Source organism: Meles meles, chromosome 1 (assembly GCF_922984935.1).
Source record: "Meles meles chromosome 1, mMelMel3.1 paternal haplotype, whole genome shotgun sequence".
Classification (NCBI taxonomy): Eukaryota; Metazoa; Chordata; class Mammalia; order Carnivora; family Mustelidae; genus Meles; species Meles meles.
Genome location: NC_060066.1, coordinates 200,710,626 through 200,853,709, shown reverse-complemented (window position 1 = coordinate 200,853,709; position 143,084 = coordinate 200,710,626). Strand labels below are relative to the sequence as shown.

General features: G+C 47.8%; 1 protein-coding gene across 4 annotated transcripts; it reads left to right on the top strand.

The window, feature by feature from the left end:
- The first annotated feature begins 43,847 nt into the window (after window positions 1-43,847).
- Window positions 43,848-116,864, top strand: ZBTB40 (zinc finger and BTB domain containing 40). Of its 4 annotated transcripts, none has more exons than XM_046002963.1 (19): window positions 43,848-44,013; window positions 66,084-66,167; window positions 79,773-80,529; window positions 81,337-81,470; window positions 89,405-89,597; window positions 90,216-90,358; window positions 93,981-94,173; window positions 95,922-96,058; window positions 96,669-96,870; window positions 97,208-97,341; window positions 98,949-99,117; window positions 99,433-99,897; window positions 100,617-100,823; window positions 104,552-104,716; window positions 107,303-107,517; window positions 108,679-108,841; window positions 109,553-109,639; window positions 111,016-111,197; window positions 112,930-116,864. In XM_046002963.1, the coding sequence occupies exons 3-19, from the start codon at window positions 79,833-79,835 to the stop codon at window positions 113,122-113,124; spliced, it is 3,681 nt and encodes a 1,226-aa protein (XP_045858919.1). In that variant the 5' UTR covers window positions 43,848-44,013; window positions 66,084-66,167; window positions 79,773-79,832; the 3' UTR covers window positions 113,125-116,864. The 4 variants fall into 4 exon arrangements, with proteins under 4 accessions (XP_045858919.1, XP_045858903.1, XP_045858913.1 ...); XM_046002947.1 differs by having other exon boundaries at window positions 111,016-111,242; XM_046002957.1 differs by lacking the exon at window positions 66,084-66,167 and having other exon boundaries at window positions 111,016-111,242.
- Window positions 116,865-143,084: the final 26,220 nt, after the last annotated feature.

Below are 143,084 nucleotides of genomic sequence, written 5' to 3'. Positions count from 1 at the left end.
TAACACTCCTCACCCTGTCATTCTCTGTCCCTATACTTTTATTTCAAGCACTAATCGCTTTCTAACATTGCATTTTATCATTTATGGGACGGTGTCCCCCTCTAGAATGTCAGTTCTATGAGCATAGAGGCTCTCTCTATTCTTTTTATATTTTTATTTTTTTTAAGATTTTATTTATTTATTTGACAGAGAAAGACACAGTGAGAGAGGGAACACAAGTAGGGGGAGTGGGAGAGGGAGAAGCAGGCTTCCTGCTGAGCAGAGAGCCTGATGCGGGCTCAATCCCCGGACGCTGGGATCATGACCTGAGTCAAAGGCAGACACTTAACGACTGAGCCACCCAGGAGGCCCTCTCTCTGTTCTTTTTCATCTCTACATCCTCAGTGCCTAGAACAGCACCTAGTACAGAACAGAGGCTCAGTAAATATTTGTCAAATGAGCCAGTATTCTGTTTTGCATAGGGCTGTACACCCTATGCTGTACACACGCAGCAACACCTCCCACCTAGATGATATTCTTAAGGAGGGGAGGCATTCTATACCCCAAAAGCGATTTCCAAAGTGGCATCCGAACTGTCTTGGAGAATAGTTTTTGTTGGCATAACAGGGGAGGCAAATAACAGTATCCTTGCTTCAATTCTGCCCTCCCACTCCCACAACAGACATTACTTGTGGATCATGGTTCACCAGGTTTTTCCCAAATGCAGGTTTGACATCTTGGACAGGTGATGTTATGGACTGCAAGTCTGCGTCCCACCCAAGTTCATATTTTGAAATCCTAACCCAAGTGGGATGGTATTGAGAGGTGGGGCGTATGGAAGGCAATTAAGTTTAGGTGAGGTCCTGATGGGATTAGTGCCCTTCTACGAGGAGAAAGAGATTAGAACTGTCTCTATCCAGTAAGTGAGGACACAGCCAGAAGGCAGCTGTCTGCAAGGGTCCTTACCAGAAACTGGATCTATTGGCACCTTGATCGTGAACTTCCCAGCCTCCAGAACAGTAAGAAATCAATGTTGTTTAAGGCACCCAGTCTATGGCAATTTGTTAGAGCAGCCCAGGCTGACCAAGACAGGTGAGACACTGCTGGGGGTCACCTCATCACAGAAAGCACCCTGACCTTGAAAGTCTGGATGTTTTCTTTGACGTGACTCACAGCTGGGGGAGACCACAAATGTGGCCGAGGACAGAATGCCCAGAGGGGCTAGACTACCCATTTGAAATTGACATAATGAAAGTCAAGCAAGGTCAATGTTGTCCTTCATTTAGTTCCCCAAAATCAAGCCTTGCAATGTCTCCCAAGGGGATAATGGAGAACATAGATATTTATGCGTCCAAGTGTTTATCATGACCTTTTTTGTCTTGGTGAAAAATTGGAAGCAACTCCATTTCCAACAAGAGGGGGGATTGGATGAGTCAAATCTAGTGGATCTACGTGAGGGACTACTAGACAGCAGGGCTCTCGGCCTTGACACCTTCAGCTCTTGGGGCCAGAGCATTCTTTATCACGGGGGCTGGCCTGTGCATTATCTGCGTGTGTGTTAGCCGCCACTAGCAATGACCACCTCTCCCGCCAGCTGCGGGAGTCTCGAGACATTGCCAAATGCCTTGTAGGGGGCAAAACTACCCTCAGCTGAGAACCACTGCTGTACAGTCAAGAAAAACAACACTTCTTGATACCATGGGAAATGCTCATGTTGTGATGCTGGCTTAAGAAGAAAAAGACATAGTATATGTTTTCAGCTATATTCATACCTAAAATAGAAAGCAGTTCGGAAGGAAACCTACCAAGTTGCTCGCAATAATCTCTGAATTATAAAAGCTTTTCTTTAACTCTTTAAACATTCATTCATTCAGTTAATACTTCTTGAGTGCCTACCATACACTATATATCGTTTGAGGCTCTGGGAGCAGGCTGTGTACAAGAGAGATGCAGGCATGTGTATACAGAGAGCTCTGCCTTCACGAAGGTGAAGTTCTAAGGGGGGTCTGACATCCAACCCAGAACCTATAAAGAACGATCGTCTGAGAGAGTGAAGGGAGTGCTGAGATCTGACAGGAACGAGAGAGAACTGGCCTGGTGCTGTTGTGTTCAATGAATAGTTTTTGAATGAATGAAGAACACTTAGAGGATTGTAAGAAGGGGAGATAAATGATCTGATTTCCATTTAAAAATTAGATAAGTTAGTTTTGAAAGGTTAAGACCTGTTTGTTCTTGGGAAAATTCAAACAGCCTCAGGGGAAAGCTATATGGAGAAAATAAAGATCCCGTGGAGGGCAGCCGCAGAGAACAGACCCCGCAAACGTGTTCATGGCAGTCTTTTCAAGCATCCTTCTCATTCCCTCTCTCTCTCTATTCCTATCTATCTCTGCCTCGCTTTATAAATATATAAAAGCATTTTTATGCAAGTGGATTCAAACCATTCATGCTGATTTGTAACCTGCTCTTTTCCTGCCCTTTGTAATTTTATGCTCATTGTAAACTTTCCACAGTGGGCATATATTACTTTTATAATCCGGAACATAAAAAAAGCAAAAGACCACAAAAAATAAAGTAAAGCCACAAACACAGGATGAGGGATTGCTGGCTGAGCAATACAGCTGTGAAGAAAGGCTCTGGGGTTTCACTGACCACAAACTCAGCATGAGTTGACGGCATCATGTGGTTTCTAATTTCAGCTCAGTCCATTTTATCAGACAATCCCCCAGCTCCTAGTATGGGAAAAGCCAAGGGCAGTATGAATAGGCTTCTTTGGGCTCAGCTCAGGGTAACTCAGTTCTGCTCAATCTCCTGCCTTATAGGTTTTGAAACACCTACTATGTGTGAAATAGGGATGTTAATAACAGCTCCTGTTTACTGAGCACTGACTCTCTGCCAGACCTCATCCTAAGAACTTTCCACGTATTAACGCACTTAATCCTCGCAATAACCCTATGACATGGGCCTGATTATTGTTCTCACATTATAGATGAAGAAACTGAAGCCCAGAGAGGTTACCTAAAACTTGCCTGAGGTCACACAGCTCAGTAAAGTATCATGAGAAACACCAAGAGGACCATGTTATGGGTCTGCCTTCAAGGAACTGATGGTCAAAAAGAAAAAGACAACCACAATACCCTCACGTTAATTCATTTGGCAAACATTCACAGTGCCAGGGGTCCCACAAACCTAGTCTCTCAGCCTAGCTTTGGTGGGTATTCATTATTCAATAACCCAACAGTTTTACTGAGCACCAACTATGTCCCAGGCACAGCGCTAGGCACTAAGAGGGGTGAACAAGACAAAACCCCCACAGTTCAGCTTACAACTGAGTGGGAGAGAGAGACAAACGAGTAAAGACCTGGTCTAATTTAATCCTGTAAGGAAGCAAGTCTGATGAAGAAAAGGAAGGCTAGGACAGGGGCTGGAACCGATGGATGTGGGAGTCTGAGCAGAGAGCCAATGTAGGTCATTTAGAGAAGACCGTCAGGGACAGCCTCTTAGATAAGGTAGCTTTGGAAAAGTGATCTGAGCAAAGAGAGGTAACAGACTTGGGAGCCTGTGGTCCAGCGCTCTCCGGGCATGAAGAGTGGGATGTGCAAAGGCCCTGTGGCATGAACAAGGACACCAAGGAGGCTGATGTGTCTGGATCAGAGCAAGTGAGACAGAATTATAGGAAACTGAGAGGCAGTCCGGAGTCAACAACACACCAGTGGAGTTTGGCTGCCAGGTAGGACGGTATTACATCCAGGCCAGGAAGCCCCTGAGAGTTTCTAGCAGGGAAGCACCAAGATCTGATGTCCACTTTTGAAAGGTCACTGGACCAGAGGGCAGCGAAGAGGGGAAGCAAGGCTAGTTCAGCAACAGGGACACCAACGGGTGGGATAGACTAGGGTACCTATGGGAGTCAAGATTCCTTATTAAATTCGCACTGACCGCACCAGTGTCTAGATTGAATGCAGGGTGTGAGGGACACGGAGGGGGCAGGATGGCTGCAGGAGCCTGGGCTGAAGCAACCAGGGGTGTCTTTGCCTTAGGAGCAGGAGACGGAAGGGAGAGTGGGTTATGGGACCTCGATCTGGTTGTAGGTGTGGTGGGCTTCCTCCAAGTGGGAAGCTGGATAGAAGAGTCTGGAGGTCAAGGGAAAGGCCTGGCCTGGAGCTAGATACCGAGGAGACGTCAGGGTGTAGAGATTCCATGTACACTGTCAGACTGGATGAGCCCACCCAGGGAGGGGACAGAGAGCCCCGGGGTTCTTCAACATGTACCCATTTGGAAGAACAGATAATCTCAGAAAGGAGCCTGAGAAAGAGTGTTGAGGGAAGAAGGAGGAAAACCAAGAAAGCGTGGTGTCCTGGGAGCCAAGTGCTTAAGGCAAGAGACAGAGATTAGCATCCAGAAACCCAGACTTCTTAATTCCCAGCTCCAGCCACGCACTCACCCACAGCCCAGTGACTTCTCCTCAGCCCACACAGGTGTCTGGCAGAGGATTCCAGAAAACCCCAAGCAGTGTGCTGGCATGGCCCTCCAGACCCCAGCAGGACAGACCATCCTCCCCAGAACAGCAGACGCACGCAGGGTGCAATTTCCCAGAGACCAGGAGCTCCCTCCTTCCGATGGCTGTGAGAGTCACAGAGCCTGGAAGGAACCCTCGTCAACTCAAACACAGGGTAATGTGTCTTCCATAACAAGTTCTGATCATGGTCATCAGAAACTAACTCATCCTCCAATGCCATCCCCTTCTTCCCACTCCTCCCGGAGGCGACTCACCATCCCCAGGGCTCCCCTACCCCTCTAAGTTAGCCATCTCTTTCAGGAGTCTCTTTGGGTATGCAACTCGGAAGATTAGTAGCAAAAGTGGAGATAATGATGAATATTGTATGCCGGAAAGGAGAGCAGGGAAATGCACAGCCCCGCTCCCCTGGGGGTCCTGCCCAGAGGAAGGGACCCCTGGGTCCGTAGCGAGTGAGAAACACGGGCACCAGAGACACCAGTGACTTGAGTGTGTCCCATGGGGGATTGTGGCAGTCTTTGCATTTTTGTGGCATGAGGTGGAAATTTGAAACAATAAAGAAAAGGGAGGGAAGAGACAGAAAGGAGAAAGAAAGAAAAAGCAAGGAAACAATAAAATGTTACCATCTTGCAGGCGCCAGCCCGGGCGATGAAACCGCTAATGAGCCCAAGGTTCTGCGGAGCCCAGCGTCTAATTCAAACCAGACAGATAACGGCCCCAGACGCCCCTGTCCAAGTGCTGAGATTGTGCCCTCAAAGCAAGGCTGGGTGGGTGTCCCCGCCCCCGACCATGCTGCCCATCCATCCAGCAGCCCAGCTGTGGCCGGACAGGGTGGAGGAGAGGGGATGAAATGTAGCTGGAAACAAGGTGAGAATACACCCACCTGCCAGGAGCTGTCCTGTTGTCTCCTTGCCAAGAAGCATTCTGGAGCATCACCCAAGGCCAGCTTACCCGCAGCTCTTCCCGCTCCCCATTGCAATCAGCGTTTCATGTTGGGAACGTACATCTTGCTAAACTTCTAGGGAGACTTTCCCCCTGATTGTCTACCTTTGAGTATTGTAATGATTTTTATGTTAATGCGCTTCTTCTACTTCTTCCTCTTCTCCTCTTTCTTCTTCAAGAGGGGAAGGACAGCAGAGGAGAAAGAATCTTAAGCAGGCTCCATGCTGGCCTTGGAGCCCAATGCAGGGCTCAGTCTCATGACCCTGAGATCATGACCTGAGCTGAAATCAAGAGTCGGAGCATTAACCGGCTGAGCCATCCAGGCGCCCTTAACTCAGTTTTTCTAAAAGCACTTGCTTATTTGAATAAGTAACTATACTGGTATCTTGATCGCAATACTGGGAGTTTACTCTTTTCCGAGACTTGTGACTACCTTGTAAGTATCTTAGAAGCACAATAGTGCAGGGATGCTGGAGAAGGGCTACCTGGGTGTGAGTCGCAGCATCACCAGTACTAGCTGTGTGATCTTGGGCAAAGAATTAACCTCTCTGTGCCTCAGTTTCCCATCTTTAAAATGGAGATAGGGAAAGTCTCTACCTCCCACAGTGGTTGTCCAAACCTTAAATGAGAGCATTAAATGAAATGGTATACATGTAAAACACTTGTCACCAAGTACATATTGAGTGAATTGAGCTGTTTTGTCTACTCGGACACATTTTATTTGTTTAAGATTCAGTATTGACTGAGCATTTCCTGGAGCCAGGTGCTGGTCTGGGAACTAGGGACACAATAGTGAACATGACAAACAGGACCCTGCCTTCACCATGCTCCCTGTGCAATAGGAAAGATGGACCAGCAAAGAGATGATTACAACACAGTGTATTAGGGGGGACGGGGCAGAGGACTATGGCAGAACACAACAAAGGCTCCCAGCCAGCCAAGCAATGAGAGAGGACTTCCTGGAGGAGGCGACATCCTGGTTAAGATTTAAAGGATATGCAGGCATCAGACAGCATAGAGGGACTGGGCATCCTGGGTGGTGGGAACAGGGTTTGCAAAGGCTCAGAAGCATACCACACCAGGATGCTTTTGGAGAACAGCAAATAGCACTGGAAAGTCCAGTCCAGCGCTGGAAAGGGAGCTGACCAGGTCATGGAGGGAGGCAGGAGCCAGACCCCAAGGGGCCTCCTAAGCTTCAAATGCTGGGCTAAGGAGCTTAAATACTATTCTGAGGTTGGTTTGAACCTTATTTTTGAACTCCTCCTCCCTCATCTATAAAACTGGGGTGTCTCACTAGCATTTGGGTGACATGACGCAGGCACCGTGCCTTGCACAGGCCCACCACATAGCCCCAGTGTGACCATCCTAGTCTAGCAGAATTATCAGGAGGCCAAGTGAGATAATGTAGGCAAGATCTCAGCACAGCGTAAGAGAGCATGGTGGGGAAGAGTCTGAGCTCACAGCCAGGCTGCTTGGGCTCCCATCCTGGACCCTCCACCCAAAAGGGGGTGAGTTAACTCACCTCTCCGAGCCTCGCCTGCCTGGTCCGTTACACTGGGGCATTTACCCCCTCGTGATGTGCGGATGAAGAATGCGGCAGGGCCTGAAGCGTTTCTGGCAGATGACAAGGGCTCGACGAAATTAACAAGCTGGCAATTACAAGCCTTAACTCATCACCACCGACATCGCCGCATCTTCCCCCCATTACACACCACCTCTTCAACTTCCGATCGCACACAAGACCCTTTGAACGAGTAGCTATTAGCCGCTGGGTGTTTTGTTTTGTTTTGTTTTAAGATGGTGGGAATAACTCCAACCCTAATTTCACCGCTTTTCCAATTTGGTGAGCCTCGCAAACCCCTTAGGTCTTTGCAGAGTTGGCAGGTAACTGAGTACTAGTAATTGGTAGGTAGCTACAGGTTCCCTACTAAATGCTGAGCCCTAGACATTCACATAAATGGTGCATGTTATTAACAAGGAGCACCCGCCTGGTGCCGTACTTTTAACAAAGATCTTTCATATCCCGCACACTTTGAGGTAGGGCAGCATCCCCACTTTGCTTTAAGGAGATGGAGATTCAGAGAGATCCCTTGGCAACCAGCACTTGGAACCCAAGCCTGTGCCCTGAGTCAAGCTATGATCTCTCCTTGGATAGGAGTGGGTGGGGTCTTAACCTCCTTTACCTGCCTCCCTATCTCCCTGTCCATTATGAATGAAGCTTATTCAAGGCCCAGAATGGAGGAGACCTGTCCAAATTACACCGAAGAAAACAGCTGTCCAGAAGTGTAGCCAGAGCCTTCTGGCTCTGAAGGAGAAGGGCAGAGAACAGATGGGGGGGTGGAGGCTAAGGCGAGGTCTCGAAGCTGGGAGGCTAGGGGAAGAGGGAGGCTAGGGAGAGGAAGGAGGCTGGAACTGAAAGGATAGAGGCTGGGGGAAAGGAGGGAGGCTGGGGAGGGGTTGGGGTGGGAGGAGGAGGGAAGCTAGGAGGAGGAGGAGGAATCTTTCCCCTCTGCCCAAGGCAACGCTCCTGTTCACTGATGTGTCTCCAGCACCTAGAAGAAGGCCTGGCACATGGACGGTATTTAATAAATATTTGTTTCAGACCCTGAGGCAAAGGAAAGCCATCTGCTGACCTTTCTGCCCTCGAGCAGAGCAGACCACTGGCTGGCCTTGGGGCTCAGGCAGGCTGGGGCTAAGGTTAGAGCTGGGAGCAGATTCAGGCCTGGTTAGGGTTGAGTGTTTGGACCGAGTGTTTAGCCCCGGAGTTGGCTGAACTTGAGCTGAGCTTGAGATAGAGTTGACGTCAGGTTGAACTGTGGACAGGCCTGGGGTGAGGGCAGCCACAGCGGTGCTCGGCGCTGGGTCCCTGATGAGGACAGTGCAGGGTTTTGAAGTGGGTGCTCATGTCCAGTCTGAATTCAGGATGGTCGGGAAATGGCCCTGGGATTTGAGCTAAGGCCAGTTTTGAGGGGCATAGGAATAGAATCCTTCCCTCCACGGTGCTGGCCCCATGCCTCTCCCCACCAAGCCTGTCCCATGGGTCCTTCCTGGAGTCCTACCTGCAGGCCACTAGGGCCCAAGCAAACACCATGTCTTGACCTATGGCCTCTGACACAGACACAGACCTATCCCAATGGTGTCAGTCTGGGTCCCAGCTCCACGAGGACAGAACATCCTTATAGCGCCGCCGGACTGGCCCGAGACAACGGGGCCTGGGACACGTACTGCTTTTTCACAAATAAAATACACCAAGAGAAACTTTTTTAAGGCAACAGGAAATACATACCAGTGTGTGGCTTCCTTGGCCCCTGATTCATGGGGGACCTGGGCTGTGGGACAGGGTTCCTAGGAGGGGACGGCCCCAACCCTGAAGCTCGTGTGTTAATGGCTTGAGTCCAGTTTCTATGCCTTGGGGCTGGGCAGGGCGGTGCTGATGGGGCCAAGAGCAGCTCCGAACTCTGCCAGCTGGGAAGAGGGAGACCCACCATCCGAGTCTCAGCTCCTTCCTCCGCATATGAGCACAGGCTTTGCAGTCAAGCAAAGCTCAGTTTCGGTCTCAGCTCTGGGACCTCTAAATCCGCTACCTCACCTCCCTGAGCCTCCATTTTCATATCTCTAAAATAGGGGTAATGTCTCCCTCATCGAGCTGTTCAGAGGATATGCCCAGCTATGTCTGGTCTACGACAGAAGTTTGTTGTCCCTTCTTTCTTACAGAGGTTGGGAGATTAGGCTTGAGACTCAGACAGACTTGGGTTTATAAATCTTGGTTTTGCCACTCATTATCTGGGCCCCCCGAGTCCTTTACCTTTCTGAGCCTCAGTTTCCTCCTCTGTAAAATGGGCAAAATAATAGCATCTATCTCATAGGGATACATTGGTCAGAGCAAATGGTTGCAAGCAACAGAACCCGACTCTGTCTCTCATGAGTGCACAAGTGAATTTACTGGAAGCATAGACCTCTAGCCGACAAACACAACACACAGAAAGTGGGTAGGAAGCAAGGAATGGTGAGGGGCAGGGCAACAGAGATCAGAGCAGGTGGGAGCAGCCCAGATGCAGGCCACTGTAGCTACGGGGATGACCAGGACTAGTGGTCCCTGGGCCGTCCCCTGACTTGCTTAATGTTCATAGCCTAACCTGCGTTATATGTCGATGCCCCATTTCTTTGGTTTCCATAGAGGACAGCATGACCTCCCAGCAATTCCCCAGGAATTATCTGGGTGCTCATGAGAGGGGGATTTGGAGGTAACCACAAAGGATCGTAACAGGCAGGGGTCTGTGACAATGAAATAAACACACGTGGTCCCCCCGTTTCCAGCACCAAGCAATGCTTCTTGAATAACGGCCATCAGCTGTCGCCGCAGCCTTTCCCAGCATGGCCACTGCCTCCAGAGACTCCTGTATTTAAGTGGCAAGTGCAGCCAGAGCAGGGAGTTTGGCTCATGTCTACTCCTCAGGCAACGTGATGTGAAAGAAAGAGCACTTGACCAGGAGTCTTGCTCGGTTTCTCGTCATCCCTCGGCCTCTAATCAGCAGTGCCGTCTTGAAAGGCCCTTTGCCCTCCCTGAGCTCCCAGTTTCTCAGCTGAAACACAGCATGACCGCCCCTGCCCTAGTGGCTAGGGCACTGGAAGTCAGGGGGACCGTGTGTGATAGCCCATGGGAATTTTGTTTCATGTTTCCAAATAACTTTTACGTATTTTTAAGTTAATAAATTAACTCATATACCATAAATTCCCCCTGTTAAAGCATATGCCCCTTGGCACGTTATTATATTCACAAGGTTGTGCAGCCATCACTACTAATTCCAGAAAATGTCATCACCCCCAAAGAACATCCTTATAGCACCGCTGGACTGGCCCGAGGCAACGGGGCCCGGGACTTTATACTCTAACAGCACCTGGTGACCGCTACTCTACTTTCTGTCTCTATGGACTGGCCTCTTCTGGACAGTTCCTGTAAATGGAATCATGTAATATGTGGTCTGTTGCGTCTGGCTTCTTTCACTCAGCATGGGTTCAAGGTCATCTGTATAGTATCATGTGTCAGTACTTGGTTCCTTTTTATGGCAGAATACTATTCATTGAATAGATATACCACATTCTGTTTACCCATTCATGTAGGGTATTCTTATTCACACTGGCCCACCAATGGAATGGGGACTTAGGTGTTCCAGGGGCAGTGGGGGTGGGGAGATCAACACAGAATGAGGAGAAGGGGCCACATCCGCATGGGGGGTGTGTGTGTGTGCAGCCTGAGGAGCTCAGTCTCTGGCCTTATCTGTTCTCAAAGTGCCTCAAGGCATTCCAAAAATTCCCTGGAGCCCAAGCATGGAGAATTATTGCTACCTCGAATCTGGACTTGCTATCACATTTGCCCCAAGCTCCAGGTTGTTGTGAACACCAGCAAGGATTTCCTGGGGGAGGGGAGATAGGTGACATAGGGCCAAACCAGGCACATGGGAAGTGCTCAGCCAAATACCTGCATGGATAAATGGATTGATAGAGATATATGGATGGGTGGTTGCATGGATGGGTGGTTGGATGGGTGGATGGATGAATGGATGAATGGATGGATGGATGGATGGATGGATGGATGGATGGATGGATAGATGGATGGATGGATAGATGGTTGGGTGGATGGATGGATGGTTGGATGGATGGATGGATTGGTGGATGGAGCTGGCTCTACATCTTGCTAACACCTATTTTATGCAGAGGAGAGAAAGAAACTTTCTACCTAGAAAGAAATCCTAGCCCAAGGCATTCTTGAACCAAAGGACCTATCATTTATGTACTAACTCCTATTCAAGAGAGGGAAGGATTGAATCTCAAGCCTTTGGAATTTCAAATTAAAATTATTTAGGGGAGCCTGTGTGGCTCAGTCAGTTGAACATCTGACTCTTGATCTTAGTTTGGGTCTTGATCTCAGGGTCATGGGTTCAGGCCCCATGCTGGGCTCCATGCTGGGCATGGAGCCTACCTAAAAATAATTTTTAAAAAAAGATCTATGGGACGCCTGGGTGGCTCAGTGGGTTAAAGCCTCTGCTTTCGGCTCAGGTCATGATCCCAGGGGTCTGGGATCAAACCCCACATCAGGCTCTCTGCCCAGCGGGGAGCCTGCTTCCTCCTCTCCCTCTGCCTGCTTCTCTGCCTACTTGTGATCTCTGTCTGTCAAATAAATAAATAAAATCTTAAAAAAAAATCGAACTGTGCTCTGCTTGATACATAGTAGGTGCTTTATATACTGTGAGTGAATGAATGACTTAAACAATGGAACAAACCTATTTCCCAACCATTTTATAAATTAGGAAAGTGACACTCATTTATGAATGAGGGACGTAGCATCTAAGGTCACCTGGAGACCAGAGGCAGAGTGTTGTATGGAATCTAGGCCAAGGAAGCCCACCATTCTTGCCCCCAAACCAGGCAGTTTTGTGGTTCCTGATCTCAGTGGGGACATGTACAAACAGAGGAGTCATTTCCAGACCTTGAATTTTGTGTTCTCCTACCCGCAACAAGGAGATCACTGAGCTGACTACACGTCTGTTTGATTGAACGCAGAGAGAGCGTGTGTGTGCGTGTGCACGTCTGAGTGTGTGCACATGCACACGTACACTCGAGAACGGAAAGGAAAATACGCCTTGTCGGCAGCTTCCACCTTTCCATTGCCCAGCTGCGGCATGTCAGGTGTATGGGACACTTGAGATAAGCTGGTTTTGACATGCTGCAGATGCCTCCCTACCTCCCAGGGAGGTTGTGACAGCCACATGTGACAGCTACAATGACATTCAACATCTGGGTAGCAGGTTCTATGAGCTAACGACTGCCTGGCACGTGGTAAGTGCTCAGTGGATGGTGGCAGCTTTCGTTAAATAATCACAGTCCCTCTGGCCCACACAGTCTTATCAGGCTTCATGCTTCTCAGTGCCACTGGACTGGGGATCAGGAGGTCTGGTTCTAATTCCAGCTCTGCATGCACTCCTTGTGGGACCTGGATCTCTAACCTTCTGGGACCCCCGGACTTCTCATCTGCAGAATGGAAATAACCATATCTTTCTCACAGGGCTGCTGGGGAGACAATAAGAGAGGCGGGTTATGAGGGTTCTTTGCACGCTGTAGGCTAGGCAAGGGGCAGCAGACTACCATAGGCCAAATCTGGCCCACTACTTGTTTTCGTAAATAAAGTTTTATTGGAACACCGTCACAATCATTCACATGTAAATTGGCTGTGGCTCCTTTTACACTACAACCACAGAGTTGAATAGTTGCCAAGGAGACTGTAAGACCTGCAAGGTCTCAAATATTTATCTATTCATTGGTAGGTAAAGTTGGCAGACTCCTACTATTGGGCAATTATTTCCAGGTCTTAGCAGCACAGACCTCCTCTCCTCCCTGGTTGCTTGTTGAAAGTACCACTCCCAGGGTCACCCCAAGGTTCTAATTCAGTAGATCTGGGGTGAGGCTTGGGGATCTCCTTTTTGACAGGTGTTCCTGGTGATTCTGATAAAGAGAGGTCTCTAACCCAGATCTTGAAACACACCAAATGATAGACAGCCTGAACCAAATCCCCTCCCCCACTCAACTCTCATCTCTCTGAGTCTTGGCCTCTCATCTAGAAAGTGAGGACAACAATGCCTGTCCCTTAGGGCTGCTGGGGACGTTAAGTGAGAATCTCTATAAAGTGCTCAGGAAGGCCTGGGGACTCAGTACTCAACAGCTCTCTTTCATCTTGCATCCCGAGTCATGCATTCTCCCGTAAGCCCTGGGCAGGCCGTGTCTCCCAGTTCTCTCCTAACCATCCCAGCTGCCCCCTCAGCCTGATGGCAGCTGGCAGGTCCTGCTTCCCCAGCATGTGGTTAGAGGCAGCATCGGGCGGCTGGTCCATTAGAACCTGGAGTCCTCAGCCTGTTTCAGACACCGAAAATGCCACCAGCTCTGTGTTGACACATTTACTCTCATAATATTTGCTTTCCGTGGCCATTATTTGTCCAGGGGCTGACGTCAGATGAAGACAATCCACTCCCCCCTAGAGCTTTCAAAAAGCAAGGTCAGCACGTCCCTGTCCCTGTCCACTGTCCCATCCCCTTTCCTTGTCTGTGTTTCCTAAACTGACCGCATTCTGGATGACAAGTGACTTGGCAAAATGTGTGGGTGTAAGACCAGGGGAATAGGCAGCTTCTGGTTCCAGCCTGTCACTGACCTTGAGACTACCTTGGACAGGTCTGGACATCTCCCTGGGCCGCAGCTGCCTCATCTCAGCCATGAGAGCTCTGGCTAGCCAGCACCACGATTCCATGACTCTGGGACTCCAAGAACTCTCCAGCTTGGAAGATTCCAGAGTTCACCTTGCTGTCACTCCCCATCTTCACCCCTCCACCCTTCTCAAGTACAGGAAAAGTAAGGAGACAGAGATCAGAAATTGTGTAAAGCTAAGCCAGACTTCCATTTATGTACAACTATGCAAATAGCACAATCTTTCTCTTATTAAGCTAGAAAATAAGATCCAAGAAGAACTATAAGCCCTTTGATTGGACTATCTTCTGGAGGTGTGTCCCTTTACCACCACAATTACCGTGCAAGCCTGTCTGTCTCCCAGGAAGGACCAAGAATCCTGCCCAAGTCCAGGGGAAGAGAAGAAGGCTATCTGAATTCAGAGTCCCCTACCCTATTGAAAGGTGCTACCATATCAAGGACATTGGTTTATGGGCAGGACATCAGGAGGGTACACACACCTCCAAAGGACTAAATAAAGGGCATTCATCTGAAACCTCAGCCTGAGAGACTTTGGTGAGTTGTACCAAATTCCCATCTGCCTTGGCACAAGGTGGTGTGGGGTCGTGTCATGGTTAAAAGGAAGTAGGTGGTGTTAGACAGATTAAGACCGCCCAGTGGCTGGGTGACCCTGGGCAAGCCAGGTCACCTTTCTGGGCCCTGGTGTTGCCAACTGTGAAATGGGCATGAAAGTAATTTGTACCTCATAGGGCCATCGTGAGAATTTAAGGTGATCTAAGGAAAGTTACCAGATGTGATTCTCCTCCCCAGCAGTGGTTATGGAATGATTCTTTGAGGGTAATGCTGCAACAAGAAATACTTAGTTTGGCAGAGACAACATCCAAGTCCTTGCAAGCACTCCCAGGTGATCTACCCTGGATAGCGTTTCTGGCGATGAGCCCATAGACATCACTGTCCCCATTTTACAGGTGTTGAAACAGGCTCAAGGAGGTGAAGCAATTTGCCCAAAGCTCACCATGCAGGAGTCAAAGGCAGACTGAAGCCCAGGGCTTCGTCCCCTGGTCAAAGCTCTCTGAACTTCCTTCCACAGGGTCACGTCCTACTGGCCCCGCATGGCCTGCGTGCACCCAGCTGTGTCCGGAGGCCCCCCCAGGTACCTGCCCCAAGCCTCCCAAATTCTCTCCTGGCACAAGGGGACAGTCAGGGCCAGGGGAGGGAAGCTCACAGGGAACTGTGGGGACACAGCGCCCTCCAGTGGCTGCTTGCTGCAATGAGGGACACTGGAGTCAGGGGGAACCTCAATTTCCCAAGGGTGGCAACCCAAAAGAGAGAGGCACAAACCAGATGCGCATTCCAGCTCCTACCCTCCAGTCCACTAAGAGCCAGGGCCACTGGCTCCTTTACACCCCAAATAGTGCCTCTGTCCAAGGCTCTCAGAATCACACCATTTTAATCTGGAAAGAAACTGCAACACCTCTTAAGCAAACACTCTCTTTGTGCAAAGATTATGGGACCCAGGGTGGAGACAGCATGTCCAAGGTCACATAGGGAGTCAGGCAGAGTAGAGACCAGAGCCCGAATCGCTTGCCTCCCCCTCCAGCTCCAGCAGGAAGCTCAGGGAAGCTGGATGCAATGCTGCTGCCCCTGCCCCTTCCCCAGCTTTCCCTCTGCTCCCTCCCCCTCACTGGCGGCCAGACACACCAGGTAGAGCGGGACAGGCTAGGGAGCAAGAGTGACACTCAAACTGTTGATGGCTGTGTGACCTTGCACAGGTTACATAACCTCTCTGTGCCCCAGTTTCCTCCTCTTCGAAATGAGAAAAATAATAATACCCGTGTCACAGGATTACTGTGAGGACCAAAGAAGCTGCAAAGTTAGGAAGGCCGGGAGATAACAACCAGCCCCCAGACATGGTAACCCTTGCTACAGTGATTATTATTTGTGTAGTGTCTTTAATTCACTGGTTCACAAGCCCACTCAAGCACACTCCCCTCCCCTTCTCACACGCCATTTCCTCTCACCAAACCCCAAAGTGGCAAATGAATCCCCAGCACCTCCATGTGTCCCATGTCTGTCCTGTCAGAGGACAGGGACTGGAGGGTCGACACCATAGGCAGAGTCCCCTTGTGGTTCAGCAAGGCCTCTCTGGCCCAGGCTGCGCTTGGCCGAGTTTGAGTCTTAGAGAAGGGCTGAAACCCAAGAGGGCTTCTCTGGGACCAAGAGAAGAACAGGACGAAAGATGCCATCAATACCTTCCTGGGCGGGACACCTGGGTGGCTCAGTGGGTTAAAGCCTCTGCCTTCAGCTCGGGTCATGATCCCAGGGTCCTGCTCAGCAGGGAGCCTGCTTCCCTTCCTCTCTCTCTGCCTGCTTCTCTGCCTACTTGTGATCTCTGTCTGTCAAATAAATAAATAAAATCTTTAAAAAAAATTACCTTCCTGGACTTCTGGAATGCTCCTGAGGGATGATCCTGAGGGTCCGGCTCTAACAATTGGACATCACTAGGCTCAGGTCTCACGATGGAAACTTTGAAAATCCCTCCATGATTTTTTCTTTCCCACCAGGTTTGGAGCCCAGCAGATGTGGGTTTAAATCCTGGCCCTGCCACTCCTGAGCTGTGTGATCCCGGGTAAAGATCAGATGTCTCTGAACCTTAGTTTCCTCGTCTGTGAAGTAGGGATGATGATGGGATTGTACAGAGCTGTCTCCTGGATTTACAATGATGTGCACAAAGCAGTGCCTGGAATGTGGCATTTTGGGCTGCTTATTCATCAGCAACTCAAAATAATCTCCCCAAATTCTGCTCTTTCTCCTGGATTCCCTGTCCCAGTAGATGGCAGCATCTGCCCAGCCATCCATGGAGGGGCGGGCCGCTGTTCTCCTGTGTCACCTCAGGAAGTGAGGCGGTCCATGCATCACACCTGCTCCCCTCCACCCTCCTTCGCCCCTGTTCTCGGTCCAGGACTAGGTTACGGCAAATCTACCACAGTTTCCTCCTTCCTCCATCCGCATGGCTGCTGTGCGGGTCACACCATCCTCTCAACATTCACACCCCTCCCTCCGAAACCGCCCACTCCGCTGCAGCGTGGAGTCCAAACCGCTCAGCCGAACCAGGACAGCCGAGGCCCTCTGGGCTCTGGGCCCCATCTCCACCCACCTGCCCCGCATCGTCTAGTCCCACCCTTGCATTCTGGCTCTGACCATGCCTGTGCTCTGGTCCCCCAACAGCACCCTGCTACCTCGTGCCTCCAAGCTTCTGCCCTGTGGCCACAGGCATCCAGAGCATCTCCCTCTGAGACCACATCTGTGAGCCCACTGGCTGCCCTGTCATCAACACCACACTTCCCTTGTGGAGCTGAGCACCCCTAGTCTGGGGCCTCCAGTCTCTCTCAGACGGCCATGGTGGCCCTCCTCGCCTGCGTTTGGCACACATACCTGACCAATGGGTCCCAGAAGACCTGAGACAGCCTCAGGTGAGCCCAAGGCCTCTGGGATCGTGTCACTGGCTTGGGTTCAAGTCCTGGGTTTTTGTGATGATTTGCTGAGAGGATGTGTATAAAGCCCTCTACCACCGTACCTGCGGCCTAGTAGGTGTTCAATAAATGGAAATCATTCTTTTTAGTACGATTCCCCCATAAGACAATAAATTCCTGGAGGGCAAGAGTCTGACCTTATTCATTTCGGCATCCCCCGCAGCTAGCATGGGATCTGACCCACAGGAGAAGTTGAATAGATGGAGTGAATAGATGGAGGAAAGGGTGTAACTCGGAGGAAGAAGAAAAATGTCAGAGCAGCAGTTTGGCAATGAGGCAGGGACAGAAACACGCGGAGTCCTTTACAAAGCGGTGTCACTTAATCTTCACTCCACCCCGGAGATAAAATCTATTTCCATCCCCATTTCAAGGCAGAGAAACTGGTTCAGGGAAGTGAAGGCACCTGCCAGAGCCCCAGAGTGAGGATGTGGTTGGCAGAGCAGATCGTCAAAGTCACTCCTCTCCGGCTACAAAACACACGCCGACTCTGTTTTTCCGCATTGCTTCCTTAAGGGGGGTAGTTGGCATCCTAACCAGCATCTGAAGGAAATAATCATCAGCATTTATTGGGAGTTTGCTAAAATTTGCTAAAAAGTATTTCCTACTTATGTCATTTAATCCTCACAAGAAGCCAGGCTTCGCTCATTCCCATTATACAGATGAGGAAATCAAGGCATAGAGAGTGGGTGACTTGCTGACGGATGCTCTTTGCTACCGTGTGAGCCCTTCTGCTTCCCAGATGCTGGTGGTGCCTAATGCAGCAGGGAAGGCAGAAGCTGGTGGGGCGCATCCCAGGTCTGAAAGTCAGAGACAAACAGAGGTGAGGAGGCAGAGGTGTCTGCAGATGTCCAGGGCTTGGTATCAGGCTGTCCAGGAAATGTCGCTGTCGTTACCATTACTGATAACATACTCTATGATTATAGATGCTATATAAGACTATACTATTTAATCACTTACACTGTCAAGGCAATTGACAATTTTCAGAGCACTTTTGCATGCACTGCTAATTCTTCCTTATCAAAGTCCTTCGAGAGATGTGAGACAGGGTTTTTTTAAATCATAAACTTAAAAAGCAAATAGCTTAGAGGAGTTATGTGAGTCCTTCCAAGGCCCTACAGCTAGCACGTGGTTCTCCCAGCGTCCCGATCTGGGCTTTTCCGACTCCTGATCTGTGCTTTCAGGCACCTGCTGTCTCTCCAAGGACCTGAACGGTAGAGGGCGGGTGGCGGGCAGCAGTTAGTGTGAGCGTTGATGGAGAGAGAGACAGCAGAGATGGGGGAGAAGAGAGGAATCAGGGTCATTAGGAACTAAGAAGGGAGACTCTGCGGGGACAGGGAACAACTCTGATGGGACAAAGGCCTCTCAGGGCATCTCCCTGGGACCCTGCCTCCGCTCAGAGTTACATGCCAGGCTGGTCACCCAGATGCTGGCACAAGATGGCGCCCTTGGCTGGAGAACCGGCGGGGAGGCGGAGCCTGTCAGGGCTGCTGGGGAGGTGGCGCTGGTTTCCACCTTGCCTCTGGGGACGAGGGGCATCTCAGCCTCTCCCCTTGTCTCAGAAGAACCCTTTCAGGCCTCCTCTACTGAAATCCTACACCTGTGCTCAAATCCACAGCCAGCGGAGCCACATGGTTAACCGAGGGTTCACAGTTTTTACCAGGAAGGTGCCTCCGAACATGGGTGAATGCAGATTTTTAACCACAGTCCAGGCTTCCAAAGTATGTCCCCGGGAAATGCAAAGTCGGGGGGCTTAGGCAGAGATCTTTCTAAAGTTGACTGAGTCCTTCTGACGGGACAGGCACTCTGCTAATTGCTTCCTCTTCATGCAAGGCTGTCAGATAAAATACAGGACACCCAGTTAACTCTGAATTCCAGACACACAAGGAATAACTTTTTATTATAAGTATGTCTCAGATATCATGTGGGACATACTCATACTAAAAAAATTATTCCTTGCTTATCTGGAATTCAAAGTTAACTGACCGTGTGGCATTTCTACTTGCTAAATCTGACAACCCTCCCTTTACTGTATCATCCTTACAATCACTGAGAAGGACTTTGAAATTTGTCTGCCTCTTAGCAGGCATCATAAGTGAGGTTCCAAGAGGTGAAGGAACTTGTCGATGTTCCGATGTTCACAGCAGGTGTGCGGCCTGAATCCACATCCTCACCAGCCTCCTCCCTACCCAGCACGAGGGACTTAGAAAAAAGGCTGAATACCTTTGTTTTCTCAGGGAAGAGCCAGTTAAAACTGGACTGAAGCCATCTAATGTAAATATCCTCTACGTGAGAGTCATAGAGGGCCCACCAAAAAATAGGAACGGTCTTACCAGTCATCCAGCCGGGAGGCAGTTCGGCTTTGGAGTTCAGAGGTGGGCTCTGGAAACAGGTTGTTGGATAAAAGCCCCAGCTCCATTTGTCACTAGCTGTGAGACTGGGCAGATTTTGTGTAACCTTCTTGTGCCTCAGTTTCCCCATTGAGACTATGAGGAAAATGCGACCCATGTTGCAGGGTTGTTGTAAAGATTAAATGAGGTAATATATGCCTGCTACTCAGAACAGCACCTGGCACTTGTAAGGACCCCAAATTTTATATATTAGCATCATATATGCAGCCGGACCCCTACTTCACAAAGGCTATACCAAAGCCTAGAGGGGAAACTGCCTGGCTCGAGGCTACATAGCATATGAGTGGCTGAGCAGAGACTCAATCCCAAGTCTCTGAAGTGAAGTTTGGGATGTCAGCTTGAAAAGAAACAGAGAAAGGAATCACTGTCCGTGGCAGGCCAAAGCCTGGTTCCTGATCTTCCAATCCCGACTTCTCCCACGTCGGCTGGTGCAAAGGAATCCTACTGCTTCCAAGGTCATTTATAGAATTGAGATCTTTTGGTTCCTTTTCAGCAGCACGATACTGTAAATTTCTTTCTTCTTTCCGTCCACTAACTTCTCCTGGGGGCCTGTCTCACGCCAGGCACTGTATTAGGCACATGGGATGAAAAAGCCAGTAGGTATCAAGAGACAACGGTGTGATTGGCACCAGGAGTGGAGAGATGGGAGCACTTGGAAGCCAGAAGAGGGACACCTGGCATCGTGGTGGGAGTGACAGAGTGGTGATAGTTGATCTGAGCTCTTTGGGATGAGGGTGGTTGACCAGGTTAAGAAGGGGCAGAAAAGGTCTTCCAGGCTGAAGGAACAGTGTGTGTCAAACCCTAGAGGCCATCTAACACAGGGCTCATGACGAAGAAATGAGGGTTATATCTGGGTGAACCAAATGCTCCCCCCGACACCCCCAACCTGTGCAGGGTAGTCAGCACCCTCCAGCGGGATGGCTGCGCCCTGGTCAAGAAGTAGCCAAACCAAAGAGGTGCTCGTGTCATAAAGAAACCACTGCTCACAGAAACTGCCAAACAGCACCCCCATCAATGGCACTTACAGAGAGACTGTCTTGGGTTTGGCCTTCGTGCTGCTGTGAAGGTAACTGAACCTGGAATGGAGGCCAGGTGTTACTGTACCCCAAGGGTCTCCAGCCTAAAGGCTGGGGTGTCCGCTGAAGGCAGACTTCGGCAAATCTCCATCTGTTTAATCTTGGCGCCCTCAAGGCAGAAGATCAATTCTAATTGCTACCAGGCCGGCAAGGCGGGCAGCCATGCGCTCTGGAGTCAGGGTGGCTCCAGGCCTCATTGGAGAGTATCCTCCAACTGGCTTTGTGCTCACTTGGATCTTCCTCTGAAGGTCATTACCACCAAGGTCATTAGCAGCACCGCGTCTATGGGAGGCCAGAGGTATTTGCTAGCTATTGGATGATATTTCTTCCAGGGTCCTAAGGGAGCCTCGGTTGTGTGAACGCCAGGAAGTCGGAAATGCCTGCATTGCTGAAACTGTTGACATCATCTATGCCCAGCTGCTCCCTCCACGGCAGGTGCTCTCCCCTCTTTTCCTGGGAGTTATTCCCCACCCCACCCCACCCCCACTCCCTAGAAGAAGATGGAAGTGGATTTAAAGGGGGCATGAGTTGTTGAGTGGGTGTCTTCTGGAATCATCAGAGCCTCCCCAACATCATTCTCATGGGCTTGAGGTCTCACTTCTGGCTGCAGACAGGTTATAGTCACAAGCTATAAATGGCACCACAACCAACCAGCTGGTGAAGTCTAAGCTATGGAGACCATCTTTGCCTCCTGTCCATCCTTCAACACCCCTGGGCTCAAGTCCTGGAGCTTTTCCCCTCCCAAGCCCCTCTGTCCACTCTCTCCACCACCCCTCCCTCCCACCCTGGTCAAAGCCATGTCATCTCAAGCTTGGACACTGTGTTAGTGTACCTAACAGCCGGTCCAACAGCCTACAATCTTATCCTATGTGCTCTGTTTGCAGTTCTACAACTAGAGTGATCTCTCTAAAGTTAGAATATGATCTTCCTGCCCCAAACCCTCCTGTTCATTTAATGCATTTAATCAGTGAGTCATTCACTTTATACCATTAGTAAAATAAAGCCCCTGCCCTCAAAGCGTTTACCTTCTCATGCACTTACATCAGGCAATATACAACGCAGGGGCGCCTGGCTGGCTCAGTTGGTTGAACATCCAGCTCTTGATTTTGGCTCAGGTCATGGTCTCAGGCTCCTGGGATCGAACCCCACGTTGGGCTCCAAACTCGGCATGGACTCTGCTTATCCATCTCTCCCTGCTCCCATTCACTCTCTCTCTCTCTCTCTCTCTCTCTCCCTCTCAAATAAATAAATGAATAAAATCTTTTTAAATAAAAACATTGAAAAAAAAGAAACCTACATCTCAACACGTGATAGGAACAACAATAAAGTGGAGGAGATAGAGAATGATGGAGAGGATGGCCATTTTTGAAGCGTGGTAGGGGAAGGGCTCTCAGAGGACCAAGTGAGTGGATGGATACCTGAATGTAGGAGGGACCTGGCAGGGCAAAGCTGTGGAATCTTGGAGAACGTGTGAAAACACTTGCTCTAACATCAAAACTTGTTATAAAGCTCTAGAAGCAGAGAGAGTAAAGTGTGGGCACAAAGACAGACAAAGAGAAATCTAAGATAGACTAGAGAAGCCAGAAACACGCCCTCACCTGTCTGGAAATTAGATTCTTGGGGGAAATTGAATATCTCTATAGAATCACTCCCCCCCCCCAAATCCAAGTGGGTTGTAGAGCTTAATGTGACAGACAAAATAATAAAACTTCCAGAAGATGGTATAGGAATATTTATTCTCATGACTTAATTAATGGTAGGAAAAGATCGAACTGTGTCCCCTCTGCTTGGGGACATTCTATCACTCTCTGAGGCCGGGTTTCCTCTTTAAGGGGAGGGGGGCAATATTACCACCCCTGGTTCTTGTGAAGCTTAAAAAAATAGCAAATACTGTGCTTCAGACAGAACTTGAGGCGGAGCTGGAGAACATTACCTCGCTCGCTTCCTGTTATTCTTACTCCACCTTTCATAGCCGCATCCTCTCTACAAAGGCTTCCCCTTTGAGGGAAGTCAGGTGGTGGAATTTCATTACCAGAACCTTCCAACCACCATATACCCTCTTTTGTTAAAAAACAAAAACAAACAAACAAACAAAAAAAAACATACATGCACCAGAGACCCTGGTTCAGATCAGAGGAGATCTGTAGCTTTCCATGTGATTCCAAGGTGAGGTGTCCAGACCAAATTTTGAAAAACACTGTTTTGCTGGAGGGGGCATCAACCCAGGCAGAGATCAAACCGGATAGCCCAGGAGGAACGAGCTCTCTGTGAGATGCATTCTAAGCAAAGCCTAGGTAAAAAGCGCAACAATTTGAGTGCAAAATATCATAGTTAGTGAAACACAATATCCTGTAGGAGACAGTATAAAGTTTTCTGAGTTTATAAAACTTAGCAAAAGAGCATAGGCTGGTGAGTCGTAGAAAAAGCTAAGTATTTAGAAAAACATGTATTAGCTGTACAACCCTGAGCGACTGACTTAACCACTCTGTTCCTCTGTTTTTTCATCTGTGAAATGGACATCCTACCATTAATACCTGTTCATCAGGTCGTTGTAAGGACAAAATGAGTTAAGGCATATAAAGAGCTTTAGCGTGGCTCCTGGTACATGTCGGCTATGACTGGGATCACCAGCAGCACCTTTTAATGGGACTCCTGGACCCCTTTGGGATGGATGAAAAACATGCACATGAACCCACACAAATCAGCACACAACTTCGGGGGTTCCCAGATTCCCTGAAACCCCTCCCCGGTGTGGGGGAGGGGCACATGGGCAGAGCTCCGAAGCCTCCAGCTCCAGATTCAAATAGAAGCTCTGTGTTCACCTGTGTTATGTACCCACATGTCGCAATTCTATGTGTGACTTCATTTGAAGAAGAGTTCTTTTTAAAATATGAAAAATATGAATATGAAAAAAATATGAAAAATGAAAAATGCTCGTCTTTCCCTTCTCGCTTTGCAGATGAGGCCATGGCAGGTCAGGGGGGTGGAGGGGTGGGAAGATACACAGCCCAAGGTCACATAGTAAATTAGAGACAGGCAGGACTAGGGTCTGAATCTCTTGTCTCCCAGGTTCACTACCCCACCCTCAGAGGGAAATATAAAAAGGAAATTTGTAGGGGTGCCTGGGTGGCTCAGTGGGTTAAAGCCTCTGCTTTCGGCTCAGGTCACGATCCCAGGATCCTGGGATCGAGCCCCGCATTGGGCTCTCTGCTCAGCAGGGAACCTGCCTCCCTTCCTCTCTCTCTGCCTGCCTTTCTGCCTACCTGTGATCTCTGTCTGTCAAATAAATAAATAAATAAATAAATAAATAAATAAATAAATAAAAATCTTTTAAAAAAAGGAAATTGCTAGAAACTTCAATGGGTGCAAATGGTCCCATTGGAGTGGGCAGAGCTCAGTGGATGAGAACATAGCTCTGGCAGACAGGTCTGGGTATACATCCTGAATCAGCCACTCAATCAAGTTTCTTAACCACCCCGACCATCAATTTCCTTGTCTCTAAAATGATGTTAAAAAGGCTAAGGTGTATCAAAAGTCCTTTCTTGTGAAGGGGCAGTGCTGAGGGTCGAATGGAAGAGGGGACTGTGATATAAACAGTTTGGCATCGCTTTCAAATATGCCTTAAAGCCCTCATGACCCTGCATGTCTGTGTTCCTTCTGGATAAAAGCCTCGAGTGATAAGACAGTTGCTAAACAAATCTGTGAAGTTGAAGGCAAAGGTGTGCTTGATGGGAAAAGAGCATCGGGAGCCCCTGGGGAACAGGTGGGGGGAAGAGCGGGGAGGCTCTGCAGGGGCTCTGCACCTGTTCCACGTAGTTGTGCCCTGGGTGCCACTCTCTGCAAGCCTCCATCTGGCTTTGACAAGATAATTCTATTGTTTTATTTATTGCTCGTAAACTGCATGCTTCTGGGAAAGAAATTTTGAAACACTCTAATAATATCGACTTCGTAGGATCGTGGAGGGTGTAGAGAATTCATTCTGTGCATAGCATGGAGTAAACTTTTAATATGCGTCTACCAATTTTAGAAAGGTGAGGTCGCTGTCATTGTGAAAGCAGAAAGAAGAATTTGGAGGCTTGGTCTGTGCCATTTGCTTCAGAACCTCCAGCACTGAGCACAGAACCTGGCGCACAGTGGGAGCTCAATAAACCTCAGATGAATAAAGACAGAGCGGAAAGATGAACAGGAAAAGGGAGACATGCTTTTTGGGTTAATTATAAGAAATGCACTGAAACAAACAGCGTGACGGGGAAGGTTTTTTTTTTTTTAATAAAGATTTTATTTATTTATTTGACAGAGAGAGAGATCACAAGTAGGCAGAGAGGCAGGCAGAGAGAGAGGGGGAAGCAGGCTCCCCACCAAGCAGGGAGCCTGATGTGGGGCTCGATCCCAGGACCCTGGGATCATGACCTGAGCCAAAGGCAGAGGCTTTAACCCACTGAGCCATCCAGGCACCCCAACAGGGAAGTTTTGACAAAAACTTCAGAAAATTCCTCGTTCATGCAGTCCATGCACATTGAGCATGTCCTCTGTTCCAGGCACTTTCCCCAATATGGGGGCAGAGCAATTGAATGACAGAGACAAGGTGTCCAATCTCCTGGGGCTCACGTTCTTGGGTGTGGGGGTGGAGACAGATAACAAATGAATGAATCTATGAATAAACAAGATGATACAATAAGTCATGAGGAAAAATAAAGAAGAATCAAAAACTAAGGCGTAAGGGAAATGCTGTTATAAACAGTAAAAGCCTCTAGGAGAAAATGACATTTGAGCAGACCTATGCGTGAAGCAGGCGGGTATCTGAGGGAAGAGATGGCCACCCTTGGAAACAGTTGAAAAGAGAGCAAATGCATTTCACCAAGTACTCAGGCCTCCTTTTCAATCGACTGAAACAAAATAGACTCTTTGTAGTGCCTCGCCTGAAAGTTGAACAGAAATATACTCAGCATGAAAGGCAAACCTTTAGTTAATCTGTTTTTGTTGTTATTGAAATCTTAAGTACCTCCTTTATCGCAGATGGCTCGAAACCTGCAGGGAAAGAGATACTTTCGAAACACAATTCCAAATGAAAAACAAAAAAACCCAGCGATGATAATGGCCTCCCAAGAAATAACTTGAAATTGTGAGTGCACGGCTTGATGAGATTAAACAGTTGGAGGCAAATGATGCAAGCCCCAAAGAGGAAAATATTCGTATGAATCATTACACCAATCCCATGTTGTAGCACATCAGACTCAGTGATTTTATGCTTGGGGAAAAGTCATCCATTCATTCAAGAAACATGACGGGACACCCGATTATTTGTAAAACTGGGTGTTTCGTGGCTTAAAAGATGAATCGAGCCCAGATTTACGCTTAAGGAGCTTTCAGCTTATAAATGCATTTACGTTTTAAATGCATATATGTCTATTTATACAATATATGGTATTGTTACGTGTGTCTATTTCATGTACGTAAGTGATATTGTCATATAATCTCATTCCGCTTCTTTGAGATCTATTCATGCTGATTAACGGAATCTAGTCCGCTTCTTTTGACTGTTGCATTATATTCCGTTATCTACATGTATTATATTTTGTTAGTAATATAGTAGTAATTCTTCCTTATTGAAGAATATTTAAGCTATTTCCTATTCTGTTATTATAAACTAATGCCGCAACAAACACCCTTGAACATATCGCTTTGTGTATTTCAGCAAGAATTTCTCTGGGGTTTATACATTAGACAGGATTTGCAGTATAAATTGACGAGCATTTTGTCATTATCACTAAATACCTCCAAAAGCAAAATGCTCCAATCTTCCCTCCCCGTAGCAGTGCATGAAAGTTGCATTTCCCCCTACATCTTTGACAGCTTGATATTAACACATGTTTTACCTTCGGATGCAAAGCAATATCTATTTCTCTCTTTATTTTGCCTTTCTGTGATTATTAATAAGGTTAAACATCATTTTATTTGTTTGGTAGCCATTTAGATCTCTGAGTTCCTCTTCTGTGAATTGCTTGCTTTTCTTTCCACATTTGTATATAGAAACCTTGTTTTTTCCCCGTGCTTTGCTGGTTTCAGATACTAATGACAGTCATATAATTTGGAAATATATTCACCCACTTTGTTAATTGCCAGTTAACTCTATGGTGTTTTTCTGTTTTCATGTTTTTTTATTGTATAGCTACTAGCTATCTCCAGTAACTGTTCTCTTTTTCTTTGTTAATTAAAACAGACTAATTTTTAACTGGATACAAAGCTTTCTGGCATTAAGACTGTATTTCCCAGAATACCTTGCAGTGTGTGGCCATGTGACTAAGTTCAGCCAATATGACATAAGAAAAGATATTATGGTAAATTTGCAGGAAATATATATTTTTTAAGATTTTGTTTATTTATTTGACAGAGAGAGACACAGCGAGAGAGGGAACACAAGCAGGAGGAGTGAGAGAGGGAGAAGCAGGCTTCCTGCCGAGCAGGGAGCCTGATGTGGGGTCTTGATCCCAGGACCCTGGGATCATGACCTGAGCCAAAGGCAGACGCTTAACAACTGAGCCACCCAGGTGCCCCTGCAGGAAATATTCCCAAGGAGAAACAGCTCCCTTGTTTCCCCCTTTTCTCCTCACTGGTTGGTCTATTGGATCATGAGTTGGGAGCCACGTGTTAAGGATACGGAAACCACCACAGAAAGATTAAGTGCCTGATGCCAGGCATGGCCACTTATTTCCAGACTGCTTGTGTCTCTCAGAGCCCAACCTAAATCTAACTGATGGGAACAAAAGTCTTGCATTTTGAAATAGTCTAATCCTTTTGTTTTCCTCTATAAAAAAATTCTTAACCAATTGCAAAGTCACAATGACATTTGCCGACATTTTTCTTTTAATAATTTTTATAGTTTTGCTTAGGTCTTTCATCCATCTGGAGGTATTTTGACCTATTGTGTGTGTGTGTGTGTGTGTGTGTTTTAACAGCATGTGAGAGGAGGCTATGTTCAGTTTTTCTACATTGTGAGTCAATACTCCCACCAGCACCTATTAAATAATTCATTCTTTCCTCACTGAGTTGTGACGCCATCTCTATCCTATGCCAGTTCCCAATATAGGGACATAGGACAGTAGTGGTATTGGGAAGTATACTTGACTGGTTTCCATAATAACTAGAAGTCTACTTTTTTTTTTTTTCATTAAATACGAGGTGTGTTGTAAGTTTTTAATAGAGAATTGTTATCAGGCTAAGAATGCTACTTTAATCACAAATAGATCTTTTTCTCATATCTATTGAAATATTGTATTTTTTTCTTTAATCTGAAACACCTTGCTAGATTTATCTGATGCTAAATCATCCTTACATTTCTAAACTAAATCCCACGTGGGGTTGTTTGAATTAGGAATCTTGCATCTATAATTACAAATAAACCAGGCCTAAAATTATCTTTCCTCATACTGTCCCTATATCTACTATAATATCAAGGTTTAACTAGATTCATAAATTGCTTGGGTAAACTTTCCCTCCCCTCTTCTCTGGGAAAACTTGAATAATATAGGAATTAGCTGTCCTCTAAAAGTTTGGTAGAATTTACCTGCAAAATGATGCTGGTCTGGTGACTTTTTTTAATTGGCAGAGTGAGGGAGGTAGGGAGGGGAGGTATGGGAGAGTCAGGAGGGGTGAGAGAGGGGGAGTGGTGGTGTTTATTAATCAAGTTTTTCCAGGGTACCTAGCATTTAATAAGTACTTAATAATTATTTATGGAATGAACAGAGGAATGGATAATTTATACAAATATTTTTCTTCTCGTGCCAATTTAGACATTTCATATTTTTCTAAGCACTTAATGGATTTTGCTTAGGTTTTCCAAATTTTTTGGCATCAGGCTTTTCATTGCAATAGCAGACGTGCTGACCACAGTCATCTCCCTATACCTCCATTTTTCTCTGCTCGGTCACATACTTCAGGGGACTGTAGCCCCCTGCAGCCTCAGAGAGCCATTTGGACGGCAACCCAGATCTGGCCGATGCCAAACGCAGTGGTTCCCTGTTCCTTGTCAGGGATTAGCTTAGCTGTGAGTAAATGACGCGGTGAGCCAGAAGAGTACAGTTGACCCTTGACCAACCCAGGTCTGAACTGCACAGATCCACTGACAGGATTTTTCACAATACGGTACTCTAACTGTATTTTCTCTTCCTTAGAATTTTCCTAATGATATTTTCTTTTCTGTAGCTTACTTTACTGTGTAATGCATAGACATACAAAATATGTGTTGATCGACGACTTATGTTATCAGTAAGGCTTCCTGTCAACAGTGGGTGATTAGTAGTTACATTCTGCGGGGAGTCCAAGTTATACACAGATTTCTGGGAGGCCTTGGCGGGCTCAGTTGGTTAGGCGGCCAACTCCTGATTTTGCCTCAGGTCATGATCTCAGGGTCGTGAGGTGGACTCCTGCCTCAGGCTCTGCGCTCAGCAAGGAGTCTGCTTGACATTCTCTCTTTCCCTCTGCCTGTCTCCCCCACCTCGTATGCACTCTCTCTCTCTCTCTAAAATAAACAAATCTTTTTTTTTTTTAGATTTTATTTGCTTATTTGACAGAGAGAGACATCACAAGTAGGCAGAGAGGCAGGCAGAGAGAAGGGGGGAAGCAGGTTCCCTGCTGAGCAGAGAGCCTGATGCGGGGCTCGATCCCAGGGCCCTGGGATCATGACCTGAGCCATAGGCAGAGGCTTTAACCCACTGAGCCACCCAGGTGCCCCTAAAATAAACAAATCTTTTAAAAAAAAAGTATACACAGATTTCTGACTGCATGGGGCTGGTGTGCTTAATGTCCTCATTGTTGAAGGGACAGGCTTTAACTCACTGAACCACCCAGGTGCCCCTAAAATCTCTTAAAAAGGGGGGACGCCTGGGTGGTTCAGTGCGTTAAGTCTCTGCCTTTGGCTCAGGTCACGGTCTCAGGGTCCTGGGATCCAGCCCCACATCCGGCTCTCTGCTCAGCGGGGAGCCTGCTTCCCCTCTCTCTCTGTCTGTCTCTCTGCCTACTTGTGATCTCTGTCTGTCAAATAAATAAATAAAATCTTTTTTAAAATAAATTTAAAAATTTTTAAAAAGTATACACAGATTTCTGACTGCACGGGGCTGGTGTCCTTAATGTCCTCATTGTTGAAGGGTCAGCTGTATATGGTAGAGGATAAAGGTCTTGGGGGAATGATTTTTTTCTCTGACCAAATGGGAAGCCTGGAGCCACTAAGCTATCTTGTGTCTAGGAAGGGAGCTGCTCTGTGGCTGAGTCTGCTGTCAGGATGGAAAAGTAGAAGGATGAAAAGAAACGACTTTGATGTCTCGATGAAGGTACAGCTAACCAGTCCCTGAATTATCCTGCCTGTGCACTTCCTGTTCTATAAGATAATCCATCTCTTATTCTGAAAATCAGGTTAGATCGATTTCCTTTTCATTATTTGTAGCCCAAAGCATCCTGATACAGCAAAACTCTGTTTTTGTGTATTTTTTTAGTTTTATTTTATTTTATTTTATGTATTTTTTTAGTTTTATTTTAATAGCATCAAATTTAAATGAAAATTTCCATTTCTGCTGTAGCTACACTTATTTGTTCACTTTTATTATGCATTTTGTTTATTTGTTCTGTCTTTGCCAAGAGTTTGTGTATCTTAGTTTTAGGGATTTTTCCCCTCTATTTCCCCTTTTGTTCATTGTCCCCCTCCCTCCCCATTTCATTGGTACTTGCCCTTTATTATCGACTATTCCCTTTCTTCTTTGGGGAGATTTATTCTGTTATTTATTTTTTATTTTTTAGCTTCTTTAAGATTAACTTCATTTTAGTTGTACTTTCTTGTTTTTTCTAAGAAATGTATTCAAAGCTATAATTTTCCCTACAAGCAATGCTTTAGCAACATCTTGCTGATTTTTTAGATACCTTTCACTTTAATGATAAGGATTTCTTAATCTCCCTTATTATCTTTACCCCATGCATTACGTAGAAGTATGACTTGAAATTTTCAGACACATGGAGTTTTTTCAACTCTCCTGTTTGTTACTGATTTCTACTTCTATTGAACTGGATTTAAGCAACTGACCAGAATGGTGCTGATTCTTAGGAATTTATTAATAATTATGTTGTAGCTTCACATATGATCCATATTCACCTGTTTCATGTGATTTCGAGAATAGTTTATATTTGGGGTTTGAGGATGTATTCATCTATATTAGCTTATATTCATTCATTGTTCAAATGTTCTATATCCTTGGGGCGCCTGGGTGGCTCAGTGGGTTAAAGCCTCTGCCTTCAGCTCGGGTCATGGTCCCAGGGTCCTGGGATCAAGTCCTGCATCAGGCTCTCTGCTCAGCAGGAAGCCTGCTTCCTCCTCTCTCTGCCTGCTTGTGATCTCTGTCAAATAAGTAAATAAAATCTTTTTTTAGAAGCTCTATTTCTATATCCTTGCTTTTTTTCCTGCTTTAGTTATTTCTGAAATGGGTGTGCTAATATTTCCAGCCACCCTGTAAATTCAGCTACTTGGCCTTATAATTCTATCAGTAGTTTAATGTATTTTTGAATTGTATTATTAGGAGTTTATATGTTTATAATTATCATGTCTCCTTAGTATAACATTCTTTTTTTTAAAGAATTTATTTATTTATTTGACAGAGAGAGATCACAAGTAGGCAGAGAGGCAGGTAGAGAGAGAGAGGAGGAAGCAGGCTCCCCGCTGAGCAGAGAGCCCGATGGGGGACTCAATCCCAGGATCCTGTGATCATGACCTGAGCCGAAGGCAGAGGCTTAACCACTGAGCCACTCAGTGGCATCCGGTATAACATTCTTTTTACTGATACATGTGGTCTTTTTGGTCTGTATGGGTGCTTTGGCATCCTAGTTTTCTTCTGATTTGTATCTGCTTTGTATCTATTTTTCAACTTCTTGTCTTTTTTTTTTTTTTTAAGATTTTATTTATTTATCTGAGAGAGAGAAAGAGACCACAAGCAGGGATAGGAGCAGAAAGGGAGTGTTGGTGACCAGCAGACACTGTGCTGAGCACAGAACTAGATTCAGGGCTCATTCCTGGGCCCCAAGATCATGACTTGGCTAAAACCAAGAGTGGTAGGGTTAACCCACTGAGCCACCCAAGTGCCCCTTAGCTTATTGTCTTGAATTTGTTGAGTAAATCACATGTTTCCATGGTCCAAACTCAGAATAATATTTAAAGGTATACAGCGAAAAGTTCTGCTCTTACCCAGTTTCCATCCATCCTGTGCCAGCTCTCATTTCTTCGCCTCTACACGCTAGACTGACTCTACTTCATGTTGCTCTGTGACACTGGGACTAGAGCCTGTAAACATTTGTCCTTTGGCAGATGGCATAATGCTGCCTTATCAGCAGAGGGTGCAGAGGGAAACTGCAAGAGGGAGAGAGGCTTGTCTTCCAGTTCTGGAGCTTTGCTTTCTGGCTTCTAGAGTGTGGCAGTTTCCATATTAGCAGGTGCTTCTCTGTCAAGGGTATGCAGGGAACTGAGTGGTACACGCACACCAGCATCCCATGGGCTACAGTTGCACCTCTCCAGTGCCGTGCAGATCTTAGTCTGGAGAGGGGGAAGGGCTCTTCCAAGTTTGTTCCTGCTTGGGTACGCTCCCTCCACCTTCAAGCTGGCAGCTTACGGCCCACACCTCTGCTCCTGCGGCAGCCACTAGCCAAGTGTGGCTGCTTGAATTTAAATATAAATTAAAGTAAGATCAAGTAGAAAAATCCAGTTCCTCAGTCACAGTAGCTACATTTCTATTGTTTAATAGCCAACGTGGGGCCCCCGGGTGGCTTAGTTGGTTAAGGGTCTGCCTTCGGCTCAGGTCATGATCCCAGAGTCCTGGGATCAAGCTCCACATCGGGTTCCCTACTCAGCAGGGAATCTGCTTCTCCTTCTCCCACTCCCCCTGCTCATGCTCTCTCTTTCTCTCTCACTCTCTCTCTCTTAAATTAATAAATAAAATCTTAAAAAAAAAAAAAAAGCCAGTGTGGTTCATGACTACTACACTGGGCAGTGAAAACACAGGACATATCCAATGTTGCAGAACATTCTGTTGGACTCACTGTTTCAGAGGTCTCTCTATTGCTCTTAGGAGTTAGTCTCTTATCAGCTAATAATTCTTACATTGTACCAGTTAATATTATACTAGTTATATTACTAGATAATAATTCTTTTTTTTTTTTTTTTTTTTAATAAGTAGGTTCCATGCCCAGCACGGAGCCCAGTGACAAGGCCCCGAGATCAAGACCTGAGCTGAGACCAAGAATCGGGTACTTAACCAACTGAGCCATCCAGGCACCCCACTAGCTAATCATTCTTTATATTAAAGTTTCTCTGTTCAGATTTCTCTGGTTTCTATCTCTTCACTGGCCATTAACAGATACACACCCCATTTGTCATATGTGTCTTTCCAATGTTTTTTAGGCAAATATAAGCAAATACAAATATATATTCTTATCTACACACACACACACACACACACTCATTGACACAAAAGTAACAAACTAGACATACAGTGCAGTGGTCTGATGAACTGCCAGCAGGCCAAATCCAGCCCAAACTGGATTGCTTTCCAGCGACAGTGGCAAGTCAGCAAGTAGAGCAGATCCAACAGAGATGACATGGCCTGCAAAGCTGAAAATATTTAGTGTCTGACCCTTCACCAAAAAAAAAAAAAAAAAAAAAAAGCCTTGTTGATCCCTGTTCTAGCCCTTGCTTTTTCAGTTTAGCAGTATATACTGGAATTCTTTCCCTATCAGGATTTTAGAGCTTCCTCACCCCCCCCCCTTTTTTTTAAGCATAATAGTCCGTCGGATAAATGCATCACAATATACTTAAGCAAGTTTTTTTGGTTTAAATTCCATTTTGTTCTTATTTCATGAATTATTTCAGTAAATAAGCTTGTATATGCATCATTTTGTACACACACAGGCACATATATAAAATAAATATTTAGAAGCAAAATTATTGGGTCAACGGGAAAGTGCATTTTTAAATGGTGAAAAATATTGTTAATCTATTTTTTTATTTTTTTATGTTTTTTAAAGATTTTATTTATTTATTTGACAGAGAGAGAGATAGATCACAAGTAGGCGGAGAGGCAGGCAGAGAGAAAGGGGGAGGCAGGCTCCCCACTGAGCAGAGAGCCCAATGCGGGGCTCGATCCCAGGACCCTGAGATCATGACCTGAGCCGAAGGCAGAGGCTTAACTCACTGAGCCACCCAGGCGCCCCAAATATTGTTAATCTACATAGGAACTGTACAAATTTCTATTCCAAACTGCAGTGTATGAGAGTGTCGTCTGTTCACCATCACACCATCAAATGCCAGAATTTCCCCCAATTTTATGTGTTAAAAAAAGATATTTCAGGGCGGTTTTAATTTGCACTGTTCATAGTATGAATGGGTTGAGCATCTTTTTGTATATTTATGGTCCATGTGTGTGTGATAGGTCTTTTCACGTCTTTGCCCATTTTTCTAAGATTTTCAAGGGAGTTTTGTTCTCGTTCTTAGGAAGTTCTAGAAGTTCTTCATGTATTAGGGAAATTAATCCTCTTACTATGAGCTGCAAATATATTTTCCCAGGATGTCATTTGTATTTAGACTTTGTTCATGATTTTTCTTTTTTTTTTTTAATTAATTAATTTATTTATTTGACAGAGCGGGCGAAAGAGAGCCATAGAGCATAAGCAGGCGAGGCATGCATAAGCATGCCTCAGCCGAGGCAGCAGGAGAAGCAGGCTCCCCACTGAGCCAGGAGCCTAATGAAGGGCTGGATTCCAGGACCCTGAGATTATGACCCAAGCCCAAGGCAGACGCTTAACTGACTGAGCCACCCAGTCACTCCTGTTCATGAGTTTTCTTAAAAATGTTAAATTGATCAGTCTTTACTTATTTGGGTTTTGGATTTTGAGTCAATTAGAAAGAACTTCACCACCTCAAAGTTATAAAGAAATCTGCCCACTATTCCATACTACTTTAATGTGTACAATTTTTTAGCTTTAAATCTTTGATCTAATTTTAGTTGCTCTAACATAAGATGTGGGATATAGATAAAACATCTTTTTCAAATGATTACCCAGTTATCCCCAAACCATTAATTATAAAATTTACTTTCTCTCTCTTATACTTTTAGCATATACTAAATTTCTATGTGTAATTTTGGTCTATGCTTGGACTTTGTATTTTGTTCCATTGGTTTGTTTGTCTTTTCTTGTGCTAGTTGCCCACTATTTTAATTGCTGAGGCTTTAGAATATAGTTTAATATCTGGTAGGGCTGGTTCTCCATATTCTTTGTTGTCTATTTTTCCATTTAAACTTTATAATCAGCTTCTTTGCAGAAGAGAAAAAAAACCCTGTTGGTATGTTTGCTGAGAATTAACATTTTTATGATGCTTAGTTTAGTCTTCTTGCTATTTAAGAAATGGTATGTCTCTCCCCCGCCTTCTTTTTTAGAGAGCAGAGAGAGAGAGAGACACAGAATCTCAAGCAGGCTCCATGCCCAGCATGGAGTCTGGCACAGGGCTCAGTCTCACCACCTGAGATGATGGCCAGAGCCAAAATCAAGAGCCAGACCCTTAACCAACTGCACCACCCAGGTGCCCTGGTATAGCCTTCTGTTCAGGTTTTCTGTTGTATCCTTCACTGATACTTTAAGTCGATACATTGGTATTTTTTTTTGTTGCTATTGTAAATACAGTCTTTTCTTCCATTAACTCTTCTAACTGGGTTCTGTGTAAGGTTTACACATTGTTGCATCAGTCGTGGTTCTCTAGAGAAAAGGAGCCAATAGCATGGAGATCAAGATTGAGATAGAAATATATAAAAGGAGATGTTCTTTGGGAATTGGCTCTCACAACAGAGGCTGAGATATGTACTGATAAGCCATCTCTAAGCTGAAGAACCAGGAAAGCGGGTGGTGTAATTCAGTCCAAGGCCAAAGGCCTGAGACCTGGAGGAGCTGATGGTGAGATTCCAAGTCCAAGGCAAGGGCCTTTGTCTTCTAGTTGGTTTCTGTATGTTTGTTTGATATATTACCACCTTACTTTCCCATCTTCTCCTTCCTCTCCCTTCCCACATCCCCTTCAGCTTTATCTCCCTTCTCTCTCATTCTTTTTTTTTTTTTTAAGATTTATTTATTTATTTGAGAGAGAGAGTGAGTGTGTATGTGTGTGTGCAAGGAGGGGGAGGGACAAAGGGAGAGAAAGAATCTCCAGCCAACTGCACTGAATGTGGAGCCGGACATGCAGGGCGGGATCTCACAACCTTGTGATCATGAGCTGAGCCAAAGTCAGGAGTCGGGGGCTCGACCCACTGAGCCCCCAAGCACCCCTCCCCTTCCTTTTCTTATCATTGGTTATTCAGGAGATCCTTAAGGGTTTTCCAGGTATATAATCCTACTATCTCTCTTTTATCTGATGGTGTTGAGTAATACAACCTACATAATGTTAAAAAAATAGGGGTGATGGCGGCCCTACTTGTGTTGTTCCTAACTTTTAGAGAGGAATGTACCAGGGTTTCCCCATTAAGCAGATGCACTGCGCTAATAGTTTTCCTCTTTTTTTTTTTTTTAAGATTTTGTTTATTTATTTGACAGACAGAGAGAGAGATCTGAAGTAGGCAGAGAGACAGGCAAAGAGAGAGGGGGGAAGGAGGCTCCCCACTAAGCAGAAAGCCCAATGTGGGGCTAAATCCCAGGACCCTGAGATCATGACCTGAGTCGAAGGCAGAGGCTTAACCCACTGAGCCACCCATGTGCCCCTCGTTTTCCTCTTGAAAGGAATAATTGGATTTCATGAAAATTCAAAGCTTCTGCTCTTCCAATGACACCATCAAAAGAAAAAAAAAATGAAAAGGCAAGGCAAGACTGGAATATTCGTAAAGCATAGATCTGATAGACTTGTATCCCTGTATCCAAAATATGCAAGGAATTCCTATAACTCAATAATGAGAAAAGCAACATGCAAAAGGAAATGAAAATGAAAACCAAAAGCAGATACCCACCTCACACCCATCACAATGACTACATTTAAAATAACTGACAATACCAAATGTTGACAAGAAGGTGGATTAACTGGAACTCTCAGCACTGATGTTGGGAATAGAAACGTCACCAGCGTTTTGGAGAACTCTTTGGTTGTTTCTCATAAAGGAAATGAACAGCTACTGTATAACCTAGCCATTCCATTCCTGGGCACATTACCCAGAAGAAATGAAAAACACACATCTTCACGAAGACTTGCACACAAATATTCATAGCAGCATTTTTCATAACACCCTAAAGCTGGAAACACCGAAGTTAACATGCAAATGAATAGACGCATGGTGGTCTATCAATACCAAAGGGCCCAGGAATTAGAAAGAATAAAGTACTGATAAACTTAGCAATGTGGGGGCACCTGGGTGGCTCAGGCGGTTAAGCCTCTGCCTTCGGCTCAGGTCATGATCCCAGGGTCCTGGGACTGAGCCCTGCATCAGGCTCTCTGATCGGCGGGGAGCCTGCTTCCTCCTCTCTCTGCCTGCCTCTGCCTACTTGTGATCTCTATCTGTCAAATAAATAGATAAAATCTTTAAAAAAACAAAAACAAAAAAACCTTAGCAATGTGGATGAAGCTCAGTGAATCTATGCTGAATGAAAGAAGCCAGGCACAACATACTCCATGCTACATAATTTTAATATATGCAATTCTAGGATAGACCAGAGTCACTACACTGACAGCAAGTAGATCAGTTGTTGCTCTGGGTGGGGGCTGTAGAAGGGCGTCGAACAAGAAAGGGGCACAGGGGAACCATGCACGTTTTCAGGTGATGGATGTGTCTTAGGACTCTGGTTTCTAGTCTAGCATGAAAGAAACTTGGAAATAGCCATTCTGTTCTCAACAAGTAAAATCTGAATAAACTGAAAATCAGGGGCACCTGGGTGGCTCAGTGGGGTAAGCCTCTGCCTTCAGCTCAGGTCATGATCTCAGGGTCCTGGGATGGAGCCCTGCATCGGGATTTCTGCTCAGTGGGGAGCCTGCTTCCCCCTCTTTCTCTGCCTGCCACTCTGCCTACTTGTGATCTCTCTCTGTCAAATAAATAAATAAAATCTTAAAAAAAAAAAAAAAGGAACAAGTATAGGGACAGGGAAACCTGAACTGTGGTTGACAAAATGTTGGAGGCTCAGTGTGGACAAGTCTGAGAGTTAAAAATCCAGAGGGGAGGCTAGTCTTGTTAGTGCTTGTTAGTTGTACCTCCTGGAGCTCCATTAATGAGTATCAAGAAAAAATCTCTTGCTTTTGTCAGGCATGGAGGAAAGGAACAATTTTGAAATACATCAGAGCGTTCTATTCTTTTCAAGAATAAGGTCTGCCCTCCTTAGGAAACCATTTAACCAGATTCTAATCTGTTGAGGTTTTGTCTGAGCCTAACTGACCTGGGGGAAGGGAAATACCCAATTGTAACCCACGCTAGATATCTTATACCACTTAAGGGATCAAAGTGATTCCAGAGTTTATATGGAAGGGCAAAAGACCCAGATTAGCCAACTAAATATTGAAGGAGGAAAACAAAGTTGGAGGACTGACAGGACTTGACTTCAGGACTTACTATAAAACTACAGTAATCAAGTATGTGGTATTGGCAAAAGAATAGACCAATAGAACAGAATATCCCAGAAAAAAAACCCTATATGAAGTTAACTCATGTTTGAAAAAAGCAGAGGCGATACAATAGAACAAAGATAGCTTCAACAAATGGTGCTGGGAAAACGGAACATCCTCATGCAAAAAAAAAAAAAAGAAAGAAAAAAAAGAATGTAGACACAGACCTTATTCTTTATAAAACTAGCTTAAAGTGGATCATAGATCTAAATGTAAAATGCAGAACTATAAAATTCCTAGAAAATAACAGTGGAGAAAAATCTAGATGACCTTGAGTATGGTAATGATTTTTTAGATACAACACCAAAGGCATGATCTGTGAAAGAAAGAATCGACAAGCTGGGCTCATTAAAATTAAACTTTCTGCTCGGCAAAGACACTATCAAGAGAATGAGAAGATAAGATACAGGCTGCAGAAACTATTTGCAAAAGACAGACCTGCAAAAGGACTTTTATCTGATATACACAAAGAACCCTTCAATCTCAACAATCAGAAAACAAACAACTTGTTTAAGAAATGGGCGCCTGGGTGGCTCAGTGGATTGGGCCGCTGCCTTTGGCTCGGGTCATGGTCTCGGGGTCCTGGGATCCAGCCCCGCATCGGGCTCTCTGCCTGCCTCTCTGCCTACTTGTGCTCTCTCTCTCTGTCAAATAAATAAATAAAAAAAAAAAAAAAGAAAGAAATGGGTCAAAGGCCTTAACAGACACCTCACCAAAGGAGACAGACAGAGAGCAAGTCCGGGTTTCAAGAGATGCTCCACATCACATGTCATCAGAGGAACACAAATTAAAACAACAATGAGATATCACTATACTCCTATTAAAATGGCCCAAATCCAGAGCAATGGCAACACCAAATGCTAATGAGGGTATGGAGCAGCAAGAAATCTCATTCATTGCCGGTGGGAATACAAAATGGTACAGCCACTTTGGAAGACAATTTGGTGGTTTCTTACAAAACTACACATCCTCTTACCGAACGCTGCAGCAAACGTACTCCTTGGTATTGACACAAATACAGAACTTAGGTCTGCACAAAGGTCTGCACACAGTTGTTTATTACAGCTCTGTTCATAGTTGCCCAAACGTGGAAGCAACCACGATATCCTTCAATAGGTGAATGGATACATATACTAAGGTCCATACTGATGATAGACTATTATTCAGTGCTAAAAAGAAATGAGCTGTCAAGCCATGGAAAGACATGGTGGAAACTCCAATGCGTATTACTAAGTGAAAGAAGTCGATCTGGAATAAACCACACACTGTATGATTTCCATTATATGACATCTTGGAAAAGAGAAAACTATAGAGACAGCGGTTACCAGGGGTTGGAGGGAGGGAGGACAAGTAGGTGGAGCCCAGAGGATCTTAAAAGTAGGGACCCTCTTCTGTGTGATATTACAATGGTGGATCTATGCCAGTCAACATTCGGCCAAACCCACAGAATGCACGGTGAGAAGAGCAAATCTTACATGAACCGTGGACCTTGAGGGATAATGATGTGTCCACACAGACACATCAATTGCAAGAAATGTATCACTCTGGTGGGGATATTGACGGTAGGGGAGGCTATGTGTGTGTGTGTATAGGCAGGGGAAATATTGGAAACCTATGGACCTGCTTCTCAATTTTGCTGTAAAGCTAAAGCTGCTCTAACAAATAAAAATGTTCTATATCTTGGTAGAGTGGTGATTACACAGGTGTATGTATTTGCCCAAACTCCACTTTAAACGAGTACAGTTTCTTATACATAAATGATGCTTGATAAACTTGATTCTAAGTGACGTGAAAAACTATGCGGGCTTGCATCTGCAGAACAAAGTAAAGGATAGCAAAAGGGGCTGGAGAATGAGGACAGTATAGTTGGTGAGAGATAAAAGTCAATTGGACTTATATACTCTGCGGAAACGCAGAGTATATATTTAGAGATAAAATCAGTCAGATTAGGGGACTGACTGAGGGCGAGCCACAGAAATGTCAACAGCAACTTCCAGGTGTCAGACCTAAGCAACTGGGCAGAGAAGGGGATGGGGGTGGGTTGTCCTTTCTGGGCTAAGCTGCTGAAAAGGAGAAGCAGGTTTGGCTGGAAAACCGGAGCTTCTGTGGATCTCCATCTCCATGGAAATGTCAATTTCATTTCATCATTCTAAATGAAAAGCGTCTTTTGTTCAGGGGAAACCAAGGCAAGGGATTCATTCATAGTATATGATATTGGTAGGACCAGACCCACAGAAGGGCTCCAGATTCCACTGGCTGAGCAGCCCCTTTTGAGGGGCAGCAGTCTCCCTCCTCCGCCTCGCCTCTTTTGTCATGCCCGATGGATGCGCAGGCGGCTGACCTTTCTGAGTCATTCGGCAAATTCCAACAGCTTTCTCATCTGAGACTCGCTGGTCTCCACTGGGCAAGATCTGAAGACCAAGCTTCATTTGGATTTGAGAAAAGGGTAGTGAAATTTGAACACTTAAAAAGCCAGGAAAAAAAGAATGCCAAGGCCCAGATACCTATGCTAACAAATAAAAAGCGTTATGTGGAGCATCCAGCAAACTTCCCGTCTACAAATACCGCCACCGCCTGAGGGAACAGCAGAGACATTTGACCGGGCAGCAGCTGCGGAGAGGGTGCTATTTAAAGACAGCTTTTGCAGCCCAAGAACTCTGAGCTTGGGATTTGATTAGAAGGCAGAGAGGAGACAGCAAAGACCGAGAAAAGAACCAGATTTGGGGAAAAACATCACCGGGTGGTTGGCTTCTGATGTGAACCCCAAATATGTGAAATGAGTTCATTTTAATAAAATTATGTCTCTCCGTCTCTCTCTGAGTAAATTAAATGTGTTAATTCATGGAAAGCGCTTGGAACAGTGTCTGGCACATAGTGCAATACTGGAGGGAAACTCATTATTTTCATTATTATCCCTCCATCTACCCACCTACATACATATGCCCAGGGATGGAGAAATGCTCAGCTATAATGATATGTTACTGCTAAGTGCTAGGATTTATAGTGATTCTGTTTTAAAATCTCTCGTTCGTTTTTTTTTTTTTTCTGTAATCCTTGAACTCTTTATAATGGATACATATATTTTGTAAAACCCTCAAGTCATTATTCTGAGAGGAAAAAGTGAAGACTCTGGAGTCAGATTTCCTAGGTTTAAACCCCAACTCCACTTCTTGGGAGCTGTGTCACCCTCTCCGAACCAGTTTTCTCTTGCATAAAAGAGGGTAATAATGTCATCTACCTCTTCAGAGGGTGATGAGAATCCAATGAGATAATCTAGGTAGAGCTTGTCAGAGAATAAGGGCGAGGTAAATGATGCCTGGCTGTTACTAGCAGTAGAAGTGGGGGCAGGCTGTCTGATTACTTATGGCAGGAACCATGCTCTACTCACCTCAATGTCCTTGGCATGTAATAGGCACTCTAGAAACAACTGGTAGTTTAGCTGGAGCCCCTTAGGCATCAGCCTGGGAACATTCTCTGTCAAGGTACAAGAAAGGGTGAAAAGTTCTCATGTACCTTCCTCCTTTAGGTGAAGGATTGTGTCCTTCTGGCGATTGGGAAGCACAAGTTATTTCTAGAACAATCCTTGAGGCTCTCTAGAGAGAAGTCCTTAGAGGTCCCCGCCCCTGTTTTCTTATTCTCCCATGTGATGGCCAGATGGAAGCTGGAGCCATTGTTTCCATGACCCCATGCTGTTCTTCTTGAACTATAGGTGAGGCAGTCCCGTGGGAATTTCTAATAATGCAAAACCTCAAGTAAACAGTCATGGAGAAATTGCAGCCATTGACCCATGACTGTGTATGAGTGTGTGTTGAGGGATGGCATTCTTTGTTACAGCTAAAACAGTCCTTCAGAAAGGAAGAGTCCTTCTTATATTTTATAAACATACATTCCTTTTAAAATTAGAAATACAAAATTCAGAAATCCTATTCTTTGTAACTGTGGTCCCAGGAATTCATGTACGTGGTAGCCACATTTCTTGTCTTTTCTCCTAGTCCCTGCAGGATGTGGAAACTTGTTGAACGGAACAGGGATGACAGATCATGGGTACAGACTTACTCCTATTGTTTGAGAAGTTTGAACCGCAAGCTATTCACATTTATATATAACACATCGGCAATAATACTGTTTTGCATAAAAAAAAATCCATTAATTTGAGAAATATTTTTTGAGCACCTACTATGTGCCATGTACCATTCTAGGTATTTGTTGCTTGCTTGCCAAATCTGGCAACCCTGTATGTGTGGGGCTCCTATTAAAGGAGAATGCAGAGATGGTGGAAACGAATTAGGGTGGACAACAGCTGTGGTGTGGCTCTAGGGACTACAAAAGTGACTGGATGTCAGCTGTAGTAAATCTGACCCCGAACGTGACAGTGACATGAAAGTATAATAGTGAAAGTGACTAATTGGGCAGTAACGAGGACAGCTGTGTACCCAGTAGGGGCCTGCTAAATACTGGCTTGACTATGGGGCAGTGGAAGTAGCTGAATGACAATGACGGTGAAAACAACCGAAAGGGTGACAGCTGGGCACAGAGTCCAATTGCTACTACACTATACAAAACTGCTTGAAGTTTGTGGTCATTGACAGTGGTCGCCTACTGGACAGTGACAGTAAACAATAATGAACCCAATGACAGCAACAATGCAAGTGACAGTTCTGCCCAGCAGATTGAATTTGTGATTAAAAACGGTGATGGAGTGGGAGTCAGTCTGACAATGACAGCTCTCAGAACGACCGAATATTGACATTGTGGATGTAACAGCTGTAACCACAGAGGGAACTCGGCATTGTACTGAGAGTGCTGGATTTGGGCAGCATGACTGGCAGTGACAGAAAAATTGGCTGTGCGTCAGTGACAGAGTGACAGTGTGAGGTTCAGTGGGCCAGCACTGATGTGACTTAGTCTGATACTGTCTGGATCTGACTTAATCTGTTTGGCTGTAGGAGCGTGGCGAGAGCAGCTCCAACGTGGACGGCTCACTGTGCAACAAAGCGTGTTAAAGAGAAACTGGGCAAAAAAGCTATGATCACCGCCCCCCCACTCAAAACAACACCCTCTACATTCCTGAGGGATGAGGGAGAGGCGGGATCAAGAGATCTTCAAGACACCACGATTGGCTGACATGAACCTGGTAGCCTATCACCGCCGAGCGGTGCCAAGCCCGTCCACCAATGAGGATGCGTCTGGGGACGCGGCTCAGGTCACGTCTCCGCCTTGCACGTGAACATGTTTTGGAAAAATGTAGAGAAACCTTCCGTGTCTACTTCTGTGCCATTCTTGAAATAAGATCCTAAGCCTAGCAGTGCCCCAGCAAGAGTCCGTGGAACCCCACTCAAACTTTCCAAAGAGAGAGTGGGGAGGAGAGAGAGTGGCTAAGGGTCATGGGTCGGGGAACGTGCCTGCAACCCGCCAGCCCCAGCGTCCTAGCATTGGTGGAGGTCGCGCGCGACGCAGGCCCCGCCCCTTGAGGCCCGCCCCCTGGCACGTGACTGTGGCGCGCGGGGCAGGCCGGGCGGCCCCCTCACCGCTCGTACTCCTTACGCGCCGGCCGCAAAATGGCCGCCTTCTGGCGTCTCTGGCGCTGTTGAATGAAGAAAGCTTTATTGTTCCCTTCGGGCAGGAGTGTTCGTGTCCTCTATGGCGCTGTCAATAAAGAACGGCAGTTTGAATCGGTGCTGAACAGGTAACCATAGAAACGGGGCTGGGACTCAGCGTGGAGACCCCTTTAGCAGCTGAGGCCCGAGAGGCGCCCCAAATTAGGGGCGCGCTGAGACCCTTCGGCGTGCGAACTCCGCGGGGCTCTGGCAAGTCCCAGCCGCCTCCTCTCGCCCAGGACGCGGACCCCCGGGGGTGGCTCCCACCCCGAGCGCAGGCTGGGCTGTAAGTCTGCGGTGGGGAGAGGCCGCGGGGCCCCGTCGGGGCGCACTCGGCTTGGCCCCAACCTGGGGCCTGCCCTTGCCCCTTTCTGTCTGCCACTTGGCGCGATCTGAGGCCTCGCTGCCGCTTCTCGAGTCTCCCCTACTCTCTTCTGCCAAGTGCACCAGGCGTCGGGAAACCCCGGCCTTGGGTCAGTCCCCACCCCACCCCGTTTTTGGTCTGTCGGGAACAAATAGTGGTTTTTACATTTTTAAATGGCGGGGTGGGGGGAACGGGGAGAAGACTTTCGGGTAATTTGTGAACTGTATATGAAATCAAATGCCAGGGTCCACAAGTGAAGTTTTATTGGAGCACAGCCGTGTTCATTGTTCTGTATCATCTGTGGCTCCTTTCTTGCTGCAAGGGCTAAGCTGAGTCGTTGCGACAGATACGGCTTAGCCCACAAAGCCGAAAATGCTTAGGCCTTGCCCTTCGCAGAAGTGTGCCAGCCCCAGCCCTAGACACAAGCAGACTGGTCCAGCGGTTCTTCTGATCACTTCTCACGGAATGGGAAACTCCAGTTAAAACTACCCCGTGCACCTAAAGCTCTGGCCTTACTGATCTGTTTGCTATTCTAATGGGAATTGTTTCCCACTATTTTTGATAACAAAAAGACGCCTACAGTAAGTCAGGTGTTTTATTTGCGTTCATGTCCAGAGGGTTTGTTTGTTTTTGTTAACAACACTTCCTAAGTAAGTGCCCATGTTTGCACCTAAGACAGATTCTGAGGTTAAGCTTCCTTAGGGTACAGTATGGGTCTGGCAAATGGAGCTCACCCCAGCGAGCCCTCTGCTTGGTAACCCACCTCCTACGGCTTCAACTTCTTTCAAGTCTCAACCTGGGGCTCTTTGGTTCTGGCTTGAAATTGGATCCGACTCTGTGTTTGGCTTGTGAAGATATAATTACAACCTCAAAATGAAGTTTTTCTTTACTTAGATAAATCGTCAAACTTCTGCCATACCCTGTGTTCTAATTTAGATGCCTTTCTTCTCTGGCAGTAGTTCCCAAACCTAGCTATTCATCACCGGTTTAACTAACTAATGATTTCAGAACACCCCATGCCTGCATGCATACTTTCATGAATCATTCAGTATTTATTGAGCATCTGCTATGTACTAGAAATGATTCAAATCCCTGGAAATACAGTGGTGAGCAAGATCAACGTGATCTTTAGCCTTTCACAGAATTTAAATTCAGTAGGTCTTGGACAGATGGCATATAGGTAAACAAAGGTAATTTCAACTACAGCTGTCATAGCGTCATAATAAAATTAGTAGTTAATATTTATTAAATGATTTCTGCATGCTAATGCACTATGTGCTTTACTTGCTTGGATTATCATTCAGTCTTCTCACCAACACTATGACAAAAGTAGTATTAATATTTCCATTGACTAATATTCAAGGGAACTAAGATCTGAACCTTAGCTGGTCACATCACCCTGTATTATCCCATGTGTTTATTATCTTTTCTACAGACTTGAGATGCCCTCAAGGGCAGGACCACCCCTTCCCTGTTTTTGTATCAGCTGCTAGCCAGTGCCCACAGCCTGTAGTCTGCTAAGTATTAAATAAACAAATTCAGGCCATTGGTTGAGCAAATATTTGAGTTCTTGCTATGTACCAGATACCACTGTGCTAGGCCTTGTGATTACCATGAGCGAGATGGACCTAACACCTCATATCTAAGACAAATAGTGGCATCTGTGATGAAGGTGGTCAAACAACGCTAACCTGGGATAACCTGGGAAACTCCTTTTACCAGGATGGCCCAGTAAGCCGCTAGAGAACTGTAGTTTAAGCTGAATCTGAATCTCTCTGAGCGACAAGGATCCAGTCCAGCAAGAAGGGAGTGAGGAGACAACTGGGAAGGAAGGACTTTTTAATAGGACCAAGATGGTGAGGTGGCAAGAATTTGGGGTGTTGGAGGACCGGAAGAAGTGAGTAGTGGTGCTGTGATTCAGTCCCATGCTCTGAGTCTCTGGCCCTGAAGCCAGCTTTACTGCTGGGTGGCCTGCCCATGGGCCAGTTACAGATTAATGCTGAAAGGCAGATGATGGTACCTCCTCAAAGGGTTGTTGTGTGGATTAAATAAGAGAAAATGTAATAACAGGTTGGGTGTTTTTGTTGTTGTTACGCATGTTGCTCAATTCCAGTTAGAGAAAACAAACCACAATTTGGCCCCAAACGGAAATTTATTTGAAGTGCTAAATAATAACAAAAATCCAGGATTATGTTACCAACAGAACAGGGTGTATATGTATGTTTCTATCTTTGATGGGGTAGAGGGACAGGAACAGATCTTATTTTTTCCTAATGTTTCTGTTGAGAGAAGAACTCTTCCAAATGGCTTTTAATTTTTTTTTTCAACCAAATTATACAACAGTCAGTTCAAAGCACTTTTCATTATTTTAGTGTGTTCCTCCATTGAAGGCATGTGCATTTTCTTAAGGCAGTCTAAGAAAATGATAGGTTTCTTCTAGTTGGTGGTCATTTCAAAGTTTGCTTGTAAATGATTTTGGGTTCCCCCCGAAAGTTTTCAAAATAATGTTGCATACTTTATGCAAGGCATCAGATGCTTTAAAGCAAGTAGCAGGCTTTTTGAATTGGTAAAAATCAGAAGGTGTTTGGGTTCATGAATGTGAAAATTGCAGAAGCAGTGAGAAATCCAGCGAACTGTATAAGAAGATCATCAGTGTCAAGTTTTGCTTTAAACTGTGATGTAATCCGGTCCAGCAAATGGAGCAAAGAACTGGACAGGAGAGTGGCATGTTAATGCGATGTTAACAATAAGGCCTGCATGAAATTGCTATTTTAGGTTTGGGCGGGACCTTCACATTTCAAGTATTCCACTTTTACTATGTGATTTGGGTCTGGTGGGTTCCAGTAAAGAGAAAGTGCTAACACCAGTTTTGAAGGATAATATAAAGCTGCAGGAGGAGCGAGGGCATACGAATTGGTTTTTCAGTCTGTTTTATTTCAGTTCAAAGCATCATTGCAGACAGGCACTGCAGGAAAACGAGCCACACTTTGGCCATACTCAGCTGCTTTTGGAGATTGAAGGAGACTGAGTAGAACCAAAGTGTGGCTTGTTTTCTTGGGCTCTCTGTCTGCAAAGAAGCTTTGAACTGAAATAAAATAGATTGAAAAACAAATTGGTATGCCCTGTTGCCTCATACTGGGTGTTTACGTTACCCTTCTGGAGTACTGCATGTACCAGCACCCGGAGGAAGGCAGTGACCCCTCAGCCGCTTTCAACTCTTCAAGAGAGTGAGCTCTTTGATTTTCACAAGGAAATTGAATTGGAATTTATGGTTTTCTGGATCTCCAATAGGCTGCCTTCTAAAGCCATCATCCCGATAATGCGAAGAAAGCAAGCTGTAACCATGTAGAGGAAAAGAATTAAATATTAAGGGCACTTAAATTCAGAGATGAGATTGTCACTGTCTTCAAGTCGTGGAGGGGGTGTGGTGTGTCATTTGCCGAGACCGTTGCAGTTTTGAGGCTTCTGTAGGCCTCAGCGGAAAGAAGGGTAAGGAAAGAGTGCTGGCTTTCCTTATACTTCCCCAGTGGTGGTGTTTAACCCCAAATCCTCAAACTCATGACACCCAAGTATTTCATTACCTTAGATGAAGTAAATACATTATAGCTGATCCTGGTTTGTTAATCTGGGGTAAGTGGTTGAGTTTCAGGGGACCCACAAATCCTTTAAATTTGTCTGCAAATTTGTCTGGGTGTCATTTTTTTCTGGGGACTGAGCCCATTTCTCTAATCAGGTCTCAGAGGGATCCTTGACCTTCAAGGTGCACAGCTGATAATGAAATGTCACATGTGATACCACTGGCCCCAAATAATGTTGAGCAACCCCCTGAAACCAGTTACTTCTTACTGCTGCATGGTCTTGACTGCAATTTTGAAAGTATCTTTTTGGGCCTTGTTTCCTGTCAAAAGTGGCCAAGCATATGAGTGAGCATGTCTGGTAGAGGTTATTTACCCAACGAGGTACTTTGGAAATGCCTCAGAGGTCATTGTCATGATTTTACAGGAGACTGCCACACTGGCGATGTGTTGCCTTGGTAACCTTGGTAGCAGTTGCCGTATTAGTCTCTTCTGACAGGTGAAAGGAAGAGTGGTTAGCAGCCTAAGACGTTGGCTCTAGGCATCAACTTCGTGCAGATGGACTTGGTTCCCCAGGACCATAGGAAAGTAGGGTTAGGAGGGAGAGAGAGAGGAGAGGGATGGATTGAAGGAGGCAGAGACAGAGGAGTGAAGGAGGGGAGATGCTGCCCCTCCTTTGTCCTGGCATCCCTGTGTTGTCTGCGAAGGGAAAGAGCTTTTTCTGAAACCAAACTTACTTCACTTACCTAAAAAAAAAAAAAAAAAGTCAACTCGAAGATGCAGTTTCTGGTTTATTAATACTCAAATGGAAAGAAAAGGAACTATCTTTAGGTCTTTATCTTGGAATGTTTGCAAACATGGGACCTCAGTAGAAAACTGCTGTGGGCCACAGTTGATTTGGCCCATACAGTGTTTGTTTATTTATTTTTTTTCCATACAGTGTTTATTAATGAGTGCTTACATTTACAGAGAGAGATTTTACATCCGTCTGACCCCTGGAGGTATTGGCATGAGTGACTTCTGCTTTTAGCGGAGAGTCTAATTTTGGGGCTCTCAATGTTTGATTAAGTAAATTTTTAGGAAGGAAAGGGCCCAAGAAGGATGAGGGCGATTAGAAACAAAGGATTACTAGCTTTTGAGGCTCTCAATATTGGTTACTTGAAATTTATTAAAATACAAAAACAAAGTGAATGGTATGTGGTTCTGTTTCTGATTTTGAGAAAATATAGCAGAGGTCCTCTAACCTGTTACTTTCATCTGTTTCTCAGCTTTCTAAGACTGCAGCCTGACTGGTGGATTTTTGTCCTTGACTCCTTTAGCTCCTCCTCCCCACTGGCTCTGAAGGATGGCGTCAGGGGCTCTGGCAGCAGTGAACTTGCCATTTTTCTTCCATCTGGTACTTATCTTTGATTCCTAGTCTCAGTGGATGGCACCAGAGAGTTGCAAAAGGCAGAAAGTCCCCCAATGTTCTTCCCCTTCTGTCAACTCCCCACCCTCCTTCCACTCCCTACCCACAAATAGCGCACATTTATTTAGGCTACAAGCCTATTGATGTCCCCTTTCTCTTTTGGTTAAAGCTACTATAATCTCTCGTCCTGAATTACTACATAGCCTCGGAGCTGGCCAGCTGGCTTCTTCCTTTGTTCCTTTCTAATCTATTTTGTACACTGTTGCCAGTGATCTTTATAAAGCACAGATCACATGTGATTGTTTCCCCCTTGCTTCAGACTCTCAAATGGCTTGCCTGCCCTCAGGATAATGCAGTTCCTTGACTTGGCCTGTGCTGCCCTCAGACTCTGTCTCAAGCCCCATCTTACTCTTTCCCCTCCTCTCCCACCCTTCTACTTAAGCACCAGTCCCTCATGCTCAGTGGGCCCAGAACTTCATCCTTCCCAGGACGAGTAGGCTGCCCTCTGGGGCTTTGGAGTTTCCTGGTCATGTTACTTACCAGGCCAGTAGCACTGCCACTCTCTGCACTGACCATTCGATCACTGAATGTTGTTTGAGCTTTTTATGTGGTTCCTTTGTCCCAGGACTATGTGCCGCTTCAAATATGTAGTCAAATACTGTCCCGAGGTCAGTTGATGTATTTATTTTCTCTGGTGCTCATGCCACCAACTTGATAAGCTTTATCAACAGGCTCATTTGTTTTAAACTTTAAGATTTGCTTTTAAAAATCTCATTTTGTTTTTTTAACTATGTAAATCATTTATGTGTTTCCAAAATCAAAACTATGTAACAAGGTGCATTCACAGAAGATTTTATTTCATACCTGATCCTCCTCCTCTGTTTCTCTTGAGTCTTCTGTCAAAATTTTTCGGGTTTTGCCCGTTTGTTAGGTAAGAAATAATTTCAATGTAGTTTAAATTTGTTTTCTCCTTTAATGAGATATGGGATATCTGCCCCATGTCTGTGATATAAGTTGCAAAAATATTTTTCCAATTTGTCATATGCTTTAATTTGCATATGTTGTTTTATTGCTGTACAAAAGTTTTTCATCTTTACATATTATATTTATGGCTTGTATAGTGTATTGCTTTAGATTTTGAGTCACAGTTAGGAATTTGCCCTGCTCTTAATTTATGGGGAATTCATTAGTGTTTTCTCTCAGTATATGTATGGTTTCACTCTTTATGTTTTAAACATCTAAGGTTCTTATCCTTTTGGAATTTATCTTGACATTTGGTTTGAGGAAGGATCCAACTTTATCTTTTCCACAATAGCCAGCCTGGTATTCCAGCATCTCTTATGAAAAATTCTTATCAGCGTATCTCCATGGCTCAGACAGTTAAGCACTGGCTCCTGATTTCAACTCAGGTCATGATCTTGGGATCATGAGGTTGGGCTCCACCTAGACATGAAGCCCACTTAAGACTCTCTTTCTCCCCCTCCCTCTGACCTGCCCTGTTCTCTCTCTCTCTCTCAAAAGAACGGAAGAAAGAAAGAAAAGTTCTTATTTTTTGCCTGTTGATTTGAGATGCTGTTTTAATTGGATACTAAACTGTTGTATACATTTGGGTTTCTTACTGGATTTTCTATTTTGTTCCATTGGTTTGATTGTCAATTCATATGCTATTATCCTAACCATCTTAATTGTAGAGGCTTTATAATTTTTAACATCTGGAAGGGCCAGTTTTTTCCATATTGCTCTTTTTTAGTGTTTTTTTATGGCTGCTTTTGCTTGTTTATTCTGCCATATAAACTTTATAACCAATTTGTTTAGTTTTAAGCAGCAACAAATGGATGGTATTTCTATTGAGATTTTGTTAAATTTATTATTTAGCTTGGAACTGACATCTTTATGATGTTGAGTCGTCTTATCCAAGATCTTGGCCCATCTTTCCATTTGCTCTGGGCTACTTTTGTGATCTTTCAAGAGTGTTTTATGTTTTTTCCTATAAATTTTGTATGCTTCTTGTTAACTTTGTTACATTTTCAGTCTTAACTTTTTTTTTTAAATAAATAATTCCTTTTGGAAGCTCAGAGGGGTGTTACACACCCATGTACTCAAAACTTTATGTGTATTATTTCAGATGGTTCATAGATGTATCCCCAGCCCATCCTGTTATATTGCCCCCTCAAAACCCCTTCTCTTGTCTGTCCTCCTCCCTTCTCAGTACGGAGCTCTGTGTCCTACATACAGTAGGCAGTCTGTGCATATTTGTTGAATGGATGAATAAAGCAGGAAGGGAAAGATGAAAGTAGATAAAAGAGTGAGCCTATAAGACCCATATATGGAAAGACTGTCCTTGTACAGACATCCAGATATTCCTAAGTGTACAGTCTGCAGCTGTTAATTCACTGGTTTCTAATATGTTGTTCTCCTTGACCTCATCCTGGAACTTTAAAAAATAACATGTTGATAATGATAGTTACCATTTATTGAATACTACAAAGTGCCAGGCGCTGGCTAGGTATTTTCCATAATTATTTCTGGTAATCCTTACAGCCACTAAGCAATAGATATTAATATCTCCATGAAAATATGGACGTTTCAAACATACACAAGTGTGACTAGCATTGAACTCCCATATACACATTACCTCCCTTTTACAGAGGAAGCAGGTTTTGAAAAATTAAGTAGCTCAAGGTTACAAAGTTAAAGTCAGGTTTGGAACCCAACTCTTTTTAGCTCTTTATTAAGGTTATTTTTCAAATTTTAAACTCCCAACTGGCCAGGGAAAAACGGAAACAAGGGAGACAGTCATGAGCCACTCCATTCTAAACTCCAGCTCACAGTATCACTTTAGTCTTCCTTTCTAATTCGTATCACAAGGATTCCCCTCCCTTCTCTTTGCAAATACTAAGCCCTCCCATCACCCCTCCCTCCTGCTTCCCTTATGCTCTGCTCTCACTTTATCAGTGGAGTCCAGTATTAGTTGACTGGTAAAGGCCTGCCTGTGTTTTGAGACCGGGCTCTCAGCATGATATTGGGAACATAGTAGGAACTTGTGAATTTAAGTAACAGTGAAATTTGCTACTCTTATTCATTTAGGCCATAGGTTTAGTGTGGTACTGTAACTCGTGAGTGATGCTCTGACGGCCTGGCAGTCATTAGATCTGACCCCCCTAGATACTGGCTGCTCATATAGCCTGTGCTCTGCTGTCAGCGGCCCTCAGTTCCAGGCAGGTTGGAACCTTTCTAAGGTCAAAGTCCGAGACAGCAGAATAATTGGCCCCTGGAGTTCTGGGATTTTTTTCTTAGGCAGTGAAGTGTTGAGGATGAAATTTTCCATGTCTTTCTTTGAACATTTTTGAGCAAATGCTATGGAATCCCATAGGTTCTTTCCCGAAGTTCGAAGCAATAGAGAAGTATTATCTTCTTTTGCATTTTGTTGTTGTTGTTAGCTCCCCTAGTTAACCTCTTGTTAGCCTCAAGCTAACTCCCTCATGATAGACAAGAGAAAGCTAGAGATGAAAATTATTCCTGCTTCTTCAAAGACAAAAGACTTTCAGAACTCAAAGGAGAGGAGGATGGAGCTCATCCGCCAAGTGTGCACAGAGGTGTAGCGAAGGTTGGGTGAGCTGCATGGTGTCACAGGGCAGTAATTGGGCTTTGGGAGCTCCGCAGTCTCCAGTGCTGCTGAAACTCAGCTGCTGAGGTGTAAGAAGAATAAGATTCCAAGCTGAAGGTGATCTGTTCTTACCTGCGCCACGTGTTCACTGAGAGCAGGGTTATGCTGAATTTCTTCTCTCTATAAGGACAGCTTTAGTTAAGGGTGTTTGGCCGGGCTCAGTAAAGATTTCCTGGTTGGACAGGGTCACACTGTCCCCTGACTAAGGAAATGGGGTCTTAGAGCCCTAGCCCTGCTCATGCTGCATGGGCTCTACCTTCCCCAGCAGCATCATCGTGTGTCTCGTGGCCTTGACAGGTGTGTGTGGCACCTTGTATAGCACAGAATAAGTAGCCTCTAAATTAATGGCATCTCTTCTTACTTTAAAACACCTTATTTATGTATACTGTCAATGATGAGCACTGGGTAATGTACAGAATTGAATCTCTATATTGTACACCTGAAACTGACATAATGTTGTATGTTACTATACTGGAATTAGAAACAAACAAACAGCAGCAACAACAAACTGACCCCCGCCCCCCCACCCCGCTTTCTTTACTATGTATCTCTGCACTGCCTTTGAACAGAGACGTTACCAAAAAAGTAGGAGAAAGACTGAGGGATCAAGAGCTTCACTGCTTTTTCAGTTCCCACGCTTGGGCAGTATCCAGCGGGGAAGATTCCGGCTCTGGAGTCAGACAGTGTGGGCTCATTTTACCGACCCTGGTGCTCACCAGCTTTGTGATTTGGGGCAAGCCATTTACTTTTGATAGGACTCTACTTTCTCAGTTGAAAGTGGGATTAATAATAGTAACTACCTCACAGGTTTTGCAAAAATTATATAAGGCTACCATGCAAAGTGCTCGGCATAGTGCCTGGTTTATAATAAACGTTTGCAAATGTTAGCTCCTATTGTTAGATCCCTACCTTAACCCTTCCGAACTGTGTCTTTTTCCCTTTCCAAAATGTGTTTTTCATTGCTGTCCACTTGAAGTAGGTACCAAAAATATAGGTAACAGGAAGGGTCTCATTTCTGTCATTACTGACCTGGAAGATCTTTAAGACACTCGTCAACACCTCCATTTCTTCATCTATACAATGTGGGAATTGGACCAGGTGATTTCAGAAGTTCCTGTTATCTCCTGCTAATTTTCAGTGAATTTAAGGCTTTGAATTCTTCCAGATTATAGCCCAGTACTAGGCCTCTATGAGAGACCTAACCCACCCCATTTTCTCTCCCTTTCCTTACTGACTGCTATCTCAGACCAGCTATTTGAAACTAGCAGTGTGGTTGTCTGTAAAGTCTATTCTTTAAAAAAAAAAAATGCAGAATTTGACATATAGAAGATACATACATAACTGATGTAAGTGATAAAGCAGAGTGATTTTTAAAAAGTACATCTGCGAACTAGTTATCCAACCTAAGAACTATAAAATCAAATAGTTTGGCAGGTGGATTTTTATGTTTCCTTTTGACATTTAATGAATGTTTACAGTGTTACAGGAGATGTCCTTTAAGTATATGGACTCATATACATGCAGGTTTATTAGTGCTTATAAGCCGCCCCACCAAAAGTGCTAATATCCCCATCTTACCTACGAGGAAAGTGAGGCCTAGAGAGTTAGGTCTCTTGCCTAAAGTCACACAGCTGTTGAGAGGGACAGAGCCGTGATTCACCCCCTGGGCACACGGGTGGGCTCTAGAGCCTCTGACCCTTAGAGCTGGGCACCAGTCTCTCCAGTCACCAGGGCTGGTTTGGTATTATGTAGTTGCCTGAGCTCACTAATGTCTACATTAAATGTGTATCTCTGAATTTGAACTTTGGTACGGTGCTACTATGTGTCCGGATTGATTATTCCCGGTTGAGCAAAAGCCTATTCTCATAATCGAGTTGGCGAAACCTCAGAACTTACCCCCATCTTCAGATCACTGCAAGGTGCTTGTAAGTACCAGCGACAAAGCCGAGAGTCTTTTTTTTTTTTTTTTTTTGTAAGCACCTGAAAGGTTGGCTATAAAAGCATCGGAGTGAAGATTGCTTGTTGAGACTCTTGACTGCGGGATGGAGGAGTCGCAGTAGGTGGGAGGCAGTCGCAGCCCCCAGTCCCTCGCTAGACGACGGTGTTGCTCTAGAGGTTTTGCAGTTTGGCCTGTGAAGAGGCATAGTGGGCGAGCTGCTGAATTGGAGCAGCAGCAGCGTGGTGGCAAAGGCAGGCAAAAGACAGATAAGCCTCTCAAAGCCTCCTTCCATTAGAATAGCCTTGAAAAATCACTTGTTTCGAGGAATTCAAAGATAAGAGGCCACCAGGAATTTGAAGATAAGAGGCCACAAACAGTTTGTTACGCTGACCATTTTGATGTTTTGTTTCATTGGGTTTTATAGAATGTTTCCAAAGAAGAGTTTCATTAGAAGTTGAGAGAATCTGGAAAAAGAAATGAGTTTAATATAATGGTTATTATAGGCTTATCAAGAATCAGATGCTGTTAGTTTTGAGATGTGGAAAACCACCTTTCTAGTGGACTTTAGTCCATTCTGTCTCCACCTCCTTGAGAATATAGCGGTGGGGTGGTGGCAGCGGTGGTGAGGGTAGTGGCTAGCAGCTGATGCATTTATTGAGCACTTACTGTATCCTCAGTGCATATTGCCGGTGCTTTAGGTGTATTAACTCATTTAATCTTCTAACCACCCAGAGAGAAGTACCAGTATTTCCCCTATTTTGTAGATGAGGCACCTGCGCCCCTCAAGCACGCACTTTGTGATTGGACGTTTAAGCTCCACGCTAGGTAGCCTGGCTCCAGCTCCATCCTTTAACCACTAAGCTACACTGCTGCTCAGGACAGCTGTGGACCCTCTGCCCTAGGTAGTGTGCAGTTGGACAACATTGTGTTTAATTTGGAGAACCCGTGGACTCTTCTTTCCTTTCCCACTCCATGGACTCAGGTTTAAACCCCATGCTAGACACGTGTAAATTCCTTGCAGGCAGAGATTCTATCTTACTTAATTTTGCTTGGTACATAGTAGGAACTAAATAAATGTTTAATGAATGACTAGGTTGTTGGAAATGACACTGGCTTTGAAGCCAGCCAGACCTGCCTGGGTTTCTATTTTTAAATTTCCTTGTTATAAAAATAATACATGTTTACTCTAAAAAAATTCTGTAACGTATGAAGAAGAAAATAAATCCTCTGTCATGACACTACTTAGGAACCCACTGGTAGCATTTTGATATACTTTCTGTCTTTAAATGCAAATGTGTACATGCATGTACATACATTTTTTCTCTTTTTTAAAAAGATTTTATTTATTTATTTGACAGAGATCACAAGTAGGCAGAGAGTCAGGCAGAGGGAGAGGGGGAAGCAGGCTCCCTGCTGAGCAGAGAGCCCATCCCAGGACCCTGAGACCATGACCTGAGCCTAAGGAAGAGGCTTAATCCACTGAACCACCCAGGCGTCCCAACATTTTTAAACCAAATGGGAATTATATATACAATTGCATGCTGGTTTATTTTCATTTTAGTATATTGAGAGCATTCCTCATGTTATTAAAAAATCTTTAAGAGTTTTATTAAAAAAATTTATTTAGATATAATTCGCATACCGTGCAATTCATTGTTTTAATGTGACAACTTAAAAGTCTGTGTAACCATCACCACTTTATAATTCTAGAACATTTTCGTCACTCCAGAAGAAAACCCCATACGTGTTAGCATTCACTCCCCAACTCTCCCTTCTGCCAGCCCCTGGCAACCACTAGTCCACTTCCTATCTCTATGGATTTGCCTGTTCTGGACAGTTCATATAAATGAATCCTCCAGTATGTAGCCTTTCATGACTGGCTTCTTTCACAGAGCATAGTGTATCTAAATTTCACCCCTGTTGTACGTTTTCTATGTTCTATTCCTTTGTATGGCTAAAGAATATTCCATTGTATGGATATACAACATTTTGTTGGTTCATTACTTAGTTGGTGGACGTTTGGGTTGTTTCCAGGTTTTGGCTGTTGTGTATGTATAATGCTCCATGTGTGGATATACGTTTTCATTTCATTGGGGTTGGACCTAGGATTGGAATTGCTGGCTCATCTGTTTCTTCCACAGTGGCTGTACATTTTACATTCCCACCAACTATGTGTGAGGCTTTGAATTTCTCCACATCTTTGTGACACTTGTACTTTCTGCTTGTGTGTGTGTGTGTGTTTTGTTAAGCATCCTACTGGGTGTGGGGTGGTAGCTCTTGGCAGTTTCCATGTCCATTTCCCTAACAACAACTGATACTGAACATCTTTTCATGTGCTTATTGGCCATTTTGTATATCCTCTTTGGAGAGAGATTTATTCCAATCCTTTGCCTGATTTTAACTGGGCTTGTCATTTTGCTGGTGAGTTGTAAGAGTTCTGGATATTGTGTTTTGCTATGCTATATTTATATATTCTGGATACTAGACTTTTATCAGGTAAATGAGTTAAGAGTATTTGTTCCCATTCTGGGGTTCTTTTTGCTTCATAAAAGTATCCTTTAATACACAAATGTTTTTGAAGATGATAAAGTCCAATTTATTTATATATTTATTTATTTTTGGTTGCTTGTGCTATAGATAGGTATCCTACGGAGAACCCAGTTTTTACTGACTGCATATTTCATAATATGTCTGTATACCGTATTTACTTAAAATCTTCATATTGTACATCTCAGTTTCCAGTTTTTTACCAGTGGTGCTATTCTTCTGAATTCAGTATACATAAATAATTCATTATATCTCTAATTAATTATTTCCATGTAGATGGGAGTCCTAGAAGTGGGTCTAAAGGTATAAATATTTTAAGAAATTTTCTTCTATTATGGGCTTCTCATTCTTTTTCATTTATCTATAATTATACAACTGATATGTAAACATTGTGGTAAAGCATTCAGACAGTGCATATAGAGTATATCCTTCCCAACCCCCCCCAAATTCTCATGTCTTCTTCCAAAGACACTTTTTATAGCTCTAGATGAGCAGATTTACTTACTGTATTACTTCTTAAAGGATTTTTACCAGTTTATACTTTCATCAGCATTGTGTAGGCACCTGTCTCAGTGCTCCCTCCCTGGTGTTATTACTACAAGTATTATTTTTATAATAATAGCAGCTAACACTGAGCATTTACTGTTGACCGGAACTTTGCTAAAACAATTCAGATGCATTATCCCATTTCTTCTTCACACACACACACACACACACACACACACACACACACACTGTAAAGACATTAAGGTCACAGTGATTAAGGTGACTTGCCCAAGGTCACTAAGTGTTTGAGTTAGGCTTTAAACTGAAGTCTGCCAGATCAGAGTGCGTGGTCTAAAACTACTGCTTATCAATTCAATATTATCGTTGCAAAATTTTTCCAATTTGATCGCTTCAAAATAGCATCAGTGTTTTAATTTGCATTTCTTTAGTTATTCATAAGGGTGAACTTTTTAAAATCAGTTGGACTTTTTCATTTTGTTTGTTTTCTTTGTCCATTTAAAAAAATTTAAATGTTAATTTGTTTTCTTTATTGATTTGTATGAGCTTTCTGTTCTGATATTAACCACTCATTTTTCACTTCTTATGACACGCTTATCATTTATCTTTTAGTTTTGTTGATACTGTTTTGGAGGTTTATGTTTTTATGTTATCACATCTATTGGTTATTTGTGATTTATGTGTAAAAAAGCCTTTTCCATCATGACCTCAGTTACATATTCATTAAATATGTTATCTTTTAAATATCTTAGTCACTTTAAAAATGTGGTTTTTCTTTCTATTATTTTTGTTAAGTCACAAATCTACCTTATAGTTCTACTAATAACAGTGGATCGGGGAATTTGCAATCATATATTCTCTGAGACACTTTTGGGCAGTTTTCTGGTTTGAGGATAATTATGTTCTCATTGAAAGAGCTATCAGTGATTGATATCTAATCAACATTCAAAGAAAAAAATAGTAAATGTGCTGTCTCCCACACCTAGTGTTAATGTCTGCTAGTCTGTGAGGTATGTGGGAAGCCCTCCCTGCTTAGCCCCTCCCCTGTTTTGTATATTTAGGAGTTTGGTATTTTGGCTCAAGTGCTGTCTTGAAAACCCAGAAATCTGGGTCCTGGGTTTGGCCATTATCTAGGTACGTGACTTGGCAGATCACTTAATTTCTATATCTTTTCATCTGTAAAAGGACAGGCCTGAATTACATAGTCTCTAAGGATAATTTTAGTTGCAAAATTCCCTGACTTTTATTATCCTTCTGATGAAGAGTCATTTCCCCTGTTTGGTATTGATAAATACTTTTTAAAAAGTTGTCATTAGTGATGTGTGGCAGAGTGGCTGAAGAGAGGCAGAGCGACAGGTGACAGAAGTGCATGGGGGGGAGGGGAGGGGGGAGTGGGTGAGGAGCAGGGGGAAAGGGAGTGAGGCCTGAATCTGGTAATAGCCAGGGAGAAGTTAGAGGGTGGCTGAGTTTGAAGTGAGCTGAGAGCTTCAGTGGTTGAAGCTGCTTGCAGGGAGAGTGGTTCTGATCCCATAGATGCTCAGAGCGCACTGAGCGGAGTGGAAGCCCTGGGGCCATGGCAACAGGAGCGCACTGCCTGCGTCTGGAGAGAGAGCGAAAAGAGAGAGCGAAAACTCAGCACGTGGTCCGAGCTACTAAATACATGCACAGGGTTACCTTAGAGACAAAGCTGAGTCCAGCTTTTTCAAAAGAGAGACTGGAGCCGCCAAGGAGTACAGGCGACAGAAGGGACAGGGCAGAGCACCTCGTGGGGCCGGGGTAGTGTACGCTGACACTCGGGCTGTACCTGCCCGGGCCAAGGCAGATGCCCCAGTTCCCACTGAGTGTTGGTAGCACACAGTCTCTTCTGATGACACTTGACTGCGCCACTGGAATTTTGTCACGTGTAACTGTAAAGAGTAGGCCTCTTTCACTAATAAATGAACTAATAAATTCACCTTCTAATTTATACTTCTTTTAGGAGTGAGACTGTGTTATCGAACCTCCAAAGTCCAATTAGCTGTGAGACTTATATAGGACAGTGTTTTGTATCTGGAAGGTTGACAATCAGACTAGACCTTTTGGTAAATTAAGTTCAGGCCATCAAGGGAAGTCTCTTGGCAGCCAGCCAGCCTGGCTGTTGCAAGGGCACTCTTTCCAGATAGACCTCTCCATCCATCTTTCAGCAGAGACCAGCAGAAGAAATAAGGCATCTCAAATGCCGGTGCTCCTGTCAGGCCAGCCAGCAGCACATCTCTGCCTGTGGACAGGGGTTGAGGAATGCTAACACCCAGCCCAGACATTCTGTCAAGACTAAGGTAGTAATTAAGAACAGGGAGCCAGCAGATCTGCATTTGAACGGTGCTCAGACTTTTCAGCTGTATGGTCTTGGGCATAACCTGTTAGACGTCAGTTTCCTTATCTGTACATTAGGGGTAATAAGGGTATCTACCTCATAGGGATGTTAGGAAAACGAATGGAAAAGTATTTGGACAGTGCTTAGCACAAGGCTGGACGTTATTACCATCATGGAGCAGTTGGTGACCTTGCCAAAGGCCTTCAAGAGATCGAAGTGTATGGAAAAGAGCAGAGACCGGGGGATTGGGCAGGAAGGGTGTTTTAATCACCTCTGACTCACCCTGTTGCTGAGGGAGGAATTCCTACCCTAGGGTTATGGGGATGGCTAACACACGACACTGGACACGGGCAGATGAGACTGGCTGCAGCTTTTATTAGTCACATAGACTCACAGCCCCAGAGGAAGACACGGTCTGCTGCTCAGGGCCACACAGGCTTGCCCTCAGGAGCAGAGTGAACCATCAGGGGTTGTGGGAGGCAGGCTTTGCAGTATCTAAAAGGTGGGGTGCCTCCTGGTTTCTGCCAGGGTATGTGATTGCCTTGCTAGAATAATCTTGGGGGCTGATAAGGAACTGAAACCCATTACTCAGGGGTAGACAGGAGCTGGACCTTCGTCCTTTTGATAAGGAGGGTTGTTTGGCTCAGGACCTTGTCTACCAGAGTGGGTAGGAGAATTTGTAGTTAGGTCATTTGAGGCCTTCCTGATTTTACCAGTGGACAGGGCAGCATGTAAGATTGAGCCTTGATTTTAGACTTGTGCCACAAGAGAGAATGCAGGTCTTGAAACGCTGTTCAATACAGCTGTCGGGGAAACCCAGTAGAAGGCGATGAAAGATAAGTAGAGTTGCCTGATTCTGGGGAAGACAAATGGCGTAATGGCTGGAAAGGAAATACACAGGGGTTCATATGTAGTGTCATAAGCAGAGATCTCTTCATTGTTGGCAGTTAAGCATACATTCATGGATTGGCTGTACCATCCTAGGCCCTTCCAAGGCCTAACCGGGTTTGGCTGACCACATTAGATCAGGAGCATTTTGACTTCTGGTTCTTTGGCAGCAGCCAGGGAAGCCAGACTAACCGTGGAAGGCCAGACTGCTGAAATATATTCTGCAGGAGTAGGAGTTGGGGCCAGGCCATAGAGCTGTTGGCCTCAGGCATGGTTATTGGAGTCCTCCATATCTTGTAGGTTTTATTCCCAGAGCTGTTTTGGAGTTTGCTTTTCTGACTGGAGCCAAACTCAGGTGCAAAAGGGAAGGATTTGAAGATGACTTGAGATTTTTTTAGAGGTACTTAAGACATAATTTGATATGAAAAAATAGGCAGGGCTGTACAGTGCTTTGTTCCTCAGAGAGGGCTCCTGGACCGACAGTATCCATATCACCTGGAGCTTATTGGAAATGCAGAATTCAGGCCCCACCCCAGAACTTCTGGGTCAGACTCTTCTTTTCTTTGACAGCATCCCAGGTAAGAAACCCTTCTAGTGGATAGAAGGGCAAGAGCTTTAGGTCAGGCCAACTGGACTAAGATCTCAGTTCCTCTACCGATTTGCTCTATGATCTTGGCCTGTTCCTTAACCTTACCACTATTAGGATTTATTGTGAATTGGGTTTACCTCTGTTGCTGGATTGTTAGTATTAAAGGAGGGAATATAAGAAGTGCTTAGAAACATAGTAAGGTACCTAATTATTAGTAGCTCTTACTAGTAGTTATTTGGTAATGTATATAATTTGGCAGAATATGAAAAGAAAGAGCAGGGATATCATTAAGGCTAACTCTGTCATGAGACACGAGTTGATAATTGTGAAAAATACGGTCTCCTAAGCTGATGGGGTAGTGGATATGGTTGGCTCCCTAACCAGTTCCCTCAGAAGGAGACCCTAAGTGTACTTGTTTAGTAACCAAGTCTCGACAGCTGTGCTTCCTGATGGCTGCTGAGCTCTAGGAAGGGAACATTATCTGCAGAAGTGGTAGCTACGTCTTGGCATCCAGCAAGGCCTTCGCATTATAGAGGACAGAACTGTGGTATGAGAACTGAGACCCGGGCTCACTTCTGCCCCTTGGTAACACATGACCCTTAACGCATTTAATATCTCTGAGCCTTAGTCTTCGACTGTAAAATGATTAATGGGCTGAGGTGTAAATCCCAGCACCAAGCAGGTATCATTCCTGTGTCATCCTTGCTTGGTTTCTACCATTATTGCTCACTAGACAGCATCCAAAGCCCCAGAGGAGAATTTTATCCTTGATGCCGCCAGCCGCTTGAGAATCTTCACTCCTAGGCTTCTTCAGAGCTGCTCAGGTTACTTGGATTTCCCAGTGACCAGAACATACCAGAGGAAAGTACATAGGCCATTCAGGTATTGCTATAAGTCTCAAGGACTGGAACTGTAGGAGACCAGACTTTGATGGAATGATGAGGGTGATCATGATAATACGGCAATACACAACAACGGCAATACACAGGAGACAGGATACTACCACGAGCCCAGGGGTGCCAAATATGGAGACCTCACCCCTTACACTACATGTTGGTGCCTTTCAGGCCCTCCATGTAAGACAGGACCAAATGACAGCTGTTTTTGAACTTGAGAAATCTGGGCCCACTAAAAGCTGCAGTCACCCTTTTCTGACCTCACCCATCCACCTTGTATTCTCAGAAATAATTGCTAGTGGTTCTCTTTTAACTTAGCTGATTCCTTAGATACCTTACATTTTAAATCATCTTTTTGTGTGTAGCAAATGTCCCATTTCTTGTCTCTGAATGTGTGATCTTTGCTCTAATTATGTGGAGCGTGCCTGTTACTTCACCTGACTCTGGTTGTTTGTGAGATACTGAATAGCCATGGGGTTAAAGCCGACTTGGATCAAAGAGCAACTCAGCCTCCCAGGACCTCAGTTTCCTCCCTTAAAAAGGGAAGAGATTGGACTAAGGTCATTTGATCAAGCGACAGGAGTACGTGATAGATAAAGTAATGAACTTCTGTTTGCTGAAAGCAATGAATAGAGCTCTCCAAGGTCTCTTCCAGCTCTCTGGTTCCAGTAGAGCCCAGGCATCAAGGTAGAAGTAAGTAAAGATTTTATTCAGGAGAAAGGGATTATCAACAGCAACAGAACAAAACAAAACAATAAAGAAACAAACAACAAAAAACTTTAAGCAGATAAGGTTGCATTGAGCCAGACTGTAAGAGATGTCTCGGACTGTGAGATAGGTGGGCCCAAAGGAGAGGGCAGAATTGTTAGGGCAACCAGAATCGAAGACCCTTGATTAAGTAATAGAATGGCTTTTCTCTCGTGTATGTTGGAACGCACACATCCAGGCAGAGGTGGGCCCCGCTTCTCCATGGAACTCCATAATACAGGATGTCTGAGGCTACAGCCTGTATAGACAACATAATAGAAGAGGCCTGTTTTTCCTTTCCATTGCCAGGGACTTTCCTTATTAGTCCAGCCCTCCTGTCACTGGGAAAGCTCTGCTTTCCTTGTGCTATTCCTGTTTCAGAAGCTCCTCTCTCAAAGCAGCTGGAAGTTCCTCTGTTCATTTTCTGCCCCTTCCCAACTTCCGTAGCCTTGTGCTCCCCCCATTCTCTTCCACCAGTGGTTTTGGAGACCCACCCTGGCCAGCCCAGTGCCCAGCTCGTTACTGCATGTCCTTCCAGAGCCGTATGCAGTGCCAGTGTCCTGGACACATGATTTCCAGCACACGGGCCAGATGTGCCTCTTCTGGAACGGAGTTCCTCTTCGTGGCTCTTCCTCTGCCTGGAGCTCTCTACCTTTCACCCTGGCTGGCCTGTTGGAGTTGTACCTCCCTTGCATTTACCAGCTGCAGCTCTTGCCTTTTCGTTGCCACTCACTGGGATCAGTCTCTTTGTTGTCTCTCCTTCCTGTCCTCCTTGTCTTGTATGGATTGAGTCCTTTTAAGAGATCTGTTTTCAATCATTCTAGCATTGGATTAGCTTTATTACCAGCTCCCTGTGGACAAAGATCTTGTTTTATATTTCCTTTGAATCCTTCACAGCACTTAGCGATGTGCTGAGTAAATAACAGGCAAATGACCCGTAATGAGGAATTGGACGAGCTGTGTGTACAGTGTAATAATTAGTGAATGGTAGGTCCAGGTCCTGTGGCACAGAGAAGAGCCTCCTACGCTCTCCAGCAGTGTCAGCAAAGGCCGTTGAGTGCTTTGCTAAGGACATCACCAGCACTTGTGGATTTCAGAACATCTATTGTATTTAAGTAAGCGGTGCACATCAAGAGTAAGGCTTCAGTGTTGTATCCCCCCTTGTTCATTAAAGGGGTTCCGTGTTTCTGACCAACTATGACTTAGTTCTCACTTTTGCCGTTTCTGGTGTTTCTCTTGTTTCTTTTTAACTTAAACAATCCTTAAACTTTCAGATCCTTTTTGGAAGTAGACAGAATAAAAATGTAAATGAATAAATAAATAAATAAATAAATATTCTTTGTGTTCCTTTTAGAAAGCTGGCCTAGTTTCCACTTTGTGTTGAATCCCCATTTGTGTTTTGGGTCATTATGCAGCACTTGGTTCAGCCAATTAAGTTTTTTCTTTCTAAGTATCTTTAGTCTGTATCAGTATAGTCTTTTCTTGAGGCTTTAATATTGTTTCTTTGAGGAACATCCATCTTTCTGGTGCTCTTTTGTTGCCTAAATGTTCTTCCCTTGGGACCTTTGACAATTTTCCCAAGCCTAGCAATTTCAGTAAGTGCTTAATAACATAATTTAGGTTGCCTCTATACAGGACTTCACTTAGAGATTCCAACACGTAGTGTTCTAGCTCTGAAAGCTATGCTTTTACAACGTTACATCCAGTGCTAAGTTCTCTCTTCTCAGTTTAACTTCCCTACAAAGGGTATTGGGGGAAACAGTAAAATATGTTAGAAGCTCTAACATTTCAGTTGTGAGATCGGCAAAGTATAGTTTAGCCTCTATAGTACATTTCAGTAGCCCCCAAATCACCAGTGTATCCTCATGATTATATATTAGATTTATTTAATAACAGTGTTCTGTACCTGAAAGTGGTCTACAAAGATTATATAGTTTAATTGTTTATTTGCAGATAGATACTTCAGCTGTCAAGTCAGATGGCTAGTTGCAAAACTATTTAATGAGGATGATTCACAGTCTCTAGTAATAACTATCACATGTAGTAGTTTCTATGCGCTGGGTACCACTTTAAGTGTAAACTCACCTACTCACTAATTCTCTTATAAGTAACAGATAGCTGAGTTTTTAAAAACCCAATCAGAGAACCTCTCTGCCTTTTAAAGATTTATTTATTTATTTGAGAGAGAGAGAGAGTGTGTGTGTGCATGTGTGTGTGAGCTGAACACAAAGCCTGACACAGGGCTTGATCATAATCATGACTCTGAGATCCTGCGACCTGAGCTGGAACTAAGAGTCAGATACTTAACTGACTGTGCCACCCAGGGGTCCCATCTCTCTCTTCCTTTTAACAAGAAAGTCCAATCTGTTTATTGTGACTGTAAATACATTTGGACTTATTTCTGCCTTCTTCAGTTGCTTTCTATTTAATGCAATATTCTTTTGCCTTTCTTTTTTTCCTTTTCTCACTTGCTTTTGGATTAATCACATTTTCTTTCTTTTCTTTTGTACCTGTGTTTGCAATACTTATCTTGCTTCTATTCCTCTACATCCTTACCTGTTAATATATACACTTCATTTAGGCTAAAGGCTGAAGTCAGTCATTGTTTTTGTCCTCTCCATTCTTGGGACACCCTGACTCTGGTCTCCTCTCATCTTCCATGTTGTTGATTGTTAATTTCAGAGAGGCATTTCTACAAATACAGACTTTAGAGCCTGGCTGCCGGAGTTTGGACCCCAACTCTGCCACACATTTGTGTTACCCTAGGTAAGTTATGTTACCTTTTTGTGCGACAGTTTTTTTAATATGTAAAATGTGGATAATGAGTACCTACTCTATGGAGTTGTTGAAAGGATTAAGTGAGTTAATATATGCAGAGCATTTAGAACAGTGCTTGGCATATAGTAAGCTTTCAGTAAGTGCTGGCTACTAAGTTGTCATTATTCTGTGTTATTTTTAATCTCTCCTTCCAGTACCCATTTTTAAACAGCCAGTGCATTTTGAGTATACCAACACATTTCTTAATTTCCTTTTTATTGAGATATAATTAACAACTGAGCTTACACATTATATCTGAAGAGTTTTGATGAATATCAACTCTTTAGGGGCACCTGGGTGGCTCAGTGGGTTAAGCCTCTGCCATTGGCTCAGATCATGATCTCAGGGTCCTGGGATCAAGCCCTGAATGGGTCTCTGCTCAGCAGGGAGCCTGCTTCCCTCTTTCTCTCTGCCTGCTCTCTGTCTACTTGTGATCTCTGTCAAATAAATAAATAAAATCTTTTTTAAAAAAATCTACTCTTTAAACACCACCCCCCCAAAAATGTAGAACATGTCCATTCCCCAGAAAGTTCTTTTGTGTCTCTTTCCATTCATTTCCCTTCCCTACAGCATCCCAACAACCTCCACACTACTATCTGACTTTTATCACCATAAATTAGTTTTACCTGTATTTCTGTTTCCTGTAAGTTGAGTCCTATGTGTGTACTTTTTTCTGCCTGGCTTCTTTGACTTAATGTAATAGCTTTTAGGTTTTCCATGTTGTTGCATTTATTAGCAGTTTATTCATGTTATAAATACCTCCATCCAGCTCTCCTGTGTAGTTGTACTGTTGTACTGTTGTACACGTCTGCCAGCAGTGTATGAGTTGAGTCATTCCACATCCTCACCAGCATTGATGTGGTCGTTACTTTTTCCCTCAAGACTGGGCTTCTATCCATGTTTCTGTCCTGGTAGCTAGTATACCTCCTGAACATGTACTTATATTCTTTTAGTGAGGGACATCTAAATTGCCTCTGATCTTCCTGCTACCAAAAAACAGTGCCCCAGTGATCTTTCTGTCCATGCTTCCTTATGGACTATGTAGGAATTTTTCTAGGATAGGTATGGAGGAATATGATTACTAGGTCACAAGATAAACACACACACACACAGAAATTTTCACTAAATATTAGCAGAATGTTTTTCAGAACAGCGGTAACAATTTATATACCCACCAATGGTGCCCTAGATTCAAACTCAAGTTCTACCGTGTTACTGTGAGATCTTGGAGAAATTATTCAACCTCGCTGGGCCTTAGTCTCTTCATCAGTAAAAGGGAATAATTACAGCATCTGCCCCATCAAGTTGTTGAGAGGACAAAATAAATTAATGCATGTAAAGCATATTCCTGAATATAATAAACACTTCCTGAATACAATAATCATCAGATAATTGCTAGCTGCTATTAATTTTTTTAAAGATTTTATTTATTTGTTAGAGAGAGAGAGAGCAAGAGCTAGGCAGAGGGAGAGAAGGAGAAGCAGATTCCCCACTGAACAGGGAACTCAATACAGGCTTGATCACAGGACCCAGGGATCATGACCTGAGCCAAAGGCAGATGCTTAACCCACTGAGTCACCTAGGTGCCCGGATTACTGCTATTATGACAACTACTCTTACTACTTGTTGATTAACTAAAAATAAGCTTTTCCTTCTCTGAATTGCCTGGTTACATCATTTGTTCCTTTTTCCCCTTGGATTTTAATTTTTTTCTCTAGATTTGTAGGAATTTCTTAAATCTTCTAGGTATTAACTCTGCATTGTCTTTAAATTGTACATAATTATCTCCTGATAACTACATATTTTCTCCTGAATTTACTCTTTGTCCATTGTCTGTTACTCATGTCTTTGATAGAAACCTTTACTATCATTGCAGTCAGATTCATTGTCCCCCCCCCCCCCTTTTTTGGCATTTGGGGCATTGTTTAAGTTCCCCTTCCCTGCTTCAAAGACACCTTCTGACGTTTTCTACTGTTAGCCTGTATAGGTTTACTTTTCATGTTTCTGTCTTCCTCATATGGTTTGTAATAGTGAGCTCTGTTCTATGTTTTTCTTCTTCACTATGTGAGTCCCTGTGCCTTGGGTTGTGGAAGTACTCTGGCTTTTTTCTGCTGCATGTCAAAGACCAATTTTTATATTAATTTCTCAGCTCAGGATTCCTGTATGATACAAATTTGCATACCTACACGTGCCTCTCTGTGTCATAGGCCTGCATTTTAGATTTCCTGTGGGTGCTTTCCTGAGCCAGTGAGCGGGGTTTGTCAGACTGCATATCAAGGAAGGATAGATATTTGAGGCTCTGGGCTTTGTGCAAGGGTCTCAGTTTCAACTTGCCCACCTTCTATACCTGCCTGAAGCTGTATTTCTAGTATCCATGTGAGGATTAATGCTTTCTCCTCCAAACCTAGGGACTGTATTGGAGTTTGAAACCCCTGTGGGCCACCATGGTCTCAACACCCACTTAATGTTCCAGTTTTGATTTTAATGTCTCTTTCATTTTAGGTGCCTGAGGATTTCTTTCTTTTCTTTTTTTTTTTTTAAAGCTTGGCTATATATTTTAAAAGCATTTTTAAAATGTTTTATCCAGCATTTCTGTATGAAGTGGAAGGAAAGGCCCATTTACATCAGCTTGGCATTCCATTTTGCCAAAAGTTTGCTTTTCAGTTAGTATTCCTATTAATCTTCGTAAAATTACAACTTTCAACATTGCCAGCTTACATTCATAAGTAGCCCTTGATTACCCTTGAACATCTTCTGCCTTACCTATATCTCTGTTCTCCTTTTATTGCAAGTTTATAACCATGTTTTTAATATCTGTGTATTGGTAAGCCACATAATTTAGTTCAGTTTTTTTGAACCTTGCTCAGTTGCTTATTCTGCTATAGTTATTCAATTATTTTCCCATCTAATTTATTTTTCTTAAAGATCGTATTTATTTCAGAGAGAGAGAGAAAGTGCCCACAAGCGTGAGCCAGGGGAGGGGCCAAGGGAAAAGCAGACTCCCTGCTGAACAGGGGGCTCAGCTCAATGCCTGGCTTGATGTGGGGCTCCATCCCAGGACCTGGGATCATGACCTGAGCAGAAGGCAGCCTCTTACCTGACTGAGCCACCCCCATCTAATTTATTTATTAACAAAAATATGAAATAGTTCTGACCACAAGTTTCTGTAGTTAATGCTCAAAATACTTACCTCTGGATCATTGCTACATCTTTTTTTTTTTTTTTAATCTGATGAAAGATACAGATAACTTCCCCAGAAAAATGACCAAAAAACATCTTAAGCTCGTCCTGAGAATAAAATCCCAATCACTTGTTTCATTTCATATTATAAAAATATTTAAAAAGACCTAATGTATGTCCAGAGAAGTGTTTTGCTTTATTGAATTCATAAGGCCTATGACTTCTCTTTGGGGAAAAAAAATCACATTCTGCTGATATAATTCATTCTTTAGAAAAACCTCAAAGTTTTTCTAAACTAGAAGTTTATAGTTTGTGTTATTTGCACATTGAATTCTTGTTCTTCTGGTTTTTATCCTCAGTTATTAAAATAAGTTAATTTACAAATTTTAAGAATTATCTTTTTTAAAAAAAAGATAGTCCCTTCTTTTGCCTGTTTTTTTTTTTTTTTTTTTAGATTTTATTCATTTATTTGGCAGAGAGAGATCACAAGTAGGCATAGAGGCAGGCAGAGAGAGAGAGAGAGAGAGAGAGAGAGGGAGAAGCAGGCTCCCTGCTGAGCAGAGAGCCCGATGCGGGACTCGATCCCAGGACCCTGAGATCATGACCTGAGCCGAAGGCAGCAGCTTAACCCACTGAGCCACCCAGGCGCCCCTTGCCTGTTTTAAATCTTACAGAATCTGTTTTGTTTTCCACCAGTACCAGGAGATAGGCATTCTGATCCTGCCCCTGCCCCTGCCCCTTCTACTAGTAGAGCCAGTCGGCTAGCTCCTGGGCTGCAGTTTATTTGTTTTTAAAAAGTACACGTTGTGGGCACCTGGGTGGCTCAGTGGGTTAAGCCGCTGCCTTCGGCTCAGGTCATGATCTCAGGTTCTGGGATAGAGTCCCGCATGGGGCTCTCTGCTCAGCAGGGAGCCTGCTTCCTCCTCTCTCTCTGCCTGCTTCCCTGCCTACTTGTGATCTCTGTCTATCAAATAAATAAATAAAATCTTTAAAAAAAAAAAGTACACGTTGTTATAATGCAGGTATTAAGACAAATTGTACTCAAACAGTAGGGCTAGATGCTCTTAAAGATACTCTGAGTAAACTAAAAATACTACATGAGTTTCATGAATGTTCCATAATAATAAATATCGTGGTACAGATGGGGCTTTAGGTGATTAGAACTGAAAATTTTACATTCATCTTACGAAGTTTTATAAATAATTAACTTTATTTTTTAGAGCAGTTTTAGGTTTACAAAACATTGGGAGTACAGAGTACAGTAGAGGGTTTTCCACACCCACCCCACTGTCCCACACTGCAGTGATACATTTGTTACAGTCAGTGAACCTACGTTGACACACCATTATCACTCGAAGTCCATTGTTCTCATTAGGGTACACTTTTGGTACTGTACATTCTGTGGATTTTGACAAACGCATAACACATGAATCTACCATTGCGGTGCCATAAAGAATAATGTCACTGCCCTAAAAATCCTCTGTTCCTCACCTGTTTGTCCCTGCCTTCCTTTAGCCACTGACAACCACTGATCTTTTGACTGTCTCCATAGTTTTGCCTTTTCTAGAATGTCATATAGTTGGATTCATTTTATAACCTTTTCAGATTGGCTTCTTTCATTGAACAATATGCATTTATGTTTCCTCCATGTCATTCTGTGGCTTGTTAGCTCATTTCTTTCTAGTGTAGAATAATATCCTATTATCTGAATGGACCACAGTTTATTTATCCATTTACCTACTGAAAGATATTTTGATTGCTTCCAAGTTTTGGCAATTATTAGTAGAGCTGCTCTAAATATCTGCGTGTTTTTGTGTAGACAGTTCATTTAGGCAAATATCAAGAGCACAATTGTTGGAGCATATGGTGAGGATATGTTTAGTTTTATAAGAAACTGCTAATCTGTCTTCCAAAGCAGCTGTACTGTTTTGCATTCTCATTAGCAATATATAGGAGATCCTGTTACTATAAATCCTCACTGCATTTGGTATTGTCAGTGTTGTGGATTTTGGCCATTGTAATAGGTTGCTTTAATTTGCAATTCTCTTATGACATGTGTTGCACATTTTTTATACTTGCTTTTTATACTTGCTATGTGTATCTCTTCTTTGGTGAGATGTCTGGTAAGGTTTGGCACATTTTTTAATCAGATTGTTTGTTTTCTTATTGTTGAGTTTTCAGAGTTTTCTGTGTACTTTGGATAGTAGTCCTTTAATAGCTGTGTCTTTTGCAAATATTTTATCCCAGTCTGTGGCTTGTTTTCTCATTTTGTTGACATGACCTTTCACAGAACCAAAGTTTTTTTAAATTTTAATGGAATCTAACTTATCAGTTATTTCATTTAAGGATTGTGCCTTTGGTGTTATATTGAAAAAAAGTCATCACTGTACTCAAGTTCATTTGGGTTTTCTCCTATGTTATTTTCTAGTTTTATAATCTAATGTTTCACATTTAGGTCTGTGATCCATTTTGAGTGAAATTTGTGAGTTTTGAGGTCTGTGTCTAGATTCATGCTTTTACATGTGGATGTCCAGTTGTTCCAGTGCCATTTCTTGAAGTACTGTCTTTGCTGCTTTGTTGTATGGTCTTTGCTTCTTTGTCAAAGATTAGTTGACTGTTTTTTTGAGCTAATTTTTATCTATTTTTTCACCAATACCACGTTGTCTTGGTTACTCTCACTTTGTAGTAAATCTTGAAGTTGAATAGTGTTGGTCCTCCAGCTTTGTTTCTCTCCTTCCATACTGAGTTGGCTGCCCTGCCTCTCCATAAACACTTTAGAAAGAGTTTCTCCGTATCCACACAACAACTTGCTGGGATTTTGATTAGGATTGTGTTGAATCTATAGATCAAGTTGGGAAAAGTTGAAATTTTGACAGTACTGAGTCTTCCTATCCATGAATAGGATAGGAATGTCTCACCATTTACTTGGCTTTTCTTTGATACCGCTCATCAGAGTTTGGTAGTTTTCCTCATATAACTCTTGTACATATTTTGTTAGACTTATCCATACATATTTTTTATATTTCAATTTTAGGTGCTAATTAAATGCTAATTTTTAAAAGATTATTTATTAAAGAGCAAGAGAGAGAGCATGCAAGTGTGAGGTGTGATGGGGAGGAGTAGAGGGAGAGGGAGAGAAAAATGTTAAGCAGACTTCATGCTCAGCACCAGAGCCCAGTGTGGGGCTCAATGTCATGACCCTGAGATCATGACCTGAGCCGAAACCAAGAGTTGGATGTTTAATGATACCACCCAGACTCCCCTTAAATGGTAATGTTTTAATTTCAAGTTCTAGTTCGTTGCTGATATGTAGGAAGGTGATTAATGTTTGCATATTTATCTTGTATCCTGCATTCTTGCTGTAATTGCATATTAGGGTTTTTTTTGTTGTTGATTCTTTTGGATTTTCTACATAGACAAACATATCATCTGTGAACAAAGACTGCCTTATTCCTTTCTTCCCAACCTATATACCTTTTATTTCCTTTTCTTGTTTCATTAATTAGCTAGAACTTCCAGTATAATATTGCAAAGCAGTGGTAAGAAGGGGCATCCTTACATTATTCCATTCTAGCAAGAAAGCTTCAAGCTTTTCTCTATTAACTATAACATTAACTATTGGGTTTTTGTAGCTGTTCTTTATCAAATTGAAGAAGTTTCTCTCTATTCCTAGTTTGCTGAGAGGGTTTTTTTTTTTTTTTTCATCATAGATGCCTTTTAGATTTTGTCTAGTGTTTTTTTCTGCATCTGTTGATAAGATAATGTGATTTTTCTTTAGCCTGTTGATGTAATGGATTACATTTATTGATTTTCAAATGTTGAGCCAGCCTTGGATACCTGGGGTAAATCCCACTTGGTCATGGTATATCATTCTATACGTAGTTGGATTTGATTTGCTAATATTCTGTTGAGGATTTTTTTATCTTCGTTGATGAGAGATGTTGGACTGTAGTTTTTTTTGTTTTTTTCTTCTTATGTCTGTTTGGTTTTGGTGGTGGTGGTGTAAGTTGGTTTCATAGAATAAGTTAGAAGTATTCTCTCTGCTTCTGTCTTCTGGAAGAGAGTGTAGATACTTGGTGTAATTTCTTCCTTAAATGTTTGGAAGAATTCACCAGAGAACCATCCAGCCCTGGTGCTTCCACTATTGGAAATTAATTGTTGAAATTTCTTTGATAGATTTAGGTCTTTTCAGATTGGTCTATTCTTTTGTGAGTTTTGGCAGATCGTGTCTTTCAGAGAATTGATCCATTTCATCAGTTATCAAATTTGTAGGCATAAAGCTGCTCATAATATTTCTTTATTATCCTTTTATTGTGTGTGAAATCTATAGTAATGTCTCACTTTTCATCTGTTATGAATAGTTTGTGTTCTCTCTCTCTCTCTCTCTTTTGTAGTTAGCCTGGCTAGAGGCATATTGATTTTATTGATCTTTTCAAAGAACCAGCTTTTGGTTTCATTGATTTTTCTTTATCCATTTACTCTTTTCCATTTCATTTGTTTCTTTGGCTAATTACTGTTTTCTACTGTTCAGTTGAATTTATTTTGTTCTTCTTGTTCTAATGTCCCATGATGAAGCTTAGGTTATTGGTTTTAGATCTTTCTTCTTTTCTAATATATGCATTCAATGCTATAGATGTCCCCCAAATACTGCTTTTGCTGCATCCCACAAATTTTGATAAGTTGTATTTACATTTTCATTTAGTTTAGAACATAAATATTTTTAAATTTCTACACCCAACATGGAGCTCAAACTCATAACCCCGAAATCAAGAGTCTCATACTCCACTGACTGAACCAGCCAGGCGTCCCCTAGTTTTGAATATTTAAAAATTCCTCTTGAGATTTCTTCCTTGACCTATGTATTATTTAGAAAAATGTGTGTTTAAGCTCCACATATTTGGGATTTTCCAGCTATCTTCTTGTCATTTTTTTTAAAAGATTTTATGTACTTGAGAGAGAGAGAGAGCATAAGCAGGGGTAGGAGCAGAGGGAGAGGGATAAGCAGATTCCTTGCTGAGTGGGGAGCCTAACACGGAGCTCAATGCCAGGACCCTGAGGTTATGATGTGAGCCAAAGTCAGATGCTTAACCGACTGAGCCACCCAGCCACTCTGTCATTGATTTTGAGTTTAAGTCCATTCTTGTCTGAGAGCAGAAATTGTATGATTTCTGTTTTTTTTTTTTTTTTAATTTGTTAATTTTATTTTTGGTTAATTTTGCAAGGTACAGAATTCTAGGTTGGTTGGGCTTTTTTTTTTTTTTTTTTTTTTTTCTTTTCCCTTCTCAACACTTCAGTTATTTTATTCTACCCTCTTCCTACTTGTGTGGTTTCTGTGGAGAAATCAGATATCATTCTTTACTTTGCTCCTCTATAGGTAAAGTGGTTTTTTTTTTTTTTATCTCTGACTTCTGAGATTTTTTTTAAGCTTTCATTTTTTATAGTTTGAATATGATGCGCCTAAGTGTAATGCTTTGGAATTTGTTGTGCTTGGTGTTCTCTGGGCATCCAAGACCTGCGGTTTGGTGTCTGACATTAATTTGGGGAAATGCTCAGTCATTATTACTTCAAATACTGCTTCTGTTCCTTTCTCTTCCATCTCCATCAGATATCCCATTTGCGTGGATGTTTTACCTTTTGTAGTTGTCCCACAGTTCTTGGATATTCTCTTCTGATTATATCCTCAAACTCAGAGATTCTTTCCTCAGCTTTTCCCAGTCTACTAATGAGCACATCAAAGGCATTCTTAATTTCTGTTATGTTTTTGACTTAGAGCATTTTTTCATTTTTTAAATTTCCATGTCTCTTCCATTGTTCATCTGTTCTTGCAAGTTGTCTACCTTTTCCATTAATGTCATTAGCATATTAACCACAGTTTTAAAAATTCCTGGTCTGATAATTCCTGATGTATCTGACTGTGGTTCTGATACTCTAGTGTCTTCAGACTGTGTTTTTTGCCTTTTAGTATGTCTCATAATTTTTTCTTCAAAGGTAGACATAAAGAACTAGGTAAAAGGAATTGTGGTAAATAAGTGCATAGTGATGGGATGGTAAGGTGTGGGGAGGAAGTGTTTTATAGACCAATGGTTAGGTCTCAGTCTCTTGGTGAGCCTGTACCACAGGACTGTGAACTTCACCAATGTTTTTCAGTTCATCCCCTCCCACACTCACCACTTAGGTGGTGCAGGATGGCTCCAAGTGAGCTGAAGGGTATTTCCCTTCCCCCAGTTAGGTTGGAATCTGGTAAAATAATTTCTTCTGCAGCTAGGCCTTGTTAAGAACAGAGTGCTCTGGCATATTTCAAAATGGTTGGTTCTCCCCTCCCCCTTCCAGAAGCAGGAGGGAATTTTTCTCCTATATTCACCCCTTAGAGCTCCTAGAGGTAAAACTTACAAACTTATGACTTGGTCCCTCTGGAGATTTAACGTGGACTCGTGGACCCTGAGCCTCCAGCATTTTGTCAATATCAGTTTAATTTTCCTTTTCTGGTACCAGTTCCCATGCATGTATCTGCTGGTGGGTTTCTGCTCTGAGAAGTTAGGATTCTCTGTATCTACTTTCTTCTCTGGTTTGGGGGACAGCAGTTTTGTCCTGCAACCTCAGTTCTCTGACAAATCTAAGAAGAGTTGTTGATCTTTCCATTGTTTAGCTTTTTTACTGTTGTCTGGATGAAATGGTGACTTCCTGAGCTGCTTATGTGCCAGACCAGAAACCAGAACTTGGAAATATTTTTATTTTTTTAAAAGATTTTGTTTGTTTATGTGAGAGAGAAGGAGAGAATGAGCAGGGGAAGGAGCAGAGGGAGAGGGACAAGTAGATTCATTGCTGAACACGGAACCAGACACGGGGCTCCATCCCATGACCCTGAGATCATGACCCAAGCCAAAATCAAAAATGGGACGCTCAACCGACTGAGCTGCCCAGGCACCCCTTTTTTAATTTTTATCTGGCAGCTTCAAATATGGGAAAATGAATAAATGACCCTGAGATCATGACCCAAGCCAAAATCAAGAATTGGATGCTCAACCGACTGAGCTGCCCAGGCACCCCTTTTTTAATTTTTTTAATTTTATTTTATTTTTCTAAAGATTTTATTTATTTACTTGACAGAAAGAGATCACAAGTAGGCAGAGAGGCAGGCAGAGAGAGAGAGGGAAGTAGGCCCCCTGTTGAGCAGAGAGCCCGATGCGGGACTCGATCCCAGGACCCTGAGATCATGACCTGAGCCGAAGGCAGCGGCTTAACCCACTGAGCCACCCAGGCGCCCACCCCTATTTTTATTTTTATCTGGCAGCTTCAAATATGGGAAAATGAATAAATAGTGGTGGAAGGAAAAGGGGATCATCCACAATCTTGCTTAACAGAGGCAGCTGGTGTTATTTTGACATTTGGCTTTTTGTCAGTGTATTTTCTTTTCTTTACACAAGTAAGATGATAGAATTTGGCTATCATCATAAGATCCTCAAATCCAAACCTGAACTACATGTCTTCTTCCTAAGACAGTTCTCTTGTGTTATCTGGATCATCTCAGCATCCACTCCCACTCACCAGAGCAGGGCCGGGGAGCTGTCTTTCTCTTCCTTCGCATCCACTCAGACTTTAAATCATGACAGTTACATTTTCTTTTTTTTTTTTTTTTAAGATTTTTATTTATTTATTTGACAGAGAGAGATCACAAGTAGGCAGAGAGGCAAGCAGAGAGAGTGAGAGGGAAGCAGGCTCCCTGCCGAGCAGAGAGCCCGATGCGGGACTCAATCCCAGGACCCTGAGATCATGACCTGAGCCGAAGGCAGTGGCCTAAACCACTGAGCCACCCAGGCGCCCGACAGTTACATTTTCTAAATATTTTTGGCCGTCTCCATCTCTTTCTTCTCTCGCCACTTCTCTGGGTCAAAGTCCTCATTGATTCATCTCTGAACTTCTGCAATAAGAGAGCCTGTCTCCAGCATTATCTCCCTCAACTCTGTGCCGATGTCACTTAGATGAGCCATTTAAGATGCGTCTCTGGCCATATGACTTCCCTGCTTAAAGCCTTTAAAACCCTTCAGTGGCTCCTCGTTGCCTTTCGGATAAATCCAAGCTCCTAAGCGTGGCCTGTGTATCTCTCTGTGGCCACAACCTCTGCCTGCCAGATTTAGCTCCTGATGCTGCCTGTCCCCCTGCTTATGTTCGAGGATCACTGAATTCCTTGCAGTCCTACCTGCACCCCTTCCTTCCCACCACTGGGGGTAGTTGTCTGTCTGCCATGCAGGCTCCCGCTCCGAGCGCCTGTTCTCTCACTCCCCTCACCTCGCTGGGCCGCCTCATTTATTCAGGTAGCTCAGCTCCTCCTCCAGACCTTACTCTAACTGCTCCACACCCCTTTTCCCTAAGCTGGGTTTCTGCGCGCAGATCTCTGCCATTGCATCTCCTCCCATTCATTTATTCATTCCACCAACTAAGCAGCAACACTTGTGTGAGGGCAGATGATTTTTTTTTTTTTAAATATTTTATTTATTTGACAGAGAGAAATCACAACTAGGCAGAGAGGCAGGCAGAGAGAGAGGAGGAAGCAGGCTCCCTGTGGAGCAGAGAGAGAAATCACAACTAGGCAGAGAGGCAGGCAGAGAGAGAGGAGGAAGCAGGCTCCCTGTGGAGCAGAGAGCCCGATGTGGGGCTCGATCCCAGGACCCTGGGATCATGACCTGAGCCGAAGGCAGAGGCTTTAACCCACTGAGCCACCCAGGTGCCCCGAGGGCAGATGATTTTTAAAAGGTCCTTCCCTAATGGAGCTTACATTCCAAGGAAGGGAGATACATGATAAAAATAAAAATAGATGTCCGGAGGTGATAATACTGTGAGGATAAATAGAGTAAGGGGGATGGAATGTTCTGAGGTTGGAGAAGAGGCTGCTATTTAAAGGACATGGTCAGGGAAGACCTCAGTAATGCTGTGGCCTTAGTTAGAGCAGAGATCTGCTGGAAGGGAGAGTGAGCCATGCACACGTGCAGAGACACCATAGTAAGCATGTACAGACTGTTCTGTGATCGGTAACGAAGGCAGTGTGAGTAGGGCAGTATGGGTGAGGGGAGAAGGCGGCCTAAAGACTTAGTGCCAGCCAGGTCATGAGAAGAGTGTAGGCCATTAGAAGAACTTCGGCTTTCGCATTTACTCTGTGACCAGAAGCCAAGGAGGCATCTGTGCAAAGAAGGGACAGGCTCTGGCTATGTGCTAAGAAGATCCCTCTGACTACCGGGCTAAGGTAGGGTGGCGTAGGGGTGGTGCTAGAACGGGGCAGGGGTGTGGAGACCAGTTAGAAGAGCTTGCTGCAGTAGGCCGCATACATGGTGACAGAGGCTTAGACTGACCAGAGCAGAGCCAGTGGAGGCAGCAGGAAGTGATTGGGCTTTTGGATATATTTTGAAGATAGAGCCCCCAGGATTTATAAAGGATTGGATAAGGAGTATAAGAAAAAAACAGGACTCGAGGGTGACTTCTGGGTTTTGGTCTGAACAAAATTGCTGTGGAGTAGGAAGATGGCGGAGTTTGGGATATAGGTTTAATCCACCCATCAGTCTTCCGATCAGAGATGCTGAGCGGGGAGCTGGAGGTGTGCATCTGGACTGCAGAGGAGAGGTCCAAGCTCAAGGTGTCAGCCTGCAAACTGTCAGCATTCGTTGATATTTCAAGGGGTGGAATCAGATGAGATGGAAGATGAAAGGAGAGATGACTGAGTCCTGGAGCATTCCAAACTGTGGAGGCCAACGTGATGCAAAGGGCCCAGCCAAGGGTCCAAGCCAAGCTGGGAAGGTGTGGCTAGGGAGGTCACCGGAGAACCGGAGAGAGCGGGAGCTAGGAAACGCGCGTTTGAAGCGGGAGGGAGTGAGACCGGTGTGCAGGGTTGCAGATAAGTCACATGGAGATGAGGACAATTGTGCTGTAGATCTGTTTATATAGTTGCCTCCTTCCTTTGGCTGAGAATTCGCTGGAAGCAGGAACGCCTCCAGCAGTGTATTACCTACCAGCTCGGAGGTGGGTGATACACACAAGTCATTTAACTCATTTAATGGCTGCTTTGCCTCAGGCCAGTTGTCTCAGTATCTCTAAGCTCCAGTCGCATCTGTGAAATGGGGGAGGGATGGTATCTCTTCCACTGAGTCACGGTGAGGCTCCAGTGAGAATCTCCAGGTGAAGCACGAAGCATGAGCCCCTTGATGGCATTAAGCTCATGACCGCTGTCATCAGCGTCACTGACATAGTGTGCCTAGCACGGCGCCCCTCCTGGGGAGCAGCAGGGGGCGAGTGCGTGAGTGCGTTACCTGTTTGTGCGACTGTTTCATTCAGGGTCTGTCCCTGTGCTTGTGACGTACTAACATGGCACTTCGGGGGTTTCTCTAGGAGACCGCACTGATCCTCACGGAGTGGGTCCGGAAGAAGTCCTGGGGCAGAGTGCAGGCCATGGAGCTCCCCAACTACAGCCGGCAGCTGCTGCAACAGCTCTACACTCTGTGCAAGGAGCAGCAGTTCTGTGACTGCACCATTTCCATCGGCACCATTTACTTCCGGGCCCACAAGCTGGTCCTGGCTGCCGCCAGCCTCCTGTTCAAAACGCTGCTGGACAACACAGACACCATCTCCATCGATGCGTCTGTGGTGAGCCCTGAGGAGTTTGCCCTCTTGTTAGAAATGATGTACACTGGCAGATTACCCGTGGGCAAGCACAACTTCTCCAAAATCATCTCCCTGGCCGACAGCCTCCAGATGTTCGATGTGGCCGTTAGCTGTAAAAATCTTCTGACCAGCCTTGTGAACTGCTCCGTTCAGGGTCAGGTGGTGAGGGACGGCTCCGTACCATCCTCAGAGGCATTCAGGAAGGAACCGGAGAAGCCTGACATAGAAGTCCTTGCCTCTGAGGGCGCTGCAGACCCTCGTCCTTCCCTGGAGGCTTCTGCCCTTCCAGGGGGCCGTGTGAAAGCCGAGGCCGAGGACACAGTGGATATGGTTGCCGGAGAGATGAGTGCGGGGCCTTCCACTGCCCAGGGGATGCAGGGGAACACAGACACCCCGGGGCACACTCCTCGTCCATCTGAAGTTTGTTCCCCCTCCCATGCTGTACAAGCCTTTAGAGAGGCAAAGGAGGCCAGCAGAGAGCCAGGTAACCTTCATTTAATAGTTCTTTTGTAATCTGTCCTCCCATTGTCAGTTACTACATCCAGTGCTCTTTATGAATTTTTTTGTTTCAGTGATAAATTTACCAAAAACCACTGCTAGATAGGAAACCAGAATCCAGTCCAAACCCACACAGAATCTGAAACAAAATTGCTACTGGGGGATGGTTCTTTTTTTTTTTTTTTATGATTTTATTTTTTTAAAGTCATCTCTGTATCCAACATGGAGCTCGAACCCGTAACCCTGAGATCAAGAGTTGCACGCTCCCCGAACTGAGCCCACCAACCACCCCAAGGGGGCATTCTTCTTCTTTTAAAGTGTCTGTGTTTTTGAGTGATGGAAGTCTGAGGATAAGCTGCAGAGCAGAAGGCAATACTGAAATAACAATGTGCCAGGGATATTTTTGTTTTGAGAGAGAGAGAAAGAAAAAGAGGAAGTGGGGAGGGACAGAGGGAGAGAGAGAATCCTAAGAAGTCTCCATACCCAGTGCAGAGCCTGACTCAGATCACAACCTGCGCTGAAATCAAGTCGGACGCTTAACCAACGGAGTCACTTGAGCGCCCCTGATGGACCAGTTTTGATGCTTACCCATTATTCTAACCAGGAAGAGGACAGCACAGAGGAGGCAGCTGGTTAGGGCCATTGTTTTCTGTTATCCACAACTCATGTGCTAGGTGTCAGTTATAAATGCCGCATATATCCCGAAGGTTGTCAGCTTAAACTTTTAAAAAAATCATCATCTCAAGTAATGAATCACTGATTTTTGTGTGTGTGCGTTTTGTTTTGTACTCAGAGTATGAGAGGAAACAGCATCAGCTGAATTTTCTTCTAGAGAATGAAAGTGTCTTCTCTGATGCACTCTTGGTTACCCAGGATGTTTTAAAAAGACTAGAAGAATGTTCAGAAATTAAAGGTGCACAAGAGGAGGTAAGTACCATGAGTTTTATTTGTTTGCTGATGTGGTGTTCTCTGGATACCAGATCAGTTTCCCATATGGGGCAGAACTATGAAAATACAGAACACTTCAGGGTCTCAGTTTTTTCAAACTTTAATTTTTTAAAAAAGAATTACTTGTCAGAGAGAGAGAGAAAGAGAGCACAAGCAGGGGGAATGTCAGGCAGAGGGAGAAGCAGGCACCCCGCTGAGCAAGGAGCCTGATAGGGGACTCGATCCCAGGACCCTGGAATCATGACCTGAGCCGAAGGCAGATGCTTAACCAACTGAGCCATCCAGGTGTCCCTCAAACTTTTTTTTTTTTTTTTTTTGACATTTATTCTCTAAAGGGCCGTCTTAGAAAAGTACTAGGCAAGATGGTTTCAAAACTAAGTTTTATTCTGATCACCAGACTTACAACCAGTTTTGATCCAGGATACTTAACTAATCAAACCATTTCCACCTGAGTAATCAGGGATAAAATGAGGCAGAAAGTAGTCATGGACAACCACGAATCCAGACTAAATGATAAAAACCAAAGTAGAACAGTAAGAAATACTTAAAAACCTGGTATGAAAAGGACCTAATATGTATACCTTATGTAGTAAATTGCATCCAGTGTTTAGGAATACAGTGGCCATTTTCCAACGTGAAACCACTAATAGTGAAATTTATTGCATACTTACCATGCTGTGCTTGGCACACACGTTATCACATTTAATTCTTACAAAAATCCCCCCACGGTGGATGCTGTTTTATTGATTTTTAGCCCCCGTTTTACAGATGAGAAAAGCGGTCTCAGGTATATAACCTGGCCAAGGCCACAGATCTCGTAGGACTGAACAAGAATTCAAACGCAAGCATTCTAGCTTTAGAGCGGTGCCCTTGCACACTGGGTTTGACTGCCAGTAGGGGAAAATGCCACACATATGTCACGTATGTTTAAATGTTTAGGAATGGCCTAACAGAAGACTGCCCAGTGGTTATCATGCTCTTAACTGACCTTTTCTTTCTTTCAGTATCTCATCAGGACGCATCCCCACTGGGGGCTTCCTCACTACCTGACTTCTCATCCCTTGAATGTACAGGATTGCCTCCACAGCTACTTTAGAACTCCTCTAGCTTCGCCTTTCCCGCAGCCATGACTCCCATGCTGAGCGGTGCTGGCAGAGCCGGTGGGCACTGTCCCCGCAGGCTTGCTCCTCTGCATGGTGGGGAGTGTGTGGGGGGCCCTCCCATGTCACTGTAGGCAGTTGAGTGTCTGTTAGTTACCTTCATCCAAGCAGTAACTGCCTTCGACTGTACAAGTATTTCCCCGATTCATAGCAAGTTACTTTAAAAAAAAAAAAACAAAAAAACCCAACAATTCAAGGTCAAGTATTTCTTGTAACCTTGGTTAATTGACAGTTGACTCTAAATTACTTTCTTGAGAGAGCAGCTTTTTATGACACTGGGTTAACCCCAATGACTCTGTTAGGGAGGTGACAGGTTGTAAAACCTTGATATTCTTTGTACTGATTATGCTGAAGGACATTATGGTTTTATATTTTTGCATGTGGATGTTCTCTTAACTGTTCAATCTATCATTTTTGTCACAAGTTTGTTGGCATGATAGCTTGGAGACACACCTCTTCATTTTCCCTTGCAGGACTTCCTCTCCACTTAATTTTGGTGATGGGGAGCAGTAGCATTCCTAGATCGGCAATACTCAAATTATTAGGGTTGCCTGCATACTTACTTGAGCTGTATTTTAAGCATTTTTTTCCTAACACTGGTACCTAAAAGTATCTGGCAGATAACGGGTGCTTGAGATATTTTTGCTGTACATGGTTTCATCCAACATTTTTTCCCCTCCCAATTCTTGTCCTCATCTTTTGGTGACAGTCACAGTAGTAGTACTTAGAACACAGATTCACTGTTGGGGATCATTATAGGCTTATGTTATTTCTTCCTCGGTTTTAGAGGTCAGAGTAAGAGCCCTACAAATCACTTAGTGGCTATATTTAAAACTTATTCTGTTATATTCCATAGTACCTTTCAGCTGCAGAAAGAGAAAGAGAGAAAAATACTTGAAGAGCATACGATTCCATTAAATAAAATACAGACTTTGTACTTGGGCCCAGTACTTCTCTTTCTCCTTTAACTTTCTTATAGACAGGTTTATTAAAGTATGGTTGACATGCAGCAAGCTGTATATATTTAAAGCATACAGTTTGATAAGTTTTAAAACCCGAAGCCATCAACACAAGCAAGATACTGAACATACCCATCACTCCTAAGTTTCCTTATGCCCTTACTAATCCCTCCCACCTGCCCCTTTCAACCCAACCCATCTCTAGGTGACCCCCACCTGCTCGCTCTACGTAGATGAATGTGTGTTTTCTAGAGTCTTATGTATAAAGAGAGTCATGTAGTCTATATTCTTTCTCATCTGGCTTCTTGCCATCAGCAGAATTCTCCTGAGGCTTATCCATGCTTATTTACTCCTTTTTAGGCCTGAGCAGAGTTCCATTGTGTGGATATACAGTTAGCTGTTCAGCTCTACCATTTGCTAGTATTGTGACTCCAACAACTTAATCTGTGTAAGCCTTAATTTCCTAATTTGTAAACTGGGAATGTTGTTACCTACATCACAGGGTCATTGTGAAACTAATACAGATTATTGATGGAAAACTCACACTAAAATACCAGGCACAGAGAAAAAGAGCTCAGTTGGTGGCGACTGCTGTTGTTTGTTTATGCGTTAACTTAGTATTTTTAGACTTAGTTGACCTTGAAACCCCTTTTTACTTAATGTCTTATAATATCTTAGTGCCACGGTCATTTGCTCTGACACATGAGATGGATTGCTGTGACTTTAAGCCTAATTTGCAAGTCATGCTTTCAAATAGGGACCATTATCCACTTGGAAGTACCTTACTGAACTGCAGGTGTAGTGTCTGGTTCACAGCCGTCAGTCTCTAGAACAGTGGTTCGGTGTATATAAAAATCATCCAGTGCACTCGTGAACATGTACACCTCCAGACCTCATTTCCAGAGAGTCTGATTGTCGTAGAGCTTGGGCATCTACATCTTTAACAAGCGGCCATGTTGCTGTTTTGATATCAGCAAGACACATTTCTGAGAAGCGCTGCTAGAGAAGTAAATGGCTTACACAGTTCTTAGTGTATGATGATGGCAGATGTCACAGTGTCTATGCTGGCACCTCGGTGTTTTGAGGGGCCACCATGTACACATTTTTCCCAAGTGTTATTCTTTACTTATGCCTTGATTCAGCAAATATTTACTGAGCAGCTGGTGTATGCCAGGCATTGAGCTGGTTGCTAGGAAGACACATATAAATAAAACTGGATCCCTATCCCTATAGAGTGTCTTGACAGCAGAGAGATCCTGCCACATATGTAATTATTTTTTTGGAGTCGCCAAACTATGGAAATCCCCAAAAGGCCTCAGTACTGAAAGCATTTGCAAACTGCTCACTTGAAACACCAGTCTGCATTTCAGCTCCAATTGTAAAGGCTGGAGGTTTGTTTGTTGTTTTTCTGTTTAAAGAGTTTTAGCTCCTAAGGAGCTTTGAAATGCTTTTTGTTGTTGTTACTTGGTTAATCGGCATAACATTAAAAAGACAGCTTAACATTAAAAATAATCTGTGCTTAGATGTGAAATCTGGAGGCTTGTGAAGGCCTGTGCATGTTCTAGTTGACACGGAGTAGCCTATTTCTTTTCTGAAACACAGACACAAGGTGTGCACCTGGCCTGGACTGAGTTTCAGGAGGATACCATGAACTAGTGTCCTGCTTATTTTGTTTCCTGAGATAAATGATGAAAGGTGGCAAAGCCATTCCCTAAGCAGTGATTGTAACAATGCAGGGTGAGGCTGGGCCACTTGGATTGTGTGAAACCAAAGCCAAAACTGATTAAGGAGAAATCTCTCGGGTGCTGGGATGGGAAAGCGGCTTCTGCCCATCTTTATCTCTGTGTAATATCCCTGCCCATTAGAGAAAGCAGATACTGACCTAACAGGGTTTCTGGCTGAGCTCAGTAAATATGTTTAAAGGCAAGCTTAAAGTTTTTTTTTTAGCTTTTATGCGGGAACTTTTAATTGTCTTCTTTCTTTATTCCTAGCCATGTCCCTGCTTTTAATTAAGTGTGTATATAGCAAAGCGAATCTTTGACTAGAATTAGGAGATAACTTCTACTATTGATTTCCTTGCTGTTTGATCCAGTTTTCACCTGGAGTTCTAGAAAGACTCCCAAAACTTAAGACCTAGGAGCTTTTTTTTTTCTCTTTCAACTTTGTTTCAAAGGCAAACAAACCTCCTCTCCTGTATGAATCTGATGTTTCCGACCACGTCACTGCTTTGGAGAGTTGTTACAAAGAGCTGGTCTGTGTTTTGTGGACTGTGTTCACTGACAGGGTAGGGTAACCCTGTTGAGAAGTGAGCTAATAGGGTTCATTTTATAGGTCTGTGAATAATGGAAGTAAGTTGTTGCTTTTCCATATCTTCTCTCTGCTAATTATGTCATCTAAGATATGCAGCCATCGATAGGCTGTTGGCTTTATGGCAAGAGAATTTCGTTCAGTTAAATATTTATGAAGCACCTACCAGTGTACCTGTCTATGTACAAATCCCCAGGACCAGGAGGAATGGTGTCAATTGTCCAGATAGGACCCAGTGTTTGACGTGACGTTGACTGGAGCAGGTCCAGGAGAGTGCAGTATAAGTGGATTCGGTTACACTCAAAATCTGAGGTGGCAGCTAGTGAAAGGGGTGCTAAGTCAGTGGAGTAAGCTCAGGGTTTCCTCCCAGGTACGCTGATTACTGGCCCTGAGAGCTCAGGCGAGTTCTGTCACCTCTCTGACTCTCATTTAAGTAGTCGTCATAATGGGTGGCCTGGGTGGCTCACTTGGTTGGGCATCTGCCTTCAGCTCAGGTCATGATCCAGGCTCCCTGCATGGAGTCCCGCATCGGGCGCCCTGCTCAATGGTGAGTCCGCTTCTCCCTCTGATCATGCCCCTTCGCATGCTCCCTGTGTCTCTCATATTCTCTCTCTCTCAAATGCATAAATAAAATCTTTAAAAAAAAAAAAAAAAGAATAAAAGTAGTCCCGGTAATAATGCCTCCTAGGACCGACGTGAGGAGTTACGTAGATGGCACGTACACACAGTGTCTGGGATGGCATTTGGCTCTTCCGGTCTGTGTCATAAGTGCCATTGTCTGGCCCTCGGCATTCAGGGAACGTGTGAGTGAATAAGAACACAGCATAACTCAAACAAATCCAAAGGCAGTAGGCAGATAGTTGGGAAAATAAGTAAATTCAAAGACCTTAATTTAAGGCAAAGATTAAATTTTAAAAGGAAAGGAAACTGTCCCATCTTTAAGTATATTGACCTATAGTTCATTCATAAGTCAAAGTACATTGATCACACGTGTGACCATAATTTGGTATGAATTTATTAAAGTACCTTTAACTCTAAGAATCAAAGGAATTCCAAATGTTTGCTTAAAGAGCCAAACTCTGTTTTGGGCTGACATCTTATGTAGCAGTCAGTGACCCTCAGCCTGCCACAATATGGGACGCCCTCTGTTTAGGCAGATGGGCTATTTCAGAAAAGGGCTCACTGCATGGAGGAGCCCCAGGCAGCTTACGGGGCTGATGGAATAACAGTTAAAACACTGGCTCTGGTGCCAGGTTCCCAGTAGGTTCTGGAAGAAAGAGCAAAGAGCAGGGCTGTCCAAGCAGCTGACTGCTCCCTCCTGGCCCTTTCATCAGCCCACCCCTGCTCCTCTTCCCAGATGGTCACGCCCTGGCGTCACTGCTGAGCAATGAAGTTAACAAATGTTTTAATTTCACTGCTGAGCAGTTCAGCAGAGGAGGAGACAGCAGAGAGGATAATGAGAAGCGTATCAGACGCCTCTGTTGATGAAAGCGTCCCTTCCCCACCGGCTCAAATGATACTGCCAGATTGGATCCTGAGAGACGTGGATTCGCGATACTCAGAGCTTCAGGAGAAAGTACACTGGCGTAGGGCAGACGAAGACGGCTAAATGCTGTATCAGTTAATATGCATCGAAGAAAAGGAGGAAGGAAAGGAGAAATAAAGAGAGAAAAACCTGTTTGTTTGTTTGACGGCATTAGCATTGAGAGGGTCTATATTAGGTATCTCTTGCCGCATAACAATTACTCTAACATTTAGCAGTTTAAAAGCACACACAGTTTTTTATCTCACCATCTCTATGGGTCAGGAACCTAGGCATCCTTCGCTGAGTCCCTGGCTCAGGGTCCCTGGCAGGTCTGTAGTCAGGGTATATTGGCCAAGGCCACAGAAAGCTCAGGACGCGGTGGGGCAGGGCGGGGGATGGCCCCTTCCCATTGCACTCGTGTGACTGTTGGCAGGGTTCCGAAGATTCACTTCCAAGCTCTCTCACTGAGTGTTGGCTGAAGACATCCATTCCCTGCCACGTGGGCCTCTCTGTAGGGCAGCTCACAACGTGGCAGCCTGCTTCCAGAGTGAAGGCAGAGAATGCCCACGCGGACAAGAGGGAGGTCACGGTGACGGAGGCTCTGAAGTGCCCCCCATTACTCTTGCCATGTTCTTTCCCTTGGAAGCACGACATCAGGTGCAGCCCAAGGGCGCGAATGCCTGGTGGCAGGGTTGTTGCGAAGCATTTAGAGGCTGCCTACCACAGGTCCCTGCTGCTGTCAGGGCAGAGGCATTCCTTAATGAGATTTTAGGCCGACTAACAAGAGCATGGAAGGTTCAATAAAGGCGACTGAAAGCCATTCAACTGCGCATTCAGCAGAGTTGGTATTTCGTTTGTTTATTATTCTCCAAACTGGAGACAAGATTAGTTACTCAGGTTCATGGAAGTTACTTAATATGGATTCCTGAACTGGGCTTTATCTGAATTTATTTTTGTACAGGACTAAAAATCATAGGAAGCTTTTTTTTAAGTTTACCTTGGCTTTATATGTCATGTCCATTCTGCGATCAGGAAGCAAGCTCAAGCAAAGCCAAGAAATACAGTCTAACTCGTTCCTAATTCCTATTTATTTGGGAGGAGGAGAGAAAGATAAAAATCTCTCTGAACAAAGATTTTAAGCCTGTAATTACTACCAGAATTTATAAGAACTGCCGAGCTGAACTTTGCAAATATAGATATTCATGAGATCCTTTCATGTTTTGTGTGTGTGTGTATGTGCAGAAAACCATAACTTTTTGCTTTCTTGTGAGGAAACTCTTCTTTTACAGTATTGACACTAAAGAACATCAAAGGTAAGTTGTAGTTTTGCCAAGTAGAAATATAAAGCCTGTGCACTTGAAATTAACTTTTGGTTCTAGATTTTTAAAAAATAAATTCATTATTGCTAAAACAGAAATTTTGACCCTTCCTTCCAGTCGGCCTTCCTCCCACTAATTTTTTTTTATTTCACCACTGGAGTGGCTGGTATTTTAGTACTTTCAGGTTGGAAGAATCCTGATGGCGGCATGTGGTGCCAAGACCTCTGGAGGATAAGGCATTTCCAGTAGAAACTGTGTGGCTCTAGATTTAAATAGAAAGCTGAAGATTAGGGAGCTAGTTTTCAGGGTTATTGGCCTAGAGGTGACATGAAACTGCATATGTAAGGGCTTTTCCAGAGGGAGAGCATACAGGAGAACAAAGTTGGGACCAGTTTTGGGGACTGCTTATGGGTAGGGATTTGGAAGGAGAATCAGTGCGGAAGGCCGAGCAGGAGGGATCAGAAAGGCAGGTGCTTATCCATCTCGAATGCTTCAGTGTTCTGAAATCAGAGGAGCCGTGATAGAGAAGCTGTCGGGATGCCAAATACCAGGAAAGGCCAAAGAGGGCCTCACTCGCCAGATCCAAGGAGCACGGGGTTCTTGTGGCTGGCTGATCTCTCTTTCCGGTTACTTGTGTCCCCAGACTATAATGGGATGTCTTGAGGGTGAAGAAGGACACTCAGCATTCCAGAGAATCCTGGATAAAGTCAGAGATGAGAGCCTGGACGTTCAGACTGTTGTGTCACTGTTGAGGCTGTACCAAGATTCCAATCCTGCAGTAAAGAGAGCGTTGTTAGACGGAAAGGTGGAAGGTGTTGATGCAGTTCGGCCAAAAGGTAGGAGAAAACCCCGTCCACCTGAGTGGCTTGAGTTTTATTCTGGAAAGATGCTGTCAGGTTTGCTCCTCAGCGGCTTAGTTATCGTTCAGTGATTTTCACATCAGTTCTACACATAATTCCAGAAGCTGGTGGTGACAGATACACAGCCTGAATTTGAGTCTCCATTTCAGGTCCCTAGTTAACTAGTCTGACACCTTGAAGTTGGAGAAGACCATCAGTGTTCTCCTGCCCTTCACAAGCCACACATCCCAGTCAGTGTTTTGAGTGCCCAGGGTGGACTAGTTTGCCGGCAGCACCGACGGCTGCAGTTTCTCTCATTTGGGTTAGGTACAAAGCAGTGGCCTTGCCAAGCAGAAGTTAACCTCTGGCTGGCTCTGCGGCTTTGTGTTTCGACAGATAAATGAAACATTTTTTCCTTTCATAGAGTTTAAACAGAATAATAAAGTATTTTCCTCTCCAAAAAGAGATTCTGCATTCAGGTGCTCAAAATAGGCTGAGAATCACTTTACTATTCTGTTAGATCTCTCTTGACAAACCATGCTGTCATTTTCTTCAAATTGACTAGCTTCTCCTATGCGTGTCTCTCTCTCTCTTTCTCTCTCCCCCCCGCCCCAGGGAGCACAGAGGAGGGAAAGACCTTGTCTGCTCTGTTACTAGAACACAAAGAGGACCTGATCCAGGGTGTCACACAGCTGAGACCTATCCTGGAGTTCCTGGAAACAGCCACGGAGGAATTCCTGCCTGACACTGAGAAAACGGTAACTGTGGGATCGAGCACCTCTTCCTCCCTCCTGAGTTTATATAGCCCTCTTTTTCACCTCTTTTGTGGCACATAGCACTTTTTCCCTTGCAGTGTTTTTGTACCTACTGCATAGTAAGCACCCAGAAATTCACATTCTTGAACATGTCTCTTTGTGCCCCTGGCAGCAGCTGGCTGAGGGACTCACACACTGTCCTGCGATGAAGTGTTTGGATACGTGGATGGGTGGATAGTCCTGCTCCCACCTGGTGGGCTGTTGCCCCAAGAGTGAAAACGTTTAGACACATTTGTAATTATAATTTTGACTCTTTTCTTCTTTATAGAAACGATACACTGTTCACATGTAGGAAAAATTGGGGAAGTGAGCAAAAAGAAAAACAATTAAATCCCTCACCATCTCACCACTCAGAGATGATCACAGCTAACATTTTGGAGCGCACGCTCCCACTTTTTCTCATTTGAGTCATTCTGGGATAGGCTTATACAGAATACCTTTGGGTTTGTTATTTAATGCATTGTGAATACATTTCCATACTATAACATGGATTTTGGTAGCTGCATTGTGTTTTATGTAGTGAACACACCGTAATTCATTGGTTGTTGTTGCACATGTGTTTCCAATTTTTTGCCATGGTAAATGATGTAGAGAACATCCTTGCACACAGATCTTTGCATACTTCTCAAACTCTTTCCTTCGAGTAATTTTCTAAGAAGTAGAATTTTGGAATAAAGAGTATGAAAGTTTTCAAGTGTTTGCTGTATATTGCCATATTGCCCTTCAGAAAGGTTGTACCAATTTACTCTCCCACCAGCCAGCTACTAAAATCCTCATAAAACTGCTGGCATGACTTCTCAAGTCAACTAGATAACTGTATTTGTTGGTGTTATTGATTTCAACTTTGTGCTAAAAATATTTTTATATCTGGAAGGAAGGAATAGGGACAGAGAACTTCTGTGGCATCAATTCTTAAAACTGTGGGAAGTGGCTTACATGTCTGGGAAGAGAAAATGTTCAGAAAGCAGTGGTAGGATGGCTGAGCATGGATCAGTAGTGAAGACTGGATTCTGAATTCCTTTTTTTCTCAGTGGTCATAAACTGTAGTTTTTTCATATAAAATGGGAACAATCCTTAATCTTAAAATTATACTTTATAAATTACGTGTTCCCAAAATTATAACTCCTTTGAGTTTTCTTAGGGAAAGATAATATACAAAATAAGATTAAGCCTCCTTCAGCTTAAGACTGAATTTAATTTTAGGCACTCAGTTTAAGTAAGTTGCTTATAGCTCTAGAAGTACCTGATTCCCTGTTTAGGGATTTCATTCGATTACTCATTCAAACCTTTTCCTTATTAGCTAGATTGAATGTGTCCTTTGACTTGTTTCATTATCTTGGTAAAACAGCATTTATAGGAAGAGCCCAGACTCAGCCTCATTCTCTGCACAAGACAGACCACACACTGTCATTTTCCTCTGTCACGTTCAGTTTACTTGACAGAAAGGACTAAAGCAGAAGAACGTAAATTAGTTATAAACCACAGAAACACCTCTTGCAATTGGGGTTATACCAGAGCTTCATTAGCTACTTCTTGTGAAAATTGAAGCCAAACAATAAAGCAAGAATGTAGCATGAATGTTGATCGAATGGCCACAGTGTGTGGGTATCATGTGGAACATGCACTTGGGCCTTTTATTTGTTTATTTTCATCTTTATTTTTTAAGCATTTATTTATTTGACAGAGAGAGAGATATAGCAAGAGAGGGAACACAAGCAGGGGGAGTGGGAGAGGTAGAAGCAGGCTCCCCCGCAGCAGGGAGCGCACTGCAGGGCTCGATCTCAGGACCCCAGGATTATGACCTGAGCTGAAGACAGATGCTTAACGACTGAGCCCAGGCACCCCGCACTCGGGCCTTTTAGAACTCTCTCCTGTTACAGAATGATGCTTATCAAGGCACCATGGCCCCTGTGTATACATACCTGGGTTCTGTAAGAAATGGTAAATAGATGTGTCTTTACTTCAGGATTGGAAACGTACAACAATAGTGATTACGACAGTCGTCGTTAACTTACTGCTTACCATGTGCTGAGGACCTTTTAAACGTTATTAAATTCTGCCTTCACATCTTGACGAAGGCACAGATAGTACCCTCATTTTAAGGATGAGGATACAGACCCTTAGGAAGGTGAAGCAGCTCACCCAAAGACACAGCTGCTGCGCGCCCGTGCTGGAGCTCAGACGTGGACACACGGCACATTCTCTTACCGCTGTGCATACAGCTGCCTAAGGATATCAGTACCCACTGTCATTTAAAGATCACGAATGTCCTAGACATTATGCCAGGCTCTACAAATAGCAGCTTCACTTTAGAGACTCCTAATAACAAGTGTGCAAGCATTGGTATTGTTCTCTGCTTTCGCAGATGAGGAAGATATGGTTCAAAGAACAGAAGAACTCACTCAAGGTCACGCCGGCTGTACATTTTAGGACTGGGTTTCCTATTAGGCCTGTCTGGCTTTAAGGCCCCTACCCACTGTTGACAGTACATGGCTGCCTCATTGTCTATCAGGTCATTGCTTTGGAACAAAGAGATACCACTGAAATCAGAGTGGTTTTCAGATACAGGCACTTGAATTTTAAATGATGATTCATTTAATAGGAATCTAGTTATATTAGACATTAAACAAAGAAAATGACTGTGTTCTGTACCGATGAATATGACAGCTTAATATATAATGTATGCGTTCCTTTCATATATGTAATATAGATATTCCTTTCATATACATAAAACTAATTTGGTTTTATAGCTAAATTTATTTTTAAATGGGAGTTAATTTGATAATGGCATCCTCTGGCATGCTACTGGGACTGATCTGCTTGACTGTTCCTGAAAGCGGGTATTTTTCCGAAGGAAAGCTCAAAATTCAGTTAGTAGGGGTTTGTAGATGATGTGTGTTGAAATCATCTCCCATGTTTTCGGTGCCGTAAGAGCCAAGTTACACATAGTGAGTTGTAGTCCATTAGGAAATAGTTCTATTGTAATAGGAAAATCTCTGTAAAATAACAGTCATGGGTTTTATCCTTCACCCTCTTGCTGGAGCCCTGTGCCCTTCTGACTCCAGCACACCAAGGAAGAACGAGGGGGTGGGAGTGGGGGATGGTGACTGGAGCCGTGTGTGTGGCGCTGATAAGAGAGATCAGTTATCGAACAGGCTGAAACCGCTGTGGCTGTACTCGTTAGTTGCCTGCCTGGTTCTCAGTCTCTGTGTCTAAACCCAGTCTGAAGACCCCGGTGAGAGGTGGGCTCCCTGCGCTGCCTTGCGGGTTCGTGTAGGAATCTTCTCACTGAATGCAAATGGTGGGTGAGGGGGGACAAGGAGTCTATGCAGACCTCCAGTTGAGGAGGAGGGATTTTCACAGAGCTGTTCAGTTTGGAGAAAACTTGGGCCTTTCACTGACACAGCACAAGGAAGTGACTCTGGGGACAGTGGTGCTGGAGACCGCCGAGGAGGACCCGGGGACAGGCGCCTTGTGCTGCCGTCTCGCTGGGTTCGCCGGCGGCGTGTCAGATGTACTTGGACGTGCCAGTAACTGCTGTCTGCCTGATTGCTCGCCGCTGCAGGTGATTCTGAATTGCTGCGAGGGCGGAACACCCAAGGAGACGATGGTAAAGCTGCTGCACAGAATGTCTGAAGACAGGACTCTGACTGCAGAGAGTTTGGTAAAGCTCCTTCAGGCTGTGAAACCGACGTCCCCAAACTTGGGCCTTCTGCTGGAGAATTTGCAGAGATTAGCCACCTCGCAGGGCACCGCAGGTATCTGTTAATTGTCGGCTCTCTGGACTGGAACCTCTCCCACAGAAAATCAGAGCTTAAACACCCTTTAGGCGCCATGCTAGGGTGATGAGGTGATGGTGAGAGACACCCTAGTGCAGCAAAACCCAGCAATTGTCCGTAGTTCTGGAGTTGAGATTGGAGATCTGAGCACAGCTCTTGCCGGTCAGGCGTCCTCATGATGTTCCTGTGGTTCAGGGTTTGTGAAGGTATGGCTGTCCCACGGCTGGCCCCCAGCCCCCCAGGAATGCCAAGGGAGCAGGCCAGCTCACAGAGCACGTGGCTTGGACACATTGTTAAATCCAAGCAGCATAGACGCCAATCTTGATTTTCTCACTCCCATGCGAGTACTGGTTGGTTCTGGCAGGCCCCAGAATTACACGCCTCTCGTGTGCATTCAGTCCGGGGCAGTGAGTCCCTGTCCCAGTCCTTAGAAAAACGCGCCAAGTCTAGCCAGTTCTCCCTTATCCTAGAGCCCTTGAGACCAACGTAGTTTTCAGAAAAGGGGTAGTTGGAAAAGGAAATAACTTTCTTCTAGCTTGTAGAAACAATGAATATCTATACAAACTTGAACAGTTTACAAAATAAAGAAGAAAACAACTTCCAACTTTCCCACTTGATTATGACCGTACTGGGGCATTAACGTATTTGTCACATTATTTTTACAATGTTGAGATATTCTACCATATTTTATAATTTCCTCCATTTAACAGTATAAAAAACATTCTGCCCCAGATTTCAGAAAACGCTCTATAACCCTATATTTTGAAAGCTCTGTAGTTTTCCATCACAAGGGTGCATATTGTGTATGATTCCTGCCCTGTTTAGGGGTACATGTGGTGTAACGCTTAGGCTATCGAGACTACCTGGGTTTGTATCCTGATTATTTTGTAGATGTGTGACCCTGAGCCAAGGACCTAACCCTTCCGAACCTTGTTTTTTCCTGCGATGGGGGTGAGAATGGCACCCATCACATTCATTCTTGTGGCTACTGGGAGACAATACATGTAAAACAGCAAATTATAGGTCCTCAGTAAACATTAGGTGTTCTCTCCCTCCTCATCATCACAGATAACGCAGTGGCAAATATCTTCACACACAGATTTTTTTTGCCTCTGGAGCATTTCTTAAGGCCTGATTCCCAGAAGCAAGGTGAACTGGACCAAAGAGGAGAATACATTTTTAAATATTTGTAAAACTAAAGGAAATGCATGATAGTTTCTATTTTTCTTCCTTTGAAATTAAATATGACCTTTAAAAGAGAGTCCCTAACAGATCAACTCAAAGGGCATGAAGAACGACAGGTCAGTCTCACTACTGGAGTCTCGACTGAACGTCTGCTAGTATTTTGGATTGCCACATGGGTCCTTAACCTCAGGCTCGAGGAGTAACACCCCTTGAATCTATGAGTCTGAGTCTCTTACAAGCACGCCTTCTAATTACCTCCCTGTTGAGCTATCACTGGCTTCTACCGCTGGGCGCTGGCTTTCAAAGTGTTAGAGGTTTTGCAACCCTGAAGCACCAAGTGATTAAGGGTAGACCAGAGGAGATCTGAACACACATGTATGAGGCCCCAAGCCCGGAGCCAAACCTGCCTTCCAGAGGAGACAGAGCTCTTGTGTGATAATGGTCCTCCTCTGTCATTTGTAACTCCCCTACTCCCCTGTAGCAGAAGCCGGTAAGGACATTTTGTTGTAGCAGACATTATTGTTTTGCTAATATCCTTGCAGTCCAAGCAAGCCCTGATGATTATGGGATCGAGCTGTTGAGACGGTATCATGAAAACCTCTCGGAGATTTTCACAGACAACCAGATATTACTAAAAATGATCTCACACATGAAGGGTTTAACCTGTGGAGAAAGAGAGGTAAGAGAAAAAGGGTGCGGGGAGGGAGGTTGGGTAAAATGAGAAAAGGAAAAAAGATGGACATATATATATACTTTAAAACTATACCTAGGGGCGCCTGGGTGGCTCAGTGGGTTAAAACCTCTGCGTTCGGCTCAGGTCATGATCCCAGGGTCCTGGGATCAAGCCCCGCATCGGGCTCTCTGCTCCGCAGGGAGCCTGCTTCCCTTCCTCTCTCCCTGCCTGCCTCTCTGCCTACCTGTGATCTCTGTCAAATAAATAAATATAATCTTTAAAAAAAAAGACTATACCTATATTTTACATAAATGTACACATGCAGCCATGTTGAACAATGCTAAGAGGTCCATAGAGAAGGAAAAAAACAAGGTGATTTGCTTTCCAGGGCAGAGTCATAAGTCGGAGGTTGTAATTTCTGCAGTAATAAGAAAGGCAAAGGGCAGTGTGAAGAGCTTTGGCGGGTACAAAAGTCTCCGGTTGAGAGGTGAAGGGTGCTGAGAGACCCCTCCCCAGAAGTTATGTCCACTGTGGCCCAGAACTCAGGCTCACAGCTCTGCAGCTGGGCTGGCGGCCAGAGGGTCCCTTATGTGTATTTTTGTGCCACATCTTGAAGGTCATGGAGAAGCTCGTGAAACGTGACTCTGGCTCGGGTGGTTTCAGTTCTCTGATGTCAGCAGTTCTAGAAAAGCAGACTCTCTCTGCAACGGCCATTTGGCAAGTGCTGCTGGTGGCTCAGGAGACCAAGACCTGCCCGCTGAACCTGCTCATGGAGGAAATACGGAGGGAGCCTGGCGCCGATGCCTTCTTCCGGGCAGGTAGGCCACCTTGTCAGAGCCTTGTCCCTGCTGGAGAGTAGCACCAGTCTTGCCAGAAAATAGCAGGAGCTCTCATGGTCATTTTCCACATCCCCACCACTGCAAGTAAGGGCTGGCAGTTTTGTTCGAGGACATGGGAGTTTGTGAACCTCGTAAAATAAAATACACAGTAAATATTCCAAGCTGATATTAATTACATTTTAAGTATAGCACCATTTGCCGTTTTCCCCACTCCCAGCCCCAGGAAGGATCGGTGAAATGTATTCTCACTCTTCACAGTCAGAAAAGGTGAAGGAAAAATGGTGCTCATGGTTTCACTCATCCCCCTTTCTTTCAGTGGCCAACCCAGAAAGTACAGCTTTGGAAGCCATCCTGAGGCATCGCAGACTGATCCTAGAGGCCATCCAGCAAGGGATGGGACTCAAGGACTTTACCGTGGAGGAGGAGCTGCTGGCAGAGGCTGTGAAGGAGGTGCGGTGGGGGAAAAGCCTGTTGTTCTGGAGAGTTCTACCAGGCTCATGCCGGGGATAGTCTCATTCCTGAGGGAGGCGCTGGATTCTGCAGAGTGCCTATTGCACGCCGAGCCCCGCGCTGAGCCAGCATTTCTTTGTTGTTTAATTCTCTCAGCTCTGTGTGGCAGGGGATGTCATCCACGGTTTATAGGATAGGGACTCAGGCTCTAAGGGGTCTGGTAACAGGTCTAGGATGCTCCAGCTGGTCAGAGCGGAAGCCAGGGTTTGAACCCAGGCTCATGTGGCTCAAACCCAGATGTATTTCATCTACCTGAACCTAGGTAAACTCAAAGGGAACCGTGATAACTGTTCCCTAACATGTTTTATGGAGCAACTGCTTTCAGAGGAAGAAAAGTAGAATTGGTCCGGCATCTAGGAAGAGCCAAGACAAACATAGCTAGAACAAAGCTTTTGCCCATATGGGGTGTCACGTAGTGCCAGCTCATTTTCTGTAAGGCTTCTCAGTGTGGCCAGCATCCCAGAAAAACCAGGTGGGGACTTGGGGGACTTCATGAATGTCCAGCCCAGGATCATGGGCATCTCGAGTGGGGAAGAATTATAAGGGGATTAAATTAAACTACATGTTCCCTGTACGTGCCTTATTAATCCAGGTAGGTGTGGAAGGTGTGCCAGAGGGCGGGTTTCTAGCACTGTCGACACAGGTGACAGCCCCACCATGGTCTGACTCTCGAATGGGAAGACGGTGGCACGGATTTCTGCGGGCCTTCCGAGCCGGACACATCTGTGAGACTCTATCTGGCGCGCCTCACGCTCCAGAGACGGAGCTCTCACAGTTGATGAGTTTGAGCCTCGCTAATGAGCCTCGGGCCTACCTCCAGGGACATCAGGTTTATTTAGATAGACTTGAAAAGAGCAGAAATAAAATGTCTTCCCGAACGAAACTTGCATTTGGCCATCTGTGGATGGTTTCACTTTATTTTCTCAATGTACGGACTCTTTCTGCTGATCGCTCTAACATTCTGAAAGAGGATGGCTTTGAAATAAAATTCTTGGCCTCTTTAAAGCCCCTATTTGAACCTTCTTTAAAAAGCCGAGGTTTTTTTTTTTTTTTTCATAAAAGAAAATGTTTAAAAGGGTACATCTAAGTGTCTAAAAATACGAAGCCACTGATCATGCAGAATTACTTCCAGACACTGTGACAATTACATATTACGAGAAATTATCTTGATCTTCAGGACAGAGCCACCAACTACCAAATCCTATAGCTTTCCAAGCTTTTAATACTGAGATCTAGAAAAGTTCTTTTGGAGACTCCTGGCTTCTGAGAAGATGCTTCTCGTAGAAAATGCCCAGCATTTCCTTGCTCTGGTACCTTTGTTTTTGCACATTTGTCTTGACATGGGCCTCCCTTTTCTTTTCTTAATTTGCCAGTTTCCCTGTTCTCTGGAAATGAGGGTTCTCCCTTACATTCATCACAAGACGTGTCAACCTGTTAAAAACAGAGCGGTGCCTTCCCCAAATTAGCTTTCTTTCCCCCCTAGTTGAGAACCACGGAGAAAACTGCTGATATTAACCACAAACCTTTGTCTCCTGGTGTTCATTTAGATTCTGAGCATTTCCTCGGAGACGGCGAGCCCTGAAGCTTCCCTCAAAGTAGTGCTGAGCAGAGCCATGGAAAAATCCGTCTCGGCCATTGAAATATGTCACCTCCTGTGCACCGTGCACAGATCTTTCCCAGACCTGCAGCCTGTCATGCACGAGTTAGCACACGCTGGTAAGGAACAGAGTGGGGGCTGGGGGTCCCGTCAGGCCCACAGGTTGTGTCCGTCCTGCAGAGAAGAAGCAGCAGTTCGTAGATGGCTTTGTCCATTGCCGCCTCACTACTTTGAAATGCTCTCAGTCCCTACACAGGTCACAGGCCTGGATCTAAGCCGATTGCTGTGGGTGTGCATTGGAAAGTGAAGGTGACCGTGGTATCACTCCAGAGTTTTAGAGGGTTCCGCCTAGTCTGCAGCCTTCTCTAGGAAAGATTGGGAAGCAAAGCAGAAATGCAGAATATCCAGAGCTGTGCAATTTCTCTTGTCTGCAGGCTTCCTTACTCAGGAAAGTGGAGGGAAGGAGAGGTGGAAGGTGAGCAGTAAATTTCACCGTGAAGCCGACAGCAGAACAGACGAGAAGGTGGCTGAGCCAGCGGAGGAAGGCTGCCAGTCTGGGAAACAGAGCAGTCCAGGAGAGACTGGTTCCTTGCCAGAGAGACAAGAGAAAGACACGTCTGCCGCCTCCGATGCCGCCAAGAAGAGCTTCGTCTGTAAGGCCTGTGACAAAAGCTTCCACTTCTACTGCCGTCTGAAGGTGCACATGAAGCGCTGCCGGGTGGCCAAGAGCAAGCAGGTGCAGTGCAAGGAGTGCAGCGAGACCAAGGATTCTAAGAAGGAGCTGGAGAAGCATCAGCTGGAGGCCCATGGTGCAGGAGATCCCGATGTCCCAAAGAAGAAGAAGAAGAGGCTGCCGGTGACATGTGACCTCTGTGGGAGAGAGTTTGCCCATGCCTCAGGTACTTCCAAGAAGGCAGAGTGATTTCAGAGGGCGGGAGTTCCGGATATTGTGGTGTGGACTCTAGGCCTTGCCTCCGGTTGTGTGCAGTAAGGGCTGCGGATGGGCCTGGGAAACAGAGGGCTCCCACAGAGGCGGGTGATGTTTTGAGGAAAGCATGAGCTGTGGACTCAGCTCCCCGAGTTTTCCTTTCCCCGTCTGTTAAATAGGCACCCTGACAGCACCCACTTTCTGGAATTGTTGTAAAGAGTTAACACAGTTAAACACCTACCTGCAGTAGAGTTAGTAAGTGGTGGCTGCTGTTATTCATAGCAATAACCAGCTAGTTAACAGCCGACTCAGGTTTCCACATTCCACTTGTTTCTTGATAATAAATAGGTCACAAACTTGATAATAAATAGTCAGAATTGTTTACCCTCATCCCAGACGTTGGCTAAACCTAATGAAATATAAAAGCGAGTTTTGTTTCACTGTCTCTTGGTGGTGGGTCCTATTTAAGAGAGAGAGGGGAAGGGAGGGGAAGGATACACCCAGAACACTCCATGCCTGACGCAGAAAGGAGAGGGACCGAGGTGACTTTCTGAGTGCGGGCTGAGTGCGGGTGGCCTGCTGTGCCTCCTCGTGGGGCCTGGCCCCCCGGCAGCGCTGTTGTGCGTCCTCACACTGGCGTTGTCATGTTGATGACGGGTATCCCTCTGGCTCCTGGCGTGGCTTCCCTAGGCATGCAGTACCACAAACTGACAGAGCACTTTGACGAGAAGCCTTTCTCCTGTGAAGAGTGTGGGGCCAAGTTCGCGGCCAATTCTACCCTGAAGAACCACCTTCGCCTTCACACGGGGGACCGCCCATTCATGTGCAAGCACTGCCTCATGACCTTCACCCAGGCTTCCGCCCTGGCCTACCACACCAAGAAGAAGCACTCGGAAGGTAGGGTGCCGAGAGTTTCTTCATTCCTTCTGCTAACTCTCAGTGGGTGACCTGCCCAACAACCCATTTGGAACGAGGCATGACATGTATCTCAAGTAGATTAGAAACAAAAAACGGTGCAAACTCTGCCTAGAGTGATGACCAGGAGCACACAGGTACACAGGCACGTAAAACACTTATGGTAAGAGTTCGTGAAGAGAAGCTAACTAATGTAGAATTGTGACCTTATAGTTATAGAATTGGCAGAAAGCCAGGAGTTCCTCTGGCTTCGAGGTAGAGTTCACGCGTGAGACAAACCCTGACTGAGCACGTGCCGTGGGTCAGACCATGGCCGAGTGACAACGCGGGAGCTCCTGGGCCCCCAGAGCTCATGGGCCAGGGGCTTCTCTGCCATAGAGACTAAGGCAGTGCAGAGCTGCTGACGCTGGGATAGAGGATAACCCCAGCAAGGTGGAAGGATGGGGAAGGGGTTTCTAGTCTGCTCAGAGCCAGGGAGATGTGTGTTCAGAGAGGGCCTCTCAGAGGACCCCCTGCCTTGTTTGGCACGTTTATGTGTAAGGAAGAATCCCACCATCGGGCGCCTGGGGGAACTCAGTTGGTGCTGAAACATCTGCCTTCAGCTCAGGTCAGGATCCCACAGTCCTGGGAGCCTGCTTCTCCCTCTCTATGTGCGTGTGTGTGCTTTCTCTCTCTCTCTCTCTCTAGTAAATAAATAAAATCTTAAAAAAAAAAAAGTCCTGCCATCATCTCACCTGGATCATGGTAGGAACCACCTAACCCTTGCTCTCATCCTCTCCCTAGATGGTGCTCCCGGGACACAGGCCCCAGTGGTCATTTCAGTGCTAATCCATATCCTGTCACTTCTCTGCTCAAACCCTTTTTGCAAAAGCTCTTCACCTCACTCCGTGTAAAATCTGAAGGCCTAATGCTAGCCTGCCAGGCTCCCTGTGACCGGGTCGCCTAAGACCTCGCCTCTTAGTCCCCTCCCTCACCCTCACCCCATTCTTCCCGACTGCAGCCTCCTTGCAAGGCTCCGGCCCGGGAGGACACCTGCTGCCAGCCCTGCGTTCTTGCCCTTCCCTCTACTCGAAGGCTTTCTTGTCATCCCTCCTCACCTCCTTCAGGTCATTGTTCAACCTCTTCCCCACGAGTCCTTTCCCGACCACCCCGTGTAAAATCTCAGCCCCGGCTCCAGTTCCCCTGTGTCGTTCTCCGCCATAGGGCTTGTCGCGGGAAATGTTACCTATTTCATTAATTTCTCGTGTTTCTAGTCAGTCTCCCCCGTTAGAATGCAGGCTCCACGAGGTAGAGCTGTTAGTCCCCCCTGCCAACTGCTGCATCACTGGAATAGTACTTAGCAAGACTTGACCCTCAGTAAACGTTCACTGAGTAAATGAATTTCTGCAGCACTATTCCAGGCACCAGGAGTGTGTATACACACCGAGGTGCCATGGAGTTCACTTCCAGTGGTAAGAGAGACCATAAACAAATGTGTAGTGCAAGTTCAGATAGTAGTCATTGCTAGGAAGAAAAATAAAGCAGGGTCATCAGCAGGGGAATGGCAGGGTTCGCCATCATTAGAGAAGGCCTCAGAGACATGAGGCTTGTGTAGGTGAGTGACGTGAGAGCTGGAACCGGCGGAAGATCTAGAAGAGCATCCCAAGTGCAGAGACCCTCCTCCCATGACGGGAATGAGCCTGACCTGTTTGAGAGACCACAAGAGAACTAGGAGGAGCTGAGCAGAGCAGACAAGGAAAGAGCGGTGGTCGAGAAGGCCAGAGAGCTCACCAGAGGCCAAGGTCTCGTAGGGCCATAGAGGGCAGGGTCAGGACTTTGTTTTTTGTTATTGTTGTTTTAGTTTGTTCTGTTTTTAGGACTTGGGTTTTTAGGCAGAGTGGGTTAGTTTCTGTTGCTGCCGTAATGAATTACCAGACACAGTGGCTAAAATCAAGGCAAATGTATGACCTTGCTACTTTGGAGGTTAAAGAGCCAAAAGAGGTTTTAACAAAGGAAGAGTCAAAGTTTTGGTGAGTGTGTTCCTTCTGGAAGGTCTGGGGAAGAACTTGTTCCTCGTTTTCCCAGCTTCTAGAGGTTGTGTGGCTTCCGCAGTTCATGGCCACGTCCTTGTTTCCCCCATTGGGCCGCCTCCTTTGATCCTCCTTGCTCCTTATCCAAAAGATGCTGTGATGACGTTGGGCCTGCTGGTATAATCCAGGATAATCTCCCCATCTCAGGATCCTTAACTTAATATATCTGCAGAGCCCCTTTTGCCACATGAGGGAAAATGTTCCCAAGTTTCCGGGCGTGAGGACATGGGCACCCTCGGGGGCTGTGATTCTCCAGCAGGAGGCCGTAGGACAGCTATGAGCAGAGGAGCAGTAGGACGTGACTTTGGTGTTTTGGAGTTTATTCTGGCCACTCTCAGCAGTCCGCTTTAGGAAGAGAAGAGTCATGTTCACAGGGAGGCAGGGCCAGCCAGTTGTCCGGTGTGGAGGTGTCGGGGCTCTCAGCTAGGGCATGCTAGGGGCAGTCATCAAACATTCAAGTTGGGGGTTGTATTGAAGCGGAAGTCAGAGGACCCACGGTGGGCCGCCTAGAGTTAAGGATGGCTGTGGGGTTTCTGGATGAGCAGCCAAGTGTGTGACCCTGCCCTTCCCTGCAGTGGACGGAACTGGAGTGCATGGGGGCTGGTGGCGGGTCATGGGGGTGCCGGGGACGGAGCCTCAGGAGCTCTGTCTGAGGGATCAGTGTTAGCTCCACACAGAGAAGGACAGTAGTAAGAGGTTGGATGTGTAAGTCCGCAGTTCCAGGGGAAGCTGGGAGCCAGAGCTAGGACTGTGAGCGTTCTCAGGGTACAGATGGTATCTGAGCTCTGAGCTAAGGTCATCTACAAAGGGAGGATAAAGCAGGCGGCCAAGGGCTGAGTCCTGGGCTTCTCAATAATTTCAACTCTTGATTGAAGAAACCCTTTTTTTCCTAACAAAATCTTATTTCAAAGCCCAACATGTGCCAAATGCAGACGACATTGCTGGAGTCGTTGATTGCGCTAGCTGCAGTAGGCCCTCGGATTTGAGGGATTTGGACTCTCACCTCACTGATTTCTCCACTTCTCTGCTGGCCCAGAAGGGACCCTGGTGGCACAGCTGGTCTGGTGGTTTCTTACAAATGCCAGTTTTCCAGCCTCGCTCTTTACCTCTGTTTCCCAACAGTCTTTGGCAGTCTGGTCATTGTATTCCCATTATGTGTGTGAGAGAACAGAGAAGCCAGATGATTTATAATAACTTCATAGCAAGTCAGCAGGGGAAGGCTTCCCTTCTCTGAATCCCCGTCTGTCACCTCCGTGTGCAGTCGCAGTTCCACACGGTGCACATGGCCAGGGATCCAGACCCGGGAGTTGCTGGGCAGGAGGATATGTCTGTTTTCTGGGAGCGGAATGAGCTCTTCCATAACTTAGAGTGGCCTGGTTAACAGATGGGTGGTCTTGTGTGGTGAGAACTCTGTTCTTATCCCGCAGGGGAGGGAGGCCACACTGTCATCGGCTCCGTGCGAGGTGCCATCTGATAGAAGGGCCCAGACCTCTCACCCAAGGTGTTACAAATTGCGTGTGATTTTGACGCCATTTCCCAGATTGTATTCCCTGACACGTGCCTTACCGTGTGATCTTGTGTTTAGGGATGCCTTTCATGTTTGGTGCTATTTCTAATAAGGAAACTCGTGCATGTTTTCAGGGAAAATGTACGCCTGCCAGTATTGTGATGCTGTGTTCGCCCAATCCATTGAGCTGTCCCGCCACGTGAGGACCCACACTGGGGACAAACCGTATGTCTGCAGGGACTGTGGCAAGGGCTTCCGGCAAGCCAACGGCCTGTCCATCCACCTGCACACCTTTCACAGTACGTACTGGGATGGCGGCTGTCAGGCATTCGGCGCCAGGCCTGACTCTAAGAAGGCGTGTAACGATCCTGACAGAAGTTGTCACTCCACCAGAGCCAGGCCCCACTTGCTGCCTTCCCCTCCCCTATTCTCCTGCAAAACCAAGTCCCTCGTTCCTATTTCAAGAAAAATCCCATTTTTAACGTGTCATTGTGTAATGTCCGAGCTGTTTCCTTGTCTTCTTTTTAGCCCACCTGGCACTGCTTGCCTGACAAAGGCAAATTATGCTTGAAGGAGAGCCTCAGTAACAGACAGGCTGCAGAGCTCCAGAATATTCCCATTAGTCCACTGAGCTGCTCTTTGCTCGCTCCCTCCCTCCCCAACTCATCTTGTAGTCCTACCCGCCTTCCCCCCGAGGAGCAGCCGGACGCTGTCTGAGTTAATATCTACCGTCTTGAGTGGTCCCTGCTCTCGCCCCCCTCCCGACCTGGGAAGCCTACTGCCCGACATTCCCTCCCTTGTGCCCCTGGAGCCACTCAGGTAGTGGGGTCTGCCCCCACCTTTCTCCACTTCTACCAGAATTGATACAGACAAAACACACTTCTATTCAACATATGCACAGGAAGGCAAAGAAAACTCTGTGCATCCTCATCCCAGCCTCGGGAAGTGGCCAGTGTGGCGTCTGGCAGCCCCATCCATCTCCCCCAGCAGACTCATTGCAGTGGGAGTGAGCAGCACGGCGCAGCAGGGGGGTTAGGAGCTTGGGCTCCGACTCCACAAGGGCCTGGAACTGGACCTTGACCCTGCCATTCACTTCCTTGAGACCTTTAACAGATTTCTTTACCTTTCCAATCCCCCATGCCCCTTTCATCCTTGAGGAAAAGTAATAATGCCACCGCCTTGGATTGCTGTGAGAATTAGTAACTTGTGTGTCCTGTGTGAAGCGTGAACCCCTCTGCCTGACACGCAGAAGATGCTCAGTAAACACCAGATACAAGTATTGGTGGTAAAAGCAACCCTCTCAGGTGCCGTTTGTCGCCCTCAAAGCCTGTCTTTCTGGTGTGCCATGCACCCTACGTATCCTTCTGCCCTTCTTCCTCCCCTACCCCTCCTTTCCACACACCAGTTTCTAGCTACCGCAAAAACGGTACCTCACAAACATGGCCTTGATGTCAACACATACAGATATGTGATCAGCCAGCCAACAAAGGATGTTGTCAGGACTCCTGTGTGCCTGACGTGGGGCTGGGTCCTGGGCGATGCTGGACATACGTACAGTGCAGCCCCTTCCCCCGGGGAGTTCACAAGTCCCCGTATCTGCTGCAGTAGACGCCCAGATGAGGGGTCTGGCTTGGATCTAGTGCCATAATTTCGATGTCCTTTTGACCTTTTCAAAGGACGTTCTGCTCTGGATGCTCTGCTCTGGTCTCCTCTTCCTGGTGGCATTACCTGGGAGCCAGGAGATGGTGGGGCTGATCAGTTGTCAGGATGAAGAGAAGCCCAAAGACTTCCGTGTCCTGGGAAAGGTCATTGGCAGCAGGCCAGCAGCCAGGGCCCTCTCCTAGGCCGCTGCTTGCCTGTGTCCCAGGCCTGCATCGTAGCATATGGAGAACTGCTTCACCCGTGCCTTTGGAGACAGTGTAGACTGAGATTTCAGAGCTCATGTCCACAGGGACACCAGTTAATGATACCGAGTGCTGCCGTGTGTCCAAATTCTGGAATTAATTGGAGCCCGTGCATGCGTAAGATTGGCTAGTAGGCAAAGGATTTTATTATTAAAATGCGCTGCTTTCTGTTGCTTTCAGAAAAACTGAAATCTCTTGCCACAGGGATGGCAGATATATCCTTCCTCGGTGCTAGTTCTTTCTTCTGAGGCCTCCCTGAAGAGCTGGCGTGTCTAGTTAAGCAGGTGGCTCAGAGCACAGCCTTGGGACTGAGAGCAGCGACTGTCACCCGGTTGAGTCATTTCCCACTTGTGTCACCGGGCGCTCTCGAAGCCTTGCTTTTCCTAATCTCTAAAATAGGATGATAATAGATCCCACTCGTAGGGTTATCGGAAGGTTAGAGCGAGTTCGTATTTGTAAGGCACTTAGAATATGGCTGTCATACAGTACTCATTAAACACTGAGAATGTTTTTATTGTTGAATCCAAGGTGAGGAGCAAGGAAGCATCCTTCCTGTCAGTCAGACGCTGACAACAGACAAACAGTGAGGCTCTGGGGAGTGTGTTGGAAATCTCTGCAGAACATGAGAACACTCAGAAATGCCCCGCGCAGGCAGGGGAAGAGCAAGAGCAAGGGCAGGCCTCCCTGCAAAGTAGTTAAATGGAATTGAACTTGTAGGATGTAACGTGAGGAATGGGCATGAACTTCTTGGTGCCACAGAGGGGGTTCGTACAGAAGCCTCAGAGGCATCCCCCCTCCCCGGACGAAGGTAGGGGGTTGGTTAGGCGATCGCCGCACTCACTGCTGGTCCTCGGAGCGTGCGGCCATGCCTGACCTCTGAACAGTCTCGCACCCGGAACCGCACCCAGCTGCCGCGCCTCCCTGACGGCTGCCCGTGGTGTTTTTCCCTCCCTCTCTCCCCGTGGATGTCCGTGAAACCAGACATCGAGGATCCGTACGACTGCAAGAAATGCAGGATGAGCTTCCCCACGCTGCAGGACCACCGCAGGCACATCCACGAGGTGCACTCCAAGGAGTACCACCCCTGCCCCACGTGCGGGAAGATCTTCAGCGCCCCCTCCATGCTGGAGCGGCACATGGTGACCCACGTCGGCGGGAAGCCCTTCAGCTGTGGGATCTGCAACAAGGCCTACCAGGTGACTGCGCGCTCGGCCCGGAGCGCCTCCCCCGTCCCCGGCCTGCCCTCCCTTGCATCTGCCCGGAGTCCCAGAGCGGACGAGGTGGCTGCCGCTCAGGAAGGATGCAGCTTGTAACCACTGAGATTCTCTAAGGTGGTCTGGTCAGAGTGATGCAGCTGGGAGCTTTAATTGGAGCCGAAAATTCCTACAGCTCTTCTCTTGGATTTCAGCCCTGTCACGAGCTGAATGCTGCTTTTTTTCCCCTTGGACACTCACACTCGGTGCAGCCCGTTGAGCCGTGTGTCAGGGGATGTGAGAGTGACAATGGGCCGTGTAACACTGCCTGCAGTTACCTTGTTTAGCACGATGACTGGGTTGTTGTCGCTGTTTTTAAACTCCTAGGGAAGGGGTCTGCTTTTTCACCGTAGAATTTGGTATGTAACTAAAGGGAAACCCCATATGGAACTAAAAAGAAACCACACATGAGAAAGTCAACTCTAAAACTGCAGAGAAAAAATGGTTCTTGTGACGTCTGTAAGATTTGGATGTAGGGAGAGAAGCACCGCAGCTAATGCAGCTCCGCAGACATGGAGAGCTCACTTTGGACCACACCTGGTGCTATGGCCTCAGGGTTACAGAGCTGAGTAAGGCATCAGCTTGGTCACTGGGAAAGCCAGGAACTGTGGGGGATGAGTGTCTCCGGGCTGCTCTGGAACCTGGGAAGGAGCAGGGACCGCGCATGCTTCTGCTCCAGCAGGCTTCTCTGCTGCCTCCCTGGGCCTCTGGGAGGCGGTGAGATACAGCTCCCATGCTCCGGTGGGAAGGCCAGGGTTTGAATTCTGGCCCTGCTGTTTACTGATAGGACCTTGGGCAAGTCATTTAACCGCTGTGTGCCTCAGCTCACCTCACTAGAAAGATTCTGATGCCTCCCTCATAGGCTTATTGTGAAGAGTGAGAGTTTCTGAAGGACCAGGCTGTGCCCTGCCCCATAGTGGCCTCTCAGTAAATACACAGGAGCCTGGTCCCCCAAACACCAGCCTTTCCTCTCACGTGAGCACTCAGTGTGATGGGTGAGAGTGTGATTCTAGATCCATAAGCTCATTTGTCTCACGAGGGCCTTGGGACCTCTTCAGCTTGCTGGAACCTTCTAAGACTTAATATTCGCCATATTCCTTGCAGCAATTGTCTGGGTTGTGGTACCACAATCGGACCCACCACCCTGATGTGTTTGCCGCTCAGAACCATCGATCTTCCAAATTCTCATCACTGCAATGCAGCTCCTGTGACAAAACCTTTCCCAACACCATTGAACACAAGAAGCACATCAAGGCAGAGCATGCAGGTGAAGTTGGGGTGCCTGAGACCGCCATTGTGAGCTGATGAGTGGGAGTGGCTCGATGACAGCGTCCTGGGCTCCAGCCAAAAATCCCAACTTCTGGTTCTGTACTGTGGTGTGTGTGGCAGTGGCCTTTGTTCTGTCCCAGCACACCTGAAGGAGGCCACGCTGGCCCATCAGGAGCAGTGAAGAGTAGCTTGAGTGGCAGTGGTTCTCAAACCTGGGGGCCTCGAGCACTGTGAGCTCCTCCCGGCCCTGAGGGACACTGGTACACAGTGGGACCTGGGACGGGTGGTAGCTGTAGTGGCAGACAGGCTCGGGTGCAAAGCCTGACTCCCACATGGAGCAGCTGCATGACCTTGGCAAGTGATCTCTCTTGCCTGAGCCGGTTTCCTTCTCTTCAGAAAGTCAGTTAATACCCCCCTTGCCGGTCAGCCTGGGGTAATCACCACAGTCATGAAGCATGTCCTGTGTGCAAGGCACGTGCTGAGCATTGGTGGCGCGCTCCTACTCCATTCTTATAGCAGCCCTCCTTCCATCCAGGCGGCCTGGCTCCGATCTGGCGTCCTTTACACCAGACTGTTTGCAAGCTCATAGCTGTGAAGTTCCTGGCACTTGGTAGATGCTTGCTAAGTATTGGCCATCACCGACCTCTGCAGCCCGAGAAAGCTGTCCTCTGGTTGGTTCCCACCATTTCTTTCCTTGTGTGCTTCACAGACATGAAGTTCCACGAATGTGACCAGTGTAAGGAGCTCTTCCCCACACCAGCCTTGCTACAAGTTCACATCAAGTGCCAGCATTCAGGTCAGTGCCCCTTGCGAGATGCTCCTGGCCTGGACTTCCCTGGTATGTCTCGTCTCCACCATGCACAGCCATGCAGGCCAGACCAAGTAACCGAACGGACTTGTGCCTCCGTTTCCTTATCTGTAAAACGGGGACAGTTAGAATGCTTCCTTCCTTGCAGGGTAACTGCAAATTGAAAGATGTTAGTACCCAGAAAGCATATAAGGCCCAGTACCCGTGAGCATCCCTCCAGCGTGACCTGGGATTATCCTTGTTGCCATGTCTCCTCAAATCTAAAATGCTAGTCTTGTATGAACCATTAAGAAAGAAAAACTGGTTCAGTGGGTTAAGCCCCTGCATTCTGCTCAGGTCATGATCTCAGGGTCTTGGGATCAAGCCCTGCATCGGGCTCTCTGCTCAGTGAGGAGCTTACTTCCCCCTCTCTCTCTGCCTGCCTCTCTGCCTGCTTGTGCTCTCTCTCTATCAAGTAAATTAATAAAATCTTAAAAAAAAAGAATAAAGAAAAACTGCCAATTAAACTACATCGTCACTTAGAATTTGCAGGTGATTCTGCATGCTGTTCTGGTCTTAATTTGGCAGAGATTTTACACCTGGGTACATCAGAAGGAAAATATGAGAAATAAATGATGGTGAGCATCCCGCCTCTCAGAGCAGCTTTCACTTCTGTCGGTCGAGGTGCGTGTGCTCGCACGTGGCGTGTGCTCCGCCACCAGCAGCACCGCCGGTGGGGCACAGCAGGCCGTTAGTTTCGGTCCCTCGAGCATGACGTAAAACTGGTCTACTCTTGCTGCTTTAGGGATATAGCTGAACATCCGCCCCTTACTCATCCCTCCTAAACCATTTGGTTCTTGGGAGTTAAAAGCGTGCACCACTCCTGTCTCAGAGCTGTTCTTCAAAGCCACGGACACACACTCCGCAGGTCTCAGTGCTGCCACCATAGCCGTCCGTGTGCACGTGGTCATTGGTGATTTTACATCCCACTGCTGCGTGGCCTGTAGCGGTCATAAGATGCCCTTGAAGCCGGGTCAGAGATGCCAGAGCGTGCCTCGTGGACTTGATGGCGTATGGTGTCCTCTGCGTCCTGGTCCGCAGTTGAGAGAAGACTGGCCTTGAGCTGAGGCAGAGTCAGTCTGAAGCTAGTGCTGGCGAAGTGTGGCTGCGGAGCCCCTCGCTTGCATGGGACCTAGTCCTGTATTTGTCATGTTGCCTTATCTTTCCTGAAGAGGATCCCCCAGATCGTAGAAGCTTCGGGTCCCACCAAACCCGAATCTGCCTCTGCACCTGGATCCTGGTTGCTCCTTCCTCTCCCCTCACCTGCTCTTGCTTCCCTCAGGCATTCCGCCCGCAGCCCATCCTTTCTGTCCCCCCTCTTCCAGGGTCCCAGCCGTTCCGGTGCCTGTACTGTGCAGCCACCTTCCGTTTCCCGGGAGCACTGCAGCACCACGTCACCACGGAGCACTTCAAGCAGTCTGAGAGCACCTTCCCCTGCGAGCTCTGCGGGGAGCTCTTCACCTCCCAGGCCCAGCTGGATGGTCACTTGGAATCTGAACACCCCAAGGTGATGGGCTCTGAACCCCAAGCGGCCGCCTCCCAGGTGGTACAGGTGATTCTGGGGCCACCCGCCACGAGGGTGCCGACACAGGGGTCCCGAGCTTCTCTGGAGGCAGCTCTGTCACACCACCCAGCCGTTCTCTCGGGGGCTCCCGGAGGATCCCATACGTAATAACGTGACTAAGAGGCCCTTGTAGAAGCGTCTCTCTGGGCCCCTTACCAAACAGAACAAAACACTCTAGTCTCTTGGCGAGCACCTGCAAATGGTCCCTGGGTAGAGGGAGAATTTCCAAAAGCAGAACACCCTTGCTTTGTCCTAATTCACACACTTCCCCACCTTCTGCAAAACACCATGGGGGGTGGCAAGAGCGGCAGGAAATCTCGGAGAAGGGGAGGTGAGCTGTTGGGACCCCCCCTGCTGCTGAAACACTTTGATAGCTCCTCTAGGCTGGGCCCAGGACGCCGGGTATGTCACAGCTCCTCACCTTTACCTGGGGGAGAAGCTCGCCTCTTCTATCTTCTCCAGAGAGGGTGGGCAGACAAGGAAAAGAAACGCAGTTCTGTGGATCGTCTGGATGGATGGGAGCAGCGCTGTTAACTGATTGGACCTTCCTGCTGTCCAGCCCCACAGAGGGGTTCTTGGTGAACCGTGTCCTCACGGGCCTCTGCGCGAGCAGAGGGCAGGTCAGGTGGGCAGGCTGCAGCGGAATTCCTGCCGCTATGTCACCCAGAATGGCTCTGCTTTGATCTTTTTTTATATATTAGGATTCTTGGTAAGATGTCCTTTGAGGAAAAAGAGAAAAAAAAAAGGCCCCCATTCCTAAAGAAAAAGAAAGCCCGTTTGAAAACTACTGTCCTAGATGATTTTTGATTAAACACCATAATCCATCTTCTCACCGCCCCCACGACACAGACATGGGGCTGAGCTTGGCTTCCCCCTTCTGCCCACTCAGGCCTAGCACTCTGCTCCCCACTCGTGGCTAGTTCTCGAGGGCCAGGGTGGCTATGCCCACAGAGGCTCTCTGGTTTGAAAATACCAGGGGGCACCAAGGTGCCCCGAGTCCCCACAGGTCACAAGCATCAGTTTGGAGGTTGGGACGGGAACGGGGTGTGCTTCACCACAGACTGGGTCTCCCTGACCCCCCTTGAACAGGTGACAGAGCTGTGGAAGAGGCCTGCGTGGGGCTCCCAGTAGAGGCTCTGGGGGGCGGCGAATGAGGGAGTTGATAAAAGCCACATTTCCTCCACTCGTTCCTGCTTCTCAGTTCTGGAATGGTGTAGCCGCCAAGGAAGGCTCTTCTCCTGAGAGCCAGAGACACTACCTTTGGCCAGCCAAGGCTTCCTTCCATTTCCAGGGTCAAGCCTGAGACTAGCCACTTGTCAGTAGCATTCCTTTCACATGGCGCTTACCTCCGCAGTGTGATCCAGGAGACAGGAAAACCCAGTGTAGGAAACTGAGCCGGTATTCACCGGTTGTAATCATAGAGTCTGGGCACCCTGAGATGGCGTACTGTGCTAAATTATAGCAATTTAGCACACAGTTATTTAAATTGTTTGCCTGCCTTCTCTTTTGCATCGCTGGTGTGTTAGACTTGCCTCTTCCTATTAGGCGCATGTAATTGCTCTCCTCAGGTGAAAACATAAATATCATCATTACAGCATGAGACAAAAACCATGTAAATTCTGGGGAGCTCCTTGTAGACACTGGCCAGAGCAGCCTCACGGTCTTTCCCTTTCAGGTGATCCAGGCCCCAGAGCCGGCGGCCCCGACAGAGCAGGTGATCACTTTGGAGGAGACCCAGCTTGCTGGGTCACAGGTGTTTGTGACATTGCCAGATTCGCAGACCTCTCAGACCAGCTCTGAGCTTGTGGCAGTGACCGTGGAGGATTTGCTCGATGGCACTGTGACCCTGATCTGTGGCGAGGCCAAGTGAGTGGCCGCTCATCCCATGGAGGGTCCTGCATTTGCAGCAGAGAGAACATTCTGCGGCCTGCCGTTTTGCCCTCCGTTCCTGGCTGTCCTGAGTAGCGAGCATCGTGACCTGCACCAACCGGAGCGTGCTCACTCTGTTCTCAGAGAACCAGCGGTGTTGGTGTCCTTGGCTCGGACACTGCCGCCCTCCCCAGGGGACGGGCCTTCTTCCCACAGGCCTACCGCTGTGGCCTCTTGGTGAGCAGCAGGGTGGGAGTGGTGACCCAGCCGTCGGAGAGGTGCCGCGTGCCGGCCGCCTTCACTTTGCAGAATGGCAGGCAGCCGTGGGCCTACAGCCCACACACTGGGGCTACCAATGCTGCCGGGGCCTCCTGGCCATTTAGAAATGAGAGAAAAGCACCAACACACCATACAGAGACCGCCGCCCCCCACCTCTGGCCGGAGCACGCTGGGCTCCTTCCTCCATCATCCTCCCATCCGCTTGGGCGGCCCCGCCCTCTCCTGGTGGCAGGAGAACAGGAAGCAGCGTGTTAACACAGGCCGAGTTCCACCTCATCAGTACAGTTAGGCCTTCCCCAAACCAAGCCTTGCAGAGTTTCTGTGATATGCTCCGTGTGGGGCCTTCCAGCTGCAGAGACAAGCCCTGCCCTTCCAGGATCTCCGCGGTGTTCTGTACCTAAGGACTGTCCCTGCGGCCTTCTGTGTTCTCCTCAAAGCTGAGACTGTCGGCTGCTCGCTCTGGAGCCTGGGGCATGGCCCATGAACCAGCGCTGGGTGCCGGGCGCTCTGGCTCCTCCTCCCGCCACGTTCTCGCTGCCTTGGGAGTGGCCTGCCGGCCGCCTCTTCCAGGGCTGTTACTGCAGGGTAGTGATCCTTCGGAGTCTGAATTTCACAAAGCTTTTTTATCGTCAGTTCCTAAAATATAATCTGATAATTAATGGTTTGTGGAATCCATTATGAAGTGCAATTAGATGGATGTAGGTTCCTGCCGTTCGGAGGGAATGACTAGCATTTATCTTCCTTTCCCCGGTGCCAGAAGGTCGCAGTCTGCTCGTGAGTGGCGTGTTTACACACCAAGCAGGGCTGCCTGCCCCCTCGCGCAGCTTCTCCCTCGGCAGGGGTGGTGCACATTTCATCACTCACCCTCCGGCTGGGGGCTGGCAGAGGACAGGCCCGCGCCATCTTTCCGAGCACATTTCACGTCCCCAGGTACAGGCAGGGACCAGGGGTCAGTTTGGGACACGGTCAGGACTTTGCCAGCCTCTGCACGCTGCTGGTAGGACCAAAGGCAGAGCCCCACCACCGCCCGGTGTGGCCTCTGCGGCCGTCTGTCCACCTGTGCGCCGGCGCCGGGTTCCAGCGCAGGCCCGCATGCCGGGCAGCTCCCTCCCGCCTCCACGTTTCGATCTGCACGTCATCTTGAGCTTGTCAGCTCAGGGGTCTTTCCATTCTGGAGCAAATGAAGTTTTCAAAGGCAAATTCTCAGAAGCCAGAACCTGACCAGAAGATGGTGCTCAAACCTTGAAGACGTGGCCTCCACGCGAAGCCCTCGCTGCTCCTGCCACTGCTGGCTCTTCAGGTGGTGTGGTCCGGGGGCTGTCGGACCTGGAGAGCTCCTGACCGGCAAGGGGCAGAGTGGGGCCGGGTTTCCCCCTGGCACCAGAGGAAACCTGGAAGGGACCAGCTTGGCCAGGCCCCATGGACTAGGTGAGGTTCCACGGTGGTGGGCAGGGACTGTGTCCTGAGAATTGCTTGCAGCTGAAAAGCAAATAAAAACTTAATTGCTAAGGGCCCGTAGGAGAAAGTGATTTTTCTTTTTCAAAAGTCTTGTGATGAAAGACAGCTGTGAGTTTTTAAACCAAGTTTTAGATCCTTTCAAGTCCCCAGAACTCCTTGCTTGGGTGTCCGACGGAGCCCCCGATGGTGGTAGGGCACGCATTTGCTGTGGAATCGTGGGGCCAGCAGCTCCCGAGCCGGGGGCACACAGAGAGGTGGCAGCTGCCGCCTGACATGCCTCACTGAGCCTGCGGCCCACGCAGCAGGAGGCACAGACCCTGTGCTGCTTCCAGGGAGGAAGGAGGAAAGGTGCGCCCTGAATTTAGCCTTTTCTCCGAGTGGACCTCTGCAGGGCACTGCACCGGTGGCGATTTTATAGTGTCACTCCCAAGAGGTGCCCAGGCGTGGGCCGTATGGTAGGAAGACTTGTTCTAGCTTCACTTGGGGATTTTGTTCTTTCCTCCCCCTGCTGCCCAAAAGATCTCCGGAATGTCTGCACAGAGGACATTGTCATCGTGCTCCCCTTGGTCCCCCTCACTTGCTTTCTCATGGCAGAGGGGTCTCTGACTTGTTGCCATGGGTACATCCTGGTGGCCTCCAGGCTGAATCCTGGGGGTATCTGTGGTGTGGAGGAGGCTGTGGACCTCTTGGAACCCCTGCCCGAATATGTCCATTGGGACCCTGGACTATCTCTGCTTCCAGAGCTTCTGAGGCAGCCGGCAAGGAGGGACAGGCAGGCAGATGCCCAGCTGGAGTCTGATTCTGTGGGAGTAACGGGGATTACTTAGGGAACAGGATTTGCCATCCCAGGTAAGTGAGGCGAAAGGAGATGGAAGGGTAAGGGTGCCAGAGGAGGATGGCGCTGTCCCAAGGACGTGAGCAGCACCTGGCTGCAGGGGCAGCAGAGAGACAGAGGCAAAGGCAAAGCTCTCTACTCATTTAGGTAAGAAAGCCCATCTCTTCTGTCTCAAAAGCTTTGTGTTTAGAAAACCTGGAGCCCAGTAAGTAGCAAGGACTGTGCTGTGAATGCTGGGTTCCCCCCGGTGATCCAGACCTTCTCTGTGGAAGTGCTCTGACTCCCCTCCCACTGACGACCAGCATCGGCCTCATCCTTCGGGGAGGCGCTCTGCTGGTCAGGTGCGGAGGGACACAATGGGGTCCAGTCTGATAGGTGAATGGGGGGAAAGGTCCCCTTTTCAGTTTACGGTTTAAATAAGTCAGGGATACTGTCAGAATCAAGAAGAAAGATAAGGTGGGCGCTAAGAGTTTCTCACCCCAGGTGATGTCAGTAACCACGCCCTGATAACACAGCAGGGCTGTGCCTTTAAGTCTCTCGTGTCTGAGATCTGGGAATTGCCAAAGGGATGGAAGAAACTGCTGGCCTCACATAGAAAGGTTCTAGGGGATAAGGAGTGTTTGTATTAAATTGGGGCTAGAAAGCGGGACGGTGATGGAGAAGTGGCTAGGACGCTTTAATTATTTCTCCCAAAGAAAGAATAGCAGCCTCAGCCCTCCCCACTTGGTGCACTGTTTCCCAGGGACCCTTGGGAGGTAGAGAAAAAACAGGAGTAACAGTAAGATTTGGGGTTGGAGAGGGTATCAGAGGCAAGCTGATGATTGTTTTGTTGCCATGGAAAACCTTGGGGCTGGTAGGACCTGGGCCAGAAGCTCAAAGCACAGCCAGAGCTCCGAAACTTCCTCCGCGCACAGCTGTGCCTGTAAGGACGAGAGAAGCTGCCTGTGCTCTGGGATCATGCTGTCGAGAAAAATTATCCCCTGGGCTCATTCACATTGTGTCCAAATCATGGAAATGTTCATCGGTCATTTCTTTTTCGAAGGCCAGCCACACCTCCCACCACAGTCAGGACAGCCAGCCAGGACTTGATGCTGTGTAATTTAGATATAAACCATTATTTTCATTTAACTTGCACTATTCCATATAAATAAAATATGTACTTTGAAAAACTTGCGCTGTGTGAGTTTCAAACGGACTATAATGAGACCTGTTTGCTCTCCGGTTCTGGCCAGGTGTTGCGTGGGCACAGGCTTTACAGGGAGTTCTAGGGGCTCTTGTACCTTCGGGCCCTGCCAGCATGGTGGGGGGAGGGGAGACTGTCCCATCAGGTGAAGGCTGTTCCCCAGAGCCCTCTTTGCTGGAGATCAAGCGTGGTGCGGGGTCTCAGAGGGGGGTGTGCATGTGCAGCCGGGGTACATCCACGCTGTGCCACTTGCTCACCGCGAGACCTTGGGGGCAACACCCTCTAAGCCCTCTCCTCCCAGCTCCCATCCGTAAGGGGGGCAGTGCCGCACAGAATGGTACAGGGAATTCCAAGGCTGGTTTTGGAACTTAGAACTTAGTGTTGAGACTAATTGTTAGCTAAGTCTTGCCTGTGGCGCTCAGCCCAGCCGTTTGCCTGGGTTGCTGAGTGGTGTCCATTCCCGCACCTTGGCGTTTCTCTTCTCCCTCCCTCCCCCTTGCTCCCCCTCCCTCGCTGCCCCTCCTCCCTCCCTCTCTCTGAACCCTCGGGAGACCTTATAACACCCACCACTTTTCATTTATCTCTTGAATCTCAACTGCCCTAAAGCACAAAGTGGTGAGCAGATGAGTATAAAATAAGCAGAAACCTTCTGTGGAAAATAGCTGGGAATGTCACGTTGCTGGCGGCCCGCGAGGACGCAGACAGGCAGCACGCGGACAGGATGGGCAGCATTACTGCAGAAAAAGCTGCGTGAAAGAGGAGGCACGTCCCATCTTTTCCATCTGCCCTGTCCTGCCTACTGGTCCTCTAAGGTCAGGTCAGCCCCGAAGCCGGAGAAAGCAGGAGTGAGGTGGCTCTGTGCTCGCGTCTCCTGGGACAGTCCGAGAGTGGCACGAGCGGATCCTTGTCCAGAGCCCACAGGGCCTTTTTGAAGGAGTACCCTTGCCTACCCAGTGCCTGCAGGTAGGCTGGAGCTCTCTGTTGTATCGGGAGCAATAATCCTTACAGCGTCCTAGGCAGCCCTGGATAACTGTCACACCGCGGGGCTCCAGCCATGAAGGAGAAAGTGTGAAGAGGTAGGAAATGGGCCGAGTGATCCCTTGGCAGTCCCATTATCTTAGCACTGGGCCTGGGAGGCTGCTGTAGGAGGCTAGATGGCACAGCGGGAAGGGCATGGACTAACTAGATGGATGACCTTGGGCAAAGCCTTCCTGAACTCCTCACGGCACGTAGGTGCTTTGGAAATGATGTCTGTTACAATGTCTATTACTTCCAAAGAGCCTGGGGGAAGAGGGCAGAGAAGGGCAAGACGGAGAAGGCCCAGCACATCCCTAAGATGGAGGGCATGGGACAGAGTGCCGGGTGGCCAAGACCAAGGTAAGCCTCACCTCTCTGAGCCCTACTGTATAATCCAGGGCCTCTGTCCCAGACCCAAGGGAACAAGGGCAAGAGGGGGACTGGACGTCCTGGCTTGGAGCAGCACAGCTGAGGGGTCTTGTCTGAGTACAGGGCCAGCCGCTGAATGTCAGGTCGGGGCACAGGCAGTGAGACCCGAGGAATGGAATGGTGGCGTGCGGAATGGTGTCTGGCCTTCCCACCCTGCCTCTGGAGCACTGTCTTCAGTGTCCATCTTACATTCCCTGTATGCTCAGGGATGTGTCTGGGTGAAAAGAGAAACGTAGCTTCTGGCTGCCTTCATGGGAACTTATCGTAGACTAAGGGGCCGCACGCTTCACTGGTAAATAGCCCAGTACTCAGGGCTTCACTAGAAGGGAGGAGTCTAGGTTCATTGCTTCTTAGGAACGTCCTTGAGGCTTTATTCTTGTGCAACTCTCCTGTCTTCTGCCCTGTCACCCGGCACTACCAGAGCTTAGGTCCCATGCCCGCCAAGACCCTCAAATCTGCTCTGCAAGCTCGGCGCACTGGGCAGCACGCTGGGTGCTTAGTAGACACTGATGCTGCTCGTCTCACTTGTCTTCCCGTCCCCCAGGGAGAAACCGACGTCCCCATCTCACCCCGCTAGCGAGGCTGTTCCCCAGGCTACCTGGGGGCTGGTCTAGCAGAACATCCCCCTTCCTGTGTCCTCCGAGGAGAGATTAGCAGAAGGTGAAGAGCAGCTAGCCAGGCCCAGAGCTCCCCAGCTGCTCTGATCAAACACCACCCCCGCTGGCTCTTCTAGCACGGGTTCCCCCAGCGCAGGCCAGAAACAGCTGATCAAACACATCAGGACAAGGTTCAGTCCAGGGACCCACCGTCCCCTCCAGGGGAGATCTCATAGACCTGCCCTCAGGAGGGTCCGATAAAAATGGGCAGGAGGTGGGGAAGGGGGCCCATGGGGCTGGCACAGGACCAAATGACTTTTCATTCGTTTTAAGGTTGAAACCTCTATGGTCTGCACAGGGTCCAGAACAAAACCAGCACGCACAAGGAAGCCAGGCTTAGCGCACCTGTGAGCCCAGACAGCTGGGATAAAGCGAGGAATGAGGTAGCCTGCACACACGCAGAATGGGGTGAGGGATGTCAGGCAGGATCCAGAGTTGTTTCGGGAGCATGGGATTACTAGATTGTCACAGGGTGACTTAAGATTCTCCCTCACGAAACCGTCACCCCTTCAAGGGCCAGGGTGTGTGTCCTCCTTCCCATTAACACACAGTGAGCCAGGCACATCAGGTTCTGATTGCCCAGGTCTGTTCTCCCTGAAAGTTCTGGAATCTCGGTGGTCCTGCTGTGGGCCCAGTCCTGTGCCAGGTGCTGGAGACGTTAGGTTGTGCAGGACTGAAACAGCGTGTAGTTCCTGCTCCTGGGGACTGATCACCTTGTTGGCCAGACAGAGATTATTTATGAGAGGTAAGAACCAAAAACATCCAAGCATGGGGCGCCTGGGTGGCTCAGTGGGTCAAAGCCTCTGCCTTCGGCTCAGGTCATGATCCCAGCATCCTGGGATCCAGCCCCGCATCGGGCTCTCTGCTCAGCAGGGAGCCTGCTTCCTCCCTGTCTCTCTGCCTGCCTCTCTGCCTACTTGTGATCTCTGTCAAATAAATAAATAAAAAATCTTAAAAAAAAAAAAAAGAAAGAAAACATCCATGCAGACCAAGACCTAAAGTACCTACAAATGCTGTTTCTCTCTCTCTCTCATTGTCTTTTTCATCAGGATGGTTAATATTTTTTAGAGACAGTCTCATAGTAAGTAATCCCTGTCAGGTGCTTAGTGTTTGTTGCTCATGGGATGGAGATCTTTGTGTACTTCTGCTTTCACCGGCACTGTGACGTAGCTGCTGTTCTCTGGGTTACAGATGGGGGGACCCACAGCAGGGACGTCCCGTGACGAGTGACCGCCCATGAGCTGGGATTCGAGCACGGGCAGTCTGACTCCACAGCGTGCTCTTAGTACCCAGTCAGCTAGAAGAGATCTAGTCCATGGTAGTTCCCAGTCCTTAACAACCTGGTCTGTCACACCTGGATGGTCGTCACAGGACCCAGCAAGGCTCCCTGCCTGCTCTGTCCTTTCCCTTCCTCTGCATCTGTCCTGCCTGAGACAGCCAGTCAGGCCTAAACTCTGCTGCTTTCTGCTAGAGATGAGGCATCCTGGAGCAACAAGTCGTGTCCTCTTGCCTTGGCTTCGGGACTAGATGGTTTGTTCACCAGTCCTCAGTCCAGACTCTTCCCCGGAGAGCAGAAGGACAGTTGCTGGAGCTGCTTGAGCCCCCACAGGGCTGGCAGAGGCCCGCACAGCCTGATGTGAGTGTGCGAGCGTGGGAGTGTGGTTCCTCCACACACACGGCTCTGGAAAGCATCCGGAGCTGGATGACAGCCCTGGGTGGCAGCTGGATGGGCCTCTCAGACTTGCCCACCTCTCCCATCATCCTGGCCTCCTAAAAGGAAAATGTTTTCAGACAGCAGCCGTGTTACTGGGGAGGATCTGATTAGAAGCCAAGATAAGAGGCGGTAGATCAGAGCCACCCTTTAGAGTTCTTCAGATCCGAATTCAAATCCCTGCCCTGTCCCTTGTTAGATGTGTGACTTTGGGCACATTAAGCTTCTCTTTACCTTGATCCGTCGTCTGTAAATGGAGGTAATAAAAGCTCTCACAGTAATTGTGGAGATTAAAGGTGACGCATGTAAGACCTTGGTACAGGTCATCGCAGGTAGCGAGTGGTTGATGGAAAATACCAGACATGCCCAAAGCGGGCACAGAGCTCTGGGGTGGTCCGTGCCCCAGTGCAGAGACCCCATGGGTCCCTCTGAAGCTCAGGTAAGGTGGGCTTCTGGGTGGGGGAGGCCGATGAAAAACAGGCCAAACTGGACAGAGTCCCAGGAAAACAGTGCATCCTCCGCAGCCGCCTCTCTGTACCCCATATTTCTGGTATCCGGTGCATGGCGGGTGCTCAGGAAACACCTGTTGTATGACTCCGTGAGCCCCAAACCCAGGAGTAGCGCTGGGGTCCGAGGATGGCCCGGAGCCTCCTTGGGCTGCGTCCTACCTCTCCGCAGCGCCACCTAGAGGAAGGTCCTGGCCGTGCGGCCCCAGTGAATTTTATGGCATCCACAGAGCAGGCTGTTTTGGTCCGTTTGGTGCCTCCGTTTCTGCCCTAACCTGGGGTGCTGGCTCGGAGCAGGAGGGCTCTTGGGCAGGCGGAGCACGGACAAGACAAGGTGACAAATGGTTGGCCCAGCTTGGCCTCCCTCTTGTTTGTATGGGCGACAGGGTAATCCCATAATGCCTTACTTACTCTTGAAAAGCCCTCGGCGATTTTCAGGCCATTACTGAGCCTCACGGCAACATGAAAGTTTAGGTGTCTTCATTATTAGCCCTTTTACCGCAAAGGAACTGAGACGTGGCTGCCTCTGTGGGCAGAAGGGTCCTCAGCTAGTGAGAGGCTGAACGGCAGTCCGGTTGTCTGACACCAGAGGTAGGCTTTTCCCGCTCCGCCGTGCTCTCCGTTTGTCACTGCGGTCCTCATATTTCCAAGCATTTTGGGTCATTTACTTGCAGCAATGCTCTGGGGCTAAAAGAGCTTGAATTATTATTTTGCCAATGAAGAAATTGTTCTAGGAGGCGACATCACTCGGTCACCCAGTGAGTCAGTAGCAGACATCCACTTCGCAAGAAAAAGCACTACTCGAGCCCAGCGAGGAAGGGGACCTGGGGCTCCGCCAGAATCCTTGTGGCAGGGGCAGGCCGAGCCCTCCCATTTGTTGGCCTCGGCCTCGGGCCAGGCCATGTGCACCATCCCCGGCGCGGGCATCACATGTCTGTCCAGGTGAGCAGACGAGTGCTGCCCAGTGGGAATCTCTGCGGTGCGGGCAATAGCCCGTTCTGCACTGTCCGACGTAGCAACCACTAGTCAGATGTGGCTTCCAGCACTTGAAATGTGGCTAGTGTGACCGAGAAACTGAATTTCAACTTATAATTTAAATCATCACCCGTGGCTAATGACAATTGTGCTGGGTGAGAGTCCTACGGGGAGTGGCTGCTCCCAGATTCAGGCCCAACCCTGTCCATCCCTGAAGCCTGTGACGTTCCACGGGTGCCCGATGCGGGGGAGTGGGGCGGGGGCAGGTACTCAAGTGATATACGGCCCCGGCAAGGTGGAGGGTCACTCGCTCACTACGGCTAGCCCGCGCCCGATGTTCTGCCGTGAGCGCCAGCCCTGTCCCGCACCGCCTCCACCTTCGCCCTCATCCTCATCCACGCCAGTGGCTTTTGAAACTCTACAGTGACAGCCCTTCTAGCCCATTTTATAGGTGATTACGTCGGAGCTCAGAGCTAAGGAGCTTGTCCAGGATGACCCAGGGGGAAGGGTCTCACTGCCTGAACACAAGATGCCTGCTTCTAGTTCCTGTCTGTCACCAACTCCAGACCAGAGCTGACCTGAAACAGAAGGGGCCACAGGGCAGCCAGGAAAGCCTCTCCTTTCCGCATCTTTGAGAGGACACCATGACACGGAGCGTGCTGCCCCGGGCACCAGCCTTGTCCTCATTGAGCGAGTGTCCGGAGCTGGGCACGCGCCCGGGCCGGGCTCACCTTGCTGTGTCTGTGGCATTCCGATGACTAGTGGAGTAGGGGTGCTCGCCTCAATGAAACAATTTTTTTTTTTCCTGAGCACACCATAAATTTACATGCGACTTTTGTTTATCTTGGAACTAACAAGATTTGTGATGACGCATCAGCACATTTATAACGGAAGCCGTAGGAAAACTAAATGCGTTGTCACCCGTGAGCCGCGTGACGTTGGACAAGTCTCTCCAGCACCCCTGCCCGGTGACTGCATTAGACAACCTCTGAGCGCCCCTCTCCAGTAGTCTGACTCCCTCCCTAGCACTGTAGAGAGCCCCCCGTGGCAGCGTCTGTCCAGAACAGCCCGCCTTCTGTCCCCTCAATGAGGCTGAGGGGATTGTTCCCAACGCTGGCACAGCTGGGAGGAGCTGGCAGGGACCAAGGACAAAAGCATCCAGGCCTGGAAGAAGGAAGCTTTCCAGAGCTGGGGGGAGGGTCTGCCCTAGGAGGAGAGTGGGACACAGGGACAGGGGCTCTGCCCTTCTTGCGAGCCGTGGTCTGAAGCAAGCCTAGAGCTCATGGTAGCCCCCGGCCCCGGGTGTCAGAGGGTCAACTGCCTGCCTGAGTGTTCTGGCTTTGGGCAGGCTGCCTGGCCCCCCTGAGCCTTCTTTCCCTTCCCTGTGAAATGGGGAGGGTAATAGTACTTGGCTTTCCCTGGGGATTGTAAAATAATACTCCTGAGCCTTATGTGGTGCCAGGCCCAGAGGGCACTCAGTGAGTGGTTAGTCCTCGCTTCCTGGGCCTGACCCTAGAAAGGGCAGTTGTGGTGGTGGGGAGGGGAGGCTCTGCTCTGTAGCCTGGACTATGACGCCGGCAGGGCAACAGCGAGGAGGGAGTCTAGGCTTCGTGCTCTACCGTGTCTCTACCTGACCCTGCGACCTCACTACTAACAGGGAGAGTCAAGGCCTGAGGCCTGGTGTTTCTGTGCCCAGAGTCTTCCAGATCAGGCCTACCTGGCAGGGTGAACAAGCCCAGAACCCTGGCTTTGTGGGGGCGTCCTCAACCCTCCACTCGGCGGGCCTGAGGAGGTAGGATCCCCTGGATACATGAGCTGCCCCCTATTTCCTTGTCAGAGGCTTCCCCTCAGCCTTCCTGGGGGCTCAGATCCACGCTGGCACGGGAAGGTGACAGGGCTTCTAGGTTCCCAATGTGGGGCCACCGTACCCCAGCCAGGCACACATACACGGGGCCAAACTTGGCTCCTGGCCTTCCTCTACCCCAGCCCCTCACCACATCCTCTGCCAGACTTTCCCACCCACCTTCTCCCCGTCCTTCAAGGCCCATCCCAAATAGCTCCCACTCCAGAAACTTGCCCCCAGTCACGCTAGCCAAAATGTCTTTTGGACTTCTCAGTGTTGTGTAATCCACAATACTGAGCATGTGGTAATCTCAGTTCTTTTTTTTTTTTTTTTTTTTGCCCTTTTTTGTAGTAAAGTATACATAACAAAAAAGTGTTCCGTTTTCGTTACCTTGAAGTGTACATTTCCATGGCACTGAGTACATTCACACTATTCTCTTCATTTCACACTGAAACTCTACCTACTAAACGTGTTCATTATCCCTGAAGGAAGCCCCAAATCTGTTAGCATCACTCCCATCCCCCCTCCTCCTAGGCCCTGGAAACCACTCTACTCCCCCCTCCCTATGAATCGGTCTGGGTTCCTCCCGAAGTGGGATTATACGGTATTTGTCTGTGTTCATGTCTTTCACCGTCCACAGAGCGCCGGGCCTCTGCTGAGTGACTGAGGAAAAAGAGCTCACAAAAAGGCCAAAGAACAAAGCTCATGCCATGTCTAAGGCTCCCTGGGCCAGGCGTGGCCCCTGCCACGCTGCTCCCACATCCCCAGACCAGAAGTCATTCATTCGTTCACTCGACAGGTATCATTTATTAAGGGCTAGACAGCGTGCTGGGATGGATGAGAGACACCTCAGTGAACAATACAGAGTAACATCCCTGCTCTCATATTTTAAAATGGAAGACAGACTATAAGTAAGCTATGTGGAATGCTAGATAGCGTCGAGCGTCAAGGAGAATGTTGGCAATGTCGCAATGTTGGAGTCTCAGGAGGGGTGGCCAGGAAAGGCCTGGCTCAGCAAATGACTTCAGCAAAGACCTGAGGGCTTGAGGGATTGACTGCATGAGTGTCCAGGGGGGAAAACCCCCCACCACCAGCAGAGAGAACAGCCAGTGCAAAGGCCCTGAGGCAGGACTACACATGGCCTGTTTAAGGAATACTGAAGAGGCCATGTAGCCAGAGCAGAGTGGGTAAGGGAGAGAGCAGTGGGAGAGGAAGTGAGGGGGAAAAAATCAGGGTCCAGAGGATGTAAGACCCTTGAGGTCACGTTAAGGATCCAGCCACTGGCAGGCTTCAGGTGCGGTGCTGTAACTGTGGGTAGAGAATAAATATGGGGAGAAGGGTGAATGGTGGGGGGTTGCTTAAAGGCCGTTGTCATATCTCATCACAGCAAAATTACTTGAAATTCTAGAATGAAAATGAGTCTGTGAGCCAGTCAGTTTCTGAGTGGCTCGTTTGTTAGCCAAGAAAGGAAAGGGATGGCGGCTTGTACTGGGCTGGTGGGGAGGCGTGGTCAGATGCCCGTAGAGCCAATAGAATCTGCTGGTGGACTGGATGTGGGACCCCAGGGGAAGACAGAGAAGCCAAGGGGGACGCCCAAGATTTCTGGTCTGAAAGTTGCCCTGTGCTTTGGTGGGGAGAGCCGCAGGAAGGCGAATCTTGGAGGAAAGATGAGGAGTTGACTCGGGGCTTGCTAGGTTTGAGAGGTCTATTAAATGCCGAAGTAGAGAGGTGTCGGGTGGGCGGTTGAAGCGTGAGTCTGCAGTCGGGGCATTAGAGATCACTCTGCCAGCGTTCCTAGTCTGTGTCTGAGGCCCACCTGGCATCACCAGAGCGTTCTAGAAACCTGGGCTGCAATTTGGACTCTACCTCCTCAGTGTGCGGAAAAGACTGGGCATTAGTCTGCTCTTCCTTCGTCCGTCCATCCGTCCATCCATTCTTCCATCCGTCCATGTGTTCATCCATCCATCCGTCGATCTATCCACCACGCCCAGCACATCGAACCCCAGCCAGACAGTGTCAGGCACGATGTCAGGCACCAGGGGGAGAGGGGAACGAGTGACATACGGGAACGAGTGATATAGCCTGCCCTCAAGAGACTCACAGTCTGGTTACAGAGTCTCTAACGCCGGCGCCCTCACATGCCTCCTTTGGCCTCAATCTCTCCATCAGTAAAATCGGTCTGGACCAGACAGTCTTTAAAAGCCTCTCCAACAGAGACCTCCCATAACCCCAGTGAGGTCAGCTTGCCCTTGCCCTTCTCGGAGCTGGGCCCCCACCGCTCAGGCAGAGCTTCCTGCCCCCAGAACACCCATCCAGAGAGCACATGGGCCCTGACATCCCTGTTGCCCTCTGCATGTTCCACCAAGAAGTGATTAACTGTGGTGAAGCCATGAAGGCCACCTAGCAGCTGCCCACAGGACGCACAGGTGACTTGGGTTAAGGCTTGCCTTCTCCAGGGGGATGATGATCGCCTGCTGGAGGGTGAAAAGAATCACACTCTTTACGTGTGCATTACATACACCATCAGTATGTCTGTGCAAGATTTTCATGGGGTGGAGATGAGGGGACGAAATGTCTTACAAGACTCCACAGGGAGCAACACTGAAATAAAAGGATACAAAACGGAAGGTTAATGGAAGGAGAGGAGGGTCGGGTCTTAGAGCACGCACTCATTTGACTACACAATAATAGAGGGCTCAGTTCTGGTGCTGGGGATGGAGGGCACCATGCTAAGGGACAGTGCCCTTGAGCCCAGAATCTAGTGCAGGGCAGACAAGAAAATAGGCCATCATTATAACCAATGACAAGAGCCGTGCTGGGGCAGGGTGTGGAGGTGGGGCCCTAGCATCAGGAACTTTCCAGAGACTAGGCCAAGCAGGACTCCAGCAGGCTGCATAGACAGTTCTGGGCAAGGCCAGTGAGGATCCCACCTCCCTGTGTAGGGACAGAGAAAACAGATGCCTACATAGAATGATTCCTTTGGGTAGGCGGGGTCCTGAATGGGCTTTGCGGGGAGACAATATCCTTCTGTCGTGTCCTCAGCTCAGAATGGCCTTGGGCTACTGGAAGTTGCTTGGAAGCCCCGCATTAGAGCTTCAGCCCTCAACCTGAGATACTGCTTTTGAAGCCATCTGATAGAGCGGAAAGAGTTCTAGACCAGGTGCCAAGATAGGACCCGAGTCCTGGTCCCAGCTGTGCCCCTGATGGTGTTGCATGAGCGTCTTTGGACAGACCACCTCCCTTCAGTCTCAGCCTCCCTGACTCTCAGATGGGAGATAAGCACAATCTCTTCCCCTCCCTGCTTCCCACGGGTGCTGGACGGAGACACACAGAAGCCTTCGGTCATGGCTTCTAGATACTGCAGCTTACACACACACACACACACACACACACACACACACACACACACACACACAAGATTCCTCCCCGGTTTATAGGAGAGGGACTGAGGATCCCCCAAAGCCACACAGGGAGTAGGTGGGGGAGCTGGGGTTTGAACCCCCCGGCTGAATGCGGGCATGGGTGGAATGAGAAGATGCAGGTAGGGGTGGGTTTAGGGAGGAATGAGAAGACGCAGGTAGGGGTGGGTTTAGGGAGGCAGAGGCCCAGGCCCTAACAGGTGCTCCGTGCTCTGCTTTGGCCCTGGCCATCCACCTGAGAGCCAGTCTCTGATTTCCAGGTACAGGGCGTGCTGAGGGGATGGGAGGGAGCAGCCGGAGGCCCTCGAGACCTGGAACCAGAAAAGGGAAGGCCAAAGGGACCCCAAAGAGCTGTCTTCACAAACCTTTCAACCGTCAGGGGGGTCTGACTTGATTGTGCCCTGGTTCCACCTGCCACAGTGCCCAAGGTGAAGTCCTGGCGGCTTCATCAGTCAGGCGGGGCCCACCATGATCTGACCCCCGCCGGCCTCTCCTTGCCGGTCTCCCCAGCCTCCTCATCGCTCACTGCTCCCTCGTACTTCACTCTCCAGGTTCTCAAACGGCCCATAGCCCCTGCCACACACTGCATGCCCAGTCCCACTGTGTGGTCAAGAAGGAGGAGCGGCTCCCTGTCCCCCCAGACCTGGGCCAGGATGCCCACCCAACCTCTGTGCTCTGCTCTACCTTCTCCTTTCCCCGATCCTGGGACTTGCAGCTGTTGCCGTGGCTGCCCTGCTTGCCTGGCCAGAGGGGCCTCAGGGGGTAGACTGAGCAAGGGGCCCTCACCAGGAGCCCATGCAGCCTCATTGATGCTCCTATCCCCATCATACTGGTGAAGAAATGGGGTCTCGGGGAAGTAAAGAACTTGTCCAAAGCCACAGAGCCGCTGGCAGGTGGACCTGGGATGAAACCCTGGAAGCCCCATGTCAGAGCCTCTCAGCTGTACAGGGAGAGCCTGCCTGGAGTTGGGGGGGAGGGAGATGGGGGGGGGTCCCTGTTCACGCTGCAAAGAGCTGTCCCGAGCCACTGTCTACCCCCTGCCTTCCTTCGGTTCTCTGATAGCACTTATTGAGATCTAAACTTTCGTAAATTACCCATTGGTCTCTCTCCTCACCTACAGCAGTTGCCCTGCGGGGGTGGGGACCAGGCCTGCCTTGTTCACTGCAGGATTCCCAGCGTAGGTGCCCTGCCATTGTTCGCCGAGCGAACGGGTACTCGCGGTGCCGGCGGGGGCTGAGCGCTGCCCGGCTGTCGTCTGCCCATCCTCCCAGCAATCCTTTGAGGTAGGAGTTAGCCATACTTTTCAGATGAAGAATGGGGGCCCTAGAGAGGCGAAGTGACCAGCTTGGGGTCATCGGTAAGTGGCAGAGCCGGTGGCTGCATTCATCGGGCTCTAAAGCCTGCGCTCTTAGACCCAGGCTGCCAATGAGGAAGCTGGCGCCCAGAGAGGTTCCCGGCCTGGCCCGGGGCCACCCAGCCAGCTTCTGCTGAGGACATTGGCTTTGTTCTTCACACAGCCCTCTGCCGGGTTCCCTGAGGATCCTCGTCCAGGAACAGGTCATGTTCTCAGGGATCCCGTTCTGCCTTTTAGGGAGCCTATAAGGACTATAAGCCTATAAGCCTATAAGCCTATAAGGACTGCAGCCTTCATAATCGCCCACCGTTCAGCTACGTCTCCCCCCCTCCTTCGTAAATGAGCACCCTCCTCTGTGGTGACATCAGTGATTCTCCGGCCTGGGTCCTTCGGGAGGACCCTGTGTGGGGATCCTGCGTCAGCCCAGCCTATCCAAGCTCCTCACCCTCCTTGCACCTGTTGGAACTGTCGAGAGCTGTGGCTTCTCACTCCCTGCTGGCGAGCTGGTGGCCGGCGAACACCAGAGACCGGTGTTTGTCTCCACAGCTCTGCTCCCGATGGCTAAGTATGACTCTCCCAGATGCCCCTCCCCAGTTGCGTGACCTGGAGCAAGTCCCCTTCCTTCTGCGTCTCAGCACACACACCCCCTCCCCCCCCCCCCGTAAAATGGAGCGTTGGAGTCTCAGATGCCTAGACGTTCCAGAACAGTGCGGTCCCATAGAAAGATAATATGAGCTACAAGGAATTTTGAATTTTCTTACAGCCACACTGCAGGAGTAAAGAGTGTGCTTGCTTCGGCAGCATATATACGAAAAGAGTAGAGGGACAGGTGAGATTAAGGCGATGTATTTTATTTAACCAATGCATCCAAATTATTTTCATTTTACCAGGTAATTAATGTAAAAATACTCAGGAGCTATTTTATATGTTTCTTACACGGAAGCATTTCAATTCAGGCCTCCTACATTTCCAGGGCTCGTGCCACACGTGGCCAGTGGCTGCCAGGACAGTGGTACTGGGTGCTGCTACACAGGAATGCTCGTCTTTCCTGCCCGCCACCCAGACTCCCCTGCGCCCAGGAGCCCTGTTGTGGGGCTGAGGGCTGCCTCTTCCTCCTAGTCCCTCCGCACCTGGCAGAACGCCCGCCCCAAGGGCAGTCACAGGGACTGTGATGCTGGAGACCCGTGTGGCCTTGAAGGTATGAACTGCCAGTAAGGCTCCCCTTCCCTCCTCCCCACCTCCTCCCCTTCCTCCTCCCTGCTCACCTTACAAAGAGAAGATGGAGGGGAGGCGGGCACTGCCTTCCTCTTCCCCAGGAAGACCACACGTTGGGAACATGGACCTCAGAACCCAGGGTCCGTATGTCGGTGGGATGTCCCTTCAGTTGAGATGATTCACTGAACCAGCGCTGGACTGAACCCTTCCCATGAGTGACCTCGTGTCACCCTTCCCAGGACCCCACAGGGTGTGAGATCTTCTCTCCCGAGTTTCTGCAGAGGAGGAAACCCAACGCAACTCAGAGGGACGGAGCGACCTTTCCTTTGCTCCTGGATCCCTCTTTCCTTCTGTGTCTCCCTTTCCTCTCTCCTTCGCAGTGCTGTGTGTGTGGGGGGGGGGGGGCAGGGGGTTGGGAGTTCAAGTGTGTGTGCCCGCATGCATATGTGCCCGTGTGTGTGCACACAAGTGGGGTCGACTCCATGGCAAGGAACCCCATCCTGCACACAGCCCTGGGATTGGGCCCCAGAGGTCCCCGTTGCAGGGCCCAGGCTGGGGTGGAAGGCGGTTCTGAGCAGCCCTGGTGGGAGACACCGGGCTAACCCTAACCCCTGGCACAGCAGGGCCAGCTGAGGTGGGAGGGGCTGCAGGAGGGGAGGGCCTGGGAGACAGGACTCTCTTCTGCCTCCAGGCCAGGTGCCCCCAACCCTGTCTGTTCCCCCGGGACCCTGGTCCTGCCCATGGGCCTGGCACTGAGCTTTTGCTCAGCAAATGTGAGTTGGGCACAGCATCCTCACCCCTCTGCCATCTTCCATCCGCCCCTCCTCCTCCTCCCCTCCTTCCTTCCCTGCCCTCTACTGCTTCCCTGGGTCTCCATCTCCACCTCTGTGCTTGGGCTCCCCTCTCGGTCAGGTCTCTCTTGCTGACGCCTTCAGTCTGGATTTTGGCTGTCAGTCTGTCTGTCTCTTGCTCTCCCCCTTCTCTGGCCTTTTCCCCTCTGGGTTCTGTCTCCCCGCCTCTTGCCTCTGTTGTTCTCTGTGGCTCTCCTCCCCCCAGCCCCCAGCCTCACCCCTGTTCAGACTCCCTTTCCCTCCTCTCCAGCCTCCCGCTTCACTCAGCTCCTGTCTCTGCTCCACGGTCCCCTCCCTCGCCCGCCCTCTCCCTGTCACTGGCGTGTGCCTCTCCTCCCCGAGCTTCTGTGGGGCCCCAGCTCGGCTCAGCCTGCTGTCTCTCTTCCTCGGGAAGGCAGGCGGTGGCGGCAGCCAGCAGAGGCCTCGCTGGATGACAGCCGAGCCGAGCGTCCCTCGGAGCTGTCACCGAGGAAATCACACACCAGCGCCTGAAATTCAAATTAGAGTTTTGCTGAAGCTGCTAAAACTCATCAAATACTATCTTTGAAGTCCCCTAGCAGGCTGGTCATCGCTCTTTAAAGAGTCCCTGTTGGAAATGAGAGGGTGGCCAGAGGGTGTGTGGGCGGGGCCACCATGCCAGGCCCTGGGAGAGGGGTCCCCACATGCCCAGCCTCCAGGGGTCACCCTCTGGGGGCCTCCTCAGAACATGCGGCTGGATCAGCCACCAGCCTCACCAGGCTCCTCACCACTCCCCGGGGCACCACCGAACTGTGGGCTTCTGGAAACCAGGGGCTAAGCATTAGGAAGGAGCCTGGGGCAGAGAGAGCCCGAGGCCCTGGGGAGAGGGCTGAGTGTGGGCTCTCCACAGACTCCGCTTCAGGGACCTTGGCTCTGTGCTACCCCCTACCTGCCTGACCTGGGGCAAGGGACCACAGCCCCGGGTGCCCTCTGCAAGCTGGGATGAGAGTTTTCGCCCGCAGAAAATGAAGGGAGGGAAGCGAGCTGTTGCATGAGTCTCGCCTGCACACCACTGCTGCTCAGTGAATGCCTGCCGTTCCTCTAGCAGCAACAGCAGCCCGGAGGGCAGGCGTCCGTCATCACCGACCCACTGATGCTTACGCACCATTCCCTCTGCCTGCCTGGAGTCATCGGGCCTTCCAGAAGGGCCTCCCTAAGGACAGGCAGTTTTCTGTTCAGGAACTTTCTAATAAAAATCCCTGACACCCTACTTCCCATATCTATGACAGGTGACCCCTGGGAAGGTGGAAAGTAACAGAGTCGGACGGAAGATTGGGCCCTGAGGCCCTCATGGGTGAGAGAGAGGGGCCCGCCCAGGAAGGAAACGGTGCCCGGGAGAGAGCAGCAGGCTTTTTTGCCCGGGCCCCCTGCCTGGCACTTAAGAAGGATGGGGTCCCCAGCTAAGCCTGCCTGTAGCCCTGGGCTTTCCGGGACAGGCAGCCCATGGAAGGCGTCTTGGCAGAACCGGCCACATGTGGCAAGTCCGCAGGTGCTGGCAGAGACACTGGGTGCCACCGTCTTGAGGTGGGAACCCGCGGGAGCCACGGGAGTACAGGCCAGGGGCTGCACCCCAGTAGAGAAACAGGGCCTGGCAAGGACGGGTCCCCGTGATAGGTTCTGCGATGGCAGAAGTTCCGAAGGCTGAGCAACAGGAAGACACGCCTCACCCAGATGCGGGAACCAGAGAGGCTTTCTGGAGACCAGCAATTTGAGCAGGCCGAGGCTGAGTTCCCCGGACAGAGGGACGGGGCAAGGGAAGAGGCGCACACCAGCCGAGGGAGCACAATGGATGACGGGGGTGGTGGGGCTGGAAGTTCAGAGTAACTGTTGCTCTGAGTGGGGACGTGGAGGTAGTGAGACCCTCGCCTGGAGAGGAGAGCAAGAGTCAGGGCACAGAACTCTTGGTGGGGAATTGACCCAGAAGAGATTCCCCAGTGCTTCCTGAAAATTCACTCTGACAGCATTTGGGGGCTACATTCAGACTAACCAGCTCCCCCCCCCCGGGGTAGACTCTGCTATACTCCACGTGCCTTTGCAAGTGCCTTGTGAATTAGGGCCGCCCATGGAGGAAGCGGCCCTCTTGGAGCCTCCTCAGCCCAAGCGCCCAGCAGGCTCCGAGCGCCCCCGGCACCCAGGCTGCCATTGCTGACCAGGCTGCCCGAATCACCGGCTCTGAGGCCCCCGTGACCAGGGCAGGCCAGGGACTTGTCAGAGAAGGACACTCCTGCTCAACAGGGGGAGGCATTGGTCAAACAGGAGGAAGAGGCAAGGCCAGAGCTCAGAGCCCAGACTCCCCGGGCTTTTGACTTAGCCGTGTGGGCCCCAGACAATGCACAAGGTCCTCAGGATCCTTTTCGGTGGTCCAGGCCACTGACTGTCCCCTGTCGGTGCCTCTGTCCTGTGCCTGCTGCGGGCCGGGCCCCATGCTGCATGTTCGGGAGGAGGCATGGCTATTCAACAGCGTCTGACCCACATCAAGGGCCCCCCGGGCGGGCCGGGATGCCGGGGATGGGCCGGTGCTGTGCTATCGGATGGAAAGAGGAGGCGGCCACGCGGGAAGCAGGCTTGGGCCTCCGCCCCCGGCTCCCGTCTCCCCAACAGCCCAAAGGGACTATTGGAACCATTGCCCAGGGTCCCCATCCCACCCTCTGGGGTGCTCCCTGAGCCTGTATGTGTGCGCACATCCGTGCACGCCTGCGTGTGCCCGCGTGTGCACAGCCTGCGCGTGTGATGAGCAGGAGCGGCTGACAAGCGCCCCAGGTGTATTTCAGGGGCCGTGAAAGCTCCGTGTTTAATGGCTGGAGCCACAGTGGTCACGGCTGTCATCGGGGATTTCACGGGCTCGTTTACATCTTTAGCTTCTTCCTTCTGAGACGACTTCATCATCCCGGGCCGCCCCCCTCCCAGCCCCTCAGCAGTGGCGGGGAGAGGAGGTGGGGCCCGGAGTGCTAAGCTCTGCATTGGGGTTCAAAGCTCTGGTGGTGGGGACAGACTGACAGAGCAAGCCCAAGGCCAGACTGAGGGCCTGGGGCAGGGCTTCTGGCAGGGTCTAGGGTCAGAAACGCTCCAGCCGGAATACGGAGCCCCCCCAACCCTGAGAGCTGGATGGGGGGGTGGGGGCTAGTCTGAAATGTGGAGATGGGATTGCATGCGGGAGGCGAGATCCAGATGCAAGCCCAGAGGTCAGGCCTGAGCGAGGTCAGGAACTCCCGGCTCTGCTGAGGGGACACAGAAACACCGCCAGGAGAGCTGGAGGGGAGGCCCTATGGATTCCCGGCTGCCCTGGGGGCCTTGGCTCCTCCCTGCCCCTGCCCACCACCCCCCTCCAGCCTCCACCCTCCATGGGAAGCTGCTCAGAGGCCCAGGGCTGCGGGGAGGAGGTGGGCAGGAGTTGCTGGTCCGGGCCAAAATCTGGCTGAAGGGAGCTGACCTCCAGCCAGAACCAGGGAACAGCCCCCAGAGGCTAAGACACCAGGGGTGGGATGTGGCATCGATCGTGGACAGTCAGGATCCTGGAATTCTTGGCTCACATCAGCCACTAACCTGCTGGTGCCTTTGAGCAATCACTCCCCACCCCCCACCCCCGCCTTTATGCAGTGGGCGAACGTGAGATGCCCCAGTTTGCTGCGGGAGATGGCCACACAGGGATTCACCTCGCTCTGGCCGGAGCGGGGAAGGAATGAAGCAGTGTGGGCGCCCAGCACGTGCCCCGCACGCGTGAGAGTCCCCGCAGCCAGCCGTCAGGACAAGGAGGAGGACGAAGGGGGTGAGTGCCGGGGACCTGGGGGGCCCTCACCCAGACTTCAGGGCTTCCATTGAAGGAAGGCTTCAAAGAGGAGGTGAGCCCCATCTGAGACTTGTGGGACAAGTAGAGGCTGGGGCAGGATACCAGGAGGAAGAAGGAGCGCGTGCAAAGGTCTGGAGGAGACAGAGAAGAATGTGAGATGTAGCCCCAGAGAAAGTCAGACCACAAAGGGCTCCGCTTTGCAGGGCTGAGGAGCAGAGCCTTTCCCTGGGGCAGTGGGCTTGCTGCACGTGGTGTTTCAGAAAGGCTCCCCTGGCCATGGGTGGGAGTCGGGCTGGAGGCAGGGAGGCAGAGGCCAGGAGAGGGGGAGAGGATGGAGTTGAAGAGGGGCCACATGCCATGGACTGTCCAGAGCAGGGACCGGGCCTGGTGGCTGGGTGACTCCCAGGGCTTCTCAGGAGGAGGCATTAGAGAGTCTGAGGCCCGGCCCCAAGGCCAGAGCTGGATCGCTGTCTCCAGCCAACCTCTCATCAGCACTCCCTCCACAGCCCGGGCCTGTCACCGGGAGCCCCAGGAAACATCCCCTCAGAGAGGCGCCTGATGGACCTGTCACCACAGTACCATCCCGCCCAGCCGGCCCCTCACATTCGCGGGGTAATCTGCTTTTACCGGAACATTGTCCTTCAGCCTCCCCCAGCTCCCGGCTCAGAGCAGGGAGGGAGGGGCACGGAGGGCTGAGAAGCTGCTTCTTCCCTGAACAAATGACCTTGGGCCAGGAGCGGGAACAGCCTCGCTAGAATTCAAACAGTCTGGGCCCCTAGCAGCCCGGGCCTCTCGGCCCCCCTTCCACTTGCATCCCGGGGAGTAAATGTGCTTTGGGGACGATTCCAAATCAAACTAGGCCCTTGGGAGCTCCTTCTAGGTGACCCTAATCCGCCGAGGCTCTCCAGCTTCCAGATTACCCCCTGTCTCCTTTCCAAGAAACTTCTTCCAGGGGGTTGTCTGGCCGAGGGGGACAAACCTAGATTTGAGGGTCTGATACCCTTGGGTTTACCTCTGTTTGGCTGCTTCCTGGCTGGCTGACCTTGGACAGCTTGCTCTTCCCCTCTGGACCTTCTGGGAGCCTAGTGTAAGAGGCATGATACCCCTGAAGTCTTGGAGTGGGGTTACTGGAAGAGAGGGGAACTGCAAAGCATCCAGCCCACCACGGGTACCCCACAAAGGATGACCCCTTCCAGCTATTTCCTCCTGCCCCACTGGGGAGCAGGACAGAGACTCCCCCACCCGGCCTGGCTCCAAGGCTGACTGAGCAAACCCACAGCCCTGCCCCATCTCCATGTTCTGGTTGCTCCACGGTGAGATGGTCTCAGGGGTGGAGGGAGCCCTGGATGAGGACTGGGGCAACTGGGTCTGGTCCCACATTTGCTGCTGGCTGTGTGACCTTGGGGAAGTCAGTTGCCCTCTCTGGGCCTGTGCAGACTCCCCTTCTCCATCACCGTGCTGTTTAGCAGTCCTTCCTTCTGACCCTTCCTTAGCTTCTTGGGAGTTCCCACCCACAGCCTGGAAAGGACCTATTCCAGGTCAGACAAACAGTTCCCCGAGAACTGCCCCGACAGGACACTGCCTGGGCTCAGAAAACATGGATGGGAAGGAATGGGACGGAGGTGGGACAGGGGTTCTTTGCTCCTATGACAGAGGAGCACGGGTTCTCGGGAGGCGGTGGGGGTGGGGGTTGGGGGGCGGGGGGCGCTCTCGGAGCAGCAGCATCGGGCGGTAGCCCTGGGTCCAGCCCAGTGATCTGGCTGCTCAGTGACCAGGATGGCCTCTAACGCATGGCCGGGGCTTCCCCTGGGTCGCGGTGACTAGTGACGGTAACAGCGGAGGTGGTGTCCGGAAAGGTGGCCTCCGTGCGGTCCTGACCCTGGCTGTCTTCTGTCCTCAGACCTTCCCCAGCAGCTGCCCCTCCCAGCACACCCTCTGCCTCAGCAGCTTTAATGAAAATCCGGCAGAGATCTTTAGAGCTGCTTAGCATTTCAATACTTTCAATAATGGGTCTTACCAAGTCACCCTCCCCAAACTATTCCTCTGCTCCGGAGAAGTGCCACCTCCCCGGGCCCACCTCCTGCCCACCCGCACCCCACCGGCACACCCATGCAGCCCTGGCCCCACACTCTGTGCTCCCCCTTCCTCTCTCCCTCTCTCCCTCTCTCTCCTTCCCTGCTTCCCTCCCTCTCTCCTTCTCTGTCTCTCTCCCGCAAATACCCGCAAACACAGAGCGCTGTTCCCATCTGTCAGAATGCTGATGTGGGCTCATCTCCTCCCGACAAGGCAGAATGATGATAAGGTTATTTTTTAATATCAGGGATATTAATACCCCTCTTTCTGATAATGAGCCAGGGCTGATCCCTCCTGCTCCCTGAGGGAGGTCTTTGGGTTGGGGGGGGGGGGCGGAGGTGGGGGGAGAGTGGGGGCGAGGCTGAGAGGCAGGAGGGCCTACTGTGTACCAGAAACCCTTTCGATCTTCATAACACGAAGGCAGGTGGTGGTGTCCCCATGTGACCGACGGGGGCCTGAGGCTCAGAGAGGGGAAGTGATTTCCTGAAGCCATAGAGCGCACAGCGGGGGTCAGGCCTGGGATCCCAGCCTGGTCTGACTCCAGAGCCCAAACTCTTTGTTGTCCTCCAATACATTTAGGGACTCTCCCCCACCTGCTGCGGGGGTGGGGGGCATCCTCCTAATACTCCATAGGGAGGGTCCCTGCTCCACCCCATGGTCAAGCTGAGAGGTCAGGCCCCCTTTGGCCCTGGCCCCATAATCCAGCCTTCCCACAGGGTGCGAGGCCCTGCAGACCCCAGACTGGGCAGAACCTCTCTGCCCTATCCCTTGTGGTTTCCCAGGGGTGGTCTCTCCTTGGGGCCATGAGCCCCTTTACTTTCCCTAGAAGTCTGAGGGGCTTAGGGAAGGGTCAGCGTGCCCTCCGGGTAACCCACAAATCAGTAACCAACGTGGCCTCTGCTTTCTCCCTCCCTGAGACCAAGCCCAAGTTCTGAACTTTCCCCTCTTCTGAGCAGCGCACCACTCTTCCCGCTTTCAGTGCCTCACGACTTCGCGCCTGGGCTCTGGAAACACAGATCTGAGTTCGGATTCCAAGCCCATGACTTAGTGACTTTGTCATCTTGGACAAATATGTCACCTGCCCCCATCCTTGATTATTCTCATTTATAAAATCTAGATAATAATAGGACTTACTTCAAAGAGCTGTTGTTAAGATTAACAGGTGTAATGAATATTGGTCCCTGTCACCCTAGATGTTGGGAACACTTAGAGACCTTTGCCCAGGCTGAGCAGTGCCCCGGAGAGGTAGCAAGATTTGCCTGAAGTCACATAGGCAGTGAGTGGCAAAGGGAATCTAGCTTTAGTTCCACGCCTGGGCAGGGCTCAAAAGGGAGCCAGGGATGGGGCGAAAAGTCCTTACAAAGGGCTGCCCACGAGCCGGTTGTTGAAGGTTCGGTGCCCACGAGCAGCAGAGGCAGTCCCCCGTCTCACGGGATGGTGGCTGGAGTTAAGGAATCAGGGACACGTGCAGGCAGGACTCCGAACTGAGCCAAGGGTGGGCAAGATTCCACAAGAGCACTGATCCCGGCCAGGGCTCAGGCACGGCTCTCTGAGGATGAACAGGGGGTATGGAGGTAGGAGAATGTTCCAGAAGAGAGACTTGAGGACAACATCTGTGTGCAAGAGGGGGCACAGTACATTCAAGAAAACACAGAAGGGGAAGAGCAGGTGCCTGGAGAGACGCCGGGGTCCATGCCACCTGGACTTGCGAGGGTGATAAGGATTTGGGTCTTTATCCAGAGAGAAGGGTGGAAGGGTCTGGAAAGTCTCCCCTCAGGGGAGGGGAAGGTGTGGGGCAGCAGCTGACCATGATCTCTGGTACTGAATGGCCTTCTGGCTGCAGTGTGGGGTGTGACTGGAGGGACCCAGGGAGGGTGCATGGGGTCAGTCCCCCAGGTGACGGGTGGCTATGGTGAGGAGCAGATGAATTCGAGATATGTTTTGGTGGTAAAATTAAAGGATATGGGGTGTCCTGGATACTCGGCTGATGGAGAAGGAGGTACGGAGACAAAGTTCCGTCTCCTGACTTGTGCAGCTGGGTAGACGATGATGGCGGCTGAGACCAGGCATGGGCCAGAGAACCAAGGGGTGTGAGTCTGGGGCGGGTGGTGTTTGAGGTGGGGGGAGGTGAGGAGAGACAGAGAGAGAAGAACAAGAGAGTCTGTGGAATACACAATTCCTTTAAGAAGTTTCCTGGGCGAAGGGAGGAGAGAGTGAGACAGCATGGGCCAGGGGAGTGAGGGACAAAGGTGGGGTGGTTTGGTTTCTCCCGGCAGGAAAGACTTACGCACCAGCAGCAAGCAGCCCAGGGCTCGGAGCCCCTTCCCAGTGGGGTCCTCTCCCCGCCTCCCATGTTCTGCTGCCTCTGGTGGCTCCAAACTGTGGAAGTGATTGATTATATGTAAACAGGAGGAAGCAATTAGTCTGTGCATGCCTGGCCATTAATAAGTCTCTTAGGTATTTATAACAACACCTCGTTTACCCTCCAACCCCAGAACAAACATCCTGAGAGCAGCCAGAGCTACCTAAAGAGAACTCTAGCCGCCACATCCCTGACACTAAACTCGGGCTCCACTCACAAGGGAGCCCCTCGCTTAGAGCCCACGGAGTCTTATGCTACGTACAATTCTAATAGCATTTCCGTTTTCTCTGCCCACGACAGAAGCAGCAGCTCAGGAGGTAGCTGGGAACTAGCAGAGAGGCAAGAGCCTAGCAGCAGAGAGAAGGTAGCAGATAGCCAGGGGGTCCTGGGAGGATGGGGTCACACTAGGGAGGCAGAGAAGCCCCGGGGTCACACTGTGGTCCACGAGGCCATTCAGCCCGCCGCTGGTGGTCCTGGAGGCGCCTCTGCCCCACACTGTCCCGCCATGAGCGGCTGGATGGACGAACTCATCTTAAAGTCCTTTCCCACATCAATAGTCGAGGATTCTTTATTCACAGGGATGATTCTGGGCCACTGAGCAAGGGCTAAATTACATTCAGTATTTTCTGATAAAGAGGACTTTTTTTTTTGAAATATTTTAAATTGTAAATTTTATTTTAAGTTTTCCTACAGTTTCTGAAATATTCCCTTATGTGGAAAGGGATTTTGTAATTGCCTAGTTAATTATCTGCTTCCCCGCTAGGCTGAAGTTCTGCGAGAACGAGGACCATGTCCGTGTGGCCCCAAAATGTTCACCCCAGCACCCGGCACGGTGCCCCAGGATGGGCTCAGCACAGAGTTGTTGAATTAGCGAATTAACATTGCATCCCGGGCAACAGTCACTCAACAAATATATTATGATGTTCGATGTGGCCTATTTCTTGTTACTTTTGTAATACGGCTACTAGAAATAAAACGAATTACAAATATGGTGCGTACTCTATTTCGATCTGACAGGTCTGTCTTGGGCTTTCCTGCCCTGGCTCTAGAGGCAAAGTACAAAAAGTAAACACATTCCCCGTGTTCCAGGTGAATCTTTCCTACGTCCCATGAGCTACTTCCTCCCTCGTGTTTTGGGGGGGCTGCCTCCCCTCCAGCCTGCAAACACGTTCCTGGGCGGGGTCATGTGTCCAGTCGAATGCCAGCACCACGTTCCCTCCATGCCCGTTACAACTCAGGAAAACAGGTGCAGTGGGCACGTTACAGATTGGAACACTGAGGCCCTCAGGGAGGAAGCAACATGAGCCTCATGCTAGGAATCTGGCTCTTCCTAAGACCTCCCAGGTTTCTATCCTCCAGCCTTGGGACAAGACAACGTTTCTATATGCACAGGTGAGGAATGGGCCCCACTCCAGTCCCCTGACCGGAGAGAATGAGAGGGGCTGTGGGGCCGGCTTCTCTGCAGGATCCGGGTGAGACAGCCTGGGGCAACAGGATGTCCTGGGCAGGGGTTGGGGTGGGGTGAACCACGAACCACTGTCCCCACTGGGAGCACCCACACCCACCCACCTCCTGCCAGAGCATCTCTTGTACTTGTTCCTGAAGGGGCGCCCCGTGGAGTGCTTCCCTTGGGGTGTGGGACTGCCCAGAGCCAATCCCGTCCTCTCAAATACAGGAGCACCTTCCCATCCCAGATCTCTTGACGGGTTGCCAAGCACGCGTGTGCCTGTGAACTCACATGAGCCTCATAGCAAGCCTTTGAGCTGGTGCACACTGTCATCACCCCTCTCTGGTCGGGGAAACTGAGGCTCAGAAAGGCGAAGTGAGAAGAACTACTCCGGAGAGGGTATTTCTCCCAGGAAATGGAGAGTGTCATGGGGCTTGTGTCACGTTCCCTTCAACCTCCCTTCCCACTCCAGGACAGAGAAGTCAAAAGACCGGGGGGTTGGGGGAGGAACCGTGAAGTGGGGTAAGGCGTCAGAGGCTGTCCTGCTTGGCCAAGTTCAGCTGTCCCCACTCCACCCCTACCTTGCCTGCTCCGCTGGAGCGAGGTCCCAAGGGGCCCACGTGCTGGTGGGCGAAGGTGAAGTGAGCGCTGGTCAGATTCACCCATTGGAGGGTGAAGGTCACGCCCACTTAGCAGGGCTGGCTAGTACACCTGCACGGTGTTCCAGAAGGCGAACTGTCCTGCAACCCAGAAATAGCTTTAGCAACGGTGGCCTCAAGCACTTGGCCAGTGAGGTGTGGGCCCCTTAGAGGGCTGCTCATTCATTCACTCACTCAGCAAACGTTCCCACCGCACCCAGCCAGGACCCTTCATGGCCACTGCCCTCAAGAGGCTCAGAACCCAGTCGGGGAGGGGAGACAAGCTAACCACAACCATCCCAGTTCCCACCCGTGCACCTCGCAGGGCTTCTGATTCCATCCTTCTGTCCCCACGAATCTCACTCTCTTTGCCTTTGAAATGGGGAAAAAGTCCTGAGGAAAGGGTGGGAGGGAGAGACCGGGACAGGGCACACGGGGCTGGGGCATCCAGGGAGTTTTGGAGGACGAGGAGAGGACTGAAAGCAAGCGGCTCTTACCCCGCAGAATTCCGGTGAAATGCAGTTCTAATTTCGCTAGAGAAGATTCAGAATATGGAGCAGACCCGTGACAGAGAACGGCCCCTCATGCTTACGGAGTCCTTCAAGGAGTCCCCAGCTCCAGCAGACTGCAGTACGGGCAGAACCCAGGTTCAGCGGGCTCCACCCGGATCTGAAAATGCAGAACCCCAGCCCCCAGCAAAGCCTCCTCCCATCAATAAATATTCCTGGGAGCCCTGGCCGGGATAGGCGGTGCCCACGAGTGCTGCTGACAGCATCACGCACCCTCTGTGCAATTTTCTGCCCCGCAGTGCCCATGCGCCCAGTGCCCCAGAGGCGAGGTGCCAGCCATGAACTCTTCCATCTGAGGAGCCTGCAGGGAGGTCTGGAGTCCTAGGAGCTGTGGCCGCTGAACCATGGGCTTGCCCACACTGCGTTGTTATGAAAACGTTTGCATTAGCTGCCAACTTTAAATATTAAGAGAGAGAGCACATAAAAATTCCAGCTACAAAGTCTCTCTTGAAAGCACAGAAAATTGGGCCCCCCTTCCTACAGTGATGTGAGCTGCAGCTGGGGAGACCCCCCTACAGTGGGTTTCATCAGGATGCCTGCCTGTCTCATGTGGGCATTTGAGTTTGTCTCTCCGGGTCTAGTTCAGTCTGCTCCCTCTAACCCCCACCCCCTTCACACCATCCCTGAACAGCCTTTAGCTAGTGTCTGCTTGAATGCCTCTGGTAACAGGGGGCTTACTACATCTTTGAGGCAGTTGGTCTGAGCAGCTGGTGCTAGGAAAGCACCTAATCTGAGCTACCTTCCCCCTTTGTGTAACTAAGAAAGATGCACGGGAAAGAAGTGGGTGTTAGAATCCAGTGGATCGGGATCTGAGCTCCTCTCTAGCATTTAACCAGCTGTGTGGTGCAAGGCGAGTCATGCTCTTTCTTCACTTCGGTTTCCTTAGCTGCACGGCTGCTGCAGGACTGCTGCTGCAGGACTGCGAGGCTCAAAGCAGAGCAAGTTTACGAAGCGCCTAAAGCAGGGTCTGGCACGTCCTCCCCGGATGGTCTTGATCATTCCATGCAACCTCTAGCCAGGGGTCCAACCAGCTCTTCCCAGTGAGCTTGGAGGCTGGGAGTGCAGCTGGAGAGAGATAGGGAAAGGTCTATGCCAGCTAAGTCACAGGCAGAGTCCCAACTTGTCCTGGGGGTACCCACACTTTAGGGCCAGCCCCCCAGGAGCTGCAGGTCTCTTATCTGCCTCCTAGACAGCTTGGCCCTCCAGGTGCTCAGGTGGCAAGCAGGGCCCCCGGAGGGAGCCCCCACATCCCCATCGACACACAGCCTGCAGCCTTCCCAGGACGGGATCCCTACTCCCGAGAATGGAAGTGGAGGTGGGGGAAGTCAGGGGAGGG

Excerpts from the sequence above, each read along its gene's own strand:
- ZBTB40 (XM_046002957.1), top strand. The coding sequence starts at position 79,833 with ATGGAGCTCCCCAACTACAGCCGGCAGCTGCTGCAACAGCTCTACACT. Across the intron at positions 108,842-109,552 it reads CATCAAGGCAGAGCATGCAG|ACATGAAGTTCCACGAATGT; the intron begins GTGAAGTTGGGG and ends TGTGCTTCACAG. Across the intron at positions 109,640-111,015 it reads CATCAAGTGCCAGCATTCAG|GGTCCCAGCCGTTCCGGTGC; the intron begins GTCAGTGCCCCT and ends CCCCTCTTCCAG.